This window comes from Amaranthus tricolor, chromosome 4 (assembly GCF_026212465.1).
Source record: "Amaranthus tricolor cultivar Red isolate AtriRed21 chromosome 4, ASM2621246v1, whole genome shotgun sequence".
Classification (NCBI taxonomy): Eukaryota; Viridiplantae; Streptophyta; class Magnoliopsida; order Caryophyllales; family Amaranthaceae; genus Amaranthus; species Amaranthus tricolor.
Window position 1 is genome coordinate 28,330,262 of NC_080050.1, and position 114,454 is coordinate 28,444,715.

At 33.5% G+C, this 114,454-nt stretch overlaps 10 protein-coding genes across 13 annotated transcripts; 8 read left to right on the forward strand and 2 right to left on the reverse strand.

Moving 5' to 3' along the window:
* The first annotated feature begins 15,681 nt into the window (after window positions 1-15,681).
* On the forward strand, window positions 15,682-38,076 carry LOC130809998 (histone-lysine N-methyltransferase ASHH2). The gene is made up of 18 exons (XM_057675892.1): window positions 15,682-15,960; window positions 16,224-18,711; window positions 18,871-19,078; window positions 21,296-21,453; window positions 21,549-21,628; window positions 21,985-22,116; window positions 22,190-22,306; window positions 22,505-22,597; window positions 23,683-23,760; window positions 25,361-25,417; window positions 26,530-27,316; window positions 27,408-27,463; window positions 31,184-31,263; window positions 32,873-32,955; window positions 33,045-33,124; window positions 35,134-35,213; window positions 36,258-36,303; window positions 36,847-38,076. Exons 2-18 carry the CDS (start codon window positions 16,392-16,394, stop codon window positions 37,861-37,863), a joined length of 5,472 nt encoding a protein of 1,823 aa, XP_057531875.1. The 5' UTR covers window positions 15,682-15,960; window positions 16,224-16,391; the 3' UTR covers window positions 37,864-38,076.
* Window positions 38,077-40,390: 2,314 nt separating this feature from the next.
* LOC130809999 (wax ester synthase/diacylglycerol acyltransferase 11-like) lies at window positions 40,391-44,318 on the forward strand. Its single transcript, XM_057675893.1, has 5 exons — window positions 40,391-40,718; window positions 41,363-41,944; window positions 42,561-42,911; window positions 43,566-43,703; window positions 44,133-44,318. Exons 1-5 carry the CDS (start codon window positions 40,467-40,469, stop codon window positions 44,277-44,279), a joined length of 1,470 nt encoding a protein of 489 aa, XP_057531876.1. The 5' UTR covers window positions 40,391-40,466; the 3' UTR covers window positions 44,280-44,318.
* A 308-nt stretch (window positions 44,319-44,626) lies between these two features.
* On the reverse strand, window positions 44,627-49,077 carry LOC130810000 (glutathione S-transferase TCHQD). The gene is made up of 3 exons (XM_057675894.1): window positions 48,746-49,077; window positions 46,775-47,061; window positions 44,627-45,623 (listed from the first exon to the last, which is right to left on the reverse strand). The coding sequence occupies exons 2-3, from the start codon at window positions 46,981-46,983 to the stop codon at window positions 45,029-45,031; spliced, it is 804 nt and encodes a 267-aa protein (XP_057531877.1). The 5' UTR covers window positions 46,984-47,061; window positions 48,746-49,077; the 3' UTR covers window positions 44,627-45,028.
* Window positions 49,078-59,960: 10,883 nt separating this feature from the next.
* Window positions 59,961-70,875, forward strand: LOC130810001 (protein kinase STUNTED). The gene is given in 11 exon segments (XM_057675895.1): window positions 59,961-60,383; window positions 60,650-60,747; window positions 61,476-61,728; window positions 62,198-62,902; window positions 62,989-63,237; window positions 63,336-63,499; window positions 64,157-64,233; window positions 64,369-64,516; window positions 64,613-64,762; window positions 70,315-70,521; window positions 70,523-70,875. Coding segments are annotated over 11 exon segments (2,352 nt in total). The 5' UTR covers window positions 59,961-60,223; the 3' UTR covers window positions 70,664-70,875.
* Window positions 70,876-71,856: 981 nt separating this feature from the next.
* LOC130810002 (uncharacterized) lies at window positions 71,857-81,188 on the forward strand. Of its 2 annotated transcripts, none has more exons than XM_057675896.1 (10): window positions 71,857-76,734; window positions 77,017-77,146; window positions 77,309-77,459; window positions 77,563-77,689; window positions 77,853-77,927; window positions 78,395-78,482; window positions 78,646-78,916; window positions 79,013-79,055; window positions 79,127-79,230; window positions 80,580-81,188. In XM_057675896.1, exons 1-10 carry the CDS (start codon window positions 72,072-72,074, stop codon window positions 80,973-80,975), a joined length of 6,048 nt encoding a protein of 2,015 aa, XP_057531879.1. In that variant the 5' UTR covers window positions 71,857-72,071; the 3' UTR covers window positions 80,976-81,188. The 2 variants fall into 2 exon arrangements, with proteins under 2 accessions (XP_057531879.1, XP_057531880.1); XM_057675897.1 differs by having other exon boundaries at window positions 71,907-76,734; window positions 80,252-81,188.
* Window positions 81,189-82,189: 1,001 nt separating this feature from the next.
* LOC130810003 (NAD(P)H-quinone oxidoreductase subunit M, chloroplastic) lies at window positions 82,190-84,332 on the forward strand. 3 transcript variants are annotated; one of them, XM_057675900.1, is made up of 3 exons: window positions 82,190-82,784; window positions 83,251-83,446; window positions 83,547-84,332. In XM_057675900.1, exons 1-2 carry the CDS (start codon window positions 82,341-82,343, stop codon window positions 83,425-83,427), a joined length of 621 nt encoding a protein of 206 aa, XP_057531883.1. In that variant the 5' UTR covers window positions 82,190-82,340; the 3' UTR covers window positions 83,428-83,446; window positions 83,547-84,332. The 3 variants fall into 3 exon arrangements, with proteins under 3 accessions (XP_057531883.1, XP_057531882.1, XP_057531881.1); XM_057675899.1 differs by having other exon boundaries at window positions 84,064-84,332; XM_057675898.1 differs by having other exon boundaries at window positions 82,285-82,784; window positions 83,251-84,332.
* A 2,233-nt stretch (window positions 84,333-86,565) lies between these two features.
* On the forward strand, window positions 86,566-87,203 carry LOC130810004 (probable calcium-binding protein CML44). Its single transcript, XM_057675901.1, has one exon. The coding sequence runs from the start codon at window positions 86,647-86,649 to the stop codon at window positions 87,139-87,141; it is 495 nt and encodes a 164-aa protein (XP_057531884.1). The 5' UTR covers window positions 86,566-86,646; the 3' UTR covers window positions 87,142-87,203.
* Window positions 87,204-93,712: 6,509 nt separating this feature from the next.
* Window positions 93,713-98,112, forward strand: LOC130810005 (probable methyltransferase PMT10). The gene is made up of 9 exons (XM_057675902.1): window positions 93,713-94,585; window positions 95,445-95,594; window positions 95,693-95,963; window positions 96,122-96,232; window positions 96,466-96,625; window positions 96,775-97,032; window positions 97,140-97,262; window positions 97,347-97,424; window positions 97,569-98,112. The coding sequence occupies exons 1-9, from the start codon at window positions 94,016-94,018 to the stop codon at window positions 97,765-97,767; spliced, it is 1,920 nt and encodes a 639-aa protein (XP_057531885.1). The 5' UTR covers window positions 93,713-94,015; the 3' UTR covers window positions 97,768-98,112.
* A 105-nt stretch (window positions 98,113-98,217) lies between these two features.
* Window positions 98,218-100,323, reverse strand: LOC130810006 (BTB/POZ domain-containing protein At4g08455). Its single transcript, XM_057675903.1, has 2 exons — window positions 99,817-100,323; window positions 98,218-98,866 (listed from the first exon to the last, which is right to left on the reverse strand). Exons 1-2 carry the CDS (start codon window positions 100,114-100,116, stop codon window positions 98,414-98,416), a joined length of 753 nt encoding a protein of 250 aa, XP_057531886.1. The 5' UTR covers window positions 100,117-100,323; the 3' UTR covers window positions 98,218-98,413.
* A 2,469-nt stretch (window positions 100,324-102,792) lies between these two features.
* LOC130810008 (PHD finger protein EHD3) lies at window positions 102,793-112,071 on the forward strand. The gene is made up of 6 exons (XM_057675904.1): window positions 102,793-103,437; window positions 107,142-107,390; window positions 107,610-107,936; window positions 108,696-108,785; window positions 108,874-108,918; window positions 110,795-112,071. Exons 1-6 carry the CDS (start codon window positions 103,192-103,194, stop codon window positions 111,686-111,688), a joined length of 1,851 nt encoding a protein of 616 aa, XP_057531887.1. The 5' UTR covers window positions 102,793-103,191; the 3' UTR covers window positions 111,689-112,071.
* Window positions 112,072-114,454: the final 2,383 nt, after the last annotated feature.

The following is a 114,454-nucleotide window of genomic DNA, read 5'->3' on the forward strand; positions in this document are numbered from 1 at the left end:
GGTTTATGTCAAAACTAATTTGTTATTGTTGAAGAAAAATAATTATTACTCTCTGTTTGATGATTTTTTCTACAACTATGATTTATGAGCGATTTCAGGTAATTTTGAAAAAGCGATGTTTTATGGGTAATAGGAAGACAAGGGGAAAAAGAGATATTTTATTGAGCACTAGGAAAGATGCGTGTGGCCAAAGAGAAACGTGGCTCGAGAAAGACATGTAGAGGGAAGCAAAGCAAGGCAAGATGAATAACACGACAAACAACACAATATAAAAAGCTAGAACAATAAAGAAGGCTATAGGTGACATAGAGATAAGTTGTAGGGAACTATCAAAAGTCTAAGACACTAATTCATCGTTTTCATCTACTCTTATCCCTCACAAGGTCCTTAGAAGAGTGCAACTCACGCAAGTCATTTTTTATTTGCTCCTCTCAAGTTCTCTTAGATCTACCTCGACATCTCTTACAGTTCACTATGAGGCTTTCCACCATTCTCACATGTGTTTCGACAGTCTTTCCAACATGCCCAAAAAAATTTCAACTTATGTTTCACGCAACTTTGTTGATAGTGGAGTAACCCCTAACAGGGGCGGATTTAGGTGGCACTGCTTTTTTAAAAAAAGGTTGTCTGTATGCTGCTCCCGTGTTTCGAACCCACGACCTAACGCATGCAAGGGCCAGGATAAAAACATCTGAGCTATCTCACTTCTCTGATTAATAGAGGATTTTAATATTGAATAATATATCTCTAACTGTACAATATCTATTTAAACATTTATCTCAATTGCTCCCCTCTTTCACGGTACTTCAACAAACAGCCGACCACCCTCCACTATTTCATCTGCCGTCTGCCGTTTTCCACCACTGCCCCCTGTCGCCTGCTGTCTGTCGCCGCCCATCAAGCCACCATACCTCCTTAATTTAAGAAAAAAGTAATTTTTTAAAAAATTGTAAATTTAAATATAATCAAGAGTCTTCAACAAATATTGATTTAATTTTAATTATGCTTTTGGTTTAGTGATTATTATGTTCATTTAGTATTATTATCATATAATATTAAAATTTGATTAAAATTTTTAATCTCTTATAAGCCAATTAACCATTGATGATCTTATTACTCGTCGATTTCAAGATATAGAACTCATCGAAAATACATTATAGAATATCATTTTATAGAGTTGAATTGAAAAAATTATTATTATATTTGTATATTTATATTTTTTTGAATTTTTTTATTGCATTTTATCAATTGTGCTCCCACTATGAGTGTGTTTTGGATCTTAATTTCTTTCAAATCATGATTTCTAATTATATCCATCTTTGCGTGCCCGACCACACATTCAGCTCAACATTTGCATCTCTGTTACGTGACGTTCATCTTTTGTTCAAAGGACTTCTAAATGGGCCAACATTCCGTCCCATTTAAAATTTCGGTCTGATTGAAGCTCGGTAAAATTCACCTGTTAGCCTAGTAAGAAAAGCCCTATCACAAACCACCTCAAGGCCGCTCTTCACGTAAGCCAACCTGCTTATTTTCGATGCGTTACATCTTTTCTTTAAAATAACATTTTTTTCTTTCATTTGAAGCTAGTTTGACTACCATGTAAATGATGGTACCCAATTTCCAAATTGATAGGAGTATACATTACATCAAACTCTACCGAAAAGTTTTAACTGGAACTGCACTGCAAAACCTACATAGTGGACAAATTAATTTTTAGGGTTGCAAAATCATCGAGCTACTTTCTCTTTCTTTATTTAGAATAGAGTAGTTGGTGGGGCGTCCCCAAGAAATCTTATTTTGTTGTACAATTTATTTTTTTTGAAATAATTAATTTGTAATAGGTCAAGTAATTTATTTTATGATAATGCCTGCTTAGTGTTCTGTACAACATCAGGTCCCATTAAAGTACATCACCTGTTGAAATGGTGATTATAGATAAGGCAGCACAGCTCAAGGAATGGGAGTCAGCAATTCAACATACCAAAATCAAATTAATCTTGAAAAATTGATGAACATACATGACATTTAATGGAGTTTAAAAGTGAAAGAAGATCAACAAGAGGTGAGAGAGATGACAACAACAATTGATAAAATCACAAAATAAAAAGAACAAATTATCAAACATCAGATTAAAGCAGTAAGAAATTGGGAGAGAACCCACCAAATATCACAATTAGATTAAAGCAGTAATTCAAAACCTAGAAATTGAGAGATAACCCACCAAATTATTGAGCTGAACTCCACCTTAGGAAAGCAAAAATACTATAAGAGCAATAGGTTTAGGGCAACTAGCTCGATAAGACATAGTCATGTCCTATAATTTTACGGGTTTGCAATACATCCCTATAAATGTTTATTGAAAGTTGAAATTATATGTTGAGACGGAGTAAAAATTGACAAATTCTTTAAAGACCCTGTGTAATTTCAAAAAATTATGATATTTTTCTAATAATTTTGCATATATAAACACTTTTTTTGAAAAGGATTGTATATATAAACACTTAATATATACTCCCTCCATTTTCATATGTTTTTCTCAAATATAATTTACAAATTTTAGTGTCAAACTTTGACTACGATTTCTCATCAATCTATAAGAAAAATTTTAAAAACTCACAATTAAAATAATTTAATTTTAAAATTTACATTGAATCCGAAAAAAATTAAATAAGATATAATTTAATATAAGACTCAACATTAACAACAACTTGGTGGCACCACACTCAGCTCACTGTGCAAGTTGAGTGCGCAGGTACTATAGCAATAGCCAGCCTACCATAGTCAGCCTTTCACTTCACCTTTAACTTGTTTATTGATTCATACTTCATTACTTCATATATATTAGTACCCATCTACGTATTTGCTATTTTTTTCTCATTATACTTCCTTGGTTCCCTTATTGTCAAATTAGTTACTATATATTAACATTTTTGGTAAAAAGTAATTATTTAAATATCTATTTATCTTAGTTTTTCCCTCTTTCGTATGTCAATAAGTTTTACGCATGTCTCTTTAAAAGTCATAATGGTCTTTTAAAAAGAAAAATGACCGTGAATAATTTAAATTTTCACTGTTTCTTTATAATAATACCAATTTTTTATCAACTATGAATAGTACTAACTTTTGTTTGTATATAGTAGGCTTCTTTTTTAAATAAAAAAAAGGTAACTTAAAGGTTAAAATAAAAGTTGGAATTATTCTAGAAAAACACATTTGTTTTTTTCCTCTGTTTTTTCCCTATTCAAGCCTAATCCATTTACTTAATTAAAAAAAGATAATAACTTTTGTGTAACTGCACGCTTACTCGATAGGGTTTTAGAATAACTCAAGTAGGCATTTAAAGTACGTCAAGTAGAAGTTCATAATATGTTAAGTAGGCATTTAGGATATCTCAATTAGGGGTTTAAGATACCTCAATTAGACATTTAGTTTAACTCAAGTAGACGTTTAGGCATTTAAAATATCTCAAGTAGGTGGAAGATAATCTTGTCACTAAAAATGTAATTAATTCAAACTTGTAACCAATAATAGTGTATGTATGAGACGAACCTACATCTTTTACGCAATTGCATAGTGTTCTACCAATTGAATTATTGACTTTACGATGCCAAATAACTAAATTCTATAAAAAAAAACATGATTAATAATTTGCAAATGCAATAGTAAAATATCTTTCAGAACCTTAACTCCTACTTGAGATTATTAAACCCCTACTTGAGGTTTCATAATTACCAACTTGGTATAATCTAAATTCCTACTCAGCATATAACACACTCTTAATCCCTACTTCTAATACACTTAATCACTACTTTAGGTACTATAAATCCCTAATTGGCACTCCCTAAACCCTTACTTAAGATACATAGAAACCCTACTTGATGTCCCCTAAACACCTATTTTTATACTCTAAGCCCCGACTTAGCATTGTGTAAAACCCTATTGGATATGCTAGAAAAATCCCTTTGACACGCTATAAAACCCCTACTTGAGGTATTCTAAATACCCATTTGATGTATCCTATATGCTTATTTGAGGAATTCTAAATCTCAACTTTGCAAGCATACAGTAAATAAATCACACACACAACCCTAAAACTCTATTTGAGGTATCCTAAATTTCTACTTGATATAAAAAAAATATAATCCTATTGGAGATATCATAAATTTCTACGTGAAGTATATCAAATGTCTACTTGAGGTATGTTAAATGCCTACTTGAGGTAAGTAAAAAAGAAAAGTAAAAAAAAAAAGAAATTTCATTTTAAATAATAGTGCCGGTTGCAGGTAAACTAACAATAATACCGGTTAAATAGGTTAGTACATGCGATTATCTATGGTTAATTGGTAGTTGGGATTATGGTAGAAAAATCGAAAAAATATTGAATTATTTTGGTTAATTTTTTCCACGCATTATTATCATTATTAAAAATTTTAAAATAATAGTAATAAAAATAATAATATCAAAAGTAATAATAATAAGTAAATAAATAATAATTATTATAATGATAATAATCATATTAAAAATAAAACTATGTACTCCATAACAACAACAACAACAATAACAATAATAATAATAATAATACTAACAACAACAAAAAATAAATAAATAAAGAAATAAATAAAAAGAACAAAAATCAAAATAAGAATAAGAACAAAAACAAGAACAAGAACACCAATAATAATACAATAGCATTAACCTTAATTATTAAATCACATAATAAGTTCATATTAGAACAGATCAGACCAAATTATATCAAACCAAACTAGATAAGTTAGACTAGATTGAATAAGAACCTTAAAATTAGATTCAAACGAAGAGAACATGCCCTTAAAGTCCTTACTCCAAACCTTAACCTTCCTTCACCAAGAGCTCAATTTGCCTATTATAAGACTTAAAATAACTACATCTTGGTTTTAAAGTTGTTAATTTCAAGACTTAAAATGCATATTCCAATTTATGAAATGCCTATCCTAAATTTAAAATTACAACTAAATTTTTTTTAAAACACTCCTAAATTTTTTTGTATTGTATGTTGGACATTACTGTACTTAGAAATACTGTCTAAATCTTCTCGTTTTAGTGAATCAAACTTAATGATATTTAGAAATTTGCAATTGAGTGTTCGGGTAGGTTTTGGGTATGACATCCCAGTCTTGTTTAATTTCAATTCTAATGTGCATGTAAACATCTTGAATCTGATATAATATTAAACCGTCTCATAATGAGACGATCTAATAAAGACAGGCTGATAAAAGAAGAGGAAATTTGAAATTCTTTTTGTTTTATTAAATTTATACTTTGTATTACTGAAGAATTTTGTAATAAATTAATATCTTTTTGTAACATGGGACTTAAAAAAGGAAATGATAATTGTTTCCCTAAAATTTTTGTATGAACACCTTTGTCATCAACCCAAAAAGGATAAATTTGTGTTAAAAAGGGAGTACCTAATATTATTTCTTCCTTAATATCATTAATAATAATGAAAGTATTAGTAAAACTATAATTTTCATTTATGATCTTCCCTTTTGAAATTTTATATTTAATATCCATGGGTGAACTATTTGCACTATATAACCGAGTTTTTGTTTTTTCATAAAATTTGGTTGGGACTAATCCTTCCCTTAAGCAATTTTGATCCGCTCCACTATCAATTAAAGCAATATAGGATTTTTGAAAATCTCCAATTTGAAAAGTAACTAGTGCGTACCATTTTTGAAAATTAATTTTATTAATAACGGTGATAAAATCATCATCATTCCCATTAACTTTCTCTTTTCCCAAAGAAAGATTTTCTTTATAGATGGGGTTTTCTAAAATAGATAATTTTGTTTCAAGTTCGAAATCTTTGATTTCTAAATGCTTTAAACTATTTTTGATAGAAATGATGTCTTCTTTGATTTTATTTATTTCTAGTTGAAGATCTTTGACCGAAAGAGTTTGATTCTTAATAGGAATTAATTTAGAAGTCATTTCTTTAGAAGAGTATTTTTCTAATAATTTTGAAATATTGAAAGGTTCAATTTGAGGAATTGGAATACTTTCTTTGTTTTTAGAGGTAGAGGTTTCACCCAAAACCATAGTTTTGAGTTTCAAAAGGGTTTCTCTTTTGATCTCTTTATCTTGGATTTTGTCAACGAGATCAAAAAGAAATTCCACATTTTTCTCTTTATCTGTTAAAACATTAATGCATTTGATAGGAGAGGAAGAAATCGAAGATTCAGAATCAGAAGTTTGATCATTAATTTGTAAAATTTTGTCATCTTCCTTTTCTGAAGAAGAAGTAGACTCAGGAGTTTGTAATAATATTTTGGATATTTTATCTCCTAGCTCAGAGTCGTTAATAAATAATTCTTGAATCTTTTTCTTTGTGGTACAAGCATTTGCTTTATGCCCAGGTTTTCCACACGAATAACAAAAGATTTTGAAAGCTTTGTTTGATTTTCGGAAATTTCCGAAATTTTTCTTTCCTCGTTTCTTTCGATAATAAGAAGGATAAGAATTTTTATTTTTATCTTTTGAAAATTTAGAAAATTGTTTTTTTATTTTCTTTTTTGTAAAGGGAGCTCTAATAGCTTCCATACCAAATGCTTCACAGAAACATCCAATTTCTTTCCTAGATTGTTTCTTTTCAGAGGTATATTTGGCTTGGAGTTTGAGTTCTTCACATAAAGAAAGACCTTCCTTTTTAATGAAAGCGAATAGTCCTCCATAAGTAGTATTATTAAGAGCTTGTTCTTTATCTGTATCATGTTCAGCTATTTTTCTAAAAATTCTTTGAGCAAATAATTTTGGTAGTCCTGATATAAATTTTTCTTTCCAAAAACTTTGATTGCAATCTTGTCTTTGTAAAACATAACTAAAGAAGGTATCTTTATACCATCTATAGTCACTTAAAGTGGGGCAACGTAAATTTTGTAAAATCGTTTCTCCAGAAGAAAGAGTTTGAGTAGGGTTACCGACAAAATGAAAGGCAATAACTATGATTAAGAAATCACAGCAGTCAGATTTTTGAAATACATTTCCTTGATCATCCATGATGTCAGTAACGTGATTCAAAATTTCTAATCTGTCTTGTAAAGTGAGAAGATTATCCCACCAGTTTTTTAATTGCCCAGTAAAACCTGATATAATAAAACCAAAAATTATTTGTTCATCCAAAGGTTTTGCCTTGTAAGCTACAATAGCCATTCCCATATTTTGAAGAGTATTAAGAATTTCATAATCAGATTTTCCATCTATGTTCCATTCATGGATCATATCTGGGGAAAAGGATTTGGAGGTAAATGTAGACCTTTCTTCATATTGAAGATCAACAGGAGTAGGCCTAGGATAATAGTTTTTTGTAGGGATATTCTTCCAAGATGATCGAATTTTATTAATTTGATGAGGATCATTATCAGATTCTTGAAATTGCTTTGCAACTTTTGAAATGATTAAAGACTGAAAATTTTCTTCATCAGAAGATATCTCTGAACTTTGATATTTACTCAAAACCTTAATATGACTTGGACTATCTGCTAATTTTTGTAAACATTTTTGAATTTTATCTAACACTGCAGAATTAGAATTAGAAGAAGTAAAACCATTTTTTGGAAACATTTGAGTCATAGGTATAGTTAATCCTGGTGGTTTGAAATGTGGTGCAGAAACCTTATCAGATCCTAATGATGCAATCGTATTAGGGGCTATGGATCTAGAGGTTTCTTTTTGTAAATTATCAACCTTATTTGAAAGTTGATCTACTTGTGTAGCAACGGTATGAAGGATTTGATTTGTAAAATTATTTTGATGATAAATTTTAATGATGTCTTCTACATTTGGAGTTTTATCTGTTTGATCTACTCTTCCTTCTTTAAAAGGACTAGCCTTTATTTCACGGTCATAATAGGGAAAAGTAATGTTTTGTAATGGTGGATGAACTGAACTAATTGTTTGTCCATCTTTCAAAACCCAATTTTTTTGAAGTTTGGTTTGTACAAATATGTGATTTTGAGAATATGGATTAGCAATACCTTGTTTTTCACAAAACAATAAAAACCATGTAAAAAACGGGATATTAATTTGAAGAGTATTCATATCTTTATACCATACATCTCTTATTGAGTCTTTAAAGGAGCGAGAAAAAGATCTAAACCAATCTCGATGTTCAGCATTGTGAGAGGAATTAAATTCATCTCTTAGATAGTTTTTATCTATTTCAAAATCTTTAGTAATTGTATTGATAGAGTCAAAATTTTGCATATCAGACATTGTGGGAGATGCAGGTCTAGATGAAGATATTTGAGAAGTTTGAGAAGCAATTGCTTCATATTCAGGAATAGGAGATTTATATCTGACTTCGATTGGTTTAGAAATGACTGAAGTTGTTTTTTGAGGAAAAGAAAAAGATCTTCGTGGATAGTTGGAAGAAGAAGTACAAGGAGAACTAGATAATTCTCTCATAGACCCAAACCTTATAAGAACTTTATTTTCGTCTTCCTCAATGCATTCTATTTCTTGTCTTATGTTTCTAGGAGGCATTGGATTTGAGAATTGAAATGTCTCAGGAATAGAAATTTGATCCCATCTCAAGGTTTTTGCTGTAGAAACTATTGATTTAGTATTCTCAGCATGAACCTCTATAAAAATAGTTTCTTCTTTTGAAGAAGCCTCATGTATGAATTTTGGATTAACTGTGGAATTCATTAATCTAAAATAAACACGGAAAACAATTGCAAAATTTCTAGCAAACTCTTTAAATTTATTATTTAAAATTTGAATATCTAAAATTAATGAAGATAAGATTAATGGGTCTTGAAGATCTACTGTAAAGTTTGGAAAACAATTGAAATATATTGGGCCATTACAGATATTAGTTTGAATCATAGCCAAAACAGAATCTTTATAATTATTAAGTCGATCGTCTCTGAGAGCTAGGAAAATTGGACAATCAACTCCTTTATGAACTAATGGTTTTATTCCTATTTGAACAAGGCCAAAATGAATGAATCTAAATCTGTGTTTGAGATAAGCTTTAATGCTGGATTCTGAAAATAAATGCATAGTTTCAGATTCTTTTTGAATGCTTCTAGTCTCTTCATGAGTTTTGATGCTAAATGCAGTCTTAAAATCAGTAATGCCTATATGATAAATTTTAGTAAGATTTTCTTTTGGAATTTCCCAATTTGAATAGTTCTTTTCTATATGAACTTCACTACTTTGAATTATATTATTAGGTGATCCTAAACTAATAGCTTTCCTTAACCAGTTTGCCATTAATAAATTAAATGTTGCATAAACTAAAAATGACTGAATTGAATGGGAACAGTGGGACCACCTAACCGGGAACACTAAGACTTAAAATGGCTTACCAACAATTTAATTAGGCTGACCAAGCACTTTACCAACACTCAATACCGATGCAATTTAATAAATGCACAATTAATCAATTTAATAACTTACTGGCTCTGATACCAATAGGGAGTACAGGATCGATAGAGAAAATAATTTAATAATTTTGTGGATATAAATCTTATTATATAATTGATAATAATAAGATAAGTAAATAAAGTTAGATTTATTTGAGATAAGACTTAAACAAAAGAAAATTACAGGATGCTCTCATCTTAGAGCTAGACACTTAATTTATACACAAAGGAAGAGATAAGGTGTAATCTGCTCTTCCAATAAGAAACTAAAGAGAAAAAGTAAATAGTACAAACATAATAATTAAAGTTACACTATAATACTGTAGAAGATGCTTTGAATTACTATTGAAGATGCTTTACTGTTGAAGATGCTTTGAATCACTGTTGGAGATGCTTTACTGTTGAAGATGCTTTGAATTAATGTTGGAGATGCTTTTGATTTCGTCATTGCTTACGTTTGTGCTTCCGGATGAATTAATTTGAGTTGTTGAACATTTGAATGATACTTTTGATTTCGTCATTGCTTACGTTTGTGCTTCCGGATGAATTAATTTGAGTTGTTGAACATTTGAATTGAACTTTTGTGAACTCAATATTAAAAGTCATATGGATCTTGAGCAAATGGGCCACCAAATGTTGGATCATAAGACTCATTTGAAAACTCCGATAAAATCTCATCAGAGGATTCTTCTGATAATATTTTCTTTGCATTTTGTGGATCTTCAAGAATCTTTTTGAGAATAGCTTTCTGGACTTTAGATAATGATTCTGAATTTGGACTTTCTACTTTGGGGTTTTTATTGTGTTGAGGAGAGTTTGAATTTGATATTGCTTTTGAGGGTGAAGGTTTGTTGGTGGTTGATGGAGATTGGTATTCCATTTTTATACCGATTTGAAAAAAGGAGATAACATTTTTTGTTGAACAAATTTCTAAGGTAAATTTGTCCCACAATTTAATTTTGAATTCTCTTATTAATGAATATGGATATGGACGTGGAAGGTGTTGTTTGAGACAGTAACTCCAACATAGAATCCATGGAATTTTAAATTCTGCATGAAACATGACTGGAGTTTCATAAGCTTGATGATTTGAATTGGCAACAAAAGTTGTGAAACCCTCATTGCATTCTTTTGGATAAATTTGAGGAGTTGGTCCAAATAAATACCACCAATGATAAAACCACATAGGATATTTCTTTGGACAATATTTGTCAAATATAAAAAACCATGAATGATCAAATGGTCTGAATAAAAATGCTCTATACCAGGCCATTTTGTAATCATAGTATGAGTAATTTTGAGGGAAAAATCTTTTTGAAAAAATTCGTTCTGCATAAGGGTCTCCCCATTCTACAGAAGAAATAATTTTCTTAAAAATACATTTTGAATAAATTATTTTTTCTGAAGAATCCTTGATATGTTGGATTTCAACAGAGTTTGAATCTACTAAAATAAATTCATAAAACCTTTGAGTTTTAAAACGATTTTCTGGTATCCATTCGCAACCTTTTGGAAAAGTTTTTTGATTGATTGAATTAATAATTTGTGGGCTTTGAGGAATTGTAAAATTAGTGAGATATACATTTTCTATTTCGGTTTTTGTAATGTATGCAGATTTGGTAAAGCTTTGTGTTGGTATTTTTGTAGTTGGTTCTTTTTGTTTTGAATTTGGAATAATATTTTGTGAAGTAGGCTTTTGAACAATTTGTGAATATGGAAGTGGGGGAAAATCATTTAGTTGAGTAAATTTGTTTGAAATGGATAGGGTAGTTTGAAGATTTTTGGAGGATGAAAATTTATTTTGTTCTGTTTTGTTTGGTTTTGGATCTGGTTCTATTTCGTAATCATCTGAACTCTGGAACCCTTTGAGTTTTTCTTGCTGATTCTTCTTCCTTGGCATTATGATGTCCCTGTAGAAATTCTCTGGTTAAGAAATCAGGGAGAGAGTTACTTTCGCCTCTAATATGCTCTATTTGAAAATCAAATACTGATAAAATTGCTTGCCATCTTGCAAAAATTTGTTTAGAAACAATATTTTTGACATCCTTTTCTAGAACCTCTTTTGCAGATTTGCAGTCGATCCTTATCAAAAAATTTTTGTTGTAAAGATCATCTTGAAATTTTGAAACGCATAGTACTATAGATAAAATTTCTTTTTTAATGGTAGAATAATTTTTTTTGAGGTCCGAGCCAGAGACCTGAATGAAATCTAACTAATTGTTCTTTTGTATCTATTCTTTGTTTTAATATGCCACCATATCCTATTTCTGATGCATCTGTTTCTACTATCATGAATGCAGATGGATCTGGAATGCCTAGACATGGAAGTGATTTGATTTTTTGTTTTAATTCAATAATAGTCTTAGTATGAATTTCTGACCAGGGAGGCGGATTTTTTTGAAGTCTTTGAAAGAGGGGCATGCAAATTTGTCTGAGCTTTGGGAAAAAATCTGATATATAATTTAGACATCCCAAAAATCTTTGTAACTGGGTTTTGTCTTTAATTTTGTTAGGGAATTTTTCTGCAAATTCTAAAGACCTTGTAATTGGCTTGATTGTTCCTTTATAAATGTCATGTCCCAAAAATCTAATTTTTGTTTGAAATAATTTCATTTTAGTGGCAGAAACTACTAAACCATTTTTTTAAACAGTGTTTAGAAATATATGTAAATGTTTGAAATGTTGATCAATATCATGAGAAAAAATTAAAACATCATCTATATAAACAATTATGAATGAAGAAAATTGATTGAAAATATCATTCATTATATGTTGAAATTCAGAAGGAGCATTTTTAAGTCCAAAAGGCATTACATTCCACTCATAATGTCGAAATGGTACCGTTAATGCAGTTTTATACCTATCTTCTTTAGCAATTTGTATTTGCCAGAAACCAGATTTCATATCAAAATTTGAAAATATTTTGGCTTTATATAAGCGATTAATTAAATTTCTTTTATTTGGGATTTGATATCTTATCCATTGAAGAACTTTGTTTAAAGGTTTGTAATTAATAACTAATCTAGGAACTCCTCTTTCTTTTTCTGCTGCATTCATAACATAAAATGCTGCACAGCTCCAAGGAGATTTGGATGGAGTTATTAATTTTTTATCTAAAAGAGTTTGAATTTCTTTCTTGCAGAATTCAAGATGCTCAGAATTCATTTGGATGGGTCTAGCTTTTGTAGGAATATTTTTTTCAGAGAAATCCTTTTCATATGGCAATGTGACAATATGCCTTTTTCTATCCCAAAAGGCATTTGGAATATCAGCACAAACTTTTGATTTAAAAATATTTTCTAAATTAAAAATTTTTTGTTGCAATTTTGATTGTTGTAATTGTTCTTCAATTGTTGTAATTGGTTTTAAAGTTGTTAATTTCAAGACTTAAAATGCATATTCCAATTTATGAAATGCCTATCCTAAGTTTAAAATTACAACTAAATTTTTTTTAAAACACTCCTAAATTTTTTTGTATTGTATGTTGGACATTACTGTACTTAGAAATACTGTCTAAATCTTCTCGTTTTAGTGAATCAAACTTAACGATATTTAGAAATTTGCAATTGAGTGTTCGGGTAGGTTTTGGGTATGACATCCCAGTCTTGTTTAATTTCAATTCTAATGTGCATGTAAATATCTTGAATCTGATATAATATTTACATGTTGGTTAATTCTAATCAAGTTGAGTCAAACATGATTTTAATTAATCGAATCAACTTTGGATAACTCTAGGGATAATACATCCATAAACAACTCTCACGCAATGTAGACAAAGTAAACAAAACTAGGCAAATAGAGTAGTATATATACTTAAGCCCAGTCTATGACTTTGTGCGGGATACTAGATTGATGATCATGACCATATACTCAAACATAAATTCTCCTGTACAGCCATTGCCTTATATGCGACTTAATTATAAAACCAAGACCATTTACGAATTTGGTTCAAGACTTTAGAAATATTTAATATGACTACTTTAGAACTTAAAAAGCATTTTCAAATGCATAAAAACCCTATTCCAAGTATTAAAATTCCAATTTCAAAACGTATATTGCTATATAGATGTTTAGTACAATTATTCTAAATATCCATATTATATAATTTTTATTATAAACAGTTTCTTATGTAAACTTGAATTCTAATAGTTTTTTTTTTGTTTCAATCAGACATATTACTTTATGCATGTAAAACGATGTGAGCAAAACATTATAAATGTTTAGTATGACTACTTCAAAACTTAAAAAGCCTTTTCAAAGGCATACAAGCCCTATTCCAAGTATTGAAATTTTAATTTCAAAACGTATATACATGACTTCATAGATATTTAGTATGATTGTGGTTTTTTTTAATAAAATGATAATACCAAATTCAAGAATTAAAACGAAATCGACTAAAGTTTTGGAATTGGTTTTTTAAGTTTTAGATTTGGCTTTGTAGGTCTTGAATATGATTTGGGTCGCGGACTATTTAGCCTATTCATGAATGGTTGCACGCATGCAATCGTTCCATACAAGTTCTAGCAAGTCTTGTATATGCTTGTATTATCGTGAGACAAGCCATACAAGCAGCCCAAATCCTTTATATTTAAAAAAAAATTAAAATTAATTAAACTTAAACAACAGATGACTGCCGTAATCCTATTCGTTGCAAGAACTTCTCTTAATCTTTCTTGAGTCGAGAGACTCTTTGGTTGCGCTCTCTTTTATGGGTATGATTGCAGACTTGCTGCCTGTCTTTTCCTCCCTAAACCTTGATCATAGTTTTTTATGAGCAGAATACACTAAATATAATGATGATGATGAAGTCCCGAATTTACTCACAACTATTTTTTTTTATTTTTTTAATAAATTAAAATTGGGACAACCCATATTAAACCGTCTCATAATGAGACGATCTAATAAAGACAGGCTGATAAAAGAATTTGCTTGTTTTTGGGATATTCAACTCAAGTGTAGATACACAGATATTACCCTCCTAGTCCCTAAATAATATAAATTCCAACCCAAAACTTTAAGGAAAATTTGGAAAAAATAAGACTTTTTAATAACTTTATTCAAAAAACAAGCTTCTTTTAAACTTTTTTTCCAAAATAAGCGTCTTTGGCTCCAAAGTTAGGTTTGGTGTATATTCTCTATTACTAACAGCGAATTAAAAAAAATGTTCAATAATTAAGTCAAGGGTAAAGTCGCTGTTACTAACAGCGAATTAAAAGAAATGGTCAAAAATTTAATCAAAGGTAAAGTCGCTGTTACTAACAGCGACTTAAAACCAAACCCATAACTTCCCATTTCTATAATTTCATATCATATCCCAAATAGCTTTGTTCCTTAAGTCCTCAATAACAAGGCTACAAATTAATGCAACAACAATTAACACTAAACTTAGCCATTGCAAAATTGTAAAAAAATTCAATTTACCTTTCTTAAATTTCTCTAAATCTTCCTCAAATGGATCATCTTCTTCAATCTCCTCACTTCAATCTCCAACTGCAAATATGTGTTAGTAACTTCAAATGGATCATCTTCTTCAATCTAAAATTATATTTGATTACAAAATCAGATAAATATTAATTTGTGAAATCTGTTTTGAATACCCTTTATATTTCAACAAGCATCATCCAGGATTATCATGTGGCATTACAAAAGACTAAAGCAAAGCACCTCTTAAAACAACTTGCAGTTAAAGATTGAAGAAGATGATTCATTTGAGGAAGATTTAGAGGAACTTAAGAAAGGTAAATTGAATTTATTTACAATTTTGCAATGATTAAGTTTAGTGTTAATTGTTGCTGCATTAATTTGTAACCTTGTTATTGAGGACTTAAGGAAGAAAGCTATTTGGGATATGATATAAAATTATGGAAATGGGAAGTTATGGGTTTGGTTTTAAGTCGCTGTTAGTAACATCGACTTTACCTTTGACTAATTATTTTTGACCATTTCTTTTAATTCGCTGTTAGTAACAGCGACTTTACCCAAGACTAAATTTTTGACCATTTTTTTTAATTCGCTGTTAGTAACAGCGAGTATACACCAAGCCTAGCTTTGGAGCCAAAAACGCTTATTTTGAGAAAAAAATTTAAAGCTTATTTTTTGAATAAAGTTATTAAAAAATCTTATTTTTTTCAATCCCTCAACTTTTAGGACGGTATTATCCCAAAAGTGAACCAAAGCCCAAAGTACCCGATTCCTCGGCCCGAGCCCGTGACTCCATTTAAAGGGTCTTCTTTTCCCTTCCTATTTGGATTCTTGACTTTCTCTGTCTCTCTCTTCTCATTTATATTTTTCTCCAGTTCAGTGCAGGTGATTTTTTATATATTTATTTTTGTTTTTATCCCCTTTTTTCTATTTTTTCTTTTTTACACCGCTTTACCTGATTCTTCCCTTCCTTCGTTCCTTCTCAATTGAGGGTACCCCTAAAAAATAAAGTTTTTTTTTTGAGAGGAAAATATATACCCAACAAATATTTCTTCAACGGCTTCATTCCTTTTCGTTGTTTCTCTCTCCTTGTTCTTCTTCTCTATCTCTTTTTCTACACCATCAGGTACGCCGCTTTTTGTTTTTTTGGTATTTTTTTTTGTTGTTTTTCATATTTCGTTTTGTTATCTGTGATGTTTTCTATCATCCACTTGTTGATGTGCATTCATGTTTGTTTCTCGAATTAGGGTTCTAATTTTTATGGGGTTGTTTTGTTTTTATCTACATTTTATTTTTTTTTTTTGAAATAAATTAATTTATTGTTGTATGAACTTGTGATTATAAGGTGATTTTAATTGAATGAATTGGAGTTGCGTATGATGATTGTAGGTGTTTGAATTTTGCATTGTTTTGCGTTGGATGATGAAATGAAGAGTTGGTGATTAAGTGAATAAATTCGTCTGTTCCATTTGTGAGATTGAGCAGATGGGTTGGTTTGTTTTTCGTGGAAAAGTTCTGGTTATTGTTTGATATTGCTGGGGATTGTGAAAAACTGTGATGGGTCCTTGTGAGGTTGCAGCTGAACCTGCTTGTGCCTCTCCGCAAATGTTTGTGGTTGAGAGGAGTGAGGAGTTAGTGGATGATGTTCTTAGTGAGAGGCTTAGAGAGCAGGCTATTGAGCCCCTTTCAAAGTTAGATGTTAGTTCGGGGACTACTGATAAAGGTGGGGATGATTCTGCCGTAGAATTAGTTGCTCAGCAAGCTTGTTGCTCGCATTTGGGTGATGGGTTAGATTCATTGGGAAGTGAAGATGGGAATGCAGTTGGTGGTCCTGAGAATCCACATTCTGCTGAAAGTACTGAAGCTATCTTTAAGATGGCTGATTCAGCATGTGCTGATGGCATTAGGGAGCAAGTTAATTGTAATTCCAATGAGGGATTGCAAGAGTTGGTGGTTCTGCCGCTTTCAACTTTGGGCATTAAGTCGCAGGAAATTAGAGGGTCAGAGAGCACTGTTTTGACATCCAGTTCCAAGGAGTGTCTCTGCAATATGGATCATAGCTCTGGTAAGGTTGAAGCAAGAGCAAGGGACCTTAGTCCACATACTGCTGATACAGATTTTGAACCAATTAAGCATTCCGTTAACAACCCTGAATTCGGGAATGTTTCAAAAATCAACTGCAGCTTGAACAGGATATGTCTTGAAGGACTATGTGAGAGTGAGATGAATTATTGTCTTTCAAACCTTAACGTTGATGGGCTAGTTCCCTTAGGAATGCGGCAAGGTACTGGTAATCGTCTCAGTGCTTCTGCAGCACAGTATATTTCAGATACTAACGAAGGATTTGATGATTCTTTGAGTCAAAGGCTTATGGAGGCTGTCTATACTGGGGCTGTGGATGATGAGTCTTCAAAGATTTTTCTGATAGAGGATTCTTTAACATTAAATGGTTGTGTTGCAGTTCCAGATGTTACAAATACTAGTAGCACTAGAAATGGGAATAATGGGCCAGATAGTGACTCGTTAGAATTGAAAGGTCCAAATACTTGCTCTCCGCCTTTACGTAGGAGTTCTCGTAGTAGAAAATCTGTCCAGAAAGTTCAAAGAGGAAAAAATGCAACCAGTTGTAGAAAGAAGGCCTCGAAAGTATCAATTCATCAAACATTTTACTTGCTTTCTGAGGCTACAAGAAAGAAACGAAGTCGTTTGAGTAGATCAACTTCTACGTCTGTATGGGGATCGCCCGAAAACCTGTCTAAGTTCTTTCCAATGAGCGATGAAGTTACTCCAAATCCAGTATTGGATCAAAGCTTAAGGAAAAAAAAGGCAGGCCAAAGGAGCCGAAAGGAAAATAAGAATAAAGTAGCAAGTTTGCAGTTGTTAGAGGTAAAACAAGAGGTTCCCTGTCGTCCAATTCGCTTAAAGGTCACCTTTGGGAAAAGGGGGCAACAAAATAAGGTTGAGAGTATGCCTTCCATATTAACTGGGGATTTACCTTCTTCTCAGCCTCTTAATGTGATGGATAGTTCAGTATCCAAAGAGGTGCCTAATTTGATGCAATGCAGCAATTCCACATCAAACCTTCAGTTCACAGGATTAAATCAGGAGCTTAGCTCTCTGCCCGGAAAATCTAGTTGTATCGATTTTCCCCTGGTTTTTGATAGGCAGGGAAGCTCATGTCCTGACAAGTTCTCAGATCCTGGTACCTCACCTGACTCGGAGGTTATTGACCAGGTTCTTGATTCTACTACTGGGCCAAGGTCTTTTACATCCCTACATAACTTTGTAAACAAGGACTCCCATGGTAATGCTTGCCCCAGTATTCCAGCATCTGCAAAAAAGAGTAAGAACAGAAGAAAGAAGAAAGATAAACTTTGTCAAGCAGGCAATCCTCTAAAAAGCCAACACTCTGCTGATGGAGTTAACATATTCGAGAAGGATGGTCAATTGCATATTGCTAGTAATGATTTGTGCTCTATTGTTGATAACATTGCCGACAAGGAAAATCCTCCAAGAAACAGCTCTGATGGAGTTCCAAAGGAGTTGTTTTCTGTTGTTGAAGGTTCCTGTAGAACCTCTAATCAGGGCCATGTTGCTGATATCAATACTTATTCTGAGATGACTGGTGGGATTGAATCGGCTGATTCTGGGAATTCCTGTCAGTTACTTCCTCTCACTGCTAACCAGGATTTAAGAAATTCTAAAGGTTTAAAAATGAAAGGAAATTCTAGTAGTAAAACTAAGAATACTAATGAAATTAGGAGTAAAAAAGGACCCTCTAGCCAGCAGAAGAGTAAAAAGGAAGCAAATAAAAGCAAAGTGAGGGCAAATGGGATTTCAAATGAGGCATACAAAATAAATGGCCAACCAGCAACAGGTATCTTAAATTAATTTTCGCTAGTTTTTACTAGTTATTTCAATTCTTTACCTTTAATTATTTTTTATTTATTTATTTTGTCTCTTTTCCATTGCTTAAGGTTTTAGCATCTTGTCTATGGCTTTAGTTACCCAGTTCAAAGAAATAAAAATCTTGCAGGGGATCAGGAAGTGATTGATGTGAGGAAAAGAGAGTCTAGCAATGAAGTTATGATAGAAAATGCATCTTGTGCGGATCTTAAAGCCACTGGTGTTGGAGAGCTGCCTTTGGCTCCTCGTGTTGCATGGGTTTGTTGCGACGACTGTCTTAAGTGGCGTTGTATACCCGCTGAACTTGCCGATGTTATCGAAGCAACAAATCGTAGATGGTAAAGTCTGATTCGTAGTCTATTTCATTGCCAATTTTTACTTTACATTCAAACCCAGGTAGCATTTCTAGCGTAATAGATCGTGCTGGTTTTTTGTACTAATGAAACTATGTAGATGCTGAATTATTTGACAAGTATGCTGAGGTGATTCTCCTAAAACTTATTTTTGCTAAAAATTCATAATCTTTGGGGCTTTGTTGGTTACGAGTAAAATCTGCTTACCACCAAGTGAGGTTTCCTCCTAAGTTGGGTCTGAGCGGTGGCTTGTAGATTTTTTTATCTTTGCGTGATTTAATGATTGTAGAAGGTGTTATTTTCGGAGGTAATTTAGGAGTATTTGTAATGATTGATTTTTGCCGATGGAGGTAATTTGGGAGAAGCGAATGAAGGATTGTAAACATTCTAATTGGTATCAGGGATCCTTCATCTCGTGAATGTATCTCTTGGCTTCTTCATTAATAAAAGCCTTTTCTTTATCAAAAAAATTTGCGTGATTTAGAAACCTGAATGGTAGAGTGAACATTCATAACAAACTAACAATTATATTATTTATAATCTAAAGGAATAATACCGATGAGGGTAGCAAAATGTTGGATATGAGCTATTTCTTAAATGCATGTCTGAGAGTCTCTAAGCTGTGGGAAAGGGTTTGAGTTGAGCTTGGGATCAAGCTGATGGGAACTTTGAGCTAAGACTATGTACGCCTGATAGCTAGCAAAGTGTTTGATATGAGCTAGTTCTTAAATGCATGTTTGAGAGTCTCTGAGCTGGAGTTGAGCTTGGGATGAAGCTGATGGGAACTTTGAGCTAAGACTATGCACGCCTAATGGTTGCATTGTCTGCCATTCCTCTTTGAAAGCCCTATTTATTTTTCTATGTTATGATTTTTTGCTAAAAGGGGTTATAGTTATAGTTTATTTGCAATTTTTTGGTCTTGGGTTGACCTATTATAGGGCTTTTTTTTGGACATGGACATTACCTAGTATTCATTAGTGATTTTAAGGGAGGGATGGATGTGGTGTTGTTTTTGCAATTAATCACACATGTAATGACAACAATGCCAATGCTTAGTTCCCAACATCTTGCGCTTAAATAGTGTTTTTCTCCAATGGACCATTGATTCATTGCATAGTTCATACTTGTTGCTTTAAAATGATAGAGAACACTTACGATGATTTGACGGACTGAGGGGGAGGAGATTTACCATTTTGCACGCATAAGATTTTTGGAACTTTGTAAAAGGATTTCGGTTGTAGATAGATAGTCTGAAACTTTCCTAGAAAGTGTTGGATTTACCATATTTAGAGGATTTTTATTGGATTATGATTTTATTTTTGACCCTTTCATACACTTATAGCCCATTTAGTAGTCGTTATTAAATGGTGGGAATGGTAATGAATAATTAGTGTAATTTTGGTATGATTAACTCTTGATAGTTTTAATGCTCATGCTTGTTCTCCATTAACAATCTCATTTTCTTCACAAAATTCATTCCAATGCATTACCATTTGAAAATGTGATATTAGGTGGTAATGGAAAATTGTGAAAAAATAACTTTTTTATGATTAAAGTTTCATTATTATGGGAATGACATGGTACATATCATGAAAATTTACACTACAAATTGCTCTCATTATCACCGTTTAGTGTCAATAACCAAATGGGCTGGTAGGGTTTGGAGGTACCTTGTTTTGAAGTATGTGGATGGTTTTGAAGTATGTGGATGGTCTATGTGAACTTCTTTAGTCGTTAGTAAATCTTTTCATTATTTTTATTATTACCTCTTCACCGCTATGGACACCTGGGAATCAATTCTTTCCTTTGTTCTGCATGTAAAGAAAGGAGAGATACATTACATTTTTTGAAATTTGAGGCTCTCAAATTTTAGATATCTATTTGACTTTATGATTGGGCTTAAATGAAAGAGTATTAGGATAATAGTTTTCCTTATATAAGGAATACTCCCCCTGTTTTTCCCTTCATCTGTTGGAAATAGGGTTGATTGGCTAGTGTCCACAAAATGATGAATGGGGTTGAGTACGTTCCATTCGAGGCTCTTTCATTATATACATGTATTTTTGAGGGAGGAAGGAACCTTTATTTTTTCCTTTTTTTTTTCCTTCTTTTTTGGATTCTGATTGTAATTTACCGTTGAAAGGTATTCTGAGGTTTGACATTTGTCCCTTTCTATTATTTTCATTATGATGTATCATATAGGGCTTGTAAGGACAACCAAGATCAAGCTTTTGCTGATTGTTCAATTCCTCAAGAGAAATCCAATGCTGAGATTAATGCTGATTTACAAATATCTGATGAAGAGGATGCTTGTGATGGGAAAATAGGCTCCAAGGGTAGTGGTCATAAGCAATTAGTAGGTTTGTTGCATGGCTTTGCTTTATGTAATATAAATGATCCAAGTAATCACAGATTTGCTGATTTCTAACATTTATTTTCAATTTTTGCTCATCAGCTTCACAACCTTCAACTTGGATAGCAATAAGGTCTAACCTATTTCTGCACCGCAGTCGGAAAAAACAGAATATAGATGAGGTTTGATCTCTTCTAAATTTATTAAAATTGAGTGAATTTATAATGTTAAGAGTTGAAGAGATTCTTTCCTAGTTATACCTATAACATTTCAATATCTCTACCACGCCGGTTCCAGTTTTACCAGAAATATGGATTTGTAGGCGTGTCCTGGAACTTTCTAGGCCAGGCATATATATCAACATGCACAATCACAATTCACACACACACACACACACATTGTCACTGATAAGATACTCTCACTCACCACTCACTCACTCACTCACTCACACACACCTTTGTTTGTCTGTGAAGCTGCCATGTGTTTTTGAATATTTTTTTCTACTTCTTGACTGTTGCATTGTATTGTTTTCTTTCAGATAATGGTTTGCCACTGCAAACCCTCTGTAGATGGCAGCCTGGGCTGTCGCAGTCACTGCCTGAATAGGATGTTGAACATTGAATGTGTTCAAGGAGCTTGCCCTTGTGGGGACCTATGTTCTAATCGACAGGTTATTTGCTTGTACTTTTTATGTTCATTCTCCATCTTCTGTGAGTATATGATGAAATTTACACTTTTTGCAGTTCCAAAAACGGCAATATGCCAAACTGAGTAGGTTCCATTGTGGTAAAAAAGGTTATGGATTACAAGTCTTAGAAGATATATCCGAAGGGCAGTTTCTCATTGAGTATGTTGGTGAGGTAATATTTTTATTGCTAAAACTTGGAACTGCTCGTCAAATTAGATAATCTTTTTGGACTCATACACCCCCCCCCCCCCCCCCCACCCCTCACCCCCCACCCCACTCACTCACTTTTATGGGTTTACCATATGTTTTCTATCAGTGTGTATTGAAAAGTGCTTCAATCTAGTCTCACTTACCTTTTTGGATGGATCAGGTGCTAGATTTGCACACTTATGAAGCGCGGCAAAAGGATTATGCCGCAAAGGGTCACAAGCATTTCTACTTCATGACACTAAATACAAATGAGGTTCTAACAGCGCTTTTGAGGAATTTCTTTATGGGTTATATGTTTTCTATGTGCTTATTTACATGTTCAATAGTATCTAATGTTGTTGCATGCAGGTACTTGAGCATCTTGTGTTCTTTTCTTCTGCAGTTACTTTTGATCTTCTGACATAACATGATTTTGCTATTTCTCTCCCTCTTGAGATTATATATAGTGTTGTTACCCTCCTCACTCTTCATTGAAACATGCTTTGCAAGCTCAAAGATGTAGGGAATACAATAGAATTTTATTTATTATCCACCTTCTGAGAAAGTTTTCAACCAACCTTGTCATAAAAATAGATCTTGGCTTTCCAGATGTAAAGATGATCTGGTGACCAGGAATCAGAAAAACTTTCCATAAGATTTAATAGCATTTTTAACTTATGAACAAGGTTTTTCTAAATGCACCAGCACTATAGTTAAAACCATGTCATGATCTCTTAATCATCGGATAAGAAACGTAGTGTGTCATCAACAAACTGCAGTTAATCTCCTACCTTAAAGAAATTTATAGGAATTGCATGTCTAGTATTTGAGGATTGAACATGGTTCCAATTTTTATTGAGCTCTTGGAATATAATGGTCTTGATTGATACCCATGCCCTACATAAGCTAAGCTGGTGAAAAAGAGAAGTATTACTTATCAATTTTAAAAGATCACTGTCAAAAGAAGAGTTTTCTTGACAGCAATAGCGGTGAAAAATGGCTACAGAGAAGTGTTGACTTTCGAATGGTAAAGGTCACTCCAAAACCATAAAAAAATACAATTAAATATTCAACTTCCTAATCCCATGTTCTCTAAGTACGCTCTATGTTTAGGAATGCAGACATCCTTCGTTTAGCTATCTTTTAAATATCTTATGAATTCCTTTACAAGCTTCCTTCTAACAGAATCGTTAAGTAGTTGCCACTGTATCACAATTGACTTTTAACCTTAAGACTCGAAATACAGATTTTTTTTTTCGAGTGTAGATCTTATCTGCAATTTGGGTATCACGATTCCTTGAGAAGTGTGTAATCTTCCTGTAATATGTCTGATGCAATACATATTTGCTTAATTTTCAGGTCATTGATGCAAGTGTCAAAGGAAACTTAGGTCGGTTTGTTAACCATAGCTGTGATCCTAATTGTCGTACGGAAAAGGTGAAATTACCTTTAAATAATTTCCTCTATTCTTGACCCTTGAGGTGGAATCTTTGCTTTTCTTTCTTATTTTAACTTTGATACTTTAATGGTCTGTTCATTATCTCTGTGTTCATTCAAGATGAAATATAGTTAAATGGCTCATTTAATTCAATTGTGCACTTCTTATTTGTGAGAATTTGTAGATGATGCTTGCTATGAAAGGTTGACCTTTGCTTTTACAAGGGTAATATTGCATACATCCAACCATTCAAACCCCAGATTGTAGCCACTTTTTTAATATGAAGTTGTAGATGATGTTTGCTATTAAGGGTCAATTGAAACAACCTTTTTGTTTTTACACAGGAAAGGTTGTGTACATCTGACCTTCAAACTCCGCCTAGGTGGAAGCAATTTAATGACATTGGAGATAATGGGGTGTATTATGTTTTACCTTTGGTGATTCTAGTGCTTGGATGATTGATCATTATTTGAAAATTCTGTAATTATTTAATAAATTGTTTATTGGTTTAACCTTTTCATTATTTGATTTAGACTTCTCTCTTTTTTAATGTTTTAGTGTTTACGTCATGAATTACTGGTGTTATGCAAAAAAGTTGGCCTCAAGTATTAGATTTTAAGAATGTCATCAAAAGGCTAGATCCGTGGACATGTAAATTGTGAAACGATCAATTAGATCAATTAGTTTTGTAAATGAATGATAAATCAATTTGATCATTATTTTTTACTCTTTTTGTGATTGGGCAAAGGCTTTCTTTAACACTTCGAAGTGGCTAAAGATGATAAACAACCACTTACATGTTTGAGTTCAAAATGGTACTAAATTGAGTGGTTCCATTATTTTTTTTTTGCATAAAAACGGAGGTAAAGGGAAGCTTAGTTCTGCCGTTAGTCTTACTGACAAGAAAAAAGGGTAGGGTAACACCTGTCATGTTTTTAGAATTGATGTTTTCTGAGTTCAGGTGGGGGTGGAAATCTGATAATAGGATGTGATAAATTTTGTGTCATCTTGGATAATTGCTGAGGTTCTTATCCTTCTCAACTTCTAATTTAAATATCTAGCTTTCTGTTAAGATGAACTTTTCTATGCCCAGATATTTAAACAATTAATGCATTGCCTTTGTTCTTTTTTTTGAGCGGGCATTTGACTTGTCCATCAATATCTTGGAAATGTATGCAGTGTAATGATTTATCATTTCTGTTGCTTGATCTATTTTTGACCAGTGTCAGATGTAATTATATGTTTCTGCCAAATTTGTTAATTTCTCTGCTAATAAATGGCCATATTAGTTTGTGTTTCTTACTCTTGCTCTGTGCCATTTATGTAACTCCGGTATCAGGAGTCCTTTATTGCCTATATCGATTCAAGGGAACGAAAATATTATAACTTATTCCGTTTATGGGGCAAATCTTTAAGCCCTTCAGTCATGCTTCTTGTTTTTATTTATCCTAGTTGAAGTTTGTGGCTCATGTTTTTCTTATATATTTTGTTTAATTGTCTGTACTTTCAATGGTGCCATAATTTATATTTATCTAGTCCAATAGATATGGTGTCATAATTTATTTATTTTTTTGATATTGAGCTTTTTTTTTGAAACAGTGGGTTGTAAATGGTGAAGTTTGTGTTGGCCTCTTTGCACTGAGGAGTATCAAGAAGGTATTTTCTTTGCTTTGTGTCTATTTGGAAATAAAATCATTATTCCTCTAATTAACAATATTTTTAGTTTATGTAGCCGACCCCTAATATTGTGATGAAGGTTTTGACACCGTTGTTGCTACAATCAACATATTGTAGTTTTCTATAAAAATAGATTGCTCAGCGTATCTATGTTTGCCTTAATACTTTTGTTATTGTCTGCCAACATATGTTTAAAAGCAGTATTGTCTACTATAAAAGATGTTTTAAAGTAACAATTTTTTCTTCCGGGATCTACCTATGTGCTAGAGTGTAAAAATGCGGTAACGGGTGCGATCGCGGTAATGGAATGGTGTTGCGGTGATGGGAGTGATATGGTTATCGTAACACCTCAATATCAGTCAAAACCATAGGATGTCCCTTGATACAACCCAAAACGCAGTTTCTTACACCTTTGCTATGCAGGAAATATCGGTTTGTTTATTTTGAAACCTTTGTAACGCGGTTCATTTTTTTTCAGCAAGATTATTAAATTTTGGTAATTAAATAATAAGTAGTGTTAATTTGTTGTACTTTCTTGGTTAATTAGGTTATTGAGTAAATTAGTATTTTGTCATCAGTTGTAACTTCAATAATGGGACATGCATGTTTGTATCTTAAAGAGGTTAGATTTCTGTTTTTCGCTTAAGAGGTAGGGCCCTAAAATGTTCAGGACGGCCATGTTTGGACCTTGAAGTGGTTTCCTTTCTGAAATGTGTATGTGTGTACTAATCACATTAAACTTGAACAGTATAATTGATGAATTTTAACACCCGAGACTCAAGTGTGAAACAACTATGCCATGTATAGAATAACCTTTGTTAGGTCTTGGGAGGTCGAGGGATTTGTTCTCACGTGCTAATTAGTTGAGACTGTCAGAGAAGTTGAGACTTGAGAGGCTGTTACCAACCACTGATAATAGCATAAACAATTGTAATTAGTCGCAGAGCAAAATTTATTTTTATTTATGTGAAGCAAACCATCATGTTCATGAGCTTTAGACTGTAATACGAGTGTGGTAGCATTTTCGGTAATCATTGATGTATTTTTTTGTTATTTTAATATGTGCTCTGAATATTTATGTGGTTTGCCAGGGTGAAGAGTTGACTTTTGACTACAACTATGTACGGGTATTTGGGGCTGCTGCAAAAAAATGTCACTGTGGCTCTGTTAAATGTCTTGGTTATATAGGTGGTGATCCAAATAGTGTAGACATAATTGTTCAAGAAGACTCGGATGAAGAATTTCTAGAACCTGTTGCGGTTCATGAAAATGGTGAAATTGACCTTGGCCGAAAAGATGTGAGGCGTAAATTCAGCTCTAAAAATGTTGAACCGGCTGCATGTCTAAGTAACTCAAATGAAGGGAATTCGAAAATTGTAGTTGAAGCTGGAGGATTGATAAATAAAATAGATTCTTTGGACAAGAGTGGGCAATTACAGACCATGTCAGGAGAGGACTCAATTGACGTAATTAATGAATCTACTGAGTGTTCAACAGGTTTACCAGCTGAAAATTTGAGAACTGAACCAGTATCTGCGGTACAAAATCATACATTAAGAGCAGAACATACTTTGAGTACATTGATATCTCCCCCAAACTCGGAGTCAATGCATTTGGAAAACGCAATACAGAATTCTTCTTCTGCTCTGGTTGATTCTAATAATATGGTGTCTCAAGATGACGTTGAGGGTGTTCTACCTCAAGCAGGACCTCGCCCTCGCATGAAAATTTCCCGCCCATCTAAATCTGCCAAAAACAGAAAACCTAGCAGCTCAGCCGCTGTTGGTAAGGGTCTTTCAACAACACAGAGACCAAATATTTTATCATATAAGCCAAGGAGATTGCTGGAGGTTTCTGCCAATGGTCATTTTGAAGCAGGTAAATTAATTATGTGTATATTTTTTAAGAATTACAATGAGAACAAATATATTTTTGTAATGAAGTAACGATGCATGTTACCTTGACCCAGTTGAAGAGAAACTCAATGAATTACTCGACGCTGAAGGTGGTATCTGCAAAAAGAAGGTATGGTATATTTATTGTATTTACTAAAATTTGGGTAGAACTCTTGCCAGTACATTCCTCTATTGACTAGCAGAAAAAGATAAAAGAATTGCTGTTTAGAATTGGTTGATGGCGAAGTTATCAGCTTTTTTCTTTTTCTTTTACAATGTGCATGTTTTACCTTGAAAACTAGGAAGTTCTTTTCAACTCTTATTTCTCTGCTTGGTTGAGTCATGAGTGTTGCTCTTGAATGTTTTATCCTAGTCATTTTGTGATATCTTTTTCTTAATAAAAGGATAATTTAGGTCAGTGGGCCTCTTTGGCACAAAGTATTTGTGAGGTAGCTGTTAGTTGGGAGAGAGTTCATTTTGAAATACACAGTATAATAAGTAGAAAGGAGCTATTGAATTAAAGAGCAAAGCAATGAATTGCAACTTGCAAGTCAAAATGAAAGTTGCTCACAAACCTTATTAAAAAAGATTTGACAATGAATTGCTTTTTTCTCTCGTAAAATCAGAGAGTCTTCACCGAAAAAATAATATTTGTTTGTTGAAAAATTATGGATTATTTTATTTTATTCTTTTTGAAACTGGGGTATTTATTTTCATGAACACTATTTTGTTTTCTACTGCTACTTCGAACATTACATTTATCATCATTTTATAAACAATTGTTAACCGCTAAATGCTACCTAAAATGCTACTTTGCCGAACACTTATATTTTTTATTGAGTAGCGTTTTAACCAAAATAAACCGCCAAATGCTACTTGAAATACTATGCTGAACACAATCTACTTGGAAGCAAGGGGAAGGTTGGAGACAAAAAATTATTCGTGTACTAAGTGCATGCTGGAAATTAAAAAAAAAACTATTGGAAAGGAAGGAATGCTGATAGAATTAAACATGTTCCTGAAATGCTTGACCAAGAAAATTATTTGTGTACTAAGTGCATGCTGTCCTTCTTGTTGATTAGTCGTTTTAGGTAGTAAAAATTATCCTGCATGCTATTGTCAGTATTAGCTGGCTTTTATTGTTATTTTATTTTGATCTCTATGCTAGTCGATGGAAATTCCGCCATTCTAGAAGATGAAGATGAATATTAAAAGCTTGTATTAATAGGTGAAATCTGAAAAGCTTACAGTGACAGGTTTTAATGATGAAAATTCTAAATCATATTCGGATTCTTGTATATTTGGGTTTATTAAAAGAAATCAAAAAGATAGTAAACTGTAACTTTTGTCTTCAGTACAAGGGTAACAAATTGAAGCTTCACCAATTGAAGCTCACATTACTTGGTTAGTTCTTGAATTCTCTTATTCAAGGCGACCTCGATGAACATCATTATAATATTACAGAGCCGTTCTTTATTGGGTGAAAAGTTATAACCTAATGATTTTATAACTATGAATAAATAAACTATCATGCTTATCTAGGGCGTGTTTGGCAAATGAATTTTTTGCTAGCTTTTATAACTAATTTTTACCGAATATTTCTTTATTAGTGGACTTATATTGTTGGCTTAACTAGTAAAAGAGCCAATGATGACAAGTAGTCAAACACGCCGACTTTACCACCCAAAAACCAACAACAACCAATAACCAACTTGCAAACACCCCCCTAATCTAACTAAATAGTTATATACGTAGTGAATTAGATAATGAGATAACATATGGTAGCATCAAGATTATGTTTTAGTCTATACTCTAGACCATAACATATCCAGTTAAAACGTTAACATTTTGTTAACTGTATTAATTTATTTAATCTATGCCTTTTTTATTCTTATTTATACGTTAATAATTAAAAAAATAATCAAACAAAATCCATCTATCATCATTCTTCATTTTCATCTTTCTCAGGTATTGATGTCCACTTTCCTCTATTTTATCTTTCTCTCTTTCTTTCTTCTTCACCGTGAATTTCACTACTACAATTTGTGATCTTGTAATGCATGAAATTTCGATATTTTTTTAAATTTGTTTGAATTTTAATCGATCGCCAGTTTTTATTTTGATGTGAAGATTATTGTTTTTTTTCCTAGTATTTTAGAATATTGAGGATTTCTTGCTAGTATGCATATGATACTGAGATTACAACATTACAAAATCCTGAAAAAACATTTGGCAGCATTTTCTCACATCAAAGACTGTGTAACGAAGGAATGAGAGAGAAATATATGTCAATTATCCATTACTCATTAAATCTCTCTAAACATTCGTTTTCTTTGAAATTCAACTCATCCGATCCATAATATCAATTTCATTGAAGGTCAATATCTTGAGAAAATTTAATACTGGTACTTCAATTCTAATTTGTACCTATGAAAGTTTGCCATGTCTGGTAAAATAAGTGAAAATTTTTAGGTTCCCCAATCCTTGCTTCAATGGTTCGTGTTAACCAAATCTTTGAGAACCTCCATTCATCACTATTCATGTTGAATTCTAATTCAGAATCAGATGACCCAGAAAGTATTACTCAGTGTATTTATTCTTCCATTGATATGCTTTAACAATTTGTACATTATTAAGGACATTAAGCTAATCTTTCTTTCTCCATAATTGAATTTCAATCTGCTCTTGAAGGTTGGCCACCTTGTTTTCTTACCATCTTTGTTAAAGCAACAACACCCTACAACCTGATCTTCTCTCTCTTACGTCTTACCATTGTTTTCTTCAACCTTATTTTGGATTCACTCATTCTCCATTTCTCAGACTAAACCTTTTACTCTTTTTCTAGATACCAAAAATCTTCCATATTTGAACCCAATTTCAACTTCGCTGTTTGTCATAAATTCTGAATTAAAAGCTTGAAGCTTTTTCAATTTTGATTGTTTAGGTATTGATTTACTATCCCATGTTTTATCAACTTTGCAAAATTACCATCATTAACTTAATTCAATGAGTTTTTAGCTTTTGGGTTTATTGCGGTTAAATTATAAGGGGGTTGTATTTTATCTTTTTTTTCTAAATTATTTAAGTTTAATGTAAAAAAAGAGTAATAAACAGGAAATACATTTTTACTGGATACTACAATTATTTGTTACATTGTATAGATTTTTAAAATTTCGACGCTAGTTGCTACTACCATGTAAAGGAAACATTTTTTTGCGACCATTTGGCATTTTGCCAAACTACATTCTACCATATAGAATTTCTCTAAGCTAATCAATGTACATCTGATTTATACTCTAGAATAAACTCCTACATACGCTTAATAGATATAATGTCGTGATCTCGCTAACTTGCAAAGCATCATTTAGTAGAAACTGTCATAAAATAGCAACTCTTGCTCACATAAAAGTTATTTGTTGTGGACCTCGTTATGACTACCTGAATGCCAAATTATACACTCGGGAACATCAAACAGCTGAATCCTTTGTAAATTGGCTGTCTGATCATCATGTGGATCGTAAGTATTTGATTGAACACTTTTCTTAGAACCATTGTTGACTTGATAAAATGTTTTTTGGTAAGCGAATTTGCAGCTCTAGTCTCTTGTTCCCACTTAATATATGCATCTTAATGTTCTTGAAAATAGATTTAATTCTACACTCTTTTTAATTTAAATTAGGTCCTAAAGATTGCCATTGCTAAAGCAATTTCAGATTCTGCATAGCAATTTCAGAATTCTATATAGTATATATAGGATGCCACTTTTACTCCACAGTGATTTTGTTATCTTTAAATATTCTTTTACTCAGGTTCTCCTCTAATTCTTGATACACCTACCCTTGTATTGCAGGATGCCTCTAAAGGTTACTTGAAACTTTTGCTTCTTACTGCAGCTTCTGGTGATAGTGGCAACGGTGGAGCAATTCAAAGGTTAGTTTTGGACCTACTGTGAAGTACATGTTTTTATTCTTTTTTTTTCCTCATTGCTCGTCTTATCTGCCTCCATGACATATCCGTAGCTGTAAATAAGGGGTAGGTGCTGAACAATGCCTAGGCTTGTGCCTCTAGGATTCACAAAATGAATAAATTTTTTTTGGATAAAAGCTTAGATGCATCTCGACCAGAGCCTAGCGGCTTTACCTTGCCCTAACCTTTTTGAGCTGCTTCTTAGTGCTTCATCTAGCCTCTCTTGCCTAGGCCTTCCTTTCAAAGCCAAGGACTCTTCCACTAGTGTTTTTTGCACCCTTTACTTTTCTAAGATCATGCTATGAGTTTTGACCTTCCTTATACTATAAGCACTTGCATTTAATTTGAGTTCATTCACCGTTGTATGCGTTTTCGTGCTTTAATGATTGATATTCGGGTGTATTCAAGCAAGTTTCAAGCCTTCCCGGTCCTCAAACATATCTACTAAGCCTCAATGATGCATCACCACGTAATTCGGCTTTATTTCCTTAGCTCACGAAGACATTTCATGATTATGAAGAAGTTTGAGAGTCATTTGATGAGATCTCGAGTCATTTTGAGTGTCCTATGCGTAATTTCGACTGAGATTGATGGGCTTCGGTTGATGCCACATTGAAGACAAAATTGTGCTGCCTGTTGAACGAAGTCTTCGAGCGAGATTTGCAAAGTTTCGGCCGAAGCTGACATTGAAGAAACATTCTGACCCTTACGCTTGAAGTTTCGACCGAAACTTCATGTGACTTCAGTTGAGAGCAGCTAATAACCGTTTTAATATGTTGCTCTTCGAATATCAATGTGATAGCTTTTTAGTTTCTTTTAGTGGGGGTTACCAAAAGTTAGGCGGTTATGGAATCAATTAAGAAAATTAGGCACGATTTTAGTGGGTAGTTATTCAATAAATTAAAAGTCTTTTTGAGAGAACCTATTTAATTCGATTTAATTTGATTATCATCCCAAAAAGGAGTAATTGACTTTTATTGGTAAACCAATTCAACAATCTAAATTGCAATTCTCATTGCAATAATCATATGCTATTAGTGGGGAATTCCATTGTCCTAGATTTGTATTATATTGATATTGATATACATTAAACTTTCTTTTGCATATTAGAATTGGAAATAACCAAATTAAAATACATTGCTTCAATTGAACAAAACTAAATAGTAATCTTGCTTCCCTGTGAATCGACCCGTAATCGTGCGAAACACCCGTACACTTGCGGCATTAAAATAAAACCACAACACAGAACATCTCGGAGAGTTTACCAGTTATAAACTAGCATATTGTGTTTTAGGTTAGAACTGACCTTATACTGTTGTCTTTTTGGCTATATAGTATGACAAAGTGAAGCTGACCCTATATTGTTGTGATTAAGGCTTTTTCATGTTGATAGTATGACAAAATCCTCTCTTTTCTTACGAGACTCTGGTAAAATTTCTTACAGGAACTTGACATCCTGTATTGAATTTGTTTAATTGTATTTGAGAATGCTTTGGACTCGCATATATTAAGACTTAATTTACTCTTGATTTTCTTTTCCTGTATCGTTACCAGCTCATTTTTTTTGCTACAGCAATAGAGATCTTTCAATGATTCTTGATGCAATGTTGAAAACCAAATCTCGTGGGGTTCTGCTGGATGTAATCAATAAAAATGGTATCCTGATTAGATAATTTTTGAGCACCTGCATTGCCTTATTGCATGTCTGTTTTGCATGATTTTCTGTTTCCTACTACATTTTTCAGGTCTTCAAATGCTACATAATATGATGAAACTGTACAGATTGGATTTCAAAAAGATTCCTATCTTACGGAAGCTTCTTAAGGTATGTGTTATTCTTTTGATCTTTTGATAGAGTTTGTGATTTCGTTGCTAATTTTGATGAATTTGAGTATTAAAACAATGTCTGAGTGATTTGGTGTTTGATGATGTGATATAGTTTCAATTAAAAAAAATGCCCATGATTTGACGTTGCCTTATATAACGACAGTTTTGATAGTTGTGGCATGCCCTTATCAAATGGTCAACTGATTAATGACAGCTTTTCATGCTTTTGTAAAATAAATTGTTAAACGTCCATGCCCTTATCAAATGGTCAACTCTCCTACATGCTAACATATATGTATACAAAATTGCAATTAGCAAAATGGCCACCACACGCATTTCTTTTTATTTTATTTGGTGCTCCGTACATGGAGGTAGGGAAGGGATTGCTAGTGAAGCTGGAAGTCTTACAAGTGAGTTACGATCTGTGTTTCTGGACTTCGGTTGGTAGGTGTCTCTGGTTGTCTCACTCAAATTATGAAAATGTTCCATTTTCCAGACCAAATGGAGTGTCAGAGTCTATGACCTTGTTGGACTATTGAGGATTCAACGTTGTACTTGAGATAGAAAGAAGAAACTGTTACATAGGATCCAATTTTTGGTTTTATACATGACCGATTTTTATCAACATTACATTTCGAGAAGTTGCTACCAAGGGTTAATTAGAAATAACCTATTTGTTATAGCTATCACTAAAAAGGTAAGAGTGCATATATCCGACCCCCCCAAACACCACCTAGGGTGGGAGCCACTTAATGGCATTGGGGTAATGAAATGTTGTGTTGTATATTTTGAGAATGTTATTCTGTTATATTATTGTGTCACGGACTTTAGTTAAATGAAAATTACAAGTATGGTACTATGGTTAGAGCAGTGGTAACATCATAGGCGTAGTTGCTTTTACCTGTCAGTCTTGCTATATTTCTCTTTGCAATGTCTCAACACTATCCACTTTTAAAGGTTGAAGCTGACCTCAATTTTGGCAGTCCTAATTCATGTGCATTTTCACTTTCTAAATTTAATCTTGCAAACTTTAATGTCCAATGTATTTATATATGTTGTGAATCACAACATAAGTGTGTTATTGTGAGCTTCAAAGTTATTTCATGTGTGTATGCTTTTAAAAAATCTATACAACTCAATGGCCGAACTTGTTTCAAATCTAACACATATTTTAACGACCGTGAGTATTAATATCTTTTTATATAGAGCTCACTTGAAATCCATTCACTATGATTTTCTGAATCACTACCATATAATGCTTTGGTATGTTATATTTGAATCTGTGTTGAGTGTTAATGAGCTTCAAAAAGTTGGCTGTTTTGGGAATTCGGGGAGGAAAATCGTGTGACAAATTAAACTAATGGTTTTCGATGTGTGAAAGTTAATGAAAATAACATTGTTTTTATTTTTTCTTTTTTTTATTTTTTTAATTTTGATTGCTTATAACTTGTTGCTTGGGCTCCATTTTATTGATAACACTGTTCATCTTACTATGGATACTTGTTAATAGTCACTGCTACATGGTCAAGTGGTGTTGGAATGTTTTTCTTGTAAAATTATTAGGTAAAATACTTCTAAGGGTACTCAAAATAGAAATCCAAATTTGAGGCAATTTTCTACATCATTATTGTTGCTCATGTTCTGTTTGTAATGAGGCAAAATTTCTTTGAGGCTGTCTTATAAATAGAAGCCGAATTTAGTATACTCTTGTTATTGACAATCTCTCACCTTGATTTTTTTTGGGACCCCATATGTTGGGATTAAGGCTTTGACATTGTTGTTTGTTGGCTGCTATTGCTTCATTTTTTATTTGGTTAAGAGAAAAGAGGATAAAATGGGTTGATAAGATGAATTTGCTTACATGAGCTCCAGTAGGCCTAGCCAAGCAGCTAGATCAGCTCCTGGTTTTGTTTATATGGTGTTTCGCAAATGCTTCATGCTTCTTAGTTGTGCCTGGATGTGTTTTGATGATTTGTCTATTGAACTACGATTGACTTCTACTTGCAGGTTTTAGAATATCTGGCCGAGAGGGAGATACTAACTGTGGAACGTATTAACGGAGATTCACTTCATCCAGGAGTAGAGAGGTTGGAGAAAATAACATGTTTCATCATTTTCTTTTGAAAATGTATTTTTTGGACCTTGGTTATAGCATACCATGTCTACACCTATCAATTTTGATCTGACCCGAAATGGACTAAAAGCCGACCAAAAACCAGTGGATTAATATGCAAGTTTTGTCTTGTAACCCGAAAAAGACCCGACCCAAAAAACCAAAAAACTAGGACAAATTTGACTATTACCCGAATTCGACTGTTTTGACCCGTTTTCTCAATTTTTAAGTTCCATGTCATCATTTTGGGCGGGACCCACTATAATTCTAGTTATTCTATGTATTTTGAGTTTATCTTTCTTTGTTAAAGCTTTAGAAGTGGTATATTAGTCCTTTTCTATAAGATTTTTTTTGAAACACAAAAATATAGGAGTATCTTTTATGAAAATTTTAGTGATAAGAAAAAGGTTTTTTAAAACCCTCGACGTGTTGGGTCGACCCAAACCGACAAGAACCAGTAACAGCCCAACTCAAATTTAGCCCGAATGAAAAATGATCCGGCCCGAAACCTGTCCACATGACCGTGTTGAAATGTCTAATCTTATCTGAACATGACATGAATGTACTTGGGGGTCAAAGTATGTCAGTTGGTCAGTCCTTTAAAGTTTAAAGAGCAGGTACCATGGAGTCCTGTTTTAGAATATATTATAATGTTAGTATCTCAAGAAAAAGAATGAATGTGGAAGTTAAGTATTTGGCTTTGCTATAAGGCATTGCCCGCAAAATATCGAGTATGTTTTGCTACCCTGGTGATAGATAAAAGTTAGCTCTATGTGGCTCACTGATCCGCTTACAAAAATATGGTTTTTGTCAAATTTGTTTGAAGTGGATCACTGATCCTCTTTTTCTGTACATTCTGGTGTAATTTGTTCTTTAAGTTGAACTTGCTACTGGTTTTGTGTAATATTCAACATTCTTTGAAAATAAAATGCAACCCACGGAAATTGCATAATAATTCTAGAAAATTCTATGTTGTGTATTCGTGTTTGCTGATTACGACATCAACAATCTTCTGCAGTTTGAGGGAGTCTATATTATCTTTCACTGAGCATGATGATATTAAGGTGAATATCCTTTCTCTTCATTTTTTTTTGGTGTGAATTGCCTTATTCTGAAAACTTTGATTTGATGAAAGTAGGCTTGCATTTAGTTGAATTGGTCCTTAATACTCCCTCCGTTTCACAATATTGGTTATGTATTCTGTTTTAGGAGTTTCCTTTTGTTGGTTACATTCAGAATCTTTCTTTTTATGGCAAGTTTTTCTAATTGGTTGAGAAAATAAATAAAACAATTTCATTGGTCTATTAATTTAGTGGAGGATTTCAAGAATGTTAACAGCCTCTTAATTTTTGCTTACCCTATTAACAAAATCAAAAATTAATAAATCTCATACCAAAATCTCCGATGTTTAATTCCAATTATAAAACATGAAATAAAACATATCCCTTAAATACTTCTATCAATTATCGTGCAAGATACGAAACGTAACCAACATTATGATACGGAGGGAGTATGTATGAAATAGTGGGCAGTAACTGTTCTGGTTATCTATTAATACAATCTATTTTGCAAGAATTTTGTATTGAAGTAGTTTCCCATCTTACCAGGTCCATCAGATTGCTCGGAACTTTCGGGATAGGTGGATTTGTAACCCCAGAAGTTATTTTAGAATGGATAAGAACGACCGAAGAAGGGAGTTCCACAGAGGCTCTAACTCAAGTAGATATTTTGGCACATGTCATCATTGGCAAGAGCAGAGAGCAAAAGTGGAACCTATAGCTTGTTTCGATCAATCAGGAACCTTGAACAACCCCACCGATGTTAAAAAGCAGGAGGCCTCATTTCCACAGTTAATTGATAGCCAGTCCATCGTTAACAGACCCCGGAAGCGTAAAAGCAGATGGGATCAGCCTGCATCACCCAGGAAAATCAGAAGAAACCTGGAAGTTGAATCAAGTGGACCTGTGGACACGAGGGAGGAGGGGAAGGATTTCTCTGCTGCTCCTATTGTCTCCGAGCGCAGAGATGATGATGTTATGCACGATGCTGATGACGATGACGATGCTCCTCCCGGGTTCGATGATACTCCTCCGGGATTTGCTCCCTCTTCAATATGTCCTTCACCGGTACTGGGCCTTCCGCAGGAGAAATTTAATCCACAATTACCGGTAGCATATGGACTTCCGTACCCTATGGTAAAACAATTCGGAACTCTAAAATCTGGTACTCACGACACTTGGGCTGTTGCTCCTGCTATGCCTTTCCAACCTTTCCCACCACTTCCCTCTTGTCCTCGATCGATGGGAGACCAGGAAGAAGCAAGGAACGTAAACGATCAAAGCATGCCGTGTACATCTGGTGCTAGTGAATACGCTGTCCCTACCACAACAAACCATAATATGTTGCATCGTGAAAGGGGTCCTAGGCACTTTCCGAGTAACAGATATCACTATAATCGACAGAGGAACCAGAATTCAAGACGGCCATGGTTCCGGAATTTTGATGGATGGGCACATCCTAGAAATAGGACATTTGACAGTAACATGGAAATGGTAGATAATGAAATAAATAATCAGCATTTAGCTGATGTAAACCAAAGTGTAGAGTATGCAGGCAATTGTTAGATTTACAGCATAAAATTTCATTGATTCTATAGGAAAAACATCCACTTGTTCTTTGATTTTCCATTGTTCCCCTATCATTGTAAGCTTGCTCTTATAAACATTTTTGAGATTTGCAAGCGTGAAAATCATTCAGTTTGAAGGGAATTATGTCATTGGATACGTCAATCCTGTATAGAACGAATGCAATTATTATTCTTCATCGTCTTATTGTCTTACTTGATTCATCCAAACGTTTTTGTTTCAGCATGTATTTATTCAAAATGATGAAATTGGTTCTTCAAAAAGGGAATTTGAATTTGCTAAGTACTCTTTTGTTTTAGTTCCAATAATACAAGAAAACACAATATGATATAACACAATTTCAACATAATATAAACTCAACCAAAATTAGACCTAAATTCATTACATTATACCCCAATACCATAAGATCTCAATCCTCCCACTTACACAGGTTTTCGGAATATCAAATTTACTGTGTAAGCAACAATACCCTTGTTAGCGATAACAACGAAGAGTTTGTTTCGATTGACTTATAGTTACAAATATTATATGCAGTTCACATGATTACAAACATACGTGATTTAATGAGTTATTTTAATATAGTCTATTATAATCCAAAATCTGATTATATTTAATTTGTCAAACAATAAAATTTATCTTTCTATTTTATGCATTTATTTTTATATGGACTCGCCTTCACATGTAAATAATACCGAGACAAACCACGAGCATCAAGTTTACCCACCGAAGAAGTGTCTTAACTCTTGGTGTTAACTGCCAACCCACGTACATAAATAAATTTAAACATTTATTCAAAAACCTTTTTATTTCTAAAATAAAAGTCTACCCATAAGAGCTGTTCATTCGGATCAATTTTCAAATTAGATGTTTCAGGTCGATTTAATATCGAATTTTGTATTTATATTTACTTTTAAAAGTTATTTAAATTTTTTGGGGTTCTTTTTCGTCTTACAACCCTAGGCGGTGACACCTCCGATTTATACCGAAGTCGAACTTCACCCTGAGATAGCTTTAAAATAATGTTAACATTAATCAAGATTTTTAGTACATGTTTAAAGTAGCACGTTGTATCTTTCTTATACTCTCATATGGTCATATACTCCCTCCATTGCTCCAACATCTTTCCACTTTTACCTTCAAACAATTCACTAACATCTTTTTATTTCTATTTTAAGCTATACATATTTATTTTTTAAATAATCTTCAATGGTTATTTTTACCTTTTTTCATCTCTAACAGTTGCTTTTATCTTTTTAAGTGGTTCTCAATTAATTTTACGTATTAAATGTACTTATTCAAATTAGAGTCACTTTTTAAGTGATATCTAATATTTTCTTAAAAATCGTACATATGTAAATGAGAAAAATAAATGGAATGGTGAGAAATTTAGAAGGAAATTGACATTCTTGACAAGGCCGACTGAAATAATATAAAAGTTTGTACAAATAATTTAAACATGTGTAGTTAAATTCATTCGTATAAATTCAAGATATTATTTATTAGAAAATGAAAGTGTTTGGCAAATTGAAATTTGACGTCATATATAAGAATTATTAAGTTGATGCGTTTGGAATTCAAAATCTACAAGTTAGGGTAGGGATGAATAACAAAAGTAGCACATGCATACACTTTTAAAGTGGTTTGTATAGAAATTGCACATGTAACAAAATGGTAATAGTTAAAATAGAAGTGATAATAAAATTTTGTATGAGAATGAGAACCAATCCAATCAAAGCTTATGCTATGACTTTGAACGCTTTTTTAGGATATGTTATGTACTCTAAACGCTTCCTCACACAAGTTCTTTTGACTTTGAAGTATGAAAGCAGAAAAAACCCTAATACTTTACTTTAAATATTCTACTTGAAATCAGGAGTGCATGCATGAGATTCAAACCCAAAGTCTTTTGTTACGTTAACTACTGATACCATGTAAAGAACAAGCTGATAGTTGAAGTCCCATGATGTATACTCTAACAGGTTCCTATAACAAAAATATTATTTTTGATTGACTTTTAATACAAATACATCATGTGAAACTTCACATAATAAATTACGCATATGTTTTAATGAGTCATTTTAATATAATATATTTGTATATTATGATCTAAAACCTCACTATGTTAATCTTTTAACAATGAAATTATCTTCAATTTTATGGATTTATTAATGGCTACTCTTGTGAGAGACCAACTCTCAGTGAGACGACCTAAAAGCAAAAATTTTATGTACTAATACTTTGTATTGTACTATTATTAGGCTATTAAACACATATATAAAATACGTCACATGTACTATTATTAGGCAATTAAACACATATATAAAATACGTCACATGGTGAGTTCGTCTGACATAAGAATTTGAACTTATATTTAAATGGACATCATATGAAAATAACATGAGACAAACCACGAGCATGAAGTAAGTTTACCACCGTAATTGGTAAGTCCACTTTAGAAGTGCCAACCCACGTACATAAATATATTTGAGTGTTTATTGAAAACTTGTTCACGTCTCAATATCTTCCTATATTTCAAAGGAATACCAACTTAAGTTTCATACCCTTAATTCTAAGGTAACAAAATGCAGCAATGTCCATTAAAATTACCTAAAGAATTGAAGATACAAAGTAATGGAGGAAAGCAAGAAAATGATGATGATGATGATGATGGTGTTGAACCGGTATCGCCCACTGGACAATACTTAAACAGCAAAGCCTTAAACTCTTTTATTCTTGCCATTCTTGAATCTCAAGTTCCTATTGATTATTTATATGTATCTACACAACTTCGTCATTTGCTCCTTCCCATAAACACTAGATTTTCATCTATTATGGTAATTTTCTCATCTATTTTGATGCTAAAGTCAATTATCATAAGCTTTTTTTAACGTATTTGATAGAGTGTGTAATATATTCATCAACTAAACAAATGATCATAATAAATTTGAGAGGCCAAATAAGAATTCTAAGCATTTGAAATCTTTTTAGGGAGGTTGGGTCTTTATTATATTGGTCGATAAAAAGGTCAAACTGAATTGGTTTTTTGATTTAGTATTAGAAACTCAATGTGCATTTATCAATTAACTAATTCGACCAAAATCTTAAGCTTATAGTTGAAGCGTAAGAATATGTTGTATTCTCTAATACGTCCTTCATACTAAATTTCTTTGAGCTAAAAGTGTAGATGCAGCTATCTAAGGTCCTCCTTACTCTTAAAGCTAGATATTCCACTTAAAATGAAAAGTGAATCAGACATTCACTTTTGATATCAGGTCAAAGAATCAATTCAACTAAAAGTTCTAACTAATAGCAAGTCCCAAAATATGTTATATATACTCGAACAGCACCTATTAATCCTAATCTAAAAGACTCTTGTGCAGAAGGTGTGATAGAGTATATCATATATCATGGGTATGTTGGTTGGATTGGTTATTTGACAATATTATAAATTCCGAGCTAATCTAGTTAAATTTCTCAGGTATTGGACAAGAAAGGTGTAAAACAATGGAAAAGAGTTGAAATAAAGCTTGAAGATCACATAAAAATACACATCTTCAAGGATGGATTATCAATAGAATCATATGACAATTACTTAGATGAATACCTAACAAAATTAGCAATGGACCCATTACCACAAGATAAGCCTTTATGGGAATTTCACATATTCAATTACCCAACAAGAAATGCACCTGCCCATGCCATTTTCAAGCTTCACCATGCCCTTGGAGATGGCTACTCTTTGATGGGAAGTCTTCTTTCTTGTGCTCGACGAACCGATAATCCTTCTCTTCCCTTAACCTTCCCTATACCGAAAACAAAAACAAATGATCCTGTTAAGCTTAAGGGAGGTTGTATGAGTTTGCTACCCAATACTTTGTGTGCTATATGTGAAACTGTTGCTGATTTTGGAGCCAGTTTTGTCATACCTTCTTGGAATGAGGATGATATAACTCCCATTAGGAATATAAAAGAGGAGAGCAATTTCAAATACCCTCTCCATATATCTACTCTTGGATTGTCTTTGGATCAAATCAAACTTATCAAAACAAAACTTGGAACTGTAAGTTTTCCTCTTCTGGTAGCTGATAGCTGATTATGGTAGCTGATCTGATCAGTTGAATACTTAAATTTTAACTTACTGCTAAGAGTAGCTTGTTAAAAAAAAACATATTCATAACAAGTTATTTCAACCAGCTAATTTATTAAACATTAGCATTGGATGATTTGACACCATCCAACCCTATACTTGTATTAAAATAAGTTAAACTTGCCCAATAAGTTATTTTTCCAAACAACCCCATTATTAATTTCAGGTTTCAACCATCAACTTAAATTTTTTGTTGACTTTGATTCCTCAAGTTGGAAAGATTTTAATCATGAATAGAGTATATAACATGTCATGGTATCAAAAGTCACATAACGGGAAGTCATAAGTTCCCATGACTCTATATGTGTTATATTCACACTACTAACATTATTCGATTAGCAGAATTTTTAGGCTTAAGTTTTGGTTGACTTGGTTACTCGAGTTGAAAACAAGTTAATCAAGAATAGAGTGGATATATATAACATGTCATACGCTAAAGCTTTTGGCTGAGACTTGACGTAATTTCTTGACATGGTATCAGAAATCACGTAACGGAAAGTCACATGTTCCTATGATTTTCATGTTTCAGACAGTAAACGACACAGTTTCAGGCATATTGTTTCTGGGTATTCGACTATACATGCAAGGGTGTGACATGAAATACAGGAAATCAAGATCAACAGCAATGGTGATGTTCAACACAAGGAATATAAGAGGTTACATGTCTGTTGAAGAAATGATTAATGCAAATACAAAAATATGGGGGAATAAATTTACATATTTGCAAATAAAATTGCCTAAATTAATTGACAGTAAATATTTAAATCCTCTTGATTTTGTGTATGAAGCAAAAAAACAGATTGCCAGGTGCAGAAATTCACCCAAAATTCATCTCAATGTTAAACGCCTCGAGTTCTTGAGAAAACACAAAGGATCTGAGGTACGATCAATAACAGTAATACTTGTTTCAACTTAGATAAGACCCAATTCTTTAAATTTTTTTTTTATTTTCAAGATTGACGTCTATTAGATGAGGATTGATGTCCATTTTTTCAATGGGTCAAAAAGATTTATAATTTTTTAATTTTGGATTATAATGGAGAAAAATAAAATGACTCATTATATTACGTGTACTTCTTATTTATGTGAAGTTGTGCACGACATTTGCTACCTAGAATTAATCGCGGACAATCTCTTGGTTAGTTTTATCATTAACATGAGTAAGATTGCGTGTATCTGACCCTTAATAACCCCAACGTAGGTGGGAGTCACTTAATGGCGTTGGGTAATGAAATATTTCTATATTTGAGAATGGATGATTTCTCAAACCCAGTAATTCTCAAAATCTTTATTTATGATTTTAATTTTGAAATCTATAATTTAAAATAAAATATTTGCTCTCAAACACAATCTTATAATAACCAGATTGGTAAAATTCGATCATACATCTACATTAGGGCATGTTTGTATAAAGGTTTTTTGATACAAAGTAAATTTAAAAGTAACTGTTAGCGGTTTGAGTAGCAGTTACGAATGGGCAATGGCATGTGGGTAGTTGTTTAGTGTAGAATAATGTGTTATATTGAGTTTTCAGGCAGCAGCTGAAAAGATCCGTAGTAAATTAAAACAATCAAGCATGGCAATCACAAACATAGTAGGTCCAGTTCAACGAATTTCATTGGCCAATCATCCAGTTAAAGGGATGTACTTTATGCCTACAGGTTGTCCTCAGGTAAGCAAAGGAAAACTACCTATTCACTGACATAGACTGTTAGTAGCAAAGAGAAAATTTATGTTTTTAAATAATAAAAAAATATTCGATAATGGATAACAAAAGATAATGAGATGATATTAAAAGAAAAAGGCATACTATTATCTAAAAGAGAAAATAATGCAAATGAAAACAACCAAAAATAAAAAAAATAATGCTAAATAAGGACGGAGGGAGTAGCTTTATCTTTATATTTAAACTACTCCAATCAAAATAATTGCACAAATTCTTATATGAGACGGTTTTACTGTGAAATGCACCTCATACATGGGTTAAATAGGCCAACGAATACACATTATCAGCATATAAATTTTTTATTTTGAGCTCATCTCACTAAAAGACGATTTTTCAAAAAATAGTTAAATTAATTGTTTATATATGATGATGCAGAGCTTGGTAATAACAATAATGAGTTACATGCAAACACTGAGAATTGGATTAGGCATTGAAAAGGGCTTCATTGACTCAGAGAAGTTGAAGTCAAGTATCCAAAAAGCTTTTGAGTTGATTTATGAGGCAGCTACCAAATCTTCATAAGGATTCAAATAATGATACAAATAATAAATAATATATACTTCCTCCGTTTCATTTTACTTGTTACTGATGTAACATTTTTCCACACAATTTGTCACAATCGAGTGCGAATATTTCAGAACAGATGAAATATTACAAAATATAAAAATATCTTTATAGTCTCTTTTGTATTCTAATAGTAACGGACTCTTTACTTTATTGATCACTAAATAGACCAGACTAATATTAATGTCGTAGATGGGTATCGGTTTTGGGGTTTCTATCTGTAGTAAGATCAAGAAAAGGCACACAAACGTTTACATTATGAAAAGTTTAACTACATGTACGCTAAAAGTTCTACTCATGGTATGTCAATTTCAAGATACTATATAAGAGATGCTCAAAGCATAAAATGGATACGACGTAACCCAAAAACAACTCAATTTGAAAACAATCCGACTTGACCAAGCAAGTCTAGCAAAGAAGCTTCTGAAGGAACTCAATATCGGATAAATTCAACTTACATCCGATAGAAAAACCTATTTATTTTTATGTATCCAGGAAAACGAGCAAGAACATTAAGATGCATTCCCTTGCCACGCCTAGGAAAATTACCGATAAAAAGGGCAAAAATGCTCACCCGAAACATACACAAAACGGTTGAAATTCTATATATGTACAGCAGTAGATGTAACATATAACCCCCTCCCCCTCCCCCTTTTATTAACAGTTAAATAATGAAAATCATTCGAAACTACTATCACCTCGACCCGTCAATATTTCTTCAACAAGTTCCTCAAATGAACAAAGCACCACGTTTTCGTCAACGTTTTATGGCGCCTCCAGCCATCAAAATACTTCCCGATCACCCTTTTGTAACTAGGCCTTTGTTGCACCATCTTCCAGTACTCGGCAATATTTGGCCTACTATTTATGTATTCGTTTTCTAATTTTAGAAGCACCAAACGAGCTACGATAGGGATAAGCATAACGTCTGCCATAGTAAACTCTTCTCCTGCTAAGTACGATGTTTCATTTAGTTGGGTTTCTACCTCATCGAGAAGCCTAACCAAGTGCTCTTCACTTCTCCTTATTACCTCGGCGTCTTTCAACTTATCTTCGATGTCATACGCTTCTCTGAGTCTTAGGTGATAGGCACTAGCAAGATCGGGAAACTCTGCCATCCTAGCAATAACTACTCGTCTTATAAATTTCATAACATAGAGACGGTGTTTCTCAGGGACACGAGAAAGGGTGAAATATTTCGGGTTCCATTCCTGGATTTTGTGCATCCATCCAATGACTTCTCTGCTGCTGAGTTTAATGTCATCCCCAACTGATGAAACAGCTGCTACCCTTTCGATATACCTGCAATCCGAAGATAATCCCTTTGAGTCATGTTTACCGGTAATTGTCAAGATTAAGTCGAAAGTTAAGAAGTTGGAAGCCAACTACTACTCTTAACAATGGTTTTCTTCTTTGTCATCTGAAAGATATCCTATCAAAGAGGCCAAAGAAACCAACAATTCATTGAATCTAAAAACCGAGAATTTTCAAGGCCAAGCACATGAACGGTTCTGAGCCGGTTCCAAAATTCCAACCTCATAAAGCCCAATAATTCACTACATATCAGTATCTATGTTACTTGGACTCGGGTACTGATGTTGGATACTGGTAGTGGTACATGTCCAAGTATCGGGTACGTCAAAATTTTCAAATTTACCTTAAAATGAAGTGTGTAAGTGCCATACCAATGTCCGAGCATCAAGGATCGGACATGGGTACGTGTAGCAAAACGAAGAGTCCAAGTCACATAGATCAGTATTATAAGGTGGATCAATTAATTTAAAAAATGTAATTTAATTGAAACTCATGAAAACATATTATGGAAAAGGCACATCTCTATCCTATCCCTTCCCAAGAAGCTCCTGCACAATCCTTCAAAGATTACTCAACTAGATGTTTCAGCTTTTCAGCTGAAGATATTTTCTTAAGGAACACTGACTCAAACAATAATGGTAAAAAACATTTGCTCTCAACTATAATTTGAAATGAAGACCCCCTATCTCACAACTCTTTAATCGAAATACGAAAGAGAAATCCTCAACTTAATGGACATAGAACTTAATCGCGGTCCTGTAATGTAACCTAACATAGACTTAGATATGATGTTTGTGAAATTTCCAAATGGGAAATTTGAGAACAAAAGAGAACAAAGAGAGTATAAATTCAAATGTACAGCTCCGTAGGACCAAAAACAGATACCCATTAAAAACAATTTACCTTACACTAAGCATAGCATAATTGAAGCCAGGGCAAAATACTCCTCTCGCCCCTCAAAAGGAAAAACAAAACGCCTTCGGCAAGGGGCAGAAACTAAACTAGACATCTAATCTCAGACTAAGATAATATCCTGTTAAGATATCTATTGAGCACAACATAATACCTTCAGGGATAAGAGTCTTCTAGAAGGCATAAATTTTGACTACAAAGTAAGATTGAAGATGATAATTGCTTACTGAATTATCTCTATTGTGTTGAAGAGAATGTGAGAACCATTCTGGAAGACCGGTAATTTTCCACTTGGGTTCATTCGGAAAAATGACGCTTCCATGTTCTTAGCAGTGATCGGGTTGATATGATAAGAGGTATAATCAACTCCATTCTCCTCCAGTGCGAGTCTTACCTTTTGGCTGTCGACAGATAGAGGATGGTGGTATAACTGCATAGTATTGTCAAGTTGTCAACATTAACTTCAGAGGGTGTGACGTAACTTAGGCTGATGAATCGGAGGGAAGAATGCTTCCTGGTAAGAAACAATGATAATCACCAATCCAGTGCGAAAAAACAGAAGACATACACAACTGAAGAAACTGTACACAAATTCGGTTATGAACAGTGTCACATGATTCGCTAATCTCCTCGCGAATCGAAAAAAGCGAATTACGGTCAGTTTTGGGCTATTCTTGGACAAATTTGAGCGAATCAAGAATTCAAAAAGCAAACTGACTAGCGAATCATGTTACACTGGTTATGAACAGAAGATGTAAAACAGCATAAACAAGTGGCCAAGAACAAAATAACCACACCCTCCCTCAACCCCCACTGAACCGGGCAAAATAAAGCAACCATATGGCTTACATAATTGAAGAGGATGACAATGACATTATACTTATTCTTCAACAGTAGACGAGTCTCTTTAATGTATTGGGGCAATGTAATGTTATTGTTAGAGAAAAATTCTTTACACCATCTTATCAAACTATAACATGACAAAAGTCAAAAAGATCCTGGCTTTTTACGTCATTCAATGTGTCAAGGATTACTTAAGATTCTCACATTGACTCAAAAACCATCCTTATTCCCTATCTATGAATCAAGACCTTACAAAAAAGAAGACATAGTTTAAGCTGTTTCAAAGACCACTCTGAATCATAATGCAAAATATCGCCCGCATCACAACCCACTGCCACTGCCAGCCAGCATAGCTTAATGTTAACGTCAACCATCAAAAATACCGGCAAACCATCATGGGAAGAGTCGAGTACACACAAACTTGACGAGGTTCCTTCCTAAAATCATATGATTGTAGGAGTAGCCCAGCCACAGAGCTTACATGGTACTCCATTTGTCCCTCTTATTTTGCGCAACTTTCCAATTTAGTTTATCCCACTGATTTTTGCACCATTTTCTTTTTTGACAATGGACAAACTCTCCTTTTAATCTCATCTACAAGCTTATACTCTCTTTTATCTTAAAGACTCATCTCCGTCATCCACTAGATTTTTGTCTCATTTCCCAATCCAACTTCTAAATTTGCACCACCTTCCAATTTAATTTATCTCACTGATTTTGCACCCTTTTTATTTTTGACAATGGTCAAACTCTTTCTTTTAATCTCGTCCACAAATTTATACACTCTCCATCTTAAGCACTCATCTCCGTCATCCACTAGCTTTTTTGGTCTCATTTTCCAATCCTACTTCTAAATTTCACCCACTTTCCAATAGTTGACAACTCACTACATCACCAATTTGGGATCATATGTGGGTATTTTGTCAACAACCACACATGCAACATGCCAGGAAGACTTAAAAATTAACATGGAAAACAGTGAATAGATTAATAGTTAGTTCAAGCAGGGGATTAATCTGATTGACAGTCTTAATGGAAATTTGGAAACAAAAAATTAAAAATATAATTCTCAAACAACGATAAGTCAACATTTAAACCCTTAATTGCATATTTACAATTACAATCCCCTTCAAAGACCAGCATAGCTAAATAACAAAATTCAAAAATAAAACTTCAGAAAGCAGATCAATAAAACCCTAAACCCAGATTATGAATTATTATTTAAGTTTACTGAAAAACCCAACAGTCGAAACTTCCAATAATCATCAATCATATTATGAAAAATTAAAATTAATAAAAAAAGAACCCATTAATTCCGAGAAGCAGACTTGAAGATGAGAGATGAGAAATCTTACCTGGAAAGACTGGAAAGTTCGTTGCCAGAATTTGCTGACGGCTTATAAAAGAGTGTTTGTTGTTGTTGGGAGTATATAGTTTTAGTGGAACAGGAATAAAATTGGTGATGAACAAGTTGGCACTGTGAGTGTCCTTGTCAATTGCATAGTTGTGGGACCCACCCTAATGTTTTTTAGGAAATGATGGAGATGAAAAGGGTAAAAAATATGAGAATTTTAGAAAGTGAATCTGAGAAAGAATTTTTGGATTATGGAATATATATTTTATTGGGTGATGAATTACATTGGTGGTTTTGATGAGGAAGTTCCATCCTAGTTTCTCTAATACTTTTTTGGAGCTTAGTAGTTAGTATTTTCATTGTCTATAGGTTTACTTGTTTTATTTATAAGAACTAGTATAGAAATTCGTGCTATATACGAGTTTTTTTGTACGTAATAATTGTGGAGTGTAAAGAAATTATAGGTAAAGATGTTAATTAAGTGAAAAAGACTTAAGAGAATAACGAAGTTTAAGCAAAAGTTTGTTTTAATTTACGAAGCACAAAAGTGCTCAGATATATAGCAATAAATTGAGGATAAGGCAAATAAAATAATTGACGAAGCATAAAAACAAACTTATTGATTCGAATAAGTTTAAGTTCGTTCTAGCAAGATAAGTGCTTGATCGATAAAAAATGTGCATGTTCAAGCACCCACCAAGGAATGGTTGAAATTGAGTCAAACTATGAACTCAAATCACAATTGCATTATGGACCTCAATCTACCCATAGGCCATAGTGTTACAAAATATGACTTGAATCAAATGCTTTTTTGCTCATTTATTTGGAACCTTGACCATGGGGATTTTTCTATGCTTGTATTGGGAAGAGTTATATTTGTTTCAAGCCATTTTTTAATTAGTTGATCATGTAATTTAAATTTGATCAAGTGTTTGAATATGGCTTGATTGAGAAAACCTTTTAAGGAAGACTCTAATAGAGTTGTTGTCAAATAAGGAGAAGAGTGTAGATGGTTTTACCTTTGAGGTTACACTAGGAGAATGAGAGATTAAGTTTTGAACAATAATTTAATTTTTTTTAGAAGAGCATTTATTTTTATATGTTAAATTAATTATATTTAAAATCGATTTCAAAACATGAATACTTTCAAGAGAACAATATTGAATGTGTTTATTGACAATTAAGAATTGTAATATTTTTAATTTTCAAAATATTGTATGTAATATAAGATATATTGAAGATCAGTTTTGCCCATGTTAGTCAAACTTTTAAATAGATTAGGTCGAGTCAAATTTGTTCGGCCATATATAAATAGATTAGAAAACCCTTGACTCAAATCTAATCCATCTAGTTTAATGGGTGTATAATCACAACCCTAACTTGTAACAGATTAAGTCGACCTTATTTCAATCGGCTTAATCCATAAAGTTTTTTGTTTCCATTTTAGAGTTATTAGCATTGACAACATCTTATTGTTTGGGTACAATTTTAAACTTTTAGTTTATAAGTTTGTTATTTTGTATTTACTATGATAAATAATAAACATTAAATGAATTAAATGGGTTACACAGGCTTATTTCAGGTTTAAATTTTTTACATTAACCTAACTCATTTAATAAATAGATCATATTGGGTTAAACCTTTTAATTTAGGAAAAATTGCCCAGAATAATCCAACATTTTCATGATTTTCTTACAATAATCGCACCTATTGATTAACCATGAATAATCAACTTTGAAGGTATTTGTCTTGAGTAAACTTAGGTAACTCGATGACATGTTATAGTAGGTAATTCACCAAAAACATAAATTGAAAATTAATATAAACTTCGAGAAAAATTTTAAAAATTTACATAAAAAATTCTGAACAATTAAAATAATTAGAAATCTTTTTTAACATTTTTTAATATTTTTTCGACATTTTATTTTAATTTATCTTTTTAAAAAAATAAAACTTATTATAGCAAGTCATCCGGTTACCAAGTTTACTCAAGGCAGATACCCCCTAAAGTTGGGATTATTCATGGTTAATTAATAGGGGGATTATTGTAGAAAATCATGAAAATATTGAATTATTTTGGATAATCTTTTCTTTAATTTATTGGATTAAAAGTCTTAACTTAAACCCACTTATTTTAAATTAAAATCAAATCCGTTAGCGTTTGCTAGTCTAGTTCTCCCTTTAAATGAAGAATTATTGAAATAGATAAGATAAATTATTAAAAAAACACGGAATAAGACGAAAATCAACTTATTTCTAAACATAAGCGTCTAATTTCCAAACCTGAGGTTTGGTTCTGTTCTGCGAACAGGTGCTTAATTTTTTTAAAAGGCAAAGAAGCTGTTCGCTGTTAGTAACTGCGAACGAGGTTGTTGACTTTTTTTACCCTGTTCACAGTCACTAACAGACCCATTATACTCGATGGTGTTCGCAGTTAGTAACTGCGAACAGAGTCAAAAAAGTCAACAACCTTATTCGCAGTTACTAATTGCGAACAGCTTCTTTGCCTTTTTAAAAAATTAAGCATTTAACTGCGAACAGAATCAAACTTCAGATTTGAAAATTTTGAAAATTAGACGCTTATTTTTAGAAATAAGTTGATTTTCGTCTTATTTCGTGTTTTTTTTTAATAATTTATCTTATCTATTTCATTTTTTCTTACATGAAATGGGTCCATGAAAGGTAATCAAAAAAACATGACAAGTAGTCCAGTAGTCCTTTACCTTAAAGGGGCTGCAAGCTAGATTATGAAGCAAATACGGAATGTCAAAGCCCAAATATGTAGAATTGAGAAAGATTGAAAAAAATAAGATAAATAAACAATTTAATTCCGAATATAAGATTCGGGAAAACTTATGTCCCAAAATAAGCTTCCGTACATCCAAGCCTAGCCTCGGGTAAGTCGCTGTTAGTAACAGCGAATGAGGAGAAAAAAAAAAATAAATAAAAGGCCCTAAGTCGCTGTTAGTAACAGCGACTTAAAAAAAAAAAAAAAAAAAAAAAAATTTTTTTAAAAAAATTTTAATAGTACTAAATTTAAAGTCGCTGTAATTTATTATTTTTGAAGCAGCTCATTTTTTAACCTTCAAATAGTTATTTAATAGCAGATGAACTAATTATATAAACTTGTTATTGTTTGATTAATCTTCCGATGTGGGACTGTGTTCTGGAACACATCAAAATAAATGAAACCAAAAATTAGCTCACGAATAGAGCACCGATGTGGGACTGAGGTACTGAAGAGGAAGACATCCACCATTGAAGAAGACCACTATTTATAAAATTCTTTCATTGGCCTGCAACCTGTTATAAAATTCTTGAATCACGGCATAATCATCAAACCTATGAGTATTACTCTCAGTCATCCTTGATTTCAACCAAATAACCGTGATTTGAATCCTAGGATGTGTCGCAAATAAAGTAGCATATGCGAGAGCTTCATGATCATCAACCCCTCCTATAAAGAACACTCCAACACGGTACTTCATGTTTCCGAACATAGTTACATCCTTGTCTCCTTTGTCTATCAGTAATCCAGCAGAACACGGGGCTTTCCGAACATAGTTACATGAATCTTACAAGAGGTAAGAGTAATCCGGTATAGAAGAGAATATGAACTCCGATTATGGTGTAATCTTCTGGTGTCATGACCTGCATATTCAGTCGCAGTTCTAAGTTTTAAACTCTTCTGTTGCAAAGATATCGACGACCAAAGAAATTGCACCAGCCAAACGAGCAATATCAGAATTACTTATACCAAGCTCATTAACATGACTACATGTAACCATGAAGTAGGTTAGAGCATTAGCTATAATATACCTTGGCAGTCCACCAGATGGATCTTGAAGACCTAGCATGTTATATGATAAGTAACCTAAAGCTAAAGAAGATATAAAACCTACAACACTTATTGTCACTGCCTTCTTCCCTATTTTTCTTAATGCTCCCATGTTGGTTTCTACACCAAATATGAATGTATAAAATACAAACCCCAACATTGAGAACGTTTTAAATATGTAGTAAACTGTCTGTGCTAATGCTTGACAGATGAATGAAGCTGCAATGGCTTTGCGGGATGAGATGCTAACTGCTGGTGCTCTTCAGTACCTCAGTCCCACATCGGTGCTCTATTCGTGAGCTAATTTTTGGTTTCATTTATTTTGATGTGTTCCAGAACACAGTCCCACATCGGAAGATTAATCAAACAATAACAAGTTTATATAGTTAGTTTATCTGCTATTAAATAACTGTTTGAAGGTTAAAAAATGAGCTGCTCCAAAAACAATAAATTACAGCGACTTAGGGCTTTTTAATTTTTTTTTTTTCCTCCTCATTCGCTGTTACTAACAGCGACTTACCCGAGGCTAGGCTTGGATGTACGGAAGCTTATTTTGGGACATAAGTTTTTCCGAATCTTATATTCAGAATTAAATTGTTTATTTATCTTATTTTTTTCAATCTTTCTAGAATTGAGGCCAACACTTGGACCCTATTGTTCAATAAACATGAGTTATACTAGCTAGCCTAATCACTAAGAGCAACTCTTGTAAGGCCATGTCTTGTATATAATCGTATCACAGTCAGACACGTCTATATAAAAAGCCTAAATAAAAATATTAAGTATTTTAAATACGAAAGTAAATATTTTGATTAATAAAATAGGATTATGTAGCTCATTTTGAGACTGCCTTAAATGAGAATTCATGAATCTGATTTTCAATAATAGTTACATCTCTTTGAAAAAAAATTTCCAACGCTTAAAAGCTTGAAAATCTGTTTGAGGTCATAAAAATCACAACAAAGAATAATAGCCAAGTCTGATGAAAATTATTCTAGAGCGTGAACATTATTATTAGTTTATTACTAGAGATTTTAGTCATTTTATTTACATATAAAAAATATCTTAGAAAGTGTTTAATGTAAATAGTTGTGAATTGCTATTCAAATTTTCTTAATACTATTCATTTGAGAGTTGAGACATGATTACTTTATTCACAAATTCTTAAATGAAATTATATTTAATACGTTAAAGTGATTACTTACAATTTTAGAGTGATCAATTACAGAAATGAGCTAACCATATAAATATGTTTTATGGTGAGACGGTCTCATACAATTCTAAAAAGTTTATATTATCATGGAAAGGGTAATTTACCTACGTCTTTGCTCTTAGTCTTACACCATCATAAAAACTAGTACTACCTCCGTTTTAATTTAGTTGCAACATTAGAAGTATATAAACTATTCACTTAGCTCCCTTAATTTGTGATTAATTTTTAATCTATAAGTTAAAACATAGTCAAGTGGGATCTTGTTTGATTCGTCTCGGTGTAAATATTATTAATATCAAGTTTTTATAATTTTTTATTATACATAATTAGAAATATTAAAGATGAAATTAGTACATTGGATCGCGTGAAAAATTCTTATACTATAACTAAAACGTAACGGAGAAAGTAATTAATGACATTCACATGCCATAACTATGAAGTAAGCTAGTACCAAGTAATGTTATTGTTAATAACTTATATGTGAATGTAATAAAGCCCATGTTAATGAAAGGTGTCAATGTGTTTGGAGGAAAAAGCTATTGATATTTTCCCTTACACCCTAAATAGTATCAAGTATGAAGCTTGTGATGGTTACCTTTTTGGCTACTAAAATCTTTAAGTAATGTCATCATCAAATTAAGCTTTTCATGAATTAATATTGCAATGATTCATTTATTTATTTTAAATGTTTGAATTGTTAGTTATATTTGATTAATATTTATTATCAGAACCCTATAAATTCTAGAGCTGTCTTAAATTATTTGGGGCAGTGAGCGAGGAGTTTACTAGGGGCTTTAAAGCAATCTAACTCGGTCAAAGCAAATTATTTTCTCCGTATAACATAGAAATACACTCATATGATAGAAATTTTGAGCGTACGCGAAATTTGTAGTTAGATCCAAATAAATATTATATTACATTTACTGAATTTAAATATTTAATTACATAATAATTTGTACAATAATATTTTTGGTGGGCAACTTGTTCTACACCTATACACTCTTCATTTATATTTTTATGTGTGAGCTCATGTCTCACCTATCAATCTCTCCATTTTTGTGTAAACATTTTGTGATTTGAGCTCATGGCTCAATCCTTTGTTTTTGTGGGAGCTTTTTGCTCTACATAAGATGCAAATGTTATAATACTCTATTAATACTTGTTATAAAACATTCTAGTAGTTAAGCTAGAATTTTTTCTAGATATTTCTTTTCTTACTTCACACTTTTCTTCCTCTATATTCTAGTATATTCTAACTATACACATAACTAAGATTTTTCACATTATTTTTTACAAGTGAAACACTTTAAGAGTTACAATTATTGGTAGGAAGATATATATTTTCATACTAAAACATGATATATTGAGACGAATTAAATAAGATCTCATTTGTCTATATTTTGATCTCTAGATTATGAATACTATATAAGTTAAAAGTAACGGAAAAATGATATCAAAAAATTAAATTGGACATTTGCTATGAAAATTGGAGATAGTATGATTGGAATAATAGTAGCGCAGGTGGGACTGCTGAAATCTGTATGTTAGTTAAACTAAGAAGGGAATTTTGGTGATTTGTCAATTTGAGTTTCCCCCTTCTGCTAAATTTTGTTGGAGGCAAATAACAATCAATCATCAAACTAATATAGTTGGGATCAATGGATCATTATTATTATTATTGCTTAAAAGCCATTAAATAGTTATTATAAATCTAAATCAAATATGCATTTGAGGGGAATGTGGAACACTAACCATAATTTATTACTTCCTCCGTTCTTTTTTATCTTCCACTTTGGGTTTTTCATACATATTAAGGAAGATAGAATCTTTGGATTGTAATGGGTATTATTTTAATTAAATAGTAGTGTGAAGTAATGATTGTATTAGAAGTATGAGGTTGTAGTGGGTATTATTTTAATTAAATAGTAGTGTGAGGTAATGATTGTATTGAAAGTATAAGAGAGAAAAAATAATTATAAATAAAAGAAAAGGAGTACATTAAAAGAAAATGGGGGGTTTTAAGGGGTAAAAGTGGGATAAAAACTTTCTAAAAATAGAAAGTATTCTAAAGTGGAAGAACTTTTGAAACTACCCGTTATAGTAATGTGGAAGATCAAAAAAGAACGAAGGGAGTACTTGTTCATAATATTTTGAAAACTACTGTATTTTATATTATATCATATCATACAATTTAATAAAAAAATATTAGATGAAACCCTTTTAAATGAAATAATTTTATAGGTTTATACTGACTTACATGACAAATGAAACTTATTTGCCCTTCAAGACTAATTAACCATTTTAAAAAAATCAATCAACTTGAATTTTATGCTGCATAGAATAACATAATTAAAGTAAAAATAAGTAATATCTTATAATTGCATTTATTAGCATTATTTCTCTACAGTCCTCATTTAATGTTTCTTCCTTTGAGAGATTAAAGGAAAATTTCCAAGTTTATAAGTGAAACTGAAGAGTTTGTTTCCTATTTTAGAGATTCATATTGAGACATGTATAATTAGAAAATAAAAAAAGATAAATTTAAGAAGAATTCATGCATTTAGAGGGTCTTTGAGGGTGTGCGAGGTGATCGACTGCACAAGACTCCTTTTTTCTCTTGTATATGAAAAAGTTAATAGAAAAAAATATGTTAAATTTATTAATAAAATAAATATATTTACTATAAATAAAACGCAAAAATAAAATTTTATAGAGCCCCTAAAATTTTCAAAACCGCTATTGGTGTATGGAAAATTGGAAATGTCGCAATGATTCATATATTTGTAGGAGTGAGTAGTGAGTTAAGAAGGAGAGGAAGGACAGGCGTAAACGTAATGAAATTAGTTGAAAGAGTCACATGCAACCCCTCGTGGGAGCAACAAGTCATTCAAATTGAAGTCACAATTACTACTAGTACTAGTATAGTAGTATTATTGCCTCACGGGAAATTACCAATTAATATGGTCGGCCTACTTTTATGATTATAAATTTATAATGGAAAAATTTTAAAAGAAAAAGTAAAATAATATAAAAAAAATTAAAAAATAAGTAATTTTTGAAATTTATTTTCAAAATAAATACTTTTTGTCAGTTTAGAGTTTCGGCACTGTTCGTTGTTAATAACAGTGAACAAAGATGTTTGGTAAATAAAAAGTCAAGATCTTTGTTCGCTGTTACTAACAGCGAGCAAAGACTTTGACCATTTTTGACCAGTTCTCTTTATTCCCAAAATAGCATTAAGTAACTATTCGCTGTTATTAACAACGACAAAGAGAACTTGTCAAAAATGATCAAAATCTTTGTTTTTGTTCGCTGTTAGTAACAGCGACCAAAAATCTTGACTTTTTATTTACCAAACTTTTTTGTTCGCTGTTATTAATAGCAAACAGTGTCGAATCTCTAGACTGGGCAAAAAATACTTATTTTAGAAATAAAATTCAAAAGTTACTTATTTTTTAACTTTTTTATATTATTTTACTTATTCTTTTCAAATTTTCATAATGATGCCCACCCAAATTAATGAACAATCTTTATACAAATGAATCTCTTCCTTTCTATTCCTTACTTTTGTAATACAACTATGATTCTAAGAGAATAGGATTCTATGCCTATGATGTACAAAAAATATGGATAATAACAACAAAAACGATCTATGTAAATTTATTATTAGACTTATATCCAATAAAATATAAATAAGAGAAAAGTTGTCGTCATATAAATCTTGATGAGTTTCATCTTAAAATCAATTAGTAATAAGAGGAGTAGAATATTAAACTTACTCATGTGTTAGTCTACCTCAGAAACTACATTTTGTTGAAGCCTCGAGTTGTTTTGTAAAAGACTGAGATTTTTTTGTTTCCAGTTGATCGAAAATAGTTGACTCTGACACCATCATAAATTTGTTATTGAGCTTGTAATCAATAATAAGACTCACATAAGAGGAGGGTTGATTGTGAGATTACATCCTAAAATCAATTGATAATAGGTTGAGTAGTCCATCAAATTATATATTAGTCAACCTAACTCTCACTCATTCTTCGAAGTGAGATCAAATTTGGACCATTTTCCAACAAATTTATAGCTTTGATACCAAAGATTAAAGTTAACTATACAAATTAATAAATCATATCTAATGATCGTTAACATTAATTTTAAGAGAATAATTTATTTTCTCAAATTATATCATATCACCTACATGGTGGGCATTGGCATTATTAATTTATTTGTTGAAACAAGTTTCTAGAATTTTATGTAGTTTTCTAAATGAAGGTTTTACAACAAAAAATGCAAAATATTATTATAAGTGATTATCGTCGATGGATGATGATTAATGATCAATATTCTTAAGTTATCTATCTAAAAGGGTTATGTATACTTAAACATCACTTGATTCTTTGATTAGCATGTTAGAATTCATGTCTAGGTGCCTATGTAGAAACAACCAAGATGTAAAGTGGAAGTAAAACACCCTTTTCAACCTAAAATAATATAAAAAAAAAAATTTAATGAGCATTGAATCTTATCTCAATCGAAGAATAAATATCACTTTTTAGAAAAATATAATATAATGCTGATTTAATTTTTACGTATTTTCTTTTTTCCTCAGCCTAACCTGTAATAAAATAATAAAAAATTAAGCATGATCTCATCATAATTTAGACTTCCCCTACATAGCCTCCACAACTCCCCAATTCAACTTTCTATCCAATTAAAATAACAATAGAAAATAGTATAACAATTTTTTAAATAGTCCCATTTGGCAACTATTGAAAATAAATAATAAAAATGTTGGCAAATTATTTAGAAATAATGTATGGAATGTCTTATTAGTAGGAACATGTCGCAAGTAAGCTTGACGCAAATAACATGGACTAATGCTTTTATTCCTTTGGATAAATTTTGATCTCGGAACCTTGCACTTATTGTTTGAATAATGAGCTCTTTTTAAAACTTTTATTTGACAAATTATCAAGAAAAAGATAATATTACGGTTATTTCCACAAAGTTAATTCAGTCACTCAGACTTAAAGTTAATTACTGAGTAAATGTGTGAATTTTATTTATTATAAGCTAGATTGAGGAAATGGAGAGGATTACGTGAGAATCGAATTAGAGCCTTTTATAAAAAGTGATAATTGCTTTTCAATTGAAATAAAATCCGATTCGCAAGTGAAGCTGTGAACTTAACATCTTACTTATTTTAAATGGAAAATATTAAATGGTTTTGCTCAAGAGTTTAACATAAGTAGTGTAAACTTGATGGATAAATTCTTTATTAAAACTATCTTATCATTTGGTGTAGAATTTCCGAGATAGAATGACCATTATTATAGATTATGCTCAACAAGTAGAAATTGCAATGATACATTTCATAAAACACCCTTAATAGAGATGGGATTAAGACAATCATCGATAAGATACTTGACCCAAAAAAAGATTAAAGACTATCAAATTAATTAAAACAAATAAAAAAAGTTAAAAATATAGCAAATTTAATGGTACCAAAAAAATGCTTGCAATTTATGAACTTGGTCGTACAATTGAATGAAAACAATTAGTAAATACTTTTTATTTAACAGTTAAAAGTTCTTTAGTAAATAGTTTCGCCGATAAACTAGTTATTAAGTAAAACCATAAATATACTATGAGAAGATTTTTTTTTTGTTTATATTTGATTTCTTAATGGAGTACATTTTTTAGACAATAAATAATTTTTATCCAACTTATTCATTATTTTTAAATACCTAAACTAACAACTAACAATAAACTCAACATAATCAGCTGAACAAACAAGTTAACTGAATTCGCCAACAAAAACCGCAAATTGCAAAATACCCCTCAGCTCTTACGTAAGACTAGTTATAGCAGATAATCAAATATTATTTCAATTGAAAAGTAAACACAACTTCATAAACAAAATCTTGTGAGAGACGGTCTCTTTAAAAGACTATCTTTGATTGGGTCGACCTATAAACAAAAAATAGAAATAGAACTCTAATGGACTAGATTAGAGAGACGTCTTTTAAAAAGACGATCTCTGAAGTGACCAATTACATAAAAAATATTCAATTTTATTCTCACCTAAGTTCCGCTCTTTGGCATGAAGGCCCCACAAGTAGATAATGGACAAATCCAAGCCACCTTCCCAAGTTCTAAAGTTTTGAGTTCCCCCACCAGAAAGTAAGAATTGTATTAAGTACTCACTACGCTCTTTCTTTCCCTCTAATTTTGTTGATGGTGTACGACCTTGAAAACCAACCAGACGGCGGTTAAACCTTTAATCCCAAACCAAACTCCACCTCTTTCATTTATATAGTTGGCTCATTAAAATTAAAATATCATGTTCTTAACTCATTATAGAAAGTTACTAATACATCATCATTTCATTTTCTTTAATTTTTGACATTTTTTGATCATCTCACCGGAACATGATTCCGACGGATCGTATTGCCGGAGATGAAGATGGTAAGACGGTATTGATTGGAATTAAAATGGATGGTTTAAGTAAAGAATTACTTACTTGGTCCCTTGTTAAAGTTGCTCAACCTGGTGATCTTGTCATTGCTCTACATGTTCTTTCTCCTAATGGTAATTATGTTTTTTTTGTTGTATTTGGGAGTTTTTATTATCTGGGTACTCTTAAATTTTTCAAAAATTGAAGGGTTTTTGGTGGATTTTGATTTTGAATTTGGGTTTTATTTTATTTTTATTTGAATTTGTTGTTCTGTTTTTATTCTTAAAATGTTGGGTTTTAATGTTAATTCTGGGTTTTATGATTCAATGGGAAATTACTTTTGTGATCAATTAATCAATTTCTGTTCTTTGAGATTAAAGGGGTTCTGTTTTATTGACAGAAATTTATGATCAAGATGGGAAATCATCTCTTTTGTCACTGGTTAAGGCATTTGATTCTGTTCTTGGTGTGTATGAAGGTTTCTGCAATTTAAAACAGGTTGGTTGTCTTTTGTTTGATACTCCATAGTTCCTATTAACCTTTTTTTATTGATAAAGTGTGGGAATTGACTTTTTTTGTAAAACAAAAAAAGTAGAAAAAAACTAATTTCTCAAGTATAAAAGGTGTTATCTTTATTGATCCTGCTACCTTAGTCTAACTTCATGATTAAGTAGTGATTCTAAGCTTAGAAATAGGTGGGATTCTAGGCCAAAACCTGCCTAGTCCATGAACTAGGTCATTCGATTAAAAACCATATCGTTAAGGAACCAAGTCAATCAAAAGTTGAAGCGATGGTTGAGGCTCTAGGATATGTTATATATCTTAACACGCCTCCTCACACGAGAGTTCATTGGCCCAGAAGTGTGGATGCATAGAGGCGCTGAATATTCCACTTTAAATAAGAGGTGGTTGTGATTCTAACTCGTGACCTCTTATCACATTCGCTCTGATATCATGTCAAAGAACCAACTCAACCAAAAGCTTAAGCTGATACTTGAGGCTCCAAGATATATTATATGCTCTAACACATATTAAACTAGGTGGGAGCCGATGACATTTGGGTAATGGAACGTTGTTGTTATTTATATATAAGTATAACACATAAACATGAGCACATGACGACCAAGTTGTTTCAACATAGGTAGAAATGAGTATCCGACCCAAACTATACTAGCATCCTAAATTCACTCCGCTTAGAAACGGTAATTTTTCAACAATTTATGCAGGTTGATCTTAAGCTGAAGATCTGTCGTGGTTCATCAGCTCGGAAAATTATAGTCCGAGAAGCAAATTTATGTAATGCAAGTAAAGTTATAGTAGGTACTGCAGCTAAACACCACACAGTCCGATCATCTACTTCAGTTGCCAAATTTTGTGCCAAGAAATTACCCAAGGACTGTTCGGTTCTTGCTGTTCGTAATGGGAAAATTGTCTTCCAAAGAGAAGCCACTGCATCTGGAAAATCTAAGTACTTAAAAGGTTGTAAGCTAGCTTATTCACTGAACTTGCATTCATGTCATTTCTGTATCCAATGGACTAGCAAGTAACAAGTAACAACCCCATTGTAACTAGAGGTGTTCAAAACAGACCCGACGACCCGAAATTTATCTGACCTTATAACCAAACCCGATTTGATCCGACTTTAAAAATGATTTACAATTATAAAAACAATATCGAGCCAAAATCGATTTCAAACCGACTCGAAACACCTAACCCGTAATCAATCCGAAGACCTGAATGAACACCTCTAATTGTAACCGATGGGGGTTTCAAAATAATTCTATCAAAGGGTAGTAACATAATTGGGAGGATAACAAATTGTCATTTAGTGTCTAAATAACAATGTAGTATCAATGTTTCTAAATGCAATCCGGATGGAGGAGGCGATCATTATTTACACGTTTTTTTCAGTCCTTACATGGCATCTGATTCTTTCTTATGTGTTTAGGGGGCAGTGATTATCAGCAAAATGATATCTTGGAAGGAATTCAACGATCATCAACAATCAATTCAATACTAAATGGTGATGCAGATATAGTGGGATGTGATCAAGTTACAAATGGAGTCTTGCAGCGACCGATCCTCAAAGTTAAAGAATCGCTTAAAGAAACGACAACAAAAAGAAATTGTTCCGTTTGTTCTTGTTCTATGTCTTCGAATGATTCAATTCCGTGCACTATCATGACAGGAGAGACGGACAATTCTAAGGCTTTAGTTCCTTTCCAAGAGTCGGGGGGATCATCTAGTTCGGTTTCATTATTGGTAAAAGATATGCCTGACCCTAGACCGGGTTGGCCACTCCTTAAATGTACATTGTTGTCTGAGAGAGAAGACGTTGTATCATCGTCCCCATGTGAGATCTCCGTTGTCCAATGGGCAAACTTATTGCCCACTAGATCTCATTTGTCCACTGTTAAATCATCTTTAACTGCACATAATCACGCAGAGCAAGAAGATGATTCTTGTGATCAAGGTGTTCCTGACAATGTCATGATTCCAGTTAGTGATACTATTCTTTCAGATAAAACCTCTTTGAGCGGAAATTCGAGAAATGCTCCTACAGAATTGGAAGGTCTTCATGAGAAGTATTCCTCAACTTGTAGAATGTTCAAATACAAAGAACTTCAGTCAGCAACATCGAACTTCATGCCTGGTTTGACTTCAAGACCGATTTTTCATTTGAATGATCATATAATAAACATAATTGCTTATACTAACTATAATATTTGTCGTGTTTAGAAAATTTGATTGGCAAAGGAGGTAGTAGTCGGGTTTATCGAGGTTCTCTTCCTGATGGCAAGCAATTGGCCGTAAAGATCTTAAAGCCTTCCGAAGATGTACTTCTAGAATTTGTGATGGAAATCGAGATAATCACTTCTTTGCATCACAAGAATATAATCTCCCTCTTCGGATTCTGTTTTGAGGATAGTAATCTTCTTCTCGTTTATGATCTTCTATCGAGAGGAAGCCTAGAAGAGAATCTTCATGGTAACACGCAGATTAGGCTATTTCTTGGTTGAGATGTTTACAGTTATTTTTCATTGGCGTTGATCTTCGTTGTTTTAATTTCACTTGTTTCTTAGCAGGTAGTAAAAAAGACCCAGTTGCATTCGGTTGGAGTGAGAGGTTCAAGGTGGCTTTGGGTGTAGCAGAGGCGCTTTATTATCTTCATAACGACACCAACAAGCCAGTAATTCACAGAGATGTGAAGTCATCCAACATATTATTGTCGGAGGATTTCGAGCCACGGGTAATGACTTAGTAGCTCAATCATGGAATGATAACTGCCCCGTTAAGTTATGTGACACCCGTTATATAACTTTTTTGAATGTTTCCGTGACGTTAAATCCCATTGTATAAAGGTGCATGAAATTTCATGGTCAAAATGTCGCGTTGACCGTTACGTAACGTGTAACGCCCATTATTTTACTGTTATAACGATCGATATTTCTCTGTTACAACGTTATTTGTCTTTTCCGTTAAAATTTCATTGATACCCATTAACTTTGATTATTACGCTCACTTAAATTATAGTTACTCATAATTTTAGTTGTTAAACAAAATAATTAACTACTCCAATAACCATTAAGTTAATTAACTATACACTAAAAGAATCTCAAATATTGCAATTATAATAGCTAGTTGCATATTATTGCATAATAATAGTAGTTCAACAACAAAAACGCAATTATAAGCTCAAAACTCTTAATGTGATTTTTTCTAAAAAAATCACACCGCATCAGCCGTGATTCGCGATATTTTTCCGACTTCGTTATAACCGTTTTCCTCGACAACATTTCCGCAAACGCATCCGCGACTGCGATTTTTTTCCATGAGCTCAATATTCTAGTTTTGCCACTCTTTCGATACTTGTAGCTAATGGTTTTATTGCTGCTGTTCTCTATAGCTCTCCGACTTTGGATTTGCTAAACGAGCATCACCTTCTTCACATACAACGTGTACAGACGTGGCCGGAACATTTGGGTCAGTGACTACTACCCTATTTAAGATCTGGAACCCTAAATCAATTGATATTGATTTCGGCTTTTGAAGCATGTTTGTCCAATTCTGCCAATTGCTATGTTCATTTACGTTATCGTTGTGTCAATATTGCTGTAGTTACTTGGCGCCTGAATATTTCATGTATGGTAAAGTGACGGACAAAATCGATGTTTACGCATTTGGAGTTGTGCTTCTCGAGCTTCTCTCAGGAAGAAAACCCATAAGCAGCGAGTTACCAAAAGGCGAAGAGAGCCTAGTTATGTGGGTAAGATTTTCTGCTTGTAGCTATCCTTTTCCTTGTGCACTATGTTTTGATTTTTCTCCATTCCCACGACACAAAATTGATGTATATTTTTATCAGGCCAAGCCTATTCTGCATGGAGGTAAAGTCTCTAAGTTGCTGGACCCTTGCATGGGGTGTAATTATAGCCAAGACCAGATTGAACGGATGGTTTTGGCTGCAACCCTTTGCATCAGACGAGCACCTAGAGCACGGCCACACATGAGTCTTGTAAGTTATCTGTATTCTGTATTGTTCAAACATACGATTTCATCATCATCGTACCCATTATATCTTGCTCATATAAGCCATGATCAGGGTTTAAGGAGGGTTGGATGACGGCGTAACTTATTATGATTTTATTGAAGAATTAAGACAGTTAAGTTTAGGGTTTTTGAATACTGTTTGTATTAATTTTCATTGTTTACAGATTCAATATTTATACAAGGATTAGGCCCTAATTTAGGAAGGAAACTAAGCTTGGAGAAACAGTAATTTCCCTAATTACAATGATCTAAATAAACCAACTAAATATCTTCAGAATAACTTGATTATTCCTACACTCCCCCTCAAGTTAGGTGATGGGATTTCCAATGCCTAACTTGGATAAAGTAGTTTCGAAGACTTCAGTTGAAACACCTTTCGTGAGAATATCCGCTAACTGATCTTCTGATTTTACATGTGGAATACTGATGATCTGCTTCTCCAATTTTTCCTTTATGAAATGTCTATCAATCTCTACATGTTTCGTTCGATCATGCTGGACAAGATTCTCTGAGATACTAATAGCTGCTTTGTTGTCACAGAATAACTTGCATGCTTCTGTTGATGGAAAGCCAAGTTCATGTAAGAGCTTTCTTAGCCATAGTATCTCTGTTATTCCTTTTGCTACTCCCCTAAACTCTGCTTCTGCACTTGATAGTGCTACCACCTTTTGTTTCTTACTTCTCCAAGTAACCAAATTTCCCCCTACAAGAGTGAAGTATCCTGATGTAGATTTTCTACTATCTCGATCGCCTGCCCAATCTGCATCTGTATAGGCTACAAGGTCGAGATGCCCATTTTTCTTAAAGAAGACTCCTCTATTGCTCGTACCTTTTAAGTACCTCAAGATTCTCAGAACAGCTTCCATATGTGATATCTGTGGTAAGTGCATGAATCGACTTACAACTCCAACTGCATATGATATGTCGGGTCTGGTGTGGGATAGGTAGATAAGTTTTCCTACCAGTTTCTGGTATTTCTCTTTGTCAGCGGGTTCTTTTCCGGGTGTTGTTTGGAGCTTATGATTGGTGACTATTGGTGTTTCAGCTGGTTTACAGTCAAGCATACCTACCTCTGCTAACAGATCCAGGACATACTTCTTTTGATTGATGAAGATTCCCCTTTTTGATCGAAAAACTTCAATCCCCAGAAAGTATTTTAAGTTTCCTAGATTTCGAACTCCATGAATAATTTTCCCTTAAGTTCCTTTATTTCTTTCTCATCATTTCCAGTTATCACCATATCATCCACATAAATGACTAAACATGTAATCTGTCCATCCCTTTTCTTTAAAAATAGAGTATGATCAGACTGGCTCTGTATATACCCAAATTCCTTCATTGCTGTGGTAAACCTCCCGAACCAAGCTCTCGGCGACTGTTTCAAGCCATACAACGCCCTGTTAAGTTTACATCCTTCTCCTGGAGCAAATTCATTTGAGAAACCGGGTGGAGCATGCATATACACCTCTTCTTCAATCTTGCCATGTAGAAATGCATTTTTTACATCAAACTGATAGAGAGGCCATTCTTTTGTTGGCAGCTATGGAGAATATGACCCTGATGGTATCTATCTTGGCAACTGGGGAAAAAGTCTCAGAGTAATCAATCCCGTAGGTCTGTGTATACCCCTTTGCCACAAGCCGTGCTTTATATCTGTCAATAGTTCCATCTGCAAGATATTTAATTGTAAAGACCTATTTGCAGCCTACTGGTTTTTTCTTCTCAGGTAGAATACACTTATCCCATGTGTTATTTCTCTTCAATGCTGAGATCTCATCCTCCATTGCTTCTTTCCACCTTGGGTTTTGGAGAGCCTCTTCAGTGCTCCGAGGAAGAGAACTTGAGTATAGACTAGTTTGGAATGCAATAGCTGTCTGTGCTAAGTTACTCGTCTCTCGGTTAATAGGATACCGGGATCTCTGAGATTCAAACTCTGGATCATACCGTCTTGGGGGAACACCTCTTTTGCTTCTTGGAGGTAATTCGTATCTGCATGAAGGATCAACAATACAAGATATATCATTATTAGTTTGAGGTTCTGGTTCAGATAATACCTCTTCGGTCTCCGAAACAACTTCTTGATCACTGGATGCCTCAGACAAGGTGGAGTCGGCGGTCTGAGGAGAAAGTAATACTATGTTTTCCGTAGCAATATCTGTGGGATTACCTACTTGCTCTTTGTGGTTCAAATCATTAGTTACAGAATATACGAGCCAGCTTAAGTCATCATCTGTAGTCTCCCCCTGAGGACGAAGTTGGGAGTAAAAATAAGAGTGCTCGAAGAAGTCACAATCCATTGTAGTATACATTTTGTTTTGAGTTGGGTCAAAGCAGCGATATCCCTTTTGGTTAGTACCATAGCCCACAAAGATACACTTAACAGCCCGGGGTTCAAGTTTATGCCGAACAGGTTTTGGCAAGTGAACAAACACAACACACCCAAAGATTCGGGGGGGTAAGGAGTGGAAAGAAGGAACAATGTTGTAGGAATGAAGGACTTCAAGGGGAGATTTGAACTGAAGGGCTTTGGAGGGTAGTCTGTTTGTGAGGTAGGTGGCAGAGGCAATGGCTTCAGGCCAAAAATAAGATGGGACATGGGCTTCAAACATAAGAGCACGACCTATTTCTAGGAGAGTGCGATTCTTTCTTTCAGCTATGCCATTTTGTTGTGGGGTATGGGGGCAAGAGGTTTGGTGAATGAGGCCATGGGTAGTGAAGAATGTTTCCATATGTTGGTTCATGTATTCCCCCCCACTGTCGGATCGAAGTATCTGAGGTTTGGCTTTAAATTGGGTGACAATCATGTTGTAAAAATTTGACAAAAAATCAAACACCTCAGACTTGTGTTTCAAGAAGTATATCCAGCACATTCTAGAACAATCATCAATAAAGGAGACAAAGTATGAATAATTCTGTTTATTAATTTCAGGAGCAGGGCCCCAAACATCAGAATGTATTAACATAAACGGTTCACTGCTATGATTGGAACTAGGAAAGTAGGAATGTTTGTGACTTTTCGCAAGAATACAAGCTTCACAATCTAAGACTACAGTACTTTTAACTAATGACGGAAAAAGATGTTTCAGATACCCTAGTGATGGATGTCCGAGACGTCTGTGCCATGTCCATAACTGATGATCTGTGAACCCTTGAGCAAGCAAAGTGTGACCCTTTTGAATCGCCTCGTCCACATAGTATAGACCATCGCGTTCAGTACCACGACCAATAATCTTCCCTGTCTGAGCATCCTGCACAACACAACCAGAAGAAGACATAAGCACAGTACAGTTTAATTCCCGAGTCAATTGACTAATAGATAATAACTTGTGAGATAGGCTAGGGATTAAAAGACAATTGTTAATTTTGAGAGAGGGAGAAATAGTAACGAGCCCAGCTTGGTCAACACTCACGCACTCCCCATTAGCAGTTTGAATGTAGGTTCGGGTTTTTGGATGGGTAGATAAAAGGTCACGGGGTCAAAGGTCATAGTATCAGTGGCCCCGCAATCAAATATCCATGGGGATGATGGGCAAGGTTTGCATATTAGACCAAGTTTATTATAATTGGTTTTGTGAGTGATGGGCCGGTGGGGTTTAGTGGGCTTAGGGTTTTTAAAGGATGAGGCTATAAAAGAGTGGGAATGGTGCCCTTTCCCTTCCCCACTTGCTTCCAGATCCTTCCCTTTCCCCCTTTCTCTCTCTTCTGATACGTCTTTTTGTGCGGAGTGGTGCCGTTTCCCTTCCCCACTTGCTTTCAGATTCTTCCCTTTCCCCCTTTCTCTCTCTTCTGATACGTCTTTTTGTGCTTTTTGTTTCGTTTCACCTTCAACACCATTTATGTCTTCCTTTGCTTCTGTGTGAGTGGTTGGTTTGTTGGTGGGAGAAGAAGTGCAGGTGGCCAAGTGAGCCTTGCCGCCGGTTCGTGACGGAGCCTTGGTGGCGGCTTTTCGCTGCCGGTGTTCCTCCCACCATTCCGGGAAGCCAATGATTTTGAAGCATCCTTCCTTTGTATGACGGCTCCCTCCACAGTGACTACATCTCAGGTGAGTTTTATCCTCCATATTACGCCGGAATGAGGTATCCGACCGGTGTTTAACGGCCAACCCACTCCCTATCTCTGAGGGAATTTTTCCCGATAATGAAGCGTGACTCATAATCCCACGCCTTGAGATTTCTCGTCTGATTGTAGCATAGGCCACTTCCACTGTTGGAAGTGGATCTTGATGTAGTAGGTCACGTTTTTCTTTGTCAAAAGTGTCATGAATTCCGGCCAAGAATTGAAATAGCCGTTGCTTTTGAATAAAGGTGTTAAAGATTGTTATATCCTCTGCATGTATCATGGGATTTGGTTGTCTTCGATCTATTTCTTTCCAAATAGTGTTAAGTTTCCCATAAAAGACCTCTAAAGGGTCTTGATTTTGCTTCAAATTATTTGCTTGAGAACTCAGATCGAAGATCTGGAGTTCGTCCCTTCCACTGCTTAATAGGACCTCGATCCCTCTCCATAAATCTTTTGCAATAGTGTAGTCTAAGAATTGGTTTACAAGGTCTGTACTGATATTCGAAATAATCCAAGACAAGACTATCGAATCTTTTTGTTTCCATGCTCTGTAATTTGGATCTGAGATGCTAGGAGGATCGTCGATGATGTGATTGAGACGTCCCCTGCATTCTAAAGCTATTTGCATCATTTTGCACCAAGTAGTATAATTCTGATAATCTAGTTTTTCGGCCAATTTCAGGTCAGGGGATATGGTTTCAAGGTTTGTGTTTGGTTTATTCATTTGTTGAAACAGTTTGAACATTTGTTCCATCTGTTCCATGGTTACGAGTTGGTTTGGGTTGGTTTCTGCCATTGTAGGTATGTGTTTAGGGTAGATGATGATAGCCAATGGTGTTGTCGGCCCCGGAAAACACCTTTGGCTCTGATACCATGAAGAATTAAGACAGTTAAGTTTAGGGTTTATGAATACTGTTTGTATTAATTTTCATTGTTTACAGATTCAATATTTATACAAGGATTAGGCCCTAATTTAGGAAGGAAACTAAGCTTGGAGAAACAGTAATTTCCCTAATTACAATGATCTAAATAAACCAACTAAATATCTTCAGAATAACTTGATTATTCCTACATTTATCACCATCATGATCATCATCGTACCCATTATATCTTGCTCATAAAAGCTTTGATCAGGGTTTAAGGAGGGTCAGATGACGGCATAACTTATTATGATTTCATCACCATCATATCATCGTACCCATTATATCTTACTCATAAAAAGCTATGATCAGGGTTTAAGGAGGGTTGGATGACGGCATAACTTTCCCTTATAAAAAGAGATAACTTCAGCTATTGAACCATATGATTTGCAGTTTACAAATAAGGCAATCCTAGAGCAAATTAAATCGAAGTATCTAACCCAACTCGAATTGCATTTTTTGTTTTCTTTTGGGCCTTAAATGATCTACTAATTGGCCTAGATTCATATTTGTAATAATTTTTTCTTTGTTGAGACAGATATTAAAGCTCCTACAAGGAGACACAGATTCATTAAATTGGGCAAGATTACAAGTCAATGCATCAGAAAATGTCGACAGGCTAGATGAAGACGGTTTTCCACGAATCGATCTCCATTCTCACCTTAGTTTAGCCTTGCAAGATGTAGAGGATGATTCTCTTTCTATGAGCAGCATCGAACAACATGTTTCGCTTGAAGAGTACCTTCGGGGCAGGTGGAGCCGCTCATCAAGCTTTGACTGAGTCTGATATACCGACATTGGAAATACAATTCTTGCTGTATATGTTTTTCTTTTTAATATCAAATCAGCAGTTAAAATCTCACAGACGGCGTGATGAAGAATGGTGAATTCTTCGAATCTGAATTTTTTCGTGTTCGTGTCATCTAGGATACGATATACAGTACGGTAAGTATAACTGTGAAGCAGAAACTGTTGATAAATGGACTGTTAGAGCTGCTATACTTGGCTGAATCTTGTAAATGTACTAGAAGTATTTGTAAACTGGAATATACGACTGTCTACTTGTATAATAAAAGTGAAATAAGTGCATGTTCTCAAATCACTAAGCGTCGTATTATGTTAGTTTTTGTGTTTGTTCTTGGTTGATCTAGAAGAGCCCTCATAGAGCGTTTTTCCTTACACCACTTTGTTAGCTCGAATTAAAATCATCCCTGTCGAGATCATTCTTACTTGCTACTAATATTTGCTATTAGACGTTAGTTTGATTATAAAAATTGTATTTGTATTGAAGGGTTTTAGCAAATTCACGATGACTTACACTCTATTAAGCAGATCAAATGTACTTTGATATTTGGTGCTCTTGTAATCAACAAGAAGAACAAACACCACAATAACAATATAATAATGTTTAACAATAACACTAACTATATTGATCAACAACAACTACAAAAATAATGATCATTAATAACAACAACAACCACGATGTTCGAGAGCATCAACAATAACAATGATGATCAACAACAAAAACAACAATATTAGCAAAAAACTATATTGACAGTAAAGTCAATTTAATTAGCCTAACAAACATTTAAAATTCTAAAAGATTAAAAACCATAAAATTTTAAAAACCAAAAACTCCAAACATGCTTATAGGAAGCACAAATTATTATGCTTAATAATAGAATCCACATCAAATTTGGAGATAGAATTTAGAGGAAATGTATAAGGTTTGAAATAGAAAAATAAAGAAGAGTTTTTCACTTAGCAAAGAATCATTGTTATAATGAGTATATATGCAATCGCTAATATTGTAAGCGATAGTTAATAAATCGCTAACATTGTGAGCGATAGTTAATAAATCGTTAACATTGTGAGCAATTATTAAGTCACATGCAACTTCACTGTTTTTTAATAAATCCGTTAACATAATAAGCAATACTTAATGAATCGCTGACATAATAACCAATTATAGAATCACTCACATAATGAGCAATTATAGAATCATATACAATATCAACCCAAATATTATAACAAAAACAAATTATTATACAAGTCAATTTCACAAGAAATGAGCATCATACATGAATTAATTAGAAAAAATTTATTGATAAATCAAATTCAACTTGAGTAATCACAACCCAAAATCAACCAAAAATCATATCATAATAAATGACACCTTTGCTTATCTTAATCAAAAGAGACGGCCACCACACAATTAACAATTCATAAACCCAAAACGCAGTGTGTCATTCTCACGAATCTCAACCACACACAAATCTCAACCCTACAACCGTCATGGATCATCGCCACCGCCATCTCCACCTTCACCACCACCATAACCAACCTGACCTTCAACCTCAACCTCGCCCATTCATGGATTCTTCCTCCAGATACTTACCTTTTCGCCCTCTTCATCCTTTCTCCGACGACCACCGCCACCACCATCCAAATCCTTTTTCCCCTCCGCCGCAACAACCTCTTCGAAACCTTCCTCCGCCTCCACAACACCACCACCATCATAATCCTCCTTCTTGCCTCATCCACCATCCTCGTCCTCTTCCCCCTTCTCACTCTCACCAAAAACCCTTTCAAGATCGCATTAATTTCGTCGATTCTCCCCCTCACCATCACCAACATCACCACCCTCCTCGTCATAGTCATAATCACAATCAAATTCCGCATCGTCGTATCGTTGATAATGATGATATTCCAGATGAGTTTCAATCTCCAACTAGGGTTATTCATGACCCTGATCGTCTTTTGTCTTTTCATAATCATAATCATAATCATATTCATCATAATAATCTTGATGAGATTGATTATGTTGATCGTCGTCCTCGTTTTCGATTCAATGAACTTCCCCCTCCTCCTACTTCTAGGGTTCCTCCTCCATCGTCCCCTGTTGCGCGCCGTTCTCCTCCTCGTTTTGTTCAACTTGAGAGGTTTAGGCGTAAAATTGACAGTCCTCCAAGGCGCAGGGAGGATTTTAATTTGAATCAGAATCCAAATCCGAATCTAGAATCTCCTCGTGCTAGGTTATATCCAGATGACATTGGTTTTCATCAATTGCATCATGTAGATCGGGGTGATGATTGTAGGGTCTTGAAGGCAGTTGATAGGTTAGAGGGTAATTTTGATCCTGATCATCATGATCGTGAACATCATGAAAGATATCTTCCTGAAACGGTGATTAGGAAGCAATATGAGGTGAATTCTGGTATCAGTGATCTTCGAGAGATTTTGAATGATGAGGCATTCATTAGGCGAGGAAGAGATGATGTTGTATTAGATGAAAAGGTGAATTCCAGGCGTAGTAGTGGGGGATCCAGAGAAGTTTCTCATTCTCCGATTAAGTTTCGCAATGGAGTGAAATCCGTCGAAGATGGAATCAGTGATATTCAAGGCAATCCTAGGAAAAATGTGCAAAAAATGAGTGCATTTCTTAGGATACAACCAGCAAATCCACAACATAGTAATAGTAATGGTAGTCTTAGGAAAAAGTACGATAATAAATCTTCGAGTCCACACAATGGTAAAAAGTCGAATTCAGAATGTTTGGATCGTAGGACTAGTAGTGAGGAGAGAGTACGAAGTCCCGTTGACCTAGACTTGTCGTTCAAATCGAATGCTTTGGTGGCCAAGGCTATCACGGCTGCCCCTTCGTGTTCATCTGTAGATTATAATGTGAATGATAGTGATTCAGGTACTAGAATAGATGGTGAGCGTTCGTCCAAGGGAATGGGTTCTAAGATTAGTTCATTAGTGTCTAAAAGGGAAGGAAAAGACGGCAAGAATAAGGTTAGAGTGTCTCCCATCATGAAGAGACTTGGTAATCCAAATAGTGAGTTGGAGTCTTCTCGAATTGGGTCTAGTAGTTTATCTGAATCTCCGAAAATGGAGGTTTTGGGCAAGGATGATAGGAATTTTGGTTTTGAGAAGGTATCTTCCTCTCCAGTTAGGAAGAAGAGAAAATCTGTTAGCTCACTTTCTCGTCTATCTATTCCAGTGCCCACGAAGACCGGTAGTGAGCTTTTGAATGTGGACAGTCCAGCCAATAATACATCAACTAACTCTCTGCCTTTTGATGTATCTGTAAATCATTCTGAGAAGGGGTTGTCCTGTGCTACCGATGTTATTGGGTCAACTGAGAATGTCCAGGAATCTTTAACTGTGGTAGATCATAAGGATATTCTGAGAGGTTCATTTGAGGATCCTGCTGTTAAGAGAATGAGGGAGGATGGAGCATTAGAATCTGCTCCTAGTTCACATTTATCACTAGGGCTAGGAGTTTATGAAGGTCATGATAGCATTAAGGTAAAGTTGCAAGATGAGCAAAAAACCTTAAATTTCAATGGGGATGTAACAAAACCTGTTGAGAAATGTAGCTCAGACTTTCTTACTGAAAAAGGCTGTGTAACGAGTCAGGACTTGACTCCGGTATTGGTTGATAATGGTTCTGCAGAAGGAACCGTAGGTTCAGTGGTTGTTTGTATGAAGGACAATGTGGATAACACTGGCGTTTGTTGTGAAAATCTGGATCCTTTAAATCCTGTTGTTGTCGCGAGTTCTGTCCCTGTCACTGTTGATGTCTCAAACAAGGGAGATAATAAGGGGAATTTGGCATTGCCCTTGTTAAATGGTAATGAGACAAGTGAAACCCATGTTGTTTCCACTCCTGAAAATGCTACTACTGGACTAGCATTGGCAGGTTTGGATACAGACAGGAGTTATGAGCCTGAGTTGAGGGATTCTGAGGATTCTGGAAAGGGGGAAAACATTGATGGTGTTACTTTTGGTTCAAAGAACATTAACACTGTTGCTGATGTCGGGTTTCCAAATGACATCCAGGAGCAACAAAATCTAGGGCCGGACACCAGATTAGTTGATGATGAATCAACACTAGAAAAAGAGGAACCTCCAAAAACTTGTGTTACTAATAGAAAGAGAAAAGTTGGAACTGAATCTGACCTTATACACTTAAGAACATTTGAATTTTCGCATGAGAATGCTATACTTCCCATCGAGGAACACGTTCCTGTCTCAGACACACTGTCTGTTGAATCAGATGTTTCACTTGGTAAATCATTAATAGGAGGTTCTGTGGAGTGTATGAATTCCATGGATTGTGTCAAGAAAAGGAAAATTCTTCCACTGGAATCAGTTCTATCTGACGCTCCAGGTTCTGGGAGCTCTGAATTTATACCCATACCTGGTTTGCCCTCTGTCACGTGTTCGCCACAAGCAGTAGAGGGATCTGAGCCACCCAAGTCTGCACCTTCTGATAAAGATACTATTGGTAGAGTAACCAGCAGTTTGTGTGCGGAAACATGTAGCTCTGCTGACAACCCAAAATCTGATATCTTGTGTAAAGATTCATCTTTGTCTATTGCAGGAACGTACCCTTCTGGTGCAGATGAGGAATCTGGGTGCAATCAGAAAAGTGATGCGAGTTTAGTGATGGCTGGAGACAATGATGAAAATGGGTTTATTGCGTTAGAATCATCATGTGAAATGGCAACAAATGACGGAGGCAGTGCTGCTAATCATACTGAGTATGCGGATGAAGGACCGCCAGAGATGAATATGGAATGTGATAGTACTGCTCAAGAGGCTATTTTAGCCTCTTTGTCTGATTTTCTGCAGTCATGTGTGGAATCTACTTATGGTGGAGTAAGGGCAAACTCTGACATGTTGGAATTACCGTCCATTGTTGCCATTCCAGAGGCTCAGCCTGTATTATTGCCCACATCAGGCGCATCTAATGCTAGTCCTGAAATTCAGGTGACTTTGGGTGAGAAGCTTTGTATACATGACAAACAAAAAGATCAACCTTTAGCAAATCACAGATCATTTACCTCACAGTGTAATGTACTAGCTAAAAATCAGAACTTAAAGTCAGATGTTTCACCCTTATTAGATGTTCAACCGCTTAGTCAGAAAAGTGCATCCTTGCTATCAAAGAAGGGAAAGACTACAGTGTCTAGCTCGAACGCCTCCACTAGACTGAGGAGGAATGTGCTAATTCGTGCTGAATCGAGTCCTTCCACCAACCTTCGCTCATCTGTTATCAAACCCAATAACAGATCACAGACTTATCCGGCAAAGCCTCGAACATGGCATCGTACAAATAACTCAGCAGCTTCAAACATGCCTGTGAAGAAGCCTCCTGTGGCTACTCCTCCACAAAGACCACTGTATGGGAAAGCTTTGAAAGTAATGGATACTTCTTACATTCGGAAAGGTAACAGTCTTGTAAGGAATCCTGTTTCTGGTTTAGCCACTTCAGGTTTTCGTACTTCTGGTGCAGCCACCTCTCGTACTTCTGGTGCTGCCATTAATCGGTCACAGTCGAATGACACAGACAGGATTACAAAGGTGAGTGGCTCTGTAATGATTGAGTCTACTGAGTTGCCTGATGGCCTTGTGACAGGAGGGCAAAGTGCTTCCATTGAATTGCCAAAAACGTCTCCGTTACTCTGCAGTGATAAGACTTCAAGCAGTCACATTGCTAACTCAGAAGATTGTACATCTTCTTTAGCTGTACATCAAACTGAAGTAACTGACAATAAGGAGGCATTCAAATCTTCTGATATGTCATCGAATTCTTCCAGAGATCCTGAAAGTGTTGTGAATAGAAATATGGAGGATCCTGGTATGTTTAGTGATGGAGATGTGGTGAACTTGAATTCAAAGATGTTTTACATTAAGCACAAATCAAATCAGTTGATCGCTACTTCAAAGACCTCCCCTTCATCTTTGCATAGCATGGACAGCAAAATGGATTCATCTTCTGATGTCAACTACTACAAGAACAGGCAGAACCAACTGATCAGAGCTTCCTCTGAGGGTAATCTCCCACAAATGGTTTCCTCAATTGCAAAAAGTTCCAAGTCACTTTCTCAAAGAAAACTTCGTACTTACTCGGGAAGAAGCTCTTCCAAAAGGCATTCGAATAAAGGTATATTATTACTTGCCTGTTTAAATTACTGTAGTTCATGAGTTGCATACTGAATATCAAGGTGAAAATCTATGTTTGTAATGATTTATGGTAACTTAGGGAATGATTAATCTTCTTTAGGGTGATGTTTGTGCTGTTATGTGATACTATGTAATCCATTCTAGTGTCCATTCTGGCTGTAGTTGTTCTTGATTTGAAAGAGAATTTTTCTAATTACAATAGGATAATGATATTCAAGCATTCATGAAGAAGGGCCTGTTCTAATGTTACATTTTTTTGCAGTTAAATCATCAAAACTTTCACTTGTTTGGAAGTTGGGTGATTCGAAGTCGTGCGGTAAAGGTATTCATGCATTGAGATCAGGGAGGCTTTTGTCCCACTTGTTGCCTTGGAAAAGAACCACCCGTTGGAGGTTTGTCTGGCAGTACTTTGCAAAGCTCTGTTAAAAGTTCGATATGCTAAATTGTCTTTTTGTTTGTTTTATATTTGCTATCTTTTTGTTTGTTTTATATTTGCTATCTTTGCTTCTTGTGATCTCTGTTGTCACTAAAAATTTGTGTGATTAATGTATTAGTCGTAAGCTGCTTTCTTCAAAAAAGAGGGGTGTTGTGTATGTAAGGTCGGGGCATGGTTTTTCCTTACGAAGATCAAAAGTCATAAGTCTTCATGGAAATAGTCTAAAATGGTCCATTTCCATGGAAAAGCGCTCAAAAAGAGTTGAAGAGGTCAGTCATGTTTATGTTTTCTTTTAAATACATGCACACGAGCTCTATTTTTTGCATTATGCATTGTGAAGAGATTGTCTTGAGTTTGCTTATTACTGTACAGGATGCTGCTATGGCCGTTGCTGCGATGGATTTTGCACAGAAGTCTGGATCTTCAGGCATTGGCTCAAAACAAGAAGGCAGTATGCATTCTCTGCAGGAACCAGGTCACTGTTTGAAGCAACGCTCAGGTAGGTTAATGGCAAGAAGCTTAGATCATATATTGTTCTTTTTCTATTTGAAACAAAGATGAATTTGTAAAGTGAGCTTCCCTTTCCCCCTGGATAAGGATGATGTATTTTGGTACATCAATATTATATTGTTAATGGGGTGTTGAATATTGGTCATTCACAGGAGAACGAATATTCCGTATTGGTGTGCATCGATATCGTATGGATCCTTCTAGGAGGACACTTCAGAAGATTTCAGGTTCTAGTCATCCTTGTTTTTTCTTGGTGCTTCAGTTCAAATTTTTTTGTGATCGACAAAAAAGTTCTGGCTGTGAGTATGTGTTCAATGTTGATAAGAGGCCATGAAAAAGTTGGACTTGAAACTACAATCTAATGAAACCCTTTCATGATTTTGGTCATCATCATTGAAGATTTTTTCTGCTAATTGAGTGTATGTAAAGATTGACCTCGTTGGAATTGGATGGTGTTTAGTCTGTCCAAGCATCCATCTTATTCTTGGGATTTTAGGTTCTCACTCTTGGTAATATCTGTTATTTATGCATTATAAACCCTTTTTATTTTTGTATGTTAGTACCATGGGGAATCATGATGGGTATAGTCTAATTTATCTTTCTTTGTGCCTTTTGATTTTCTCCTTTTTCAGCATCTTATAATTAATCTTCATTTCAGCTTTAGTACCCATACTGATAATGTAATATTGAATAGATGAAGAAGCAGATGTAGCTGCTTCAACAACCGAAAAGGATGCCAGAAAAGTTTATGTGCCAAAGAGGCTACTAATTGGAAGTAATGAGTATGTTGTTCCCTGCTCCCGTTCTTTCTCTCTGTTGATAGATTGCTAGTTAGTTACATGCTTGAATGCAGGAATGAAGTTGCTGGATTACTTGAAGCAGCACTTGCTGTTTTACTATCTAATGACCCTCTTGTTTTTGGATGATATTCATCCTGTTTAATAGGTATGTTCGGATTGGCAATGGAAACAAGCTTGTTTTAGACCCAAAAAGACGTACTCGCGTTTTGGCTAGTGAAAAAGTTCGATGGAGTTTGCACACTGCTAGGAGGCGATTAGCCAAGAAACGGAAGTTTTGCCAGTTTTTTACTAGATTTGGCAAATGTAACAAGGTTGAAGGAAAATGTCCATTTATCCATGATCCATCCAAAGTAGTGGTCTGCACTAAATTTTTGAATGGTTCATGTGCTGATCCGAACTGCAAATTGACTCACAAGGTCTATTGTATAATGCCCTTTGGCTGAAAGTATATAGAAGTAGATAGTTATTTTGGGTATATACCTAAGACTATTTCTGTGGTTTCTTTGCTGCAGGTTATTCCTGATAGAATGCCTGATTGTTCTTTCTTTCTGCAAGGTTATCTTCTATCTATACATTTGTGTTTTTCTATATTTACTTTAGATGTTGTTGACATCCTTTATTAACAGGTTTATGTTCTAATGAGAAATGTCCTTATCGACATGTGAGTGTGAATCCTAAAGCGTCAATATGTGAGAGCTTCCTTAGGGGTTATTGTGCTGAAGGAAATGAGGTATCTCAATCACTTATGCTGTTTTATGCTTATTGTCATCTTTTTAGTTATTATATATTATAGGGAAATTCCATGTGGTAACTCTGAATTTTTTTGCTTTTCCTCGTGGCAGACAAACCTTTTTTTTAATCCACGTGGTGATCTTCCCCTTCCAATTTTATCACGTGGTAAACAAAAAGGAAGTTTTTTTTGTAAACTTTATGCTATTTTTACCCAACGAAATGACATTTTTTTTTCAAAAAAAGAAATGTCGTGATCACATGTTTTGAAATTCAGTCGAAATAAATACTCAATTTTACCAAAAACTTAACATTTTGTCCACTACATAGAAAATTTGGAAGCTCAAGGTCATCACGTGGATTCAAAAAAACATTTGTGGAAAGGCAAAAAAAACTTAGGGTTACCACGTGAAATTTCTCTATATTATATTATATTCATCCCTTTCTTCTAATTTTGTCAACATTTTTTCACTTTTGTCAATTAGTACAATTTTACTCTAAGCTTTTACTATCCCATCATAACAAAATGTTAATCTAATCACGGTTTTTGTTAAACATGAATAAGCAGAACGACTATTATAAAATTTTATGTTGTTAAGCCATACTCCCCTATTCTGTCCTATTCATGTCTTTTAAAATTCATAGTACAATATTTTCTATTAAAACTGTGGTGAAGGGAAACTTCTTGTTGCAGTTTTGACCGGATGTCCAGTGTTTTGAAAGCATTAAAAACCTTTACTAAAATGTTTACTTTATACATTGCATTTTCTTATAAGTTCTTTCTGTTCGTTCCTTACTAAAATGTTTTGTGTTTACACTATTAATACTTTGATGTCTTGAAATTTTATTTTTTAAAACAAGTACAACAAATTCAGTAAGCATTTATTTGCAGTAGTCTCGAACTCGTACTTGTCTCATCTCCTGGAAACTCTTTTTAGTGGCTAATTGACTTCGCCTTAGGTTAGGTTAAATATAGATGAGATTATGCGTATATGAACGCTTGGTAACCTTGGCTATGGCAGAATGCATCTATCTTGAGAAAGATGGGACCAAATCTTGTGAAGCAAGTTATATAAGCTCAATATTATCAGCAAATCTACTCTGTTGTGATTTATTAATAACCAACTTTCAAGGGATGGATAATTGATAAACTGTTGGGTGACCTCACAAGTCATAATGGTCTGTTTACAGATAGTCTACAGGCTTCTCAAGTTGTGTTATTAGGATTTATTATTTTATTTTAAATTATTTTCTCATTATCGGTTTCTTCAACCAAAAATCTTGCGAGTGTCACATGTCGACTTACCTGATAGAAACAAGTAGAACAAATCTCTGTCTACAAACTTGCAGTGCCGGAAAAAGCACAGTTACAGCTGCCCCGATTTTGAAGCTTCTGGTAGCTGCCCTCAAGGTTCAAAATGCAAACTTTACCATCCGAAAAAGGGCAAGGCTAAGAGAAGGAAAGTTACGGAGGATCAGAAAAATGATAAAGGACGTTACTTTGGTTCGGGTGTCTCAGTTGCTGCTGATCCTGAGACAGGACCCACGCTTGTCGATTCACAAAAGGCCAACTTAGTTTTTGAAGAAGAATTGGGTGATTTTATCAGTCTTAATGTTATTGATGATGAAGAGGGAGAGAACAAATTGTGTAGTGAGCAGATGTTATCCGAGGATAACCCGTTGAGTACTCGGTTGGATAATCTTGATGAATTGATAAAGCCTTTTCGGATATTGGGTGGAGTTTGAAGAAATCTATAGGAATTCTGGATCATTTATAGTATAGTAGTCATACTCATTAGGGACATGAATCATGTTGCATTTCATCTGTAATTCTGTAAATTTGTCACTTTTGCCATTTGTAAAACTTATTTTCTTCTAAAATGTAAATTGTAATCTGATAGTTGATAACAGTTGTACTCTTACACTGAAATAGAAAATATTTTATTTGATTTGTAGAAATGATGTATGTGTTGATCTTGTTTTTAGTTTTTGTGTATTGGATGAAGAGGAAGTATTTCTTAAAGGTGAATTAATCGCAACATTCTATTATAGAATTGAAGCATCATAATCACTTCTAAAATGGTCCTTTCTCATAAAATTTGCTATATTTTCATTTTAATCTTGACTTCACATTCTTTCTTTTTTTTAATCCATTATATTTTATTTATTTTTTCATTTTATTTTTACATTTCTTTCATTTTTTCATGAATTACTTCTTTTTTTTTTGTTTACTTTTTACCTTTTTTATCTTTTTTTTTTATTTGCTTAAATTTTATCCTAGTAAATGCTTATGGGATAGAGAGAGTAGCTCAAAGACAAGTAAATTTTATTTTAATTACTCCTTTCGTCCCAAATTCTTTGAACATGATATGAAGTTGCTGAAAGAAACTCAACATAACCTATTGACATAAATTACGAGCATACAAAACACTCGGTGAAAGTAAACCCAAATACTTGCCAAATAAAAAATTTACACAAAATTCAAACTTATAATTATCATCAAATTGATCCAACTTCTATGAAGTCTCAACAATTTCGAGTCATGATATGTTTATCTTGCACGTATCGTCCTAAAATAATATTTAAAGCTTTCATATATTCCCTATTACTCGTGTAAATAAAATCTATAGCAAAGAACCACCTCAAACTCTTTATTTAAACAATCCCAATTAAGTAAAAAATTTAATCTCATCATCTCGATCGCTTTTCCTATTGAAATCGATGAAAAATAAAGTATATTAACAAAAAATGAAATAAAAAAAAATAAATTAACTTAGTTAATTTAATCAACTGAATAAGTAAGGTTATAAGTCAATTAATTATAAGTGTTATTATATTTAAATTATAAAATTAGTTAATTAATGATGTGTTTATTAGATATAAAGGATTAATTAGTAAATTAAGAGTTTTAGGAAGTATAATTGAATAAGTGAACAATATAGAAAGTAATATTGGAAAATTTAATGCCTCATATTTGGACAGCTTTGATGACATCCCTCCCCCACCTCAAAGGAATAATCTAATCTTATCAACAAAAAAGAGGACTTAAATTCATTGTGTCCAATAATACACTCAAAAACATAATAACCATATCAACAAACTAACTACAGTATGGCAACTACTTTTTCTTCCATCTTTTCAATACAACTACCCAATATTTCATGGAATAAAGGAAGCAAAAGAGTCCCACCAAAGAGATTCAGATTCTGTATTTCAGCTCAAGTGCAGGAAACCCAGCAAGTAAAGACCGAAAATGAAGCAGAAATGCCAGAGAAAATGAAGCAAGAAGACCTGAAAATGCCAAAACCGATTGAACCGCAAGTAAATGTGAAGAGCAGGAACTTGGCGCGAGAATATGGAGGACAGTGGCTGAGTAGTGTGACCAGGCATGTAAGGATCTACGCTGCCTATATTGATCCAGAAACCTGCGCCATGGATCAATCTCAGTTGGATAAACTGACACTTATTCTTGATCCTACTGATGAATTTTTGTGGACGGATGAAACCTGCAATAAGGTTTACGTTTACTTTCAAGAACTCGTTGATAATTACGAGGTTGGATTTCTTCTCTTGTTATAGTATTGCAATCAATATTGTTAGACTATGTTTAACATGAATGCAAATTCAATTCAAACGGTACAAAGATGTTCAAAAATTAGCTCAGATAATCAAAGATTACTGGTCTAATTTCAACTAATTCACTACTTTCTTTATGAAATGAGGGTTACAAGTGTGTTTAAAATTAGTAACCTATGACAGTGGGATATGGGGATGAGAATTATTTGCCAATTACAGCCATGTAATTTGATCATTTTGGTTTTTACGAACACATAATTTGAACAACATACCATTACCCCTAACACCAAAAAATGGCTCCCAAGTAAGTGAGGTTTAGGAGGATCGGATATACGCAATCTTACCCTTGTTAGTAATAATACTCCTAAATAACTCAAGTTTGGTATGTTACTGGTGCACTAGTGTTGTTGAAAACTCTAACAATCTAAATTTAATCATAAAACAGGGTGCAGCTCTGACTGAATACACGCTCCGCCTTATCGGGTCAGATATAGAGCATTACATAAGAAAGATGTTGTATGATGGTGAGATCAAATACAACATGAATTCAAGAGTGTTGAACTTCAGCATGGGAAAACCACGGATGAAATTCAACGGTAATGAGCTTCCAGACGTGCAGTAATAGCAAGAATCAGAAAATGGTATTTTCTGATTTCATTTTTAGGCCACTTCTTATGCATCTTTCTTTTAAATAGCTAATCTAAGAGGCAGAAAAAGCATGTTGATGGGGTTTTGTTACAGGAAGCACAAGGTCAAATTTACTAGAGTTGTTAGTCAACCAAGATTCAGAATTTGCTCCGATGGTTATACTTCAAAAACAGGAAGAAAGAAAAACACCAAAAATAAAAACACACAAGATAACTATTACCTCCAGAGTCCAGATACATGTTGCATATTCATACGAGATTTAAGTGCTTCCACAATTGTTTGTAACTTGCACCATAAATGCACAAATTTGAGAGAGAAAATGGTTCAAGCTTGGGGTTGTAGAGTTGCTTCTTTATTTCAGAACTGTAACAGGTTACTCAACTCAATGTAATGCCTACTATAGAGGGGCAAACATTACATAGAACTTAAACTTTCACCTAATACGATTATCCTTTTCCATGGTGTTTCTAGGTTCTATAACTCTATTAATACTACATATGAAAATTGGGAACCTTGAGAGAACTAATTCTGTGTGCATTTTTCATCTAGTGGATAGAATATATCCCTCATATCATCTAATAAAGCGTTCGAATGTTTTGCATGATTTCAGATGTGAACCAGAGGGCTGATGTATCCAAATCTCAGTTGAAAGTAGAATCCCAACTCTGGAAAATTGTTCATCAAGTAGAAAATTCAAAAGTTCATATTGTACTTTTGATCCTGAATATACATGTGTATATGCCATATTCATTGCCATGGTTTAAACTATTCAAGATAATGGTGGCATTGTCTTTCATGGTGCCCTATTACTGTCTTTTTAAACTATTCAAAAGGACTAATTGTACTATTGATCCTGAATATACATGTGTATATGCCATACTACTGTCTTTTTTATCAAAGAAGCATAATGGTAATACTTCAACTAATAGTTAGTTTTTACCAAGGAAGCCAAAAAATAAGTTCCCCTCCTCCCATGGTGCCCCCCATACCCTAAACCCCTCTTCATTGAGGAAAAGGGGAAGAACATTTAGCAAATTATTCCACTCTATCTTAATGGAAAACTAATGGCATTAAGATGAGAAAGAAACTTAACCAAAAGTTTTAAGTAAATTGGATATTTCATAGTAGTTTCAATGTTTGTGAACCTTCTATTTCAACTATAAGGTTGTAATATAATAAGATAATATTCACAATACTATTTTATTCTTAGTATTTTTGTAAATCTTTAGATTGCGAAAATAATTACTTTGAGGCTATTTGGTAAAATAGCAAAATAGGTTATTGAGCAATTTTAACTTATTTTTGATACAAATAGAAGATTGAACGATTAAACCAGTCTCTGCTAATGTTTGGTAATTAGCTGGTTGAAACAACTTATTTATATGAATAAGCTGTTTTTGAACAACCTGCTTATAACAGCGGGTTTAAAACATTTGGTCAAACCAATTAATAAAATCAGTTGATCAAATCAGCCACTATACCAGCTATCAACTATTAGTCATTTGTCAAACAGTCCTTTGTAATATCCTTTTAGCCAAAACATAGGTTTCATACATATCTTTATATTCTCTATATATTAAACTTAATGAAACATTCCAAGGCTAAATATCAAAAAGAATCATAAATTAATATCAACAAGATCATACATCTACAATATAGTAGAGTATTTGACAAATTGATGGAAATTGCAACTTCCTTGGTTACTTCCTTAGCCACACTCCCGTGATTCATTTTTGGACTACCATATAATAAAATCCTAAACCATAAAACCTAGAAACTTGTCCTAATATTCATCCCATACTTTATATAAATACAAGACATCATAAACAATACATCTCACTTTCATAAGCCATCCCAACTCTCCAAGGCCACAAAGTCCTCCAACCAATTTCGTCCCACTTTTTATTTAGTCTGTTTTATTAAATTTAATTATGATTCACATTATTTTTTTTAATTTTTATTTGCACATTTAACTTACATTTTTATGTCATTCACATATTTTTTTCAGTTACAGGTGCAAAATTACTGTATTCATTTTTCTTAATTTTCTTACCAAATGGGCAAAATAAATGGGTAGAAATTGAGAGAGTATTATTCTAAACTTTCTAGATACTGTTGCCATACGTGGATGTATAACTTCGTCATCTTTACATTCTTTTATTCTACCCTTTCTTCAACGTAATAGCCAGGGTCATTTGACATATTTTAACACAATATTGACCCTCCAAAGCTCAAATTTCCTCTCCATAATATATTCATTAAAATAATATCAAAATCTCATATACAACACTGCAAATAGAATTTATAAGTAATATTTTACAAAAGGTAAGTAGTAATAAAAATATGGAGACAACTATTTAAATTATTTCATACAAAAGCCATTTGAATTAAAAATGTGGATATGCAGCATTACCCCACCTTTGTATTACATGTCACGAAGTATTCCACTTTGATATAATGGGTGAATGAGATTCAAACTTGTAATCTTCTGTTACGTTGGCTTCTGATACCATATCAAAAAATCAATTTAACTAAAAGATTAAGTTCATAGTTAAGACTTATTCAAGATGTCACATCATCTAACAGAAAGATATATGTCTAAACACCAAGTCACAAATACAACTTAGAGTTCGGTGGTTGGTCACTTGTTTTGTTTGTATGTGTAATGCACCAACTTAATTATTATTTTTCTGTGCTATATGTAACAAAAATATAATTGATAAAATTATAATCAAATGAGCATTAATATACAAACTCTAACCTAACTTCCCCTTTTACAATTAACAACAATGTGAAAATAATCCCAAACAATTAAACATAATACATGCATGAACCTAACACCATACTTTTAAACATATCACTTTCCTCATTATCTGGTTTACGTACAAGTACGGACTTAAGGTACAAAATGAAATTTGTTCAAAAAATATAAATTTCAGGGAAATTTAATTAATAAATTAATCAAAAAGAATATTTTTTTTAAGGGAGAATGGAGAAATTTGTATTCTTGTACGTTTCATCATTCATCGTCTATATCTATGAAACTTCCATCCACCTTCATGTTCCAAAATCAACTTCTTACAATTTCCTACACTCATTTGTATAAATTAAGCATTATATATAGCCATTCTTATTGAATATCAAAACTCACATCAAAAACTAAAAACCTAACATAAAATCTCCTTAGTTTTCTATGTTTTGTGTCACCATGTCTCCTCTCAACTCATCCGATGCTCGACTAATTTTCGAGTCCCTCGACCAAAACAACGATGGACTACTGAGTCTCGAGGAGCTGGTATGGCTCCTCGAGAAAACAGGTGTTCATACTAGTGAAGATGAACTCACTTCGCTAGTTGGCCTAAATGGTTTAGATTTTGATGATTTTTTTTGCTTTTACGACTCATTAATATTGAAAACTAATGATAATAATGGTAGAAATGGTGTTAAAAATGATATCGATGATAATGATCAAGACGAGGATGAAGAGTTGAGAAAGGCCTTCAAGGTGTTTGATTTGAATGGGGATGGATTTATATCATCCCAAGAACTTCAAAATGTGCTTTGGAAATTAGGAATGTGGGAAAAATATGGTGGGTTAGATTGTGAAAGAATTATACGTAAATTTGATGTTAATTGTGATGGTTTTGTAGATTTTGATGAATTTAAGGGAATGATGCTTGCACATTGAACTTTTAAACTATTTAATGTTCATTGCTTGGTTATTAATTTATTAGCTTTTCTAATGAAATTATATTCTATGATTTTTTTTTCATTATTTTGCATGTTTCAATTGCTTACTTGCATTGCTATCCATAGTCCATAAGATAAAGCATTAAAATTGAAGGTTATCCACATTTTGTTGAGGGTTTAAATAAAGTCCAATATTGGCATATAAATATTCCTTTTATCTAAAGAGATAAGTTGCAATCAATAAGACCCTAAATTTAAAAATATTTAAATTTATGTATATACCAACTATACATATAATATATATATGATACGACCACATCTTGTATGAGATTGTGTTTTCATAATGAGATATGTCTATATAATTAGCTAATTTTTTAAATTGATTATTTTAACATTATAACTCATCATTTTAATTGGATGTGATCACTTTAAAACTGTAATTTTTATTGAGTCAGTTCAATAATAATAGTTGGTATTGTCACATTTGAGAATATGGAACAGGAACAACTTATTGTTATTTTCTTGAGTATTTGTAGATAATTTCGGTGAATATTCAGTGAAAAATGAAATTTTCGAAACGACTTGTTCATGTACCATCTATTTTGACCAGCTTTTATAATAGTGCTAACAAAAAGTAATTGAATCATTTTTGTCTTGTGTATTTTTATGTTGTATTGTCTTGTCGTATTTTTGTTTTGTCTTGTTTTTCTTTCCTTTCCATTGCAGATTATTCTCAAGTCTAGAAACTCTTTGATCGTATTTTTTTAGGGTATGATTTATCATCTTTTATTTCTCTTTGGACTTATTAAAGTTTTTTTTAGGGTATGATTATAGTTTTTATTACATTTGACTTAGTAATCCACATGTCCCTAAGAAATTATCATATATATTTTTTGTCGTTAGTTTGTATTTTGTTCTCGTTCATCCATTTTAGATATTTTTAAATTATTCACACAAGTCAAATAATCATATCTTAATTTTTTGAAGTATGTAATATAAAATTGTATTAATTTCTTGTGATAATGATATTGTGCTTATTCTACAAGTTCCGCAAATATTGGAGTTTGTAAAAAACGTAGAATATGACAAATTGAAGAATCATATTGCGTGACCAATAACCAAATTTTAATGGAGTTTAGGTAAATCTGTTAATTTAATAAATTATTTTAATGTGGGATGATTTGATAAAGAAAGAATTTTATTTATTTTTATCTTGCATATTTTATTTGTTTTTTTGTCTTTTTATGGTGATTTATAAATCACTGTTATTGACTGAAAATTTCTATATTTTAGTCCAATCAAAATACAAAATTAGATTGGGTGATTGTGGATGTTTGATTAGTAAGTTAGAGAAATTTTATAGGCAAAAAATAAAAAAAATAATAAAAAAAAAAATCTACTCTTTGAGTGCTGATTAGACCTATACAAAGGGTAAGGGCTCTTGGGGGCCCTAGATAACCTATCACATAGGAGTTTTAAAAGGGTGTTGCTATTTTTCGCCACCCCTTTTCATTTTTTCGCCACCCCCTCCAAAATTACTTAATTGCCCCTGAATTTAAAAGAATTACAAAAATGCCATTGGAGTTAAAAAATAATTAATAAATGTAAATCACGCTTAATAAATGTAAATCACGCTTAATAACACTATTAAGAATTTAATGAGGATGATTTGTCTATATATATCGAACTCTGAGATGCGTTTGAAATACGAATTGAAACACGGTACTATCTCACTAAAAACTGGTACTATCTCTCTAAAAAGTGTTAAAGAAGTTGTAAGGCGTAGTTGGTTGAATATGGCTAACGAAAGCGACTATGAGTCGGATGCGGTACGTAAAATTGCCGTTCGAAGAAAAAAAAAAAAAAAAAAAAAAAAAACAAGTCGCACAAATCTGGGCGACTGAACCATGGTCAAGTCGCACAAATCTGGGCGACTGAACCATGGTCCAATCGCACAAAACTGGGCGACTGAACCATGGTTCAGTCGCCCAGTTTTGTGCGACTAGACCATGGTTCAGTCGCCCAGATCTGTGCGACTGCTATTTTTTTTTTTTTTTTTTTTTTAAATTTACGTATTAATGTATTTTTAAATTATTATTATAATTATTGTTAGTATTATTATTGTTGTTGTCATTATTTTAATTTTTATTGTTGATATTTTTATTTTTTAAATTTTTTAATATTTTAATTTACGTAATTTATTTATTTATTATTGTTATAATTATTATTATTATTGTTGTATTTGTTGTTATTATTATTATTATTATTGTTATTATTATTATTGTTATAACTATTATTTATTTATTTATTTATTATTGTTATAATTATTTATTTATTTATTATTGTTATAACTATTATTATTATTGTTATTATTTTTCTTGTCATTATTTATTTATTTTAAATGTTTTTAAATTTTTTTTGTTAACGTAATGTTTTTATTATTATTAAAATTATTATTGTTATTGTCATTATTAATTTGATTTATCGTTATCTATTTATTTATTAATATTATTATTATTATAAATATTATTATTATTATTATTATTATTATTATTATTGTTGTTGTTGTTGTTATTATTAATCCAAATATTATTATTGTAGTCATTAATGTACTTAATTTATATCATTTCAAATGTGCAGGGGTTTGAAAATTTTGGAGACAACGTAGACTACTCCGTTAGCTTTGTTACGGATAGGGAATTTATCTCCATAGATGAGTTACATAGTTGGGCCGATGCGATAGCAATTACAATCGGTTTTCTATTTACACGTGCTTCTTATAAAAAGAAAGAAGGACGTTCCAGAGTTAGTTGTTATTTAAGATGTCACCGCTATGGTAAACTTAGGGGTGATGTAGATAATGTAGATAATGCTGCCCGACCTGGTTCTAAAAGTAGGAGTTGTGGGCGTAAATTTATGATTGTAGGAAGTAGTCGTAAACCAGGAGAAAGACCTTGAACGGTAAGGGTGTGTCCTGGTGAAAAGGGAAAACATAACCACCCGTTCTTGGTGTACAGAGATGGTCATGTAAGGGCGAGGATTAATGTAGATATTCGGGAGCACATACGACAGCTTAGTGCAACCGGAATGCAGCCGGCCTTTATTATGAATTCTATTAGAGATAATTTTCCTGGTTTTTATGCTAGTATGAATCAGATATATAATATTAGGCAATCAATAAGGAGAGATGAAATGGAGGGCAGGACTCCCCTTCAACACTGTCTTCATATGGCCACAGAACATAATTACCTCTCAACTACTCTGGAGGCTATCAGCCTGGTCATCAAAATGAGTACGCACTTGGTTCAGCGTACTCGACCTTTGAGCCTCACTGTGTCTGGCCGCCTCTTCCTGCCTAGCCCTCCTAGCAGAACCCGTGACCCCTCTCTCATGCGGGTCCCCTCTGAGTAAGGTAGGCCTAGAACTATTACCTCTCAACAATTGCCTAAAAAAACCCTTTCCTTTTCCTTGATTACCAGCCATTTTCTACAATTTTTTACGGTTTCATTCAATATTATAAATAATAATATTTCTAAATACATAATAATCATAAATAAAATATGGAAAAAAATAACAAAAAAAAAAACAAAAAATTATTAACATTTAATTAAAAAAAATATATACAAAACATAAACATATATTTAATAATAAATAAAAATAACAATAACAATAATAATAATAAAATTAATAATAACAACATTAACATATATTTAATAATACAAAATTAACAATCACAATAATAATAATAATATTAATAATAATAACATTAACATATATTTAATATTAACAAAAATAACAATACAATAATAATAATAATTAAATTAATAATAATAAAATTAATAAAATACATAAGGAAAAAATAAAAAAAATAAAAAAAAAATTATAGGAGTCGCCCAGATCTGGGCGACTCCTATAATTTTTTTTTTTTTCGTGATTAAATTTAATTACAAATAACTTAATTTATTAATAAAAATCAGGTTTTTTTTTTTAAATTTCAAACTTTAAATATATTTTTCCTAAATATAAGGAAAAAATTAAAAAACAAAAATTTTTATATATACAAAACATAAACATATATTTAATAATAAATAAAAATAACAATAACAATAATAATAATAAAATTAATAATAACAACATTAACATATATTTAATAATACAAAATTAACAATCACAATAATAATAATAATATTAATAATAATAACATTAACATATATTTAATATTAACAAAAATAACAATACAATAATAATAATAATTAAATTAATAATAATAAAATTAATAAAATACATACGGAAAAAATAAAAAAAAATAAAAAAAATTATAGGAGTCGCCCAGATCTGGGCGGCTCGACCCCGGTTCAGTCGCCTAAAATTAGGCGACTGAACCGGGGTCCAGTCGCCCAGATCTGGGCGACTCCTATAATTTTTTTTTTTTTTTTTCGTGATTAAATTTAATTACAAATAACTTACCTCGATTGATAAATTCCGGATTGAACTTAATTTTTGCTCCCAAATTTTGCTTTTGTATGTTGGTTTTTAGTTGTAGTGAGAGTATTTTTAGTGTGATTGTGGTTTATATAGAAAATTTTAGCTTTAATGGCATAATTGTAATTTTTTCAAAAACCAAGGGCAATATGGTAATTTACTAGGGGGGTGGCGAAAAAATGAAAAGGGTGGCGAATTATAAGGATTGGGTTTTAAAATGAATAGAGTTAACATTATTTAAAAAAAATAAACAAGACAATAAGGTTTAATAAGCATTTGATAAAGGCATTTCACATCTGTTTTATGAAATTTTGGTGGCTTAAGGACAAATTTAATTAATCTCAAACTTTAATTTTGTAATTTGTAAAACGGGCTTAAATGGATTAGGCCCTCTCAACTACCCTGTCCAACCCGATCCAGCGTAGTCTGTTTATAATTTTGTAATTACTTATTTTTTCCAATTGTAATCAAACTATTGACATTTTAAGAGTCGGATCGACCCCTAATGACCTTCAGCCCATTTCACGGGAGACGACTTTTGAGTAAATGAATCACGCACTTCAACGCCAATTTCCTCCCATCTTTACTTCTTTCTCGATACCAAATTCTAGAGCTATACATTTCATTCATTTCTTAGAGTTTATCCCAACATAAAATTCGATCATTCTTCATCTATACTACATGCTTATCACCAGACAATTTCACCAAATAATAGTTGGTGAAGAAACCCTCGTTGCATATCATGTGAAAGAAACACCCAAAGTCTGGGATCTACTTATCTCGTCCCTTGTATTCATGAGTGGCAATAAGCTCACCGCTATCGTGGTTATCATTCACATAACTAGCATTGATGGAGCTAGACCCTTGTTTAGACCTATTCTCGTTATTGGATTACTTTTTTCATCAGCAATCTTTCTTGAAGTGATCTTTGAGTTTACAATAATTTCATGTGTTGTTCTCAGTTAACACGTCTAAAATCATATCTACCCTTACCCTTTGCTCCATGACCACTAGTGGAACCCTTATTATTAGTCTACTTCTTACAAACAAGCCATTATTTGAGGCACTAAGTGCTTATTTTGCCACAATTTTGCATGTAAGAGTATTTTTCACATTATCACTATCTAAATTTTATTTACTATAAAGTAAAGGTTCTCTAAAGTTCTTGTATAAAAGTGGTAATGAGCATAACAAATAACTAAGTCCTAGCCATCTATTTTTACATTAATGCTTTGTAAGTTTATTACGATTAAATAAAATTTAGAGAACCGAAGATCATATTCTACTCTTCAGAGTAATCGATTGGTGATGTTTTTAGCCATGTATTAGGACTTTAACTTCTCTCATATCATAGTTTCTCTCTAGACTTCATCCGAAATACAAAGTTATATCGCGGATAGATCCTTTGAAACAAACTCCTCATATCTATAATTATCAATCACTTCTTCATGTCTTTTTAAGTACTAAAACTAGGCATTAAAACTAATAAAGTAGATACTAAAGTATAGTATGTATTTACGAATTAAAGTAGATACTAAAATTAATGCGAATTTTTACGTATAAATTTAATACAAGATATTTTTTGGCAATAAGTAAGTTTTTAAACTATACAAAAGACGTGTTTTTACGTATTAAAATAGGTGTTTTAGTAAATCAATATATTTTCACAAAAATCAGATATTATTATTCATTATTTTCATCACCCTCTTCTTCATCCTGCAAGTAGGCGGATCTAGGTGCCCTCATGTGAGGGCACTGCATTTAAAAAAAATTATCTAATTGGCTATAATAGGCTTTGAACCTACAACATGTGGATTGTGAAGCAAGGCTAAACTAGCTGTGCTATTCTTTTTTTTTTTTACTAATAAGATATTTTAATTGCACTTAAAATGTGTTCAGAGATATACAACAAAGGTCAATTAAATGCAATTTCAATTTTCAATACCTATTAAAAACATAATTAATTTTTCTTAATTATCCCTTTTTTTACGGTTTAATAAAACATCCAATTAAAAACATTATTTATATATATATTTATAATGTTTTAAATTTTTTTATTTGTGCGTTTCAACTCTAGATCCACCACAGCTTGCAACCATATTCATCAGCATCATCAACATCGTAATTTGTTCATTATTTTCTCATTCTTTTTAATTTTTTATTCTTTTATTTTCGAATTTACCTTGGATCACTTCAACTCCATAAATCCGGACCCTATAATTCCGTTTCAATGCCTAGATTTCAGTTTTCTCCCATCTATCACTTCACTCCAACTTCAGCTTAAAGTTCATCATTGCTCATCGATCATCAATCATCAATCATCAATCATCAATGTCACCATCACCATAATTTCTCAGATCCTAAAACCCCAAATCATCAAATTCAATTCCATGAAACCCACAACCAATCACAACCAAATCCCACCGCCATGGGAGCTTTTCAAAGCTCCAACAATCATCAAATTCTTAGTTTTATCTTTCCTCATAATCTCCCTCTTGTTTCTCTTTTCTTCCATCTCTTATTCCCCTTCATATTCCCTTAATTCCTCCATGTCTTCATATCTCACTAATTCTTCTTCCTCTCTTTTTCCACCTCCATTACCAGTTCTTGAAGGAATAGGAATAATCGATGAAAATGGCGTTATGGTTGATGACTTTAAAGTCGGTGATTTCGACCCTAAATTAACCCACGAAATGTTAGCCAATCTCAGTAACAAAAATGAGAGGAGAGAAGATGAAAACAAAGTCAAGGCTGTTGAGAAGTTTAAAATGTGTGATGAAAGTATGAAGGATTTTATTCCTTGTTTGGATAATGTTGATGCAATTCGTCAATTAATTTCGTCGGAAAAGGGGGAGAAATTCGAGCGGCATTGTCCTGAAATGGGGAAAAGTTTGGATTGTTTGATTCCTGCTCCTAAAGGGTACCAATCTTCTATTCCATGGCCTCAAAGTCGTGATGAGGTAATTCAAATTTTATTGTACATGATTTGATTTTGCTATAGTAATGTAAAATTACTAACTTATAGTTGGAGCACAAGATACAAATTAAGTCAATTGATGAAGAGAAAGAATTTGTTTGTGTGAATAGTTGAGAGAATGTAGGATCAAAGTCAAAAAAAAAAAAAATAGCAAAATAGAATAGTTGAGATGACTGAAGATAGAAAGTTTAGTATAACCAAAGAGGTGGATAGGTTATTAATTTGCAAATCAATATAATTAGAAGCATGAGAAGTGACTTTTATCAATTAGGATTTTCTTGAGCTAGTTTTCTACTAATATTTGAGCTAGTCTTTCAAATGGATTGAACAATGATTAGGAGAGAGCAGTTGTTAAATTAGGTTAGACTTATTGTGAATGTCATTGCCAGTATATTATCGAGGAACCGTGAGGTGTACACATTTCATAAGCTAGGGAGATACAATCCCAAAATCATATGACTATGGAAAGAAGGGTTCCAATGACTTATAACGTATGCACACCATCTTTAATTCATCGATATGGAATAAACCATCCCGAAAACAATTTGTTGGACTTCTAGAGTTTTAGGAGTGATGTATATTTGCTAAAACTATAAATGAATCAACTCAACATAAAATTTAAGTTTATATTTGAGGCCCCACAATATATGGAGTTGCAGATAATATTTTATATCAATGATAAATTGAAAACAATCTTTGTTATCACTTAATTTGTGCCCATCTAATGTCCAAACTCTACCCTAGATTGGGGACATTTAAAGGCATTGGGTAATGGAATGTTATTGTTGTAGACTCTATTGTGTAAGAGGTAATATCCTCCATCTAACATAAATGTGAAATAGGTATGGTTCAATAATGTACCTCACACACGCCTGGTTCAAGATAAAGGAGGCCAGAATTGGATATCCATTAAAGGAGATAAGTTTGTTTTTCCTGGTGGTGGCACACAATTTATCCATGGTGCTGATCAATACTTGGATCAAATTGCACAGGTAAAAAATTTTGGTCATACAGTGTTTTATTTTTCTTTTTGGCCTATCACCCGTAGGAATTTATTTTTTGTTCTTTTGAACTGGTACTGGATTTGCAGATGGTTCCTGACATTAAATTTGGTATAAACATCAGAGTGGCATTGGATATTGGTTGTGGAGTGGCTAGTTTTGGTGCATTTTTGATGCAGCGTAACGTTTCCACTCTTTCGATAGCTCCTAAAGATGTTCATGAGAACCAGATCCAATTTGCACTTGAGCGTGGTGTCCCAGCAATGGTATCGGTTTTTGCAACTGGCAGGCTGTTGTATCCAAGTCAAGCTTTTGATTTGATTCACTGTTCAAGGTGCAGAGTTAATTGGACTCGTGATGGTATGCAGTTTACTCACATCTTTAATAAGAATGCACCCTTGATCTCTCGTTTTGCCAAGAACGTGTTCCAAATTTCTCGCACAACGGTTTTCTTCAGCAGAATCTATGTTTACAACTGTTTAATTGTGACCATGATAAGCTAACTTTGATACTTACAGATGGGATATTGCTTCTTGAAGTTGATAGAATGCTGAGAGCTGGAGGATATTTTGTTTGGGCTGCACAGCCTGTCTATAAGCATGAAGATAACTTGCAAGAACAGTGGAAAGGTATATGTACTTCTAGTTGCTTTTCGCGCCTTGTAACGCCCATTTGACACACAAGAGTAGAAATTTACTGAAGGAATCATATACGGAGATATAAAGCTTAACGCAAGTGTGTCTTTTACTCATCATCCCCTCCCCTCTTTTAAAGACGAGAATGAGGAACATATCTTTGAGACGGCCTATGTTAATTCAGGAACATATCTGATTTTTTTAGGGTCTTTTACTTTGATCTACAGAAATGGAGAATCTTACCTCGCGTATGTGCTGGAAACTGGTTAAAAAGGAAGGTTATATTGCTATATGGAGGAAGCCGTTGAACAACAGTTGCTATCAGAATCGTGAAACTGGTACACAACCTGCACTCTGTGACCCAAATGATGATCCAGACAATGTTTGGTAAAACTTGCTCCATGCTTCCTGATTGTAGTATAACACTCGAATGATAAACAGATTTATGACTCGAATCTGTTTTTTGTTGAGTAGATGTTATTCTCGCTGAGTTTGTGGAGTTTGGATAAGTGAGCTTAAGTAATAAATACTGGCAGGTATGTTGATCTGAAGGCCTGCATTACAAAGATACCCAAAAATGGTTATGGAGCCAATGTGTCCACCTGGCCTGAGCGCTTACATCGTCCACCAGACAGACTGCAGACGGTCCAGATGGATGCGTACTTGTCCAGAAAGGATATTTTTCGGGCAGAGTCAAAATATTGGAAGGACATTATACAAAGTTACGTTAATGGTTTTCGCTGGAGAGAGTTAAAGATGCGCAATGTAATGGATATGAGATCTGGGTTTGGCGGGTATATTTCGCTTATCATGCTAACCTTTTCTAATGAAGTAGAACTTCAAATATTCCCTAAAAGATACTGTGCAGATTTTGTAACTTGAATAACATAAATCCTGATAGGTTTGCAGCAGCATTACATGATTTGGATCTCAATAGCTGGGTTATGAATGTGGTTCCCGTTAGTGGGTTCAACACTTTGCCAGTAATCTATGATCGTGGTCTCCTTGGAGTTATGCATGACTGGTAATTGCACTCGAATCTGAAGACTCCCTGAAACACTTATGGATTGCAATTTATTTGATCAAAGTGACGTGTTTTTTCTTTCAGGTGTGAGGCTTTTGATACTTACCCTCGAACGTATGACCTCCTCCATGCATCGGGTCTTTTCTCCATTGAGAAGAAAAGGTCTGAAACTCTGAATTCTACCTATTGATGTGTCTTTGAAGAGCTCTCTTTTTGCACATTTTTTTCTCCTTCTGTAGAAGCAAGTAAAAGTGTAGAAGTAGCAGTGTAATAATTGTGCTTCGTTTTCTATTCCCTGTGGTGCAGATGCAACATATCCACCATTATGCTTGAAATGGACCGAATACTAAGACCGGATGGCCTAGTTTATGTACGAGATTCAATTTCAGTCATGGATGAGCTTAAAGAATTGGCAACTGCAATGAGCTGGGTCTGCTTTCTTCATGACACAGGAGAGGGTCCCCACTCTAGTTGGAAGATTTTGAGATGCCAAAAGCGAAGGTGAACCCTTGTGTGTTCCGAAATGGTGTAGCTTTCTTAAAGTGTTACTGCATTCGAACACGAGCAAGCAACAAGTGCAGAGCTTAGTTCCATTGATATATACGAGAACCAGTATGGGTTCATCATGGTTTTGATTCATTAATAGGCCAAATGACATACTAACAACTGTGACAAGTTCATTAAACACGAGCGTAGATAGAACCATCTGAATTGTATGTTATACCGACATACTGTAAGCTCAATTAGGGTCCGAAAAGCATCAAAAATACTTGTAACCATTTAAATAAGAGCATACTCTAGACATAGTTGTTTAATGATCTAAAACAATTAGATGCATGTGCTCCATCCATCCTAGAAATCGATTTTTTTTGGAATCCTTGATTATGAACTGAAAAGATCGTAAACCTTATCATACATGATCTACAAGACATGCCAATAGTATTCGCGCACAATATACTCAAACACTAATGACTGAAAATTCTCAAATGGGTTTGGGGTAATTGAAGAGCCTTACTAAAGCATCAGCGTATTTGGTTGGAATCACATACTCTTGACGGAATCTCAAGGGTTCAACATCATACTCCACAGAAACTACAAACATTATCAGTCCACGGACATAAGCAACAAGTCGGTCAATGAATGAAGCACGATCAGTTGGATCTAGCAGCTGTATTAACTTGTTTCGACAAGTAAGCTTCATATAGTTCCACCACAAGCCTAGGATCCTTCTCCACGAGATGAGCATATTCCTCTGATTTGGTTAAGCTATCCATGTTATCGATGATCATGGACAGCGACGATTCAAGCAAGTTTTTAGCATTATACTGATGCGCAAAACTGTAGCTTGCAATTGAATTATCCCATTTCAGTTTGGACACTAGAAACTTCTCGCAATAGGTCTTCAAATGTTTTACTTCGTACTTCTCACCAAGAACTAAAAGATCATAGGCCAATTGTTCGTCAAGGCATGCTTCAGCTGTGTACAAGTAGTTGATAAAAGCTCGAAGGGCATCATACGAGACAGAACTGATATTGATGGTTCCACTTCGGCTCTCCTCCATGTCGGTCTCCAGCATGGCTTTGAACACAGGAGATCGACTCGCCTGCCAATTCCCAAGTTTTGAAAACAGCAGTCAGTTCATCATACTGAACGAATTCATATCATCTGTATTAATATGCCAGTGGTATGAAATGTCACAGAGCATAGACAATGACAAGTCGACAACAATAATACCAAAGCCTTATTTCCTAAAGATGACCCGTGACATAGTATGTGGTAAATTTCAGTTGGCAAACAAGATCAACCACCAAAAACACTCAAGAAATCAAACTTAAATGTGCCAAATCCAAACAAGTATTACAGAGTAACCCTAGTATCAGCTTATGGAGGAATTTTTTTTTTCTTTGTTTACCAATCAAACATTTACATATCTATTTATTCAAATCTTGTTCAGATGAAATCTAGACAAAGTAGTAATTACCATTTTTGTAACAATTAGCATGCAACCCTATCAAATGAGTAATGTGTCGATGTGTTCTTAATTCCCAAACAAAACAACGACCTAAGGTCTCTAATTCCAAATTAAAAAACCCTAGAAATGCCTAGTGATCAAATGAGAAATGTGACATGCTCTTCAATTTTCCAAACAAATCAACGAAAAAACTACCCAATTTCCAAATCTAAAAACCCAAAAATTCCCAGAGTTCAATTGAAAAATGTGTCAGTATGTTCTTAATTCTTTAATAAATCATGGAAAAAGCTCTCAATTCCAAATTTAAAACCCTTAATAAAAGCAACAACGAAAAAACTACCCAATTTCGAAATCTAATCTAAAACCTAAAAAACCCAATGATCAAATGAGAAATGTGTCAATAAATGCCTTAACATCCCAATAAAAACCAACGAAAAACTCCCCAATTTCCAACATTAAAACCCAAAAACTCCAAAACATCTTCCAAACTCATTCAGACAAAGCATCAAACAGATGGTATGCAAAGCATCACAAAAACAGCACAAAAAATACCAAAAAAATTAAAGAAAGTAGGTACAAACCAGAATAGCTTTATGAGCGGGAATATTAACAGGGTTAGACTGAAACTCATCAGAAGCGACCAAAACGACGTCAGTAAAACATAGGGAAGAAGATCGTTTGTGGGAATCTAAAGGAGAAGAACCTAAACGAAGAAAAGCAACTTTGGCTTTAAGATCATCAATTTCTCTCTTAAGTTCTTCCTCAGTCTCGCTAGCCTCTTCGTAGCACTCTTTGCAGGTACCTGCGTCAACTGAACAGTACTCCTCCCTGCACGACAGACATCGCAGTTGTTGCACTGCTGCTGCTACTGTCCTGCTCATTCTTACTCCGCAAGCGTTTGTAGGTTAGAAAAGATGGAGATAAGAGCACGAGCAATAAATTGATCGGTATACTTAGCTCTTTAAAATCTCACCTTTAGCTTTATTGGAATTTAGAAATAATGATAATATAATTTATTTTTTTAGAAATTCCACATGGTAATATTGAGATTTTGGGTTTTCTAGTGTAACCAAAACTTTTAAAAAATCTATACTGTAATTTTAAGGTTTACCAAATTGTTCCACCGTGACCTTTTTGCACTGAAATGTTAGTAAATAATTTATAAGTTTTAAGGCTTGAAAACGACGATGTATTAGAGTTCGAACAATGTGTTTCAAACTCCAATATTGCCAAGATCGAGTGTATGAGGTTTTGTGACAAACAAATTACGCGATCAATAATATCGATGTTTGTAGGAGAAAATAAAGCAATAAAATGACACAAAGATTTAACGAGGTTCACCCAACTTAGGCTACGTCCTCCGGTGTGTAGTATCTCTTATATTATCAAAAGGAGTTCAAAGAACTCTCAAATATGGAGAATTACAATAGAGAAGAGATATAGGCTAGTGTTTGGCTTGGGGTGTATTTTGTGGATGATGTTCACCAATTACAATGTGAATGAGAGCTCTCTATTTATAGGAGATATCACACTAAGTAATATTAAATACATTAAAGCTATGAATAAATGATAATGAAACATCTCCTAGCACTTGAAGAGTCAAAAACAGCATCCTAAGAGCATCAGAGACATCGCTCGACCAAAGCAGAGGCTCGCTCGGTCGAGCGGCCTGGTCGAGCGGACTTCAGGAAGTTTCTGGTTGCATTCTGTCTCGCTCGACCCAACCTGAAGCTCGCTCGGTCGAGCGAGCTGGTCGAGCGGCCCTTCAGAGGGCTTCTGACAGTATTGCTCGACTTGCATAGTAGAGCATCTTAAACCTTTGAACTTCTTCATTAAGTCCCATAACTCCCACGAATAATTCATACTTCATTAACTCATTAATCCATACTTTAATCATCACCATAAACCACAATAATCAACTTAATACACCAACATTAACACACTCATTGGATTCCAAACCCAAGAGTCACACATGAATGCACACACCAAATTTGCACTTAAGTCACACTAATCACAACAAGGCTGTTGTACGCCTATTTATACGACTCACCATTTCAAATTCCATCAGTTTCAATATTTTCCCAAAAACATAAACCTTAATTCACCATTTTAAGTACTATATTTGAATTTGGGAGAAAAATATGATTTGAATGAAAGATTATAGAGTTAGGGTTTATGTTTTGGGGTAAAGGTTGAAATTAATACTATTTGAAAAAGTGAGTCGCATAAATAGGCGTACAGTAGTCTTAAAGCTTCGAAATTAACGTTTGCTAACGTTTTATGTGCAAAAAGATCACGGCGGAACAATTTAGTAAACCTCAAGGTTACCGTATGGATTTTTTAAAAGTTTTGGTTATCACGTGAAAAACTTTAAACCTAAGAATTACACGCGGAATTTTCCTTTATTTTTTTTAGTTAGATGATATTTCCTTCGTTTCATTATACTTGTTACATTTGACCTTTTAGCGCAATCTAATGTGTCGAGATAGATATTAAAGTTAAATAATTTATTTTTTTTCAAAGCTGAAGTCTTAAGAAATTGTTGAGAATCAATTCACGTGAAAAGATTTATACCTTGTAGTATTGTCATTTAAAATATTTTTCTTTTATGCAAAAATTATTTTTGTTGTCGAAGTAATTTTTGTAATTTTTACATGTTTGTGCGTAACAATCCAATTTTTACCCCTTAAGTGTAGGCCATTCGCGCCTTTGTTGTCGAGGGTGTGGAAAATAGGTTGTGAAATGAACATTATGTGATGGCTACTATACAAAGATAGTACGTATATTATGATGTAGGGTTATTATATGAGTATATATAACGGACACATATAATGAAAATAAGTATTAATATGCATATATAAAGAGGTACAATAAGTCCTTATAAGTCGTACTCTTACTCGCCCATTGTGGGAAACACAATTTATGCCTATGTTATATTCATTGTTTATAAGATAAGTTCATCTCTATAACCATACAAAATATATATTCATAACATTTTAAGTAGTTGTTGGTAGTTTAATGAAGCTAAAATTCTATTTTAAAAACTCACTATTAGGCAAAGTAGTAGTTTAATTATTTAGTGATGTAGGTAGTTACTTTCATAATATTATAACTTGTAACATTTTAAAAATCAAAAATAAAGTTTTTAGATTTTTCTCTATTTTTGTCAACAAATTATATTTTAACGTCTATCATAATTACTGCACAATATTAATTACACAACTAATTGTCTAACAATTATAATTCTACAACAAAAATTATCCAAAACTACAACTACTTAGACAGCTAACAACTACCCACACAACTATCTTACGACAAACATACCCAAAACACATAAAATGAAAAGTATACACTAGCCGAGTGAGAGTCGGCCAAAAAACTTATAACCCGACTCGAATCGACTCGACCCAATCCGACCCGGCTCGGCCATTGAACACCCTATCATAATTCATAGACGAGTTTTTGATTTCATCTACGCTCCACTCTCCGACAGTGGTCGTCACTCGTAGAAGCGGTCGCTAAAACCAAAAGCAACCAACAAACGTTTCAAATTTTAAATTGCACACAAAAAATAAGTAAACAAGATAAGCCTCAATTTCTTCATTCTTCATTTCTCTTGCTCATTTCAATTCTACTCATCACCACAACCACCAGCACAACCACCATAACCACCAGCATAACCACCACAACCTACTCTCAGGGTTCCTATCCTTCTCCTGCTAGACTTCTTCTTCTTCTTCAACTTGGTTGCATCTTGTTCAACTTACTTTCAGGAAAATCAATTTCAATGCTCAACTTCTATGGTTTCTAGATTTACTTCTTAAATTATGCTGCAAGATCTGCTGAAAGTCCTGAACTATTTTAGTCTTTAATTATTGTAAGTTTCTGAGTTTTCTTTTGCTGAAGTTGGATTTCAATTTCTGCTCCAAACCCTAACTTTGCGGCAGTTACTGGAAATGGTGATTCAAGAAAATTGTAATGGTCATAGCATTAAAATTAACAATGGTAATAGTAATTGTACTAGTAATAGAGTCAATGGTTTTCTTCATGGAAGGTCAAGTGGTAGTGGTAGTGATAATGCTAGAGATGGAGCTTCGCTTCGTACTTATAAACGCCGAAACTCTGGATTGCCTACTTCTAATTGCAAAGTCATTGACCTGGAGAAACTTCCCTGCTCTGTCTCTGCTAATTCGGATGATAAGGTAACTTTTCTTCCCACCTTGTTCTGTATTTTCATATTTTGAATATTGATTTTGAGTCGTGAATCTTAGATGATTTGTGTTCTTTGAAAGGTTTAGAACGTGTTACTTTATGCAAATCTGATTTAATTTTGTTATAAGTTATTTAGTGTGATTGCCTTGGGATTTGATGATTTAGTTCTTCAGCCCTAGATGGGGATTTTCTTGATTCAAATTTAGGCACTTGAGCAATATAAACACGTATTAAAAATATGTGATGATCTTTGGACAGAGAACATTGTACACTATTTGGAAATCTTTGTCATTGACGTGTACTAGAATTTGCTCGTTGCATCCGATGATACTCTAGAAAAGTTTATTTACTTCATGTTTTTAGTGTTTTGGATATAGATGTTACACAACGCTTGTTGCTTTGTTAAAAATAAAGAGTAAAGCGTATCCCATGACATAGTGTCTATATTGACAATATAAGAAACACGTAGATTAGAAGAAGAGAATTAAAGAAGAGAAGAAAAAATACACTTTGGTGCCCCCATCAAATGGACTTATTCTAAGGCTTAGACCAATAGATGCTATGAGGTGCTTGCCTTGGGCCATTGGCGATAAGGTGCTTTAAGGCACTCGTCTTAAGGAATCACACCACATAGCCTTATCAAGGCAGCCAATCCCATCTTGCAAGGAACCCTCTTTAGGTGCACGTAGATGTGCTTTTGAATATTGAGATGCAACACTCAAAAATGACTGGCATTGCAATTGGTCATAGAGCTCAAGTTGATGGCATGAGGAGGTGTGTTTGAGACGTGATGTATTAGTCAAAAGCTGGTTAGTGTATCAAAACCTTTAGAGTTTTTCTTGTTTTTTTTGAAGTAAGGGATGTAGCTGGTTTTTTTTAACTTTGTTCTAGTTATTCGAAATCATTGTATGTCCCTTAATTATGAGATTGTCCTTTAAGTTGTCCTAGTATACAGTGCTATTCTAGAGCAAATTTAGAAGTAGAAGTAATTTTCTTTTATGGCTCACTCCTAGCAATCACTTTTCTTTAAGAAGACAACATGCTAGAAATTGGGGAACGCATAAATTATGTGATTCATTGGTTGATTTAATTATCTTTGAAGATTATAGTTAATAATTTGAATCACCGACGAGGATATGGTCTAGAAGAAATGACTAAAATTTTACTTTCCCTATTTGTGAGAAAATGCAATTTTGGCGTAAGTTAGATTTTTCACCCATGCTGAAAGAAGGAATAGTATATCGGAAGTGTGTTTAAAAGTAGATACAAGATTTTTGTATCTAGTAGTCATTCTCTTGCTCTAGTGTATTTGTTTGTTAAAGCTATATGTATTGGAGTCGACATGAGGTCTTCTGTAGACATACATGTTGTCATAAGGAAGATATATTGATATAGCGCTACTTGATTTTCAACTATTCACAAGCTACTATCTGGGCATCATGGATTCTTGATGTTGGAACTTGTGTTGCGTGCTTGGCTTAATGGTTCCCTTTTGCTAAGCATTGTTGTTAAGAACTTAAGCGTCAACCCAAAATTGAAGAGAACTTTAATATTTCTAGGTTTTATAATTGTACTACTTATAGACTTTTAACATGTAGTAATGGTATTTGGGGGAAGGGCAATGTAAGATAGTTCAAATTCTGAAGCTTTCTATGTAGGCTAGGCAACAGGTTTAGGTTTTTATCTTGAAAGATGGGATAAGTTTTCACATCTTGAATAATACTTTAATGTGGTAGAATTAAATCAACCATAAAGATTCTTATCGATGGTTTTAAACTCCTAGTAGCATTGTGACATTAGTAAATGTCGCCAGTGTTGCGTTTTATTTCTGAAAATATTGTTTGAGACACTTTGAGTTGACTTTTAAGTTAGGATATACTTCTTTTATATATTGTATCTTAACGCTAGTACCACTTATCGATGGTTTAGGTTTTTTTTTTTTTTTTTTTTTTTTTTTTTTTTTTTTTTGGGAAAGATGATATAGTATTGTGCTTCAAAGTACATAGGGTGTTTGGTATAAAATGTGTAAATGTTTGATAAAAAAATTTAGTAGGAGTAAAAGTTGAACAAATGGCTATTTCAAGGAATATCTCATCCTTTCGGCCGAAATTTGGCATTACGATAACTTCATCACTCCCGTTAACACATCACCGTCTTGTTACCCGGATCGTGACCATTATCGCTTTTTTGTACTATAATTTAAGTCAATGTGTTGGGCGTGATAAATTTGCTGATGAAGGTCTTTTATTGACTTGAAATATTTACAGAGTAATAACTTGGGATATCCATTTTAAAGGAAGTTTGAAAAAGATTTTGAGGGACACGGGTAGCGGCTTCTTGTAATTTGGATGAATCTGTATCACTTTTAACTCAACAACTATATATCTGAATCCTTTGTACTAACATACAAGAACCCATTTCTAATGCTGGTATGAGCATTGGTTAAGTCATGTATCCATCATTTATTTTCCCTTTTTTCAACTTTAAAATATTTTCGTATCAAAGTAAAGTGCTTGATCACATTCTCATCCAATTGGTAATTGGTCCTTAGTTACCTTGTGCTTTACATTTCTTCATCTTGGGCTAACTACCTATTAGTCTCTGGCTTCCTGAATGAAAATATGGCTTAGAGTTTCATGATTTGCTCTTGATACCTGCCATGTGACTCATAGCATGAGATATGCTGATAGCTCAATAAACCAACCTTGAAAATATTTCTGCTTCATTTGGTCTTTGTGCTGGCCTATGACATATGGATGGAAAAATAGGAATGGGTCTATGCTCTCAACATGGTATATTGACCGGGACACATTTTGCACTTAGATACTTGGGGAGAAGGAGAGGTAGGTAATTGCTTATGAAACTGTCTAAGTTAGAGTCGTTAGGCTGAATCTTTTAGATGGTATGTTGTAGAGTAATCTTAGATATATTGATGCATCATTGCACAAACCCTTATAACAAGATGTCTGAGTGTTGAGACTTTTACTTATCAATGAGGCAAGCTGATTCTAAGTTGGTGATAAGGGCTTTAGTCGTCTCCAGCAATGGTAGTGTTTTTGTTTTTGAATCTTCTTTTCATGCGATTGTTCATCCTTTCTTTTCATATAGGGCTTAAACTAGTTCCTTTTTTGTTTATTTTACTCTTGATGTTGTTTCCCATGTCCTTTTCTGTGGCCTCTATCATGTGCCTAATTTTGTACATCGTGGATCTTACTTTAGTGAGCTTGATCCCTTAAGTCCGCATAACTATTTAGTATATCCATTAAGACACTCAACTATAATATGTTTCATCAATGTTTTGAACCATGTCCAAATTTAGGATGTTGTCATCCTATGTTTTGAACCCATCTCATAAGACTGTTGAATTAGTACCGAGTCTATGTAATATAACTAATATCGTGGGTAGCCATTGTAGCAGTAGAGGTGGTAATTATGTAATGATGGTAAATGCCCTTAGTATATTCTTTTGATCATTGGTAATTTTTGTAGACTATTGGGTGTTCTTGTGGTGAATATTTGACATGGCTTAAATTCTTCTTTTATAGGTTTAGGTATCCTAATATTTTGACTATATATGTTGGAATGAGTTTAACTCTAATTTTGTTGCCAACTGACATATATGGATGAATTTCAGGTATTATTAGGTCCATATGCCTCTTACTACTACACATTTTCTTTATTTGGTTTTGCGCAGATGGTAAAAGAATTAGTGGACATAGGTTTGCAAAAAAAATCTTGTGAGCAAGTTTGTGATCCGAAGATAAATTGTCATTCTCTTCTGAATGGTTCAGATGATTGCTCTTATCAACATTGGAGAAGTGTGTTGGAAAGCATATGCCACTCGCTAAATCTTTCTGAAGGTGGTGTTGACAGCGGGCTGCAGCATTGCCTCAACAATGCACTTCGTAGTAATCCTGGAAGTAGCCATGCAAACCTGGTTAAGGTATGTGGATGACCTGTATTTTTTTTTCTCTGAGATGGCTACTTGGAAATACTGATTCTTTTCCTTGGAAAATATCTTCTTTGCCTTGCTTTATACATTTGAGCTTCTCTAGACAGTCCTGTGCTGGAGTATCCTAACTGGCATAGGGTGACTGTCTTGCTACTTAGATTTTGCTTCCATGGTACCTCTTACAACATGGGTTTTTCTTTTTTATTTCAGGACATTGTTCTCCATCATAACAGTCAGGCTCTTGTTCTAAGAAGTGGGTTGGCTAATGGTAATTCAGCTGCTACAGGAGACTATTCTGCTGCAATTTCTAATGGAGCCCCAATTGATTTAGGTCACTCAACTGTCTCCAGGCTGTGTGAAGATGTTTTTTTCAGACTTGTGACTTCTGGAAAGTTTGCTTCTTTGTGTAAGCTACTTTCCGAAAATTTTTATGGGCTGAAGATTGAAAAGTTTTTGGACTTTAGTCTTATTAATTTAAGGATGAAAGAGAATGCTTATGAAACTACACCTACACTATTCGCATCAGACATTCAACAGGTACTTTGTGCTGGCCACTTTTTTCAATTTTCAGCATTCAAGATTTTTCCATTAGGTTGTGTTCTCTTCACCTAGTTTTGAATTTATCGAATTATTGTTATCTTATCTAGACTTGCTTTATTCGAGAATTTAACATGGGTTGGTCTTTTTCTTCCGAACTTTTTCTTCCAACAACTTGTATGAAGGTGAAAAGAATAAACCCTTTATCTCAAATTGAGTTATTGTTTGCATGGAGTTTGTCATGTTTATGGTTAGAGGACTGTGATGGAGTTCACAACTTCGTAGACTCTCTTTGGTAGTGCTTAGGATTGAGCTAATAAAAGATCTATGTTGCAATGTATGAGAAGGATATTAGTGAGGATTATTCTTCATTGGAATCTGTGTGAACTAACAACTTTGAAGACAGCTTCAGAGTTCAGAGTGCAAAATTATCAAGATGGAAATATGGAGAATACTATCTGTTTTCTCGGACAATGAAAGCGGAAAATGGAATACTTTAGGTTTTGACCTTGATTGAAAACTTATGCTCTTCCAATGAGTGAATTTACTAGTAAAGTACACAGTCCTCTTATAGGTAAAAACTACTACTTTCATTGGAATGTCTGCAACTCTGAGGTGTTTGCAGGTCATTGTTTTTATTTGTTGCATGAGAAGGAAAGCCAAGTCAACCAATTCAAGCAAGAAGCAGTCCTATTCATCTATACGTCCTGCTTCAAAATGGTGTTATGGTTATAGTTCTTTATCTTTGCTTGTTTGCAGATATGGAGTAGGCTTCGTTTGATTGGCAGTGAGATGGTTTCACTTTCAAATGATTTGTCTGAGTTATCAAGAGGCTTCTGTCGTGAACCGGTGAGAGCTTATGGCTATTTTGCTGTATTGTGCTTAAAATCTCTTTCACCCACCATATCCTTAACTAAAATGTTGATTTTTTTATCAGAGAGGAGGTGCAGAACTTGATACATCGAGAGATAAAAAAGACAAGGTATTCTTTTTGCTTGCGCCATTTAGTTTTAACTACATGAATGAAAATTTTCCGTTATATAGTAGATGATTAGATGCTATGTTTAGTAGTGGGAATCTTGTAAATAAAAGGTGTCGTGCCAATTGCAGCTTGCAGCCCCTAATAATCTGTGTTCTTTAAAGTTGAACACAAGTAGTGAGATGACCTTTTAGGAGTTTGCTTAGCTGATAGAGAAACATTACTGTATTTCGTCTTTTAAAGTTTTGAAGAGTTGTAAAGGACATGATCTATGTTACCCAAACTCCTATCTATGTATCGAACATGAGTAGGGATCAGAGGAACCATCATGCAATAGACATCCAAAATTATACTTCTTAGGTTATTTCTATAGTTTACATGTGTTGTCTCATGTTAGATCCTTTGACATTCTGACATGTGACTCGTGGGCGAGTGGGAATGTTGGAGTAACACTTAGCAAGAGTGTCAAAAGTCGAGTAATAAGATAAAGGCCATTCATATGACTAAACAAAATTTTGTTTCCTCTTTTAATTTTCCTCTAGCAAAGTACAATGACAACAAAGTTGTTGAACCGATTCTATCGATTGCTAAGTTCTACTTTGAAGTCTCTTGTTTTGGTGAATATAATACCGTTTTAATGTAAAATAAGTAACTTCAAAAAGTTTAAGCCTCTAAGAACAGTCATATAAACTTAGCATACTGATTGGGACATGTTCCTGCTAGACATTAATTGTAGCACTCTTTGCTAACTCAGGTTTTCATGGGAAGAAATGTTAGAGGCATTCATTTTATGATAGAAGACTTCCTTGACTTGAATTGGCTGCCATATGAACCCAATACATAACTTATTTTTAGGGCCTCCTCTAATGCTTGAACTTTAGTGATTTTTATGCCAAAAGGATCATGACTAGTTTTGAAAGCTTTGAACTGATTTTCTTGCTTGATTTAAAGAGCCTTTTATGATTATTGAGCTGATCTATGTTTATTTTCTGCCTTTTGTATTTTGTTAGCACTCAACAGTTCACATAAAATTAAATCTAAACTCAATGTTATATTTAACTGCTGAGATAGCTGCAAACCATTCTGTATTGTCTCTGAAAGTGTTTCTGCAATAATTGTTGTGATTGCAACTGCATTCAAGATTTTATACCATGCCTGTCGCATGCCTCGCCATCCTTTTCAGCATTGTAACCTCATTTTGTTGGCGCAAATGTTTTTTGCCTATCTTAGTTAAGACCTAACAGTAAATCTTGTCTGTTGAGGTGTGGAAATTTGGCTGTAAAATGTGACACTCTTGTAGATATACGAATGGTTGGTTCTGGTACAATTCAGCTGTGATGTTGAAATCTAAGTTTCCCTGGAAGAAGCAAATCTTTTTCATTATTTTGGCTGTGTTATGACTTATAAATGGGATTTTCGAGCATGCTTACAACTATATTTATTGCTTACTTGCTAATATACTGAGAAGGCGGGTTTTAGGTGTGAAGTAGACCTCTATATCATTTATCTTAATCGATACTTGGTATTTGAAGCAGCATTCCAAATCTGCTGTTAAAAATGGGATGGCTGTGGCGCCTACTATGTTTAATAGGAAAATTTCTTCAAACTAGCGATACTTTTTGTTTCTTTTGTTTTGCTTAAACTTGGTAAGTCAACTCAACTTCAATTTTGTCATTGTTGGGATGGAACATTCTCTATCTCATTGTTTAATAATATGCTTTGTATTGCTGAAAGTTATTAGTTGAATGTTGATCATCTATCCATTGTATTGATAATTAATTCAGTGTCGAGATTTTGAGAATGGGTTATTTGTATTCAATTTTTTTGTTTGTTTTTTGGTCAATCCGTTGGTCTTTAATGTACACATATTTGCAAGCAGTTGTCTTCCCAGAAATGCGATGTGCGTATCAAGCAGGAAGAACCAGATGCTTCTGTGTTTTGCACATGTAGACAGTGTGGAGAGAGATCAGATGGGAAAGATTGCCTTGTTTGTGATTCATGTGAAGTAATGTTCCATCTTTCCTGCATCGAGCCTGCTGTGAAGGAAATTCCACATAAAAGCTGGTATTGTGCTAATTGCACTGCTAGTGGCTTTGGATCTCCTCATGAAGATTGTGCTGTCTGTGAGAGATTAATAGCTAATTCTGGTGTCCTTGAAATTGATGCTGTACCTATTTCTGAAGACAGACTTGGTGATGATGAAGAGTGTTCAGACGGTATCATTGAGACTGGGGTTCAAGTTTTCAAAGGAAGCAAGCGACTTCCGTGTAAGGTATGCGGGTGCATTTTAAATAATGGTGAAGAGTTCCAGGTTTGTGAACATCGTTATTGCCAATACAAGTACTATCATATTAGGTGCCTAACAAACAAAGAGTTAAAATCGTATGGCCCTCGCTGGTATTGCCCTTCTTGTCTATGTAGAACTTGTCTTACTGACAAGGATGACGATGATCTTGTGATGTGTGACGGCTGTGATCACGGATACCATATATATTGTATGAATCCTCCACGGACGTCAATTCCCAAAGGCAAGTGGTTTTGCCCGAAATGTGATGTGGGCATAAAAGCGATACGCAAAGTTAAAAAGTTTTATGAAGATCTAGAAAGAAAGCAAACGAAAAGTGAAGGGAAAAGAGCCGTTGGTAGACCCTCTAAAAAATCGAAACAGGAATTCAAAGATGCTGTGAATGGATCCGGAGGAATGGATATGCTTTTGACTGCTGCTAGAACACTTAATAACGAAGACTTTGATGTGCAAGACCGAAAGAGGTAAATGGAAAAAAAGTTATGTCATGCAGTGATTTTTTTTGCTTCTGTTGTAATGTTAGCGCCTTTCAATACAAGTGGCGGTGGCTGTTTTCCGTTAGCGTGCTCACTTTAAGGGTATCGCCTTGTTCATCCTAGGATGAAGTTCTGCGACATGGTAGTTAAAATGGGATGTATATTCATAGAAGACTTCGTTTACTTTAGCCATTTTGATGGAAAAGATCTGGTGGCTGCAGTTCCATATTGATTTAGGTGATCTAACTCATTTTTTTGTAATCTGTATCATCATTTTCATGTATTGAAAACATTTGGCTAGTTTATAGCTGTTGTAACAAAACATTGTAACATACACTTTTTTTGTAATCAAAAGGGCTAAACCTTATTTTAACTTTTTTTGCTGTTGTGTGCTGAGTTTTTAATGATTTTCTTCTGATAATATGTTGTGAATGCTGTAATTTGTTGCTGTGAGTTAGTATGTGCAACTACTGATGCGCTATATAAGTAGATTTTTGCTGTTGTGCAGTGCTGTTAATTGTGCTGCTACTGCTTGCTTGCTTCAGATGCGTTATAGGAGGGGTTAGGTGCTGCTGCTACTGTTGTATAGAAGTAGAATTCCTGTGCTGTGTTTTGACTTTTGTTTTGATGTATTTTTGACTAAGTAGGTTCCACTACGTAAATATGAAAAGGAATTTAGGAGGATTAGATTTTGGTACATGGTTAACTATGTTCTGCTTGGTTTGTAATAGGCAGAACGTATTTGCCCAGGAATGGGGGGTATAGCTAGTAGCTAGATAGATTCAATTGATTTTGCTGGTACCGAGATAGTGCTGCAAATAATTGCTCCTCCACTCTGTACCCTTCTTAGAAGGTGGCTTAATGGAAGTAAAAGATGCACTAGCACTATTGGGTTTGAAGCCCGCAGGGTGGAACTTTCTGTGTACAGTTTTGATATGATTAATACTATTACCTTTACACCAAAAAAAAAATATGTCATTTATTCTGAAATTAAAGGTCATCTGTTTATTTTTTTTTTCCTTGTAATTAAGGATATATGGTGAATGAGAAAGTCCTCTATGGACTTGTTTCCCAGTATTTTTAGCGTATACTAACCTTAAGGGTTCGCTTGGATTGAATGTAAATATTTGAGGAGAGGAGTTGAAAGAAAATCAAATTATTAGAACAACGGAAATTAGAGATGTAAATAAAGTAATTAAAACAATTGTAAAAGAGATAGAATGAGAATAAACTAAATTAGATGAATAAAAAAGAAGGAAGATGTCTCTCATTTGGAGGAAATGAATTCCCTCACCCCGTAGGGTAAATTTATATCCAAAATGAGGGAACTAATTGATATTTTATCTATTTTTCATAACGTTCTAACCGATTTTTACACCTCTTTAACAATCAAATTTCTTTAATCATCTACCTAATTAACTTTTTTTTTCCTACTTTGACTTTTTATTTGCCCCTTAAACATTTACATTCAATTTTAACGAGCCATAAAATATATATTATAATAATAAGTATTTTACTTAACAAATACAATCAAGTACAATCATTGAAAAATAGTTACTTTAATAAAATAGAGAAGGAGAAGATAATGTAAAAATCGAGGTTAAAATCTTAAAAAAAAATGTAATATATACAATTTGATAAAATCTGATTATAAAATCTTAAAAGGTTATATAATGTACCAAAACAGGAGACACGCTCATATTTTGATGCAGATTTAATACGTTAACACGGCAAGAGTTAAGACACTTGGGTCGCGAAAAGTGAATCAAGAAAAGGTCATATTTTTATGTGACCCTACTATATTATCATAGCAACAATACTTGGATTTATAATGACTCAAAAACCGAATAAGCCATATTATTTAATTTTATTATATTATCAAAATACAAAATTATATGGTAAAATGTCTGGATGTTGCTAGGAAAATTGCAAGAACTAGCTCAAAATTTTCAATGCTCATTTTTTGTTTAATATAATGCTTATAAAAGGAGAGAAAGCCTTGTTCATCAAGCCATGCACCACATATTCACTCAAATACCAAAAGAATTTGCAAGTTTTTCTGAAGTATATAACGTATTCTGGTGTTTCAACGATCAATTTAAAGTTTTTGTTGAGTTGATTTCTTGATTTTTATTGATACAAATTGAAGAATCTTCTGTATCATTCATAAAGTTGAGAAATGGGAGGGGGTTTCAATGATAAGAATCCCAAAGATGTTTATCCAAAAACATCAAGGGGAGGCATACTCAAGGGGATCTTGTGCTGTTTCGTTGGAGGAAAACGCTAACTATTCATCTTATCTCAAATAGAAGAATGAAATTTATAAGACTTATTGATTACTTGGATTCAATTAATAAAAAATGACAAACTTCAGCAAATTAAGGAATTACTTAGATCTGATTTTTAATATTTGATAGAGTATATCACATATTATGGGCCTATAACCATCAGCTTAAGCTTAGGCTGATAGTTAAAAACCCTGGATATATCATATATTCTATCAATTATATCATCGCATTCCTCTATCTATTTTCATGGTAAATTTTAAATTTTTTTGTTTTATTGAAACTTGTTATTTAATGTTAATTGGTCCTCTTGTGGACATTAATCCTAATGTTGTAATGATGCATTAGTGTATATATATATATTTAGTACCTAATTAGTCTATTTTTGATCTCTCTTTAGTTTCATTAATTAGTCTATGGCAAATATTATAAGGATAATGTCATTTAGAGCAAATATATATATATATATATAT

Bases quoted from the DNA above. Each gene is read 5' to 3' on its own strand.
- LOC130809999 (XM_057675893.1), top strand. From the start codon at position 40,467: ATGCAGCAATGTCCATTAAAATTACCTAAAGAATTGAAGATACAAAGT. The intron at 40,719-41,362 runs GTAATTTTCTCA...TAAATTTCTCAG, and splicing joins CTAGATTTTCATCTATTATG to GTATTGGACAAGAAAGGTGT. The intron at 42,912-43,565 runs GTACGATCAATA...TTGAGTTTTCAG, and splicing joins GAAAACACAAAGGATCTGAG to GCAGCAGCTGAAAAGATCCG.
- LOC130810005 (XM_057675902.1), top strand. From the start codon at position 94,016: ATGAAACCCACAACCAATCACAACCAAATCCCACCGCCATGGGAGCTT. The intron at 94,586-95,444 runs GTAATTCAAATT...AATGTGAAATAG, and splicing joins GGCCTCAAAGTCGTGATGAG to GTATGGTTCAATAATGTACC. The intron at 96,626-96,774 runs GTAAAACTTGCT...AAATACTGGCAG, and splicing joins GATGATCCAGACAATGTTTG to GTATGTTGATCTGAAGGCCT.
- LOC130810003 (XM_057675900.1), top strand. From the start codon at position 82,341: ATGGCAACTACTTTTTCTTCCATCTTTTCAATACAACTACCCAATATT. The intron at 82,785-83,250 runs GTTGGATTTCTT...ATCATAAAACAG, and splicing joins AACTCGTTGATAATTACGAG to GGTGCAGCTCTGACTGAATA.
- LOC130810004 (XM_057675901.1), top strand. From the start codon at position 86,647: ATGTTTTGTGTCACCATGTCTCCTCTCAACTCATCCGATGCTCGACTA.
- LOC130810006 (XM_057675903.1), bottom strand. From the start codon at position 100,116: ATGAGCAGGACAGTAGCAGCAGCAGTGCAACAACTGCGATGTCTGTCG. The intron at 98,867-99,816 runs GTTTGTACCTAC...GGGAATTGGCAG, and splicing joins CCGCTCATAAAGCTATTCTG to GCGAGTCGATCTCCTGTGTT.
- LOC130810002 (XM_057675896.1), top strand. From the start codon at position 72,072: ATGGATCATCGCCACCGCCATCTCCACCTTCACCACCACCATAACCAA. The intron at 77,460-77,562 runs GTCAGTCATGTT...ATTACTGTACAG, and splicing joins GCTCAAAAAGAGTTGAAGAG to GATGCTGCTATGGCCGTTGC. The intron at 79,056-79,126 runs GTTATCTTCTAT...CTTTATTAACAG, and splicing joins TTGTTCTTTCTTTCTGCAAG to GTTTATGTTCTAATGAGAAA.
- LOC130810008 (XM_057675904.1), top strand. From the start codon at position 103,192: ATGGTGATTCAAGAAAATTGTAATGGTCATAGCATTAAAATTAACAAT. The intron at 103,438-107,141 runs GTAACTTTTCTT...GGTTTTGCGCAG, and splicing joins CTGCTAATTCGGATGATAAG to ATGGTAAAAGAATTAGTGGA. The intron at 108,919-110,794 runs GTATTCTTTTTG...ATTTGCAAGCAG, and splicing joins CGAGAGATAAAAAAGACAAG to TTGTCTTCCCAGAAATGCGA.
- LOC130809998 (XM_057675892.1), top strand. From the start codon at position 16,392: ATGGGTCCTTGTGAGGTTGCAGCTGAACCTGCTTGTGCCTCTCCGCAA. The intron at 22,307-22,504 runs GTAATATTTTTA...TGGATGGATCAG, and splicing joins TCATTGAGTATGTTGGTGAG to GTGCTAGATTTGCACACTTA. The intron at 27,317-27,407 runs GTAAATTAATTA...ACCTTGACCCAG, and splicing joins CAATGGTCATTTTGAAGCAG to TTGAAGAGAAACTCAATGAA.
- LOC130810000 (XM_057675894.1), bottom strand. From the start codon at position 46,983: ATGCAGTTATACCACCATCCTCTATCTGTCGACAGCCAAAAGGTAAGA. The intron at 45,624-46,774 runs GTAAGCAATTAT...TTCGGATTGCAG, and splicing joins AACACAATAGAGATAATTCA to GTATATCGAAAGGGTAGCAG.